The sequence below is a fragment of the Vespula pensylvanica genome, chromosome 4 (genome assembly GCF_014466175.1).
Source record: "Vespula pensylvanica isolate Volc-1 chromosome 4, ASM1446617v1, whole genome shotgun sequence".
NCBI lineage: Eukaryota > Metazoa > Arthropoda > Insecta > Hymenoptera > Vespidae > Vespula > Vespula pensylvanica.
This window is the reverse complement of record NC_057688.1, coordinates 612534-754626: the sequence shown is the minus strand read 5'-3', so window position 1 is coordinate 754626 and position 142093 is coordinate 612534. Positions and strand designations below refer to the sequence as shown.

The 142093-nt window shown below is 33.5% G+C and overlaps 18 protein-coding genes and 1 long non-coding RNA gene across 62 annotated transcripts in view; 12 read left to right on the top strand and 7 right to left on the bottom strand.

Moving 5' to 3' along the window:
* The first annotated feature begins 3599 nt into the window (after nt 1–3599).
* LOC122628528 lies at nt 3600–5236 on the top strand. Its single transcript, XM_043810909.1, has 3 exons — nt 3600–3639; nt 4503–4605; nt 4841–5236. The coding sequence occupies exons 1-3, from the start codon at nt 3625–3627 to the stop codon at nt 5080–5082; spliced, it is 360 nt and encodes a 119-aa protein (XP_043666844.1). The 5' UTR covers nt 3600–3624; the 3' UTR covers nt 5083–5236.
* A 463-nt stretch (nt 5237–5699) lies between these two features.
* LOC122628366 lies at nt 5700–8480 on the top strand. Its single transcript, XM_043810605.1, has 3 exons — nt 5700–5726; nt 6550–6616; nt 6987–8480. The coding sequence occupies exons 1-3, from the start codon at nt 5709–5711 to the stop codon at nt 8210–8212; spliced, it is 1311 nt and encodes a 436-aa protein (XP_043666540.1). The 5' UTR covers nt 5700–5708; the 3' UTR covers nt 8213–8480.
* Nucleotides 8481–10299: 1819 nt separating this feature from the next.
* On the top strand, nt 10300–11152 carry LOC122628620 (glycine-rich protein-like). Its single transcript, XM_043811066.1, has 3 exons — nt 10300–10323; nt 10711–10864; nt 10941–11152. Exons 1-3 carry the CDS (start codon nt 10306–10308, stop codon nt 10997–10999), a joined length of 231 nt encoding a protein of 76 aa, XP_043667001.1. The 5' UTR covers nt 10300–10305; the 3' UTR covers nt 11000–11152.
* A 5324-nt stretch (nt 11153–16476) lies between these two features.
* On the top strand, nt 16477–26394 carry LOC122628520 (proline-rich extensin-like protein EPR1). Of its 2 annotated transcripts, XM_043810901.1 has the most exons (4): nt 16477–16590; nt 22628–22794; nt 22923–24857; nt 25089–26394. In XM_043810901.1, the coding sequence occupies exons 1-4, from the start codon at nt 16588–16590 to the stop codon at nt 26077–26079; spliced, it is 3096 nt and encodes a 1031-aa protein (XP_043666836.1). In that variant the 5' UTR covers nt 16477–16587; the 3' UTR covers nt 26080–26394. The 2 variants fall into 2 exon arrangements, with proteins under 2 accessions (XP_043666836.1, XP_043666835.1); XM_043810900.1 differs by having other exon boundaries at nt 22923–26394.
* Nucleotides 26395–26574: 180 nt separating this feature from the next.
* LOC122628567 lies at nt 26575–31391 on the top strand. The gene is made up of 5 exons (XM_043810976.1): nt 26575–27002; nt 28759–29171; nt 29273–29677; nt 29799–30212; nt 30857–31391. The coding sequence occupies exons 1-5, from the start codon at nt 26823–26825 to the stop codon at nt 31389–31391; spliced, it is 1947 nt and encodes a 648-aa protein (XP_043666911.1). The 5' UTR covers nt 26575–26822.
* Nucleotides 31392–32066: 675 nt separating this feature from the next.
* Nucleotides 32067–43550, bottom strand: LOC122628511 (cadherin-23). 2 transcript variants are annotated; one of them, XM_043810882.1, is made up of 15 exons: nt 43069–43550; nt 40046–40214; nt 39662–39968; nt 39204–39475; nt 38949–39113; nt 38317–38755; nt 37989–38230; nt 37354–37878; nt 36925–37277; nt 36636–36850; nt 35586–36145; nt 35196–35504; nt 34838–35132; nt 33107–34751; nt 32067–32902 (listed from the first exon to the last, which is right to left on the bottom strand). In XM_043810882.1, the coding sequence occupies exons 3-15, from the start codon at nt 39957–39959 to the stop codon at nt 32695–32697; spliced, it is 5526 nt and encodes a 1841-aa protein (XP_043666817.1). In that variant the 5' UTR covers nt 39960–39968; nt 40046–40214; nt 43069–43550; the 3' UTR covers nt 32067–32694. The 2 variants fall into 2 exon arrangements, with proteins under 2 accessions (XP_043666817.1, XP_043666816.1); XM_043810881.1 differs by lacking the exon at nt 40046–40214.
* A 6577-nt stretch (nt 43551–50127) lies between these two features.
* LOC122628512 (basic helix-loop-helix neural transcription factor TAP) lies at nt 50128–52564 on the top strand. 2 transcript variants are annotated; one of them, XM_043810884.1, is made up of 3 exons: nt 50128–50144; nt 51455–51652; nt 51942–52564. In XM_043810884.1, exons 2-3 carry the CDS (start codon nt 51467–51469, stop codon nt 52461–52463), a joined length of 708 nt encoding a protein of 235 aa, XP_043666819.1. In that variant the 5' UTR covers nt 50128–50144; nt 51455–51466; the 3' UTR covers nt 52464–52564. The 2 variants fall into 2 exon arrangements, with proteins under 2 accessions (XP_043666819.1, XP_043666818.1); XM_043810883.1 differs by lacking the exon at nt 50128–50144 and adding an exon at nt 51068–51307.
* A 1608-nt stretch (nt 52565–54172) lies between these two features.
* On the bottom strand, nt 54173–78631 carry LOC122628447. 2 transcript variants are annotated; one of them, XR_006327050.1, is made up of 8 exons: nt 78490–78631; nt 77963–78177; nt 77147–77279; nt 76199–76334; nt 71401–71651; nt 65009–65179; nt 55255–55402; nt 54173–55076 (listed from the first exon to the last, which is right to left on the bottom strand). It is a non-coding gene; the product is annotated as an uncharacterized LOC122628447 (long non-coding RNA). The 2 variants fall into 2 exon arrangements; XR_006327049.1 differs by having other exon boundaries at nt 54178–55076; nt 77217–77279.
* LOC122628445 (vitamin K-dependent gamma-carboxylase) lies at nt 72581–76556 on the top strand. 4 transcript variants are annotated; one of them, XM_043810759.1, is made up of 10 exons: nt 72581–72909; nt 73266–73516; nt 73627–73933; nt 74025–74207; nt 74274–74437; nt 74539–74930; nt 75077–75277; nt 75491–75729; nt 75819–76133; nt 76207–76556. In XM_043810759.1, the coding sequence occupies exons 2-10, from the start codon at nt 73285–73287 to the stop codon at nt 76370–76372; spliced, it is 2199 nt and encodes a 732-aa protein (XP_043666694.1). In that variant the 5' UTR covers nt 72581–72909; nt 73266–73284; the 3' UTR covers nt 76373–76556. The 4 variants fall into 4 exon arrangements, with proteins under 4 accessions (XP_043666694.1, XP_043666693.1, XP_043666692.1 ...); XM_043810758.1 differs by having other exon boundaries at nt 72582–72909; nt 73244–73516; nt 73612–73933; XM_043810757.1 differs by having other exon boundaries at nt 72583–72909; nt 73612–73933.
* LOC122628446 (organic cation transporter protein-like) lies at nt 77161–81343 on the top strand. 4 transcript variants are annotated; one of them, XM_043810761.1, is made up of 9 exons: nt 77161–77281; nt 77511–77549; nt 78462–78633; nt 78706–78945; nt 79109–79367; nt 79742–79910; nt 79995–80308; nt 80389–80672; nt 80783–81343. In XM_043810761.1, exons 3-9 carry the CDS (start codon nt 78469–78471, stop codon nt 81044–81046), a joined length of 1695 nt encoding a protein of 564 aa, XP_043666696.1. In that variant the 5' UTR covers nt 77161–77281; nt 77511–77549; nt 78462–78468; the 3' UTR covers nt 81047–81343. The 4 variants fall into 4 exon arrangements, with proteins under 4 accessions (XP_043666696.1, XP_043666699.1, XP_043666697.1 ...); XM_043810764.1 differs by lacking the exon at nt 77511–77549 and having other exon boundaries at nt 77181–77281; XM_043810762.1 differs by lacking the exons at nt 77161–77281; nt 77511–77549 and adding an exon at nt 78051–78186.
* A 10-nt stretch (nt 81344–81353) lies between these two features.
* LOC122628566 (odorant receptor Or2-like) lies at nt 81354–83734 on the bottom strand. The gene is made up of 9 exons (XM_043810975.1): nt 83471–83734; nt 83218–83337; nt 83004–83121; nt 82634–82895; nt 82397–82516; nt 82169–82259; nt 81870–82033; nt 81652–81784; nt 81354–81563 (listed from the first exon to the last, which is right to left on the bottom strand). Exons 1-9 carry the CDS (start codon nt 83627–83629, stop codon nt 81510–81512), a joined length of 1221 nt encoding a protein of 406 aa, XP_043666910.1. The 5' UTR covers nt 83630–83734; the 3' UTR covers nt 81354–81509.
* Nucleotides 83735–84468: 734 nt separating this feature from the next.
* LOC122628347 (protein bcn92) lies at nt 84469–85486 on the top strand. The gene is made up of 2 exons (XM_043810565.1): nt 84469–84621; nt 84978–85486. The coding sequence occupies exons 1-2, from the start codon at nt 84539–84541 to the stop codon at nt 85186–85188; spliced, it is 294 nt and encodes a 97-aa protein (XP_043666500.1). The 5' UTR covers nt 84469–84538; the 3' UTR covers nt 85189–85486.
* A 328-nt stretch (nt 85487–85814) lies between these two features.
* Nucleotides 85815–88506, top strand: LOC122628864 (syntaxin-16). The gene is made up of 5 exons (XM_043811646.1): nt 85815–86090; nt 86166–86384; nt 86481–86688; nt 86789–87045; nt 87369–88506. The coding sequence occupies exons 1-5, from the start codon at nt 86010–86012 to the stop codon at nt 87576–87578; spliced, it is 975 nt and encodes a 324-aa protein (XP_043667581.1). The 5' UTR covers nt 85815–86009; the 3' UTR covers nt 87579–88506.
* LOC122628862 (oxidative stress-induced growth inhibitor 1-like) lies at nt 87482–102118 on the bottom strand. Of its 11 annotated transcripts, none has more exons than XM_043811637.1 (9): nt 101791–102118; nt 101474–101688; nt 92630–92740; nt 91721–91857; nt 90997–91478; nt 90405–90912; nt 89864–90280; nt 89389–89713; nt 87482–89354 (listed from the first exon to the last, which is right to left on the bottom strand). In XM_043811637.1, exons 4-8 carry the CDS (start codon nt 91779–91781, stop codon nt 89475–89477), a joined length of 1707 nt encoding a protein of 568 aa, XP_043667572.1. In that variant the 5' UTR covers nt 91782–91857; nt 92630–92740; nt 101474–101688; nt 101791–102118; the 3' UTR covers nt 87482–89354; nt 89389–89474. The 11 variants fall into 11 exon arrangements, with proteins under 11 accessions (XP_043667572.1, XP_043667566.1, XP_043667576.1 ...); XM_043811631.1 differs by having other exon boundaries at nt 92636–92740; nt 101791–102117; XM_043811641.1 differs by having other exon boundaries at nt 91009–91478; nt 92636–92740; nt 101791–102102.
* A 786-nt stretch (nt 102119–102904) lies between these two features.
* Nucleotides 102905–121682, top strand: LOC122628858 (apoptosis-resistant E3 ubiquitin protein ligase 1). 12 transcript variants are annotated; one of them, XM_043811611.1, is made up of 16 exons: nt 102905–103060; nt 103424–103632; nt 117436–117592; nt 117707–117912; nt 118138–118337; nt 118437–118674; nt 118802–118971; nt 119044–119224; nt 119310–119521; nt 119666–119932; nt 120026–120101; nt 120179–120468; nt 120561–120686; nt 120761–120949; nt 121043–121305; nt 121407–121682. In XM_043811611.1, exons 2-16 carry the CDS (start codon nt 103455–103457, stop codon nt 121507–121509), a joined length of 2856 nt encoding a protein of 951 aa, XP_043667546.1. In that variant the 5' UTR covers nt 102905–103060; nt 103424–103454; the 3' UTR covers nt 121510–121682. The 12 variants fall into 12 exon arrangements, with proteins under 12 accessions (XP_043667546.1, XP_043667543.1, XP_043667545.1 ...); XM_043811608.1 differs by having other exon boundaries at nt 120179–120474; XM_043811610.1 differs by having other exon boundaries at nt 119041–119224.
* LOC122628865 (chondroadherin-like) lies at nt 114860–117164 on the bottom strand. Its single transcript, XM_043811647.1, has 3 exons — nt 117034–117164; nt 116175–116659; nt 114860–115951 (listed from the first exon to the last, which is right to left on the bottom strand). Exons 1-3 carry the CDS (start codon nt 117119–117121, stop codon nt 115601–115603), a joined length of 924 nt encoding a protein of 307 aa, XP_043667582.1. The 5' UTR covers nt 117122–117164; the 3' UTR covers nt 114860–115600.
* A 1517-nt stretch (nt 121683–123199) lies between the features above and the next one.
* On the bottom strand, nt 123200–129729 carry LOC122628863. Of its 2 annotated transcripts, XM_043811643.1 has the most exons (8): nt 129547–129729; nt 128110–128519; nt 127529–127946; nt 125971–126162; nt 124806–124948; nt 124415–124579; nt 124166–124332; nt 123200–123994 (listed from the first exon to the last, which is right to left on the bottom strand). In XM_043811643.1, the coding sequence occupies exons 1-7, from the start codon at nt 129547–129549 to the stop codon at nt 124176–124178; spliced, it is 1488 nt and encodes a 495-aa protein (XP_043667578.1). In that variant the 5' UTR covers nt 129550–129729; the 3' UTR covers nt 123200–123994; nt 124166–124175. The 2 variants fall into 2 exon arrangements, with proteins under 2 accessions (XP_043667578.1, XP_043667579.1); XM_043811644.1 differs by lacking the exon at nt 129547–129729 and having other exon boundaries at nt 128110–128636.
* A 1164-nt stretch (nt 129730–130893) lies between these two features.
* LOC122628859 (embryonic polarity protein dorsal-like) lies at nt 130894–138902 on the top strand. 12 transcript variants are annotated; one of them, XM_043811628.1, is made up of 13 exons: nt 131373–131984; nt 132244–132339; nt 132413–132639; nt 132732–132975; nt 133064–133207; nt 133285–133475; nt 133551–133683; nt 136049–136141; nt 137280–137309; nt 137769–137931; nt 138001–138257; nt 138352–138512; nt 138626–138902. In XM_043811628.1, the coding sequence occupies exons 2-13, from the start codon at nt 132288–132290 to the stop codon at nt 138776–138778; spliced, it is 1848 nt and encodes a 615-aa protein (XP_043667563.1). In that variant the 5' UTR covers nt 131373–131984; nt 132244–132287; the 3' UTR covers nt 138779–138902. The 12 variants fall into 12 exon arrangements, with proteins under 12 accessions (XP_043667556.1, XP_043667558.1, XP_043667555.1 ...); XM_043811627.1 differs by having other exon boundaries at nt 133551–133689; XM_043811630.1 differs by lacking the exon at nt 137280–137309 and having other exon boundaries at nt 131376–131984.
* Nucleotides 138903–140471: 1569 nt separating this feature from the next.
* Nucleotides 140472–142093, bottom strand: part of LOC122628854 (glutamic acid-rich protein-like) — a 10958-nt gene continuing 9336 nt past the window's right edge. Inside the window, exon 3 of the mRNA XM_043811601.1 lies at nt 140472–142093. This exon is cut by the window's right edge and continues 2198 nt beyond it. The gene's annotated coding sequence lies outside the window, so the exon portion shown is untranslated.

The following is a 142093-nucleotide window of genomic DNA, read 5'->3' as shown; positions in this document are numbered from 1 at the left end:
AGAACGATTGGCGAGAGAACGAAGAAGAGAGAGAAAGAATTATGGAAGATTCGATGATTTTAGTTCGAGGGATAGCAACGAGGATGTTTCGTCTTCTAAGGATACGCATACTCGTTTTTATCCTTGGGACTTATACGACGGTCCTTCTTCCAAGAAACAAAGGATTAATAGACAAGGACGATATTTCGATACGGAAGAAAGTAGTTCGTTGCATAAACCGGTTAAATATAGTAGCAAGTATAATTCGAATAATCTTAAATCATCGCAATCGATTGAAAATAATTTCAATAATATTCACGTAGATTCAGAAAAATTAAAGAGGAAGAAAGATCAAACAGGATCTTCGAATAATCGTCGGATCATTACTGGAACTTTGGTGCCGGAGGATATTACTTTGGCACCTAGAAAAGAAATTGGGAGAAGAAAGATGGCCGAGGAAAATAATCTGACTGATGTAACTTCCGTCGCTACGATAAAGCATAAGAATCGTAAGACTACAACAAAGAAGGAAATATTGAAAGAATCACAAGTAGAATCTACTACTTTAAAAATTCCGATAAATACGGAAACGACAAATAAATCTAACAAAGTCACCGATCGATCCATCGACAGATCACGAAGACGTAGAATTTTGAAGAAAAATTTGAAAATTGACGACGATGTTAAAGAATATTCGACGAAACCTGTTACAGAACAAATTAAAAGAAGAAAGATTCGATTAACGACTACAGCGCCGACAACGACTAGGACTACAACTACGACGACGACTTTTAGTAGACTCGTATCTACTAAAAGGCCAATACGATATAGAAGACCTCAAACGAGATACCAACAAACGAATAATCAATTTTCTAAAATGAAAGACAGCTTTCCAACACCGTCAACTACAACTGTTGAACATCGTTCGAGAGTCTCGAAGGAATCCTTTATCAGGACGACTTATCCTGATAACGAAAATTCGACTACTAATGTCAATGACGATCTTGGAACATTAGATATCAAACATTATAACGAAAACAATGAGATCGATCGTAATCGTGGAAATATCACCAGTGAAAACGTCGAAAGGATATCAATGACAACTAAGGAAACACCTGATCATGTTTATCGAACGAAAAAAGTAGACAAAGATGGCGTCAAGGAAATGTTTATCTCCATCGAACCTAACAAGGCTAAGAACATTACTGAATTGGATGATTCTGATATATCGGAATTCGGAAAGGAGGATAATAAATGGGGAATCTCACAGGATCTTGATCTCAACGGTATTCCATCGACAGAAGTAAGTTCTCTTGATCAGGACGGAGTCATCCGACTTACCGAGCACAGCTTGAGCAACATCAGGTCTACCGTTTCCTGGATATCAGAGAATTACGATTATTAATTTAAAAAAAAAAACAAAAACGAAGCTTAGATTCTCTGAACAGTTGTTCTTCAAATTTTCATAAATTTTTTTTTTTTCGTAAAAAACTCCATGAACTTATTGCAAAAGAGAGAAAGAATTAAAAAATTATCGTCGTGGATTATTTCTTCCCTTATTCTTATATCAATACAATATTCGGATATATCGCAGTTCTCAAAATATTATTAGAGAATTACGAATACCAATTAAGAGAAAAAAGATTTATATCTTTAATAAACGATCTTCGAATTTTAATATAATTTTTTTTTTTTTTTAAGTTTGTAAATGATTATCGTGTAAACGTAATATTTACGTCTATCATATTATCCGAATATTGAGAAATTACGATTATTAATAAAAAAAAAGTTTAAATTCTTTCAATAGATGATCTTCGAATTTTCATAATTTTTTTTTTTATTTCCATGAAAATTACTATTTTATCAAAATATTCGAAGATCGTCACCACGAATAATTTCTTTCTATTTTCATCTAAGTATTTAGAATATTATACGATTTCAGAGTTATCTAATAGGCAATCTCTTGGGACAAACGTTGGAGCCATATTCGAGGAACAATAGTGAATTCAAAGATGGCAATATAAAATTAGAAGAGATAAAAGAGAAGAATGAGAAAGAAGAAAAAAAGGAAGAAGAAGAAAAAGAAGAAGAAGAGAAAAATAATAAAATTAAATCATCGATCAAATTTTTACATCATCCGGAACAAAGGTTGTATTATTACGTAGAACGACGTAGGTAATTATTTGCGTGTTATTATTTCTTTTTCTTTCTTTCCTTTTCTTCGAGATCCTAATCGAAATAAAAATTTCTCATTGTTTACGGACTTTATATACAATCTCTTCTTTCGAATATTTAATTACTATAGTTTACAATTCATGTATTATTTAATTGTTCTTCGTGTTGTATTCTAATATACTTTTACACTTTATTATCTGTACTATTTTGTTATAAATAAAATATGCAATCTCTTTCACATTTTTCTTTACGATCATCACTCTATTACTATAACATGACTATAAATGAATAGTATACCGAGGTCATTAAACGAGTTACGGAATCATGTTTTGTGTGTTTCAACAGTAATGAAACCTTGATCTAATTTTGGGGGTATAGACCTGTAATATTACGTTTAACGTAGATACCTACAATTAATCTTAATTATCTTTGAATGTGTAATTAATACGATGACTTAACGTTCTTTATAGCATCGTTATAAACAAAGTAAAAAAAGATGAACGTTATATTAGATTATCAGATTATCGTCTAACAGGATCGTCGATCGATCACACATATGTATATATATATATGTACGTATATATCTATACATATATACGTATGTAATATATACACATATATATATATGTATATATGTGGTTAGCCTCAATGCCAATTCATGTGTAGTACAATATAAATGGTAGAATGTGTCGAGTCGATCGGCAATGGATTACAGAATTGTGAAAATCATGACTAACTTAAAAGAGAATTCGAATATTTCTTGCGATCTTATTTAAAAAGAAAATAAATAAAAAAAATCAAGAATGTTGATCTGTTCATATATCCGTATTTTTCTAATTATTTACATTAAACGAAGAGACATGAACACACCTTGGTAATATGGAATGTATTCGCGGTACCGTAAGCACTTAATTAAGTAGTTGGGTAAGCATATAACTAAAATGAAAATAATTCGTAGAAACCTGTTCTAACGAAACGTTCTTTCTTAAATGTCTCTATCTCTAAAGGACATCGAAAGTTTTTTAAATGGAAGGGATGAAATATGGTTAATTAAAGACAAAAAAAGAAAATAATAATAACACTAATAATAATAATAATAGTTAGGTCAACGTAATGAAACGTGAATGCGAATGAAATATTTAAACCTTGATTATTGTAGACAAAAGTTATAAGAACCATGTCTCACGTAGATACGACGTGAGAGGCGCCCCGCACTTTTCTCAAGGTTAAGGTATCTCAGGGTAGGAGAACATACGTATCCTTGCTAAGCGGTAAAGAACGTGTTAGCGTGGAATGACACGCGTTGATAAAATCCTAGAACACGATAAATAAGTCCTCGGGAAATTGAAAGGGAACACTAGAACACGATTGGTCAACGGTAATACCACGCCGTCTATATAATTCGATCCTTGCCTTTGTACCCTAGTTTTGCCTGTCAGTTGGTCGTGCAATATCATTTAAAACGACGACATGTTTCTTACCAAGGTATCTTAAGTGATTTACCTTAGATTACTATTATCAAATAATTCCAAAGAAATTAATGTATCTTTTCTTTTTTCACTTGTTTTCTTTTCATCTTGTGGAATAAAATAACGATTAGTGTTAATTGGATACGATCGATTCTATGAAATTCAAAATTTTGCGAAGTGATCGATGTGTCGAAAGTGTAAATAAGTTTACGAAGTTCAAGTTTGATATTTCTGATGGTGTTAGTTCTTCGTAAAAAGAAAAAAGAAAGAAAAAACAAAGGAAATTTCCGTGTAATCCATGGTAGCAATGGTGATACAACGACGATCGCGATAAACTTGAAAAAAAACATGATAATATTTAATCAAACGTTGTTGAAACTTTCCACGGCAAATAAACTCTCGCTGTTATTTTTATTACCTCGATCTGTCGCGATGCAATTCGATCCGGGGCGTGTTCTTGCTACTCTAATATGAATACTCGCGATCACATCATGGTGTTGCGTTCACCTAGAACAAAAGAAAGGGACATTTTAGATTATGTATTTATATAACTATTGATTTCGTCGATTTTTAATGAAAACATTAAAAAAGTTCAACGATAAAAATATTCAAGAGAGTGTTACGAAATATTATATAATTTATTCGGTACTTTATAAGGCGATTCGTTTTATATCGATTTGTCGTATACTTTCTAATATGTATAACGATATATTAATCTTATCGAGCGTGACCAAAAGCGTTTACATTTTTGAACGATTAGAAAGTGCGGTTTTCATAGACATATATCAGGTTTAATTCAATTTAGAATCATATTAGAATCTATTCGAACACACTAAATATACATATATATTCTTTACTTTTTTTTTTTTTTTTATATAGATTCTCTTTTTATTTGGATTAATGCAGTTGATAAATTTATCAACAGCAGCGCCATTACCGGATAGCGCAGGAATCGTTGAGATGGTAAACGGATTGGCATACGGTAAGAAAAAAGGTCGAACAATCGATATTATAGATTTCTGTTGTAACGATATCTCTTGATAATTCAATATTAAAACGTTTCATGCTAAACCTTATAGATCGCACCACTTGACATAATTCTATAATGACCGAAACTATTTAACAAATTTTTATTATTTGCAATTTTTATTATTTTTATCTTTTTTTTTTTCTTTCATAGATTTAAATCAAAAAATATTTTTATTATTAATTCGTAGGTGGTATTCCTTACGGGAGTGTATCAGGTATGCTAGCAAAATATCCTGGATTCTCATCTCAAGAAGCTATTCAATCAAGAAGATTATCCACGGTGAAAGCTATTCGACCTGTAATCGTGACGCCAAATTTTAGAGCAACGAGATTGGCTGTCAACCATGGAACGCGACCTGTTCAAATTTATAATCTTCCAGGTGTTATCGCACCTGGTATCATCGGCACGATTAGTCAAATTGGATTTTGAAAGATTCATCCTCATTATTTTCTCATTGACAATCATGTTCTGTTATATAAATACATTTTGTTGAGGATTCGAATCTCTTCGTTAGGTATCATTTCGCAAGGATTCAATAACGAAAAGAAATTAATCTTGTAAATGAAATTTTTAAAGATTAATACGAAATGCCTCGAAAATTACATATTAACACCGCTTACACAAACATTGATGCATTTATTGTAAGTACAAATGTATATCGTACGTTTCGACTTGCTAGAATATAATAATATAATAAATATAATAATAATAATAATAATAATAATAATAATAATAATAATAATAATAATAATAGCAATAATAATGATAGAAAAGAAGGACTTCAATTATAAATTTAAATATATATATGAAAGAAAGAATATATAATATAGAGTTCTGATTATTCGTACGTTAAGTAAGTCGTGAGCATCGAACGATTGAACCGTATAATTGCATCAATGAATGCCAACCATACATTCAACGTAAATCCCTATATATATTGTTACATCCGTATTATATTTTTAGAACAAAGGGATACAGAAATGTTTAGAGAGAGGAAAGTATAAATGACATCGGAGTCGTTGCATATCCCTTAGTCGTCATCGATCCTATGCACGATGCATTACGGTCTCCACGTGAGTATCTAATGTGCGTACTAACACTAACGACGATAAGTGACACTGTATTTACGTGCATTCATTGAAAATCTTTCGTTTGTCAAAGTGTAATTACATTGCTCAATACATTAAATTAAATATACAATAAAACTATAATTAAATGAAAAATAAAAATTAAAATAGTGTAATATATCAGCATCATTTTAATCAAAATATTTTATATGCGATAATAACGCTCGATCATTTATAATCGATTTAGAGATGATTTAGAACGGTTCGAAAAATTTCGTATCCTTGATTCGGCAATTTAACAAATATTTACTAATAAGATCGTTCTTATTTTTAGTCCAATGCACATCGAAGACAAGCATGACTCTTTGATATATTAGAAAATTACTTACAAATGCGGATATTATGTTAATCATGCATCCTATTATAACATATCGTGATTTCTCCCGATCGATGGACGAATGCACCGAATATTCATTCCTTCCTTTCTCTTAAAGCGAACGATCTTAAACAACTTTGAAAAAATAATTTGACCTTTTTTTATTTCCGCAAGGACGTAATCGAAAATAGATATATACATAAGAAGGTTCCGCACGAAGGGACTCACTGACGATTAATCTCCCTCGTCCTTTTCATTCGACTTTCATGCTTCGCTGCACGGTGCATTGATAATATTTGTCATTTTATTTTATTCCCATTCTATTCGCTAGAAATGTTTGAAACTTCCCTGTGTTTAAATAGATAATACTTTATAGTCTTATTTAACTAATAAATATATAAAAAGGAAAACAAAAAAGAAGAAAAGAAACAAGAGATTAAATTCTTTTTACAGATATTCTTATGCTACATAGCATTTTGGAAGGTCTTGGGTGTTGGAAGTGTCGCAAAGAGCACGATCAGTAAGTTATTACGTATAATTCGAGTTAAAAAAAAGGAAGAAGAGAAAGAAGTTTTTTCAAACGCCGATTTGAAGATAAAAAAATTCCTCTTTTGTAGATCCGATGTATTTTTAAAATCTTTTTTCCTCGTCACCCGAAATCTGACGATTTCGTGGAATGTTGAATAATTTTTATCTCATTACGATTCCGGAACTTATTTTAGATCGTTACCTCGATCGTGCCGTGATAATTTACAAGTTATTTAAATTTCCAAATATCTTACCTTAAAAAAAGGAAAAAATAAAAAGGAAAAAAAATTTTAATCGACCTTTAAAATCCTCGAAGAAAAAAAAAATCCAGTGGTTTCTAAAAATCTATTCTTTTATCATAGATCCCGACATTTTGACGACCTTCGCGAAGAACGTCGCTTCTGTATTGACTCCGACTTTACTCGGGGAACTTTCAACAAACCGAGGCAATAGATCCTTTCTCGAATTATCATCGATAACGAAAACAAATTCTGAACCGACTCCAAGATCATTGTCAAGTTCTAAGGACAACGTTGACGAGGCCACAACGCCTGAGATATATCGAGAGAAAGGGAATCTTAAAGAACCTAATCGTTTCTCAAATACGAGAAGACAGGCCGACGATTTTTATAACTCTCACGAGAGACCAAATTATCCTGAAAATTCTGGTTATCGTCAATCTCAACTTTACGACCCTTATAACATCCCAAATAATTATTTCCAATCAATCGGTCAAGGTGATAGGACCGATTTTCGTGCAAATCTGAACCTAGGTCGTCCCGTTAATGCTGGAAACTTTGCGAATGCTGAAAATCTCGAATCACCGGGTCGTTTCGATTCTATTTATCGACCACATGAAAGAATTTCGGGCGATGGGATCGTGGGTAGACCGTTTAGTGGTTTAAACGGATTCAATGGCTACTCTTCCTTTGAAGATCGGCAAAGAGGTGACGTCAGATATCACCATAGTCCATTACCAATCGATGGACATTACTTTGGACCTTTTGGATTTGGTCCTTATAATCATCCTCTAGGTTACAAACATCCCTATGGTTATCCAGGTCGACGGCCAAACACGGATTCTGATGAAAATAATAATAGCAAAGAAGAAACGAAGGAAGAAAATGGTTCGGATCGTCCAAAATCTGATGATCGTCGACCATTTTACAGAGGTTACAGACCTTTTTACGATTTTCCCCCTTACAAATTTGGTCCAGGTTATTATCATCATAGAAACCATAACGAAAGTTCCGTCGATTATCGTTATGACGATATCGACTATTATCACAAGCATTATGATTATTACTATGACGATTTCTTTCCTGGACCGTTCCATCCATATGGTTATGGTCCAAAACGAAAGAATGGTAACAAAAATGGCAGCAAAAATGGTAATGGAAATGGAAATTCCGAAACACAGGAGAACAAAGATACCGAAACACTTTCGGCTAGCGAAAAAGCGGAGAAGACTATTGATGCTTCTAATTCGGAATATAAAATAAAAATACCAACGACTCTATTCGAAGATGGTTTGGAAAACGAGAGGATCGACAATGATGACTTGGAACATATCGATCCTGCTGCTTAATAAATAGATTAGAATTCGTCATCTCTTATTACCAAATAAATGATAAAAAATTCAAAAATAATAATAATCGTCGATGATGAAGTGGAAAATATCAATTTTATTAATGCGTAATAAATAGATTAAAATTTGTCATCTTTATTAGTAAATGATTTCATCTTTATTAAAAAAATGATGAAAGATTCAAAAATAGTAATCATCGATGATGAAGTGGAAGATATTAATTTTATTAATACTTAATAAATATCTTTCTCCAAATGTGTGTGTCTGTGTGTGTGTATGTACACATACAATATATATACACACAATATGCATACACATATATGTACACATACAATATACACACACAATATATATATATATATATATATATATATATATATATTGAACAAAATTCTATTATTAAATATGACAAACACATTTTATCATCGATGCATTTTCAAATCGATTATTTGTATGTAAATAGAAAAATAAAAATCACTAAAAATTATAATGATTCATCCTTCGTTCCTATCTCATAGTTTCATATAACTCTCGAGATTATATTTTATAAATGATAATAATAATATATACATGATAATATAATATATATATATAACTTTTCTATTCGACGACAGAACGATGTATTTACTTATTTACTAAAAATGGTAGAAAATGGAGAAGTTTAACGATACTTGATACTCGATAAAGGCGCGTTAAAATCTCTCGGCTCAGACTCAATGGCAATCGTTTCTCATGGTAATGATATCCGATGTGTTCCCACCATTCTGGGAACTTATCCTGCGATTATACTTAACTCGACAATGTATAATACATACGGTCTACTAATTTTCTTCTTTCATGGGATTTTGCTTGCTCTCCGAGCACTATATCTATGTCGTCGATCACGACGGTGTAAGAACGTTTATGCAACAAAGTACATGCGATCATGTATCATTTTTTCTTTTTTTTTCTTTTCTTTTTCTTTTTTCAAATCCTCTCTTCGTTTTTCTTGGAAAACAAAAAAAAGAAACGAAACTAGTTTTTCTTCTTTATCGAATTAAATTACAAAATATCTCTTATAAAATCAAAAATGACGATGACTCATATAAAAATAATTTATAAATAAAAGGAAAAAAATATAAAAAGAAAAAGGAGATATGGGAAAAAAAGAAAATAGAAAAGAAAAGAAATATGGCCAATAAAATCGGCCCATAAAATCGACTTTGACATTTCGCTGTCAACTTGCACATTAATCGCTTGCGTCGACTTACATCACTGCGGTATTTCCACGCGTCCCTGCACTCTACGCAATATATACTATTATACTCGGCGTTATCATTGCGACTTCGGCAAATTTCTACATTTTGTAATTGGGTGTTCCCTTCTTCTGTCCCTTTCTCTCTCTCTTTCTCACTCTCACTCTTTCTCTTTCTCTCTCTTTCTCTCTCTATCCCCTTTCCTATATCTTTCAATATTCTTACATAAAATTTCAGCGGAGCAAGCATTTGTCTTTCTTCTCTTCTTTCTGTTTCGCTTACGATACTCGTGACAGGAAGGTTTCATTTTCAACTCTCTAACACATTGATATCACTTGCGTATATCGTTGAGTGATCGCTAATTATGATGCATTAAGCAATGGTTTCGCTCGACGTATCATTTCTCTCTCTCTCTCTCTCTCTCTCTCTCTCTCTCTCTCTCTCTCTCTTTCTCTCTCTCTCTCTATCTTTGGTATAATAAGTAGTCAAGCTATTTACGGCTATTAATCAAGAATCGTCGACGACATAGTCGTTGGGAAGAAATTTGGATGTCAAGGCACCCGATGTACATCGAGTTTACCTCGGCATCAGCCACACGTGTGTGACCACGCCATGCATTATTCTTTCATAACGTTACATTGCATTCGTATAATCTTCCCTGACAATGGGCTTTGCTATTAACGTCGTCCAGAACGGACCAATACCGTAGCCAGGGAAAAAAAAATCTCGAGAACAGCACCACCGGCTTTCTTATAAAAGAGGTTTACTCGTATCCAAACTCGACAGTTTCCTTCGACAGGGTTCTAGTCTTCTTTGACGTTAGATCGATCCGATCGACGAAGAACAAACAGACGAAAGATGGCCTATTCAAAACTCGTGAGTAATTCATTACCTATGTATTAGTATTCTTTTCGTAATTTATTAAAAAGAAAAAGAGTATATATAGATATAATATATAAAAAATAAAAAGAAGGAAAGAAGGAAATAAATAAATAAATAAACAAATAAATAAATATAGATATAAAATATAATATATAAAAAATAAAAAGAAAGAAAGAACGAAATTAATAAATAAATAAATAAATAAATAAATATAGAGATCGGAAGAGAAAGAAAATAGATTTATAAGAACCCTCGAAAATGTCAGTAGTCATTTGTCGATAATTTAATAGCAATCTAGAATCTCGTTTTTTTTTTCTTATGATAAACTTTCACTATTACGTCTGTTTATATTATTAGTTCCTTTTTTTTTCCCCACCTTAGTTAATAGTTTTATTGTTGAGTCTCATCGTTGGCATGGCCGTTGCGAAACCTGGATATCTTGGCTACAGATTCGGTGGATTTGGATACCCATATGGTTATGGTTATGGCTACAGATATCCATTCTACGGATATGGTCATGGTTTCGGATATTATGGTAAAATTTTACATTTAAAAAATAATCATTTTACGTAAACCCATACGCTTTCTATCGACTCTAATTTTTTTTTCAGGAGGTTATCCATACTACGGTTTCGGTCATGGTTTCGGACATTATGGATATTATCTGTGATTATCATTCCAGTGACAAACTTATTTCAAAAGGAAAATATCAATAAGAAAGTTATCTTATTTCTCTCGTGTTTCAAATTACACGAACTGTATAAATCTGTGCTTTCGAAAATTTCCTTACGATTAATTTTACATCGTAACATTGTATCTCACAAATTTGTATTATGCTTTTTCAAAGATTTCTTGTATTTATATAAAAAAAAAATATATATATATATGCATATATAAGAGTTAAGCGAAAGGAAATAAAGAGTCATCACGTTGGTCCGATTATATAAAAGATATTTATGAATTTTGGCGAAGCTAAGGATTTCAAAATCATACTAAATAAGATTAAGTTACGTCGCATTAGAAAACTGATCCCAAGCGATGTAAAATTTCTAAACACATAACAATAAATTATGACCACGTTTCTTTGCAAATTCGTTTCGTTTGACGAAATTTTTTCCAGCCTAATACGAAAAGATACGATCACGAAGACCATTCTTTTTTTTTCGTTTATTACAGATATACGTTGCTTAGAAGGTCGATGAACTCACAAGAATTTTCTTAATTCTCCTTGTACGTTGTAATACGTGTAATTTCGTAAGACGAAATTCCAAGTCTCTCGTATTAATCAAAAATATTTGAAGGATTAAGGAAAACGCGTATACTACTTGTTATGATACGAGAACGCATCTTTAACCTCGCGACCTAAATCCATGACCTTCTTCAAACAAGTGAACGGTGAATCTTTACTCATTCTATTTCTTTCTTTTTTTTTTCGTGGCCTTAACGAGCAGTCAAACTTTGTTGTGTAACGAATGACCGAAAAAAGAACAACAAATGAGATAAAGAGAAACATCCGAAAAGGTAGACCAGTTCAAGGAAAACCAAGCATGATCGTTTAATGAAATAGGTACATAAGAACGTATGTATTCATGTACTATAGAATAATCACGAGCATATAATTTATCCCATTATAAGTGTGATCGAACATTTTCACTTTCTAAAGGAGTTTCATTACAAAAATTACAGCACCGTGTATAAGCTGAAATATCAAGCGCATCATCTATCATACAGGATCGTCTTTTATTAACAGAGTATGAGGAAAAAAGATTACAAGTTTTTTGATCTTTAATTAACGTTAAACATAAGATTACAATTGTACAACACGCTATCACATCTATTATTGAAGTAATATATGAATACTAATCGATGTCATTAATTAAGAAAGAAATTATTTCTTCTGGAACAAGTTACGATTTATTTGTACAATTCGATTATTTCTTTTCTATTCTACGATAGAAACGAATTGAATCTAATTGATATTTTTTATTGTTAGTGAGCAAAAAAAAAATCTTGATAAATTCTGCTCTCATTCGTATACTTCCAATGACGAAACGCTTGCGTTTCCTACGAGGAATGCATCGAGTAATAATTTGCATAATTTAATTCTATCTAATTTATCAGTACTTTGTTCGCACATTTTCATTATTCGAATGACAGCATGGACCAACAGATGTAATTACGTCGGCATGGATTAAGTCAAGTTGTAAGAAACAATGATATGATGCGAAAGAAGAAATTAGAGTACACGTCTTACTTTCATGGAATAGATCATGCGTGACTTCTCCTCGAAGGATCGTCCTTTGTGCGAGTATTTTCTCTCTCTCTCTCTCTCTCTCTCTCTCTCTCTTCTCTCTCTCCCCTCTCTCTTTCTCTTTCTCGCTCTTTCTTTCCTCGTACTCGAGTAAGAAAACTAATAAAAAAAAAAAAAAGAAAAAGATATGAGTAAGAGCGACGATATAAAATATTCGTCAAGTTTCGTAATCGACTCATACTTACGTAATAATTATGGAAAAGAGAGTTCCAATGAGAGTGTCCGTATCTTCGAAGAGGAGTCGCTGAGGTCGGTTGTAACTTTTCAGGTCAACGAGCATCTCAGCATTTACCTTACGTTCATACATTATCGTAACAATTTTTGTAAAAATTGTTTGACTCACGGATTGGATTTTTATTAACGCCAATCATCTCTCACCCTCAAGTTTAAGTTAAGGAAAAATTCGTAAGATTTAATCGATAATTTTGATCATTAGTCGATTACGTAATACCTAAGGGAATATTCGTTAGATCATTCGTTAAATATCTTCTACATCTCGTTAATATTATACTTTATTTCATATAAATTTGTTTTCTAGTTATCCTAATCCAATCGCATTTTCTTAGCAAGCTCACCTTGGCTCGAACATCTTCCTTTTCTATACGAATCGAATCGAATCTAATTCATTCTCAAGGTCATCTTTCCCGAAAGTATCTCCAAGGTTTCTACGATCGGTCCAAACGAAAAATTCTTTACCAATCAATCTCGACCTTCGAAATGATTTCTTTTATTTAACTTCAAAATAATCACATAAAGATCACGGTAACTCGATGAAAGAGAGAAAGAGAGAGAGAGAGAGAGAGAGAGAGAGAGAGAGAGAGAGAGAAAGAGACAGACAGACAGAGAAAAAAAGAGAGAGAAAGGAATACCTTGAATCTCTTTGATTAAAAGATCGTTGAAAGTAATTTTTCATTCTTTTTTCTTTTTTTAATTGCTTCTTAATTTCATTTTTTTTTTTTTATCTAAAAATACTGTGAATTTCTTTGATTGAAAGATCGTTCAAAGTAATTTATTTCTTTTTCTTTTTTTAATCGTTCCTTTAGTTTCTTTTTTTAGTTATCGACTTCGTATGCATAATAATATTCTTTTTTTCGTAAAAATAACATCAGTACTTGCAAGAATTTGCATGATTCGAATAGCGAATGTCTTAATGATAGATGAACGAGTGACTTCGTTGAAAGAACATAGTGATTTCGAAAATGTTTCCGCTTTGCGTAAATACGTGCTCTCCCACGTTGAAAACGCCTACTCTAGTAGTGTGAATCTGTGATAATCATCACATAGTGAATTAAAGATCTCTATACTGAACGTAATGAAGCACTGGGAGACGAAATCTTTCTTTATTCGATGTACGTTTCGTGGAATATAAGCGAGGGAAACATAAATAAGACGTATCCTGATGAGAGAAAGGTACTTACTAACATACTACCATAATATTTCCGTACGTCCGTCTATAGTTGTAGTTATCGATTTTGAAACTTCTCCTTTTATTCTATCTCTCTTGTTTGTACGATATACTGTCGAGAGAAAAAATTGTTATGCTGTATTATTCGACGTCTCCTATCATCGTTTAACACGACGTCTTTACTAAAGATTTATATCAGAGTAATTAAAGATCGAAGGTCGAACAGAAATCGCGATTATGACCTTTTATGTATACTTATGTATATATTATATATAATAGATATGCATATATATATATATATATATATATATATATATTTGCGTCCGTATGTACTAACATAGATAAACACGACATCGTAAATCCCTTCATTCACACGAAAAGTGAATACACATGAGAGAGAAAGTTAAGATCTACGAGAGTAGAAGGATTTCATTCATAGATAATTGCCGTTTAGACTACGTTGGCCTTGAGAATTCACGAATAAAATAATCAATTTTGATCGAAGTCCGCGAGTCCGGTATTAGAAGGTCGTATAAACCATGAAATCGACATTTATGCTGTTTATACGATCAATGAGAGAAAGAGAAGGATCGAATATATTTGACGAGATTTTTATCTCGATCGATTTTTATCTATAATCTAAATCTATCGATCGTTTCACACTTGTTAAGGAAAACGATTATTTAGCTTCATTTTTCTATCGATGTTATTATATAAAAATATAGCACATTAGCACGTAATGTACAGATATAATATATTGTAATACAAATACAGTAGCCTGGCATCTTTATTTTGTATAATATGCAATAAACGTGAATGTAAGATATATTAATGTTCTTTCGATGGATCGTTACGTCGATATTGCGTATATCGAGAAAATATCATCTCTTCGGTGAACGTTAATTAAATTACATCGTCTACTAATAATTATCCTTTTACCGTTCCATTTAGCATGCTTGAAACAACGAAGAAACGACGAAGAGGATAGATTTAAAAGAAATTTTCGAGTGCTGATGAAGAAACTAACGAACGTTGTGTGTGGTGGAGAAAAGAGAAAAAAAATCAAAGAAAAGAAAAAGAAAAATCGTTCTTCCTTGTTGCATTGCATACACGCTAACGCAAATAGAAGATGCATGAGGAAAGATAAGGTCAATGAACTCGTACGACGCTCTTGTTGATCCGTTCAACCATCGAACATCGTTTTATCCTTGCTCGACAGTCACCTTTACTTCCTGCAAACAGTTTTATGTAATACATATTCGTTCTACCCTCCTCTTGACGATGCTTTCATAATCTAAATTAATTAGAAAAAGTTCGATGATCGAACGATTTCCAAAATAGAAATTTAACTGTAAATATCTTTCATTTTTTAATTAATCGTTTAGTTTTAATTGAAAAATCGCATGTACGATCAATTCGCGAGAAGATAAGTGCTATGATAACTGGTGTCTATAGAGATTGCACAGTCAAGTACAGGGACTCTGCCATTATACCGTTCCGCCAAATCATTCCTTCATCATCTTCTTCTTCTCCTTCTTTTTCGCACGGTTAACAATGAGCAACCGTCGTTATCCAAGAAGCATTTTCAGTCAAGATACACATTGTAATTACAATGCAGTAGTCGCGACAAGTATCATTGTACTCGAATGACTAGTAATGCATTTAAAAACCTTCTTGATTCGCGTAATTAAATCGCATTTTACTAATTTGTAATATAATTAACGAATAAGCTATTATTAGGTATTACGATATTAAGTCGAAAGCCAGCTTTTCCCAGTATATATGACGAATCCTGATCCTATCAGAAATGATTTGACGAAAAGAGAAAAAAAATCAAAAACAGGAAACATTCGATTTAGATTTTTCTATTTTTCTATTTATTTATTTATTTTTTGTTTTATAACTACGAATGAATATATGTATATATATATCTCGTATCCAAAAATTTCCAGCACGGATGCTCGAGAAAAAGTGTTTATCCTTGAATCCTCCGAAACGATGGATCGTAAGATTCCTTATGTTGGCGCACACAACTCGATGGACCTTTTCAAGAGAACTTGGCTAGCATCGTCCTTCTTTCCTTCTCTTCTCCCGAAGCGAACTCTCACTTTCTCTCTCTCGATCCTTCTTGTTATCTTGTGTGCTATTGGCTCCCCCTTACTCACATGAATACTCTCTCTCTCTCTCTCTCTCTCTCTCTCTCTCTCTCTCTCTCTCTCTCTTTCTCTCTTTCTTTCTATCTCTCCCACTCGAGTGCGACACGAAAGAAGAAGAATTACAGCATCCTCTTGGACACATCGGATCGCAATAATCGCATGGACCGAACATTTCTCCTCAATCCTGTTCCCCACCCCCCACCCCCACCACCACCACCACCAACTCAATCAGGTGAATCCTATAAATGCTCTCAACGTTTGCTCGGGACGAAGAAGTCAGAACTCTATCTCGGGACACCGAAGATCCCGCGAGACATGCGTTCGTTTTGACTCGCCCCTCGCTCGGTTGATCGTGTTAACGAGAGCACATTCGTAGAATTAGTGAGATGGTAAGTAATCGAGGAGTTTTGTGTATTAGTGACCACGTACGTTTTAAGAGTGAACGGAGATAACACCTTCGATGGTTGTGTAATGGTATTGGAACAACGGAAGGGACGATAGTGTGCGATTGTGGACAATCCTTTCTTTATTTTTTCTTTATTTTATTTTATTTTATTATTTTTTTCTTTTCTTTCTTTCTTTTTTTTTTTTCTTTTGGTGAAAAAATTGTTGATTAGCTCGTTCGTCGGAACGACGAGAAACTCATGTGAGAATCTATATTACCTCGGGAGAGAAATTACATCTACGGTTAGAACTATTACGTGTTCTATGAATTTTCTCGGATTTTAAAAGAATTTCTTCGAAATGAAAATTTAGGTCAGAAAGTGTGCCCTTTTTGATCTATCGAACGAACACGTGCTCGATCGCGATCATCTGATATATTCGTTTCCTATTGTCATCATCTATTCTTTTTTTCTCCATTCTTTATGCCACAAAGAGAAAAGAAAAAAGAAGAAAAAGAAGAAGAAACTTTCGTCGTTTCGCACTTTCATTCGCTTGTAAAATAATATTTCCGATGGTGAGCTTAGCGGTTGGTATTTGCACGTAGCGCGGCCGTGCTCACAACCTCTTAGGAATTAATAGCAAGACTCGAACGGCAGCCAGCTGTTGGCGCATAAATGTCAAAGGTTATCATTGTTTCTTAACTCGCGATAGATCTGATGGAATTCTTCTTTTCTTCTTATTTTTTCTCTCTCTCTTATTTTTTTCCTCTTTCTTTTTTTTACGGCGACATAAACAAAAGAACTTACTTAATATGGTATAAAATGCGTCTGATCGAGCTACTCAAAGTTGATTTCTCAAACCATGATTCAAAGATCGAAAAGTATCCTTTAAAATGCGCGCGAAAATACCATTTGCATTATCGTTGTGTATGTGTACGTGTGTGAGTATTGTGCATGTGCGTGTTCTTGTGTGTGTGCGCGCACATTTTCCATCTTTCATATTCCAACGACGTTTACTCTCGACAATACTTTCTTCGTTTTCCCTTTCAATCATGCGACATTAGGAAACACTATAAAAACTTTTCTAATCATCTTATCTTCGTTGTAGAAACTTTCGTATGTTCGTTTTCCTTTTTGTTCTTTTTTCTTTACGTAATTTCACGGAACAAGAGAAAGAGAGAAAGAGAGAGAGAATACGAAACAACGTCCGTAAAATTTGTTGAGTCCTCAAAGTACTCCTATTTCCCGTTTTCCAAACTCAGAACATACTCGTTCACGTTAAAAACGACTTCCCGAGCAATTTTCGTAAATGCGATCTCGAAAAAAAAAACGATCCGTCACGCAACGAATCGTTTGGTCTAATCCAACGTCCATTCATTTTCGGACTAGCGCAATAGAGAAATTTCTAAACGGTTAAAGGTCAATTTTATACGTTCCGAATAAAAGACGCTATCGAATCGCTCGACTCCTGCGTTATTAGAAGTCGTGAGGATCCGTGACGTAACGTGACATTCTAGTAGATCTTAAATATCTTAGGATGTTCTCCGCCTAAACCGTTTCCTATTTTTCCATTTAAAATGAATATAATGATTATTTGGAAAAAAAAAATGTTTTACGAATTTATAAAATACCATCCTATTTTTTTCTTTTCTATTTTATATTCCAACAATTGCTAGAACTCGATTGCTATCGTCTAATTAGTAGAAATCGTATTAGATCTGATCGTTGTGTAAACTGGTTAATCGTATCGTATGTTGAACTCATGAAAAATTAATTAAATCGTGGCTCGTTAATTTCAAAGCCAAATAAATTCTTAGAAAACATCGATATTTAACGAACTTACCGAGTGATAATTTAACTACGTGAATCGTTAATTCACGTAGGGGTGAAAGATCGAACCAACTTCTCGATTCTCTTTCGTTATACTACTTCGTATATTACTACTTCGATTAGCATACGAACTCGAGAATATTGATTCTTGTAAATGTTACGATTAATTTTTTATCAAAAAATATATTTATTATTAGAAATTGAAATAGAAATAAAAATTGCAATAAGAATGTATCGAAATTTCAATATATTTACATAAGCAAATAATCACACGTCTTAATCTTTTCAGATTTCTTTTGTATGCTTTAGAGGATCGATATATACTCGTACACACACACACACACACACACACACACACACACACACACACACACACACACACACAAATATAATAAAGACAGAATGATGGATCACTCCTCCAAATCGATCGTATAAGAGAAAACGTTCGTCGTGGGAGTCAGAAATGTAATTCGACTTGTCCATCTCTTAACTGTTTCTTTTCTTTTCTGTTTCTTTTCTTTTTTCTTCTTTCTTTTTCTTTTTACTTTTCATTCTTTCCTTCTCCCTTTCTTTTTCCTCTCAACTCAAGGATCGTTTCGTTTATATTCGCGAAACGATTTATTACCTTCGACTAATCCGTCGTAGCTGACATTTATTACGAATGATTAACAAAGAGCGGGTATGACCGTAAAATCCATGATTAAACGTTGTATTAAAGTTTGGTGCGAGATGACGCGCGCGTTGATGGAATTTTTTTTCTTCCCTTTTTTTTCTGAAATTCTTTATGTACGTACTATTGTTCGTAGGATTCTTATTGAAACTTATTACATACCTACTTATTGATGAATTCAAAGACAAATCATTCGAATGGTATTTTTCAAATGCGAATGAGAATTAAGTAAACGAAGGTCAATGACAATTCGTCGTTGGTTTAACGATTATTACGACGTTAAAGAACTTTCAATTTCTCTGTGGTTATGTCTTATAACCACCTACTCGTTACCTCGTACTACAACCAACTATCATCACCTAAGTTTATTACCTTTGGTAGTACTACAGCCGTTTCGGAGGATTCATCTTGTAGTATTTTTCTTCACGCGCCCACGTGTTTCCTTTTTATCTTTGAATTGACGTAAGCCGCACGATACGAGAACGCTCGTCGAGAAAAAAAAAATTTATTCTTCACTAAGATCGTATACGTTATTACTTTGAGATAAGACGAAGAAGAAAAAAAAAGAAACAGAAAGAAAAAGGAAAAGATAAAAATAAAAATAAAAATAAAAATAAATAAATAAACGAGAAGATATTGAAGAAAAAAAGAGAGGTATTTTGATTGTGTAATCGAGAGAAGCCAAATTGGTCAGTAAATTTCAAGATGACCCGCGGCCTTTCGTAAGAATGATAAATACCTTGTCGTTCTTCTTTTCTGTCTTGATTTTTTTTCTTCTTCTTTTTCTTCTTCTTCGTTTTCTTCATCTTCTTTTTCTTTTTTTTTCTTCTTCTGATTTTTTCTTTTTTTTATTTTTCTTCCTACGTACTCCTTCCCCAGTTACTTTAGTGATCGGCCGACTTAACTTTCGATTTCGTCATAATTGGAACCTCTACCTTGTGGCGAGACGATGCCATGAGATTTTTCTTTTTCTTTCTTTTTATTTTCCTTCTTTATTTTTGTATCTTTTTTTACCGTTTCTCTTTTTCTTTCTTACTTATTAACAACGACTAAGAATTTCAGAAAAGCATCTTCATTCTTAAGCAATAAATTTATACCGCAGGTGTATTCGATTTGTGAAAAGAATGAGAAAAGGAAAAAAGTAAAGAGATTCTATAAATACATAGAAGAAATCATTAAACGATGCCTCGATACTTTACTTTTTTATTAATAGTGAAAGTAGAAATCCGACGTTCAATTATCTTCTATATTAGCGCGAGCGTGCAACGTCCTTGTCGTATAATAACATCGAGATAAAAACGGAGAATAGATTTTTCCATTTGCATGTTCCATAAAACAAGGAGGATCTTTGTTATGTTAAGAGCGAATGTCTTACATACCGACGATACTTGTATGCATGACCAGATATTTTTTTCTTTTTTTTTTTTTCTAGGATTTAACGATAACTGTTAACGAGCAAAAGAGATAAAGAACAATCACGTAGCGTTGAAACTTATTCCGATTCTTTCCGACATTCGCCAACAGAACTTTCTCCGTGCTAACATTCGAGAATAATAAATATATAAAAAAGATTTTTTCTTTCAATTTCCTTTTTTTTCTTTTTTTCTTCTTCTTTCTTTTCCTCTGAAACATCAAAGATACGAAGAACAAATCTGATAAAATTCATAGAAAGTTTCGACGAAAAATTCGATTTGTTAATCATAGAAATCCTATCTCGTGCATATCTCAATAGGCGGATTCTAATGCGTTTCACAATATCGCTATCTTCGTCCCTCTTCATTTTTTATAGATATAATAACGTGCATTATCAGCGTATAGAGCAGCAAATAATTAGAAAGTGCACGTAAGAACGGTGACGTTTAGTCCGCGTCTGTTCATCTCGCTTCGTCTCTACGCTTTATTAGTACCAAAGTCGTAATGCGTAACTGCAACACGCGTTTACATTATGCAAGAAACTATTTTAGCTTGTATCTCGTGTATTTCATTCCTATAGATCTTTCGACAGTGAAAGAAGGCGCCGTATCCAGCTCCATTGATTTACGATACGAGCGTATCATCCACCATGAAAGTTATAAATTAAAAGAAATCGATCTGTCAACCTTCCAATACTAATTTTTATATAGCGACTATTATATATATATATATATATATATATATATATATATAAAACTGTTCCATGATAAAAAATTAAATTTTTCTAAAAAAACGTATGATTTAAGAGATTAGACAATTTTCATCGTTTATCTTACGTTTTTACGTATCCAATAAAAATGTATTAAACTAAACCGAATAGCATATTTTTATAAATTTAAAACGTGTTCCGTTTTACTGCTGTCTGTGTTCTCAAAGATTACATCACGAACGATGTACGACTTCTTCGGAGCTACTCATCGACTTGCGTCTTATAACACGCTGGATATGGATTGCGTCTGCTTCTTCGTGCAATGATGCAAGAAAGTTTGCACATCCCATAAGCGATGAAGTCCTGGAGTAGATATCTTATAAAAGCCATCATATTGGTTCCTCATTATCTCATGGAACATCTTATCGCTTTCTCCGATTGTAAATAAATCGGTCAAGTACATAACGATCGATTGATTTCTTCGATCTAATTTTATAAAAGAAAAGAAAAGAAAAGAAAAAGAAAAAAGATCAAATTTTTCACTTATAAGAAAATTTAAATTAATTAAAAATATAGGAAATGAAAGGGATCGTATTGTTTGCGTTTCTAAAACATTTGAATCATGAATATTTATACCAAGTGCATTAAGTAGCTATGCAAGGAGAGACGAGTGCAACCTTGCTATAATGTGTATCGCGTGTTTCACAGACCGTGGAGATACACGCCGACACTTGAAAACAACACTGTAAAAAACCTTTTGCACATCGCTGACGGACACCAATGCTAAAGAATATTCTCTCTCCTACAAGCGTGCGATCCTTCCATATAAATTATACAACCTAAAGGTCACTGGACGTTTCTTCGAGCTAGAATCCGTCATTCGTCGCTTCGTGTCTGTAGGATATCACGTAAGAACGAGATAAGATTTGGCAAACTCTCAATCGATACAGGATAGTCTGATTAAAAATAATTAAAATTCAATGAAATCATCGATAATTTTATGACGTATAAATGTGAAAATTACAACTAACTTCTTGGAAGAATTTATATATATATAATTTATATATATATATATATATATATATATATATACTATTTATTTAGCACCTCGTTAATCAATATCACCGGTTTATAAAAATCGATTAGCTAATACGACTATAGAAATGACCACCAATAGCTATTTCTAGTAGTTTAGCAAGTTACTAATCAGTAAAAGCATCGATCGTACGGCATGTTTTATGCCAACAAACCTTTCACGATCGTCACCGGATCGCACGATGTCGTTATGTAAATTCTTTGTGGGTGGGGCATGGGATTATCCCACGGAGATGACGTTCGATCTATCGCGATCTTTTAAGATGAACAAGTTTGGTTAATATAAATCCTATTTCAATTTTGTTTCTTTCTTTTTTTGTTCACAGTGGAAGCTGCTGTGGACTGCCACCCTAGTGGCAGTACTCTCCACGTGCAATGCTAAGCATATTGAAAGGGATAAACGAGCGATAGAGAATTATCCAATACCCCAAAGAGCATTCGATGGATATCATTACGAGACGCCGAGCAAGCCTTTCACTTTACCTCCTAGTAGGTGAGTAAATCAAATAAAAAAGAAATCATTATTTAAAAGTTATCTAAATTTTCAGTAAGCGTACGAAGTAACAGGGTAAATGTGACAGTGGATATTTTTATTTAGTGGAGAATTTTTCCTTTAAACAGAGATACTACAACGAAAGTGACCACACAAACACGACCTATTCCTTCGACGTTTCCGCCGAGGACAAAACCACCATATTCGTATTCAACTCCAGAAGAACCACTAACTTTCCCACCTACACCGAGGGTGACGACCAAACCGCCACTTGTTCCTTCGACGTTACCGCCAAGGACAAAACCACCATACTCGTATCCAACTCCGGAAGAACCACTAACTTTTCCACCTACACCGAGGGTGACGACCAAACCGCCACTTGTTCCTTCGACGTTACCGCCAAGGACAAAACCACCATACTCGTATCCAACTCCGGAAGAACCACTCACTTTTCCACCTACACCTAGGGTAACAACTAAACCACCAATTCATCCAACGACACCCCATCCAGGATATCCACAATCAACACCAACGATTCCTTTCCCATTACCACCGAGCCCACCAACTAGACCACCGTACCAACCTCCACAAACACCAGCCAGACCACCATATCAACCACCGCAAACACCATCCATACCAACATATCAACCTCCACAGACTCCAACCAGACCACCGTATCAACCACCACAGACACCATCCAAACCTCCATACCAACCTCCGCAGACACCATCCATACCACCATATCAACCACCGCAGACTCCAACCAGACCACCATATCAACCTCCACAAACTCCACCCAGACCTCCATATCAACCACCGCAGACACCATCCATACCACCATATCAACCTCCACAGACTCCAACCAGACCACCGTATCAACCCCCACAAACGCCATCCATACCGCCATATCAACCTCCACAAACTCCACCCAGACCTCCATATCAACCACCGCAGACACCATCCATACCACCATATCAACCTCCACAGACTCCAACCAGACCACCATATCAACCCCCACAGACTCCAACCAGACCACCATATCAACCTCCACAGACTCCAACCAAACCACCATATCAACCACCACAGACTCCACCCAGACCTCCATATCAACCACCACAGACACCAGTCAGACCACCGTACGAAACGACACCACATCCAGGATATTCTAAATCGACACCAAAAATTCCTTTCCCATTGCCACCCAAAACACCGAGACCACCTTATCCTACACCAGAAGAACCAATTACAAGACCACCAACTAGACCACCTACGCAACCTCCAACTAAACCGTCCTATCTTCCTCCAACATTACAACCTTCTACAAAACCACCTCCATATCAACCGCCAACGCAACCTCCTACCAGACAACCTCCATACCAACCACCAACGCAGCCACCTACGAGGCCACCTCCATATCAACCACCAACACAACCGCCTACAAGACCACCTCCATATCAACCACCAACTCAACCACCTACCAGACCACCTCCATATCAACCACCGACGCAACCTCCTACAAGACCACCTCCATACCAACCACCAACGCAGCCTCCTACACGACAACCTCCATATCAACCTCCAACGCAACCTCCTACAAGGCCACCTCCGTACCAACCACCAACACTGCCGCCTACAAGGCCACCTCCTTACCAACCACCAACGCAGCCTCCTACAAGACAACCTCCATATCAACCACCAACGCAGCCTCCTACAAGACAACCTCCATACCAGCCACCAACGCAGCCTCCTACAAGACAACCTCCATACCAGCCACCAACGCAGCCTCCTACAAGACAACCCCCATATCAACCACCAACGCAGCCTCCTACTAGACCAACCTATTTACCTCCCCCCTCACAACCTACTAGACCACCTCCATATCAACCTCCAACATTGCCTCCAACAAGACAACCTCCATATCAACCAACAACTCAGCCTCCTACAAGACAACCTCCATATCAGCCACCAACACAGCCTCCTACAAGACCACCTCCATATCAACCACCGACGCAACCTCCTACTAGACCACCTCCATATCAACCACCAACGCAACCTCCTACAAGGCCACCTCCTTACCAACCACCAACGCAGCCTCCTACAAGACAACCTCCGTACCAACCACCAACACTGCCGCCTACAAGGCCACCTCCTTACCAACCACCAACGCAGCCTCCTACTAAGCCCACCTATTTACCTCCACCAACGCAACCTACTAGACCACCTCCATATCAACCACCAACGTTGCCTCCTACAAGACAACCTCCATATCAACCACCAACGTTGCCTCCTACAAGACAACCCCCATATCAACCACCAACACAGCCTCCTACAAGACCACCTCCATATCAACCCCCGACGCAACCTCCTACTAGACCACCTCCATATCAACCACCAACATTGCCTCCTACAAGGCCACCACCATATCAACCTCCAACACAGCCTCCTACAAGACAACCTCCATATCAACCTCCAACGCAGCCTCCTACACGACAACCCCCATATCAACCTCCAACACAACCTCCCACAAGACCACCTCCATATCAACCACCAACGCAACCTCCTACCAGACAACCTCCATACCAACCACCAACTCAACCTCCTACTAAGCCAACCTATCTACCTCCAACATCACGACCTACTAGACCACCAACGAAATCTTCTTACAAACCACCGACCTATCTTCCACCAGAAACTACCACCAGTCGTCCAACCTCAACTACTCAATTTACAACAAGATTCACGACAAGGCCAACAGTTACTACTTTCTCTACTATCAAAACAACATCTCACATACGTACCACCCAACCCACATCCTATCTTCCACCGGAAATAACTACGAGACCAACGATAACGTCATCTCATATCTTTGAAACGACAACCCCATACGTTTCAATTAAAACAACGCCAAAAACAAAGCCAACGACGAGGCCCACTTATCTTCCACCAGATATAACGGAAACCACTAGGACCACTGTGTCTCACACGACACCTTCCTATGATACACCTAGCCAATCACCGCCAACTTCATCCGTTTCAACGAAAGGCACGACGCCTGGTAGTAAGCCTCCTCCTTATCTGCCACCATCTTCCCCAAGGCCGACTTATATCACTGTAACTCCACCTCCTTATCCTACACCGATTTACAGCATAACGCCTAGCACAACAACGTACAAAACCCCAACGGGAAATCCAGGACCTACTCCTACCCTACCACCAGTGACCTACAGAACAACAGGTTACAATTATCCGATTCCAGATATCCCCTTTGATTTTCGTAAGCGATGATCAAAATTGAAATTCGCGTGCGATTTAGTCTGAACTAAATGCGACGAACTAAAGAAATTTTTCTATAATTTTCTTTTTTGTTTGCCTTCCTTTTATTTTTATACATTTGTATGTAACACGAAATTAAATGTTAATCGCCGTTAATTTAAAGAATCGCGCAGTCAGCGAAGTTTTTTTTTTCTTCGCATAAAATAAATTTATAGGAATATTGTCGAGTTACCATCCTTATTACATGTTAGAATTTAGAAGAAATTTAAGCGGTATATAGAGCGTAATGATTTGTAAAAAGCTAATAAATGTTTTTCTTTCTTTTTCTTTTTTGTTCCAAAAAATAATATCCTCGAATTATTTGTTTAAAATCGTAACACGCGATATAAATACATCATACTTTTGTTGAGGTAAGTAGCCCATAAAAAGTACTTGTCTCCTCCTACCATAACGAGCCTCCCCCACGAACAAAGAAAATTTCTATTTACATGATAGGATCACGAGTGAAAACTCCGTGGCAAAGAACAGACTCTTGTTAGTAGCATAGAAAGCATCGTAAGAATAGCATCTCGTGTGTTAAAAAGAGATCAGTTATTCGACGTTTTAATCTGACAGAATATCGAACTTAGAAAGAATTTTTAAAGAATTAGATTCGCGTAATGTACGTATAGATAAATGTATATAAAATGAATATTAGACAACGTTTCATCCCTAATTTATTCGATTATGGTAGCAATTATCGATGAATAATAATAATGGACACCGATAAATCTAATTCACGGAAACAAATGCTGCATCCTGGACGAAGAAGTGCTATAAGTATATCCGAACTTGGACTTTATTTCGATCGTAGCGATCGATATCGCAGAAATCGATACAATTCGATCGTCAGGAAATTTGTCATTGGAATAATGGTGCTTATAACGGTAATACTGGTAAGAAATTATTATTATTATTATTACTACTATTCTTATTATTATTATTATTATTATCATTATTACTATTACTATTACTATTATTATTACTATTACTATTACTATTACTATTACTATAATTATTACTATTACTATTACTACTATTATTATTATTATTATTATTATTATTATTATTATTATTATTATTATCTACAATCAATTATTATTATTATTATTATCTACGATCAATTATTAGTATTATTATTATTATCATGGTCTCTATGTCATTAACGATATAAATTAAGTTGAAAAAAAAATTATTGAAAAATATAGACATGAATAATGAAATATCATTTAACGAGATATTGTTGCCTAAAAACAATGCTACTTGATTTACTGAACGTTAAACTTCGTTTTTCTCTTGTATAATACGTAAAGATTGATATCGGTCTTTTTACGATGAGAAAATAGATGCTTATCTATGTATATGTCATGAATCATAGTCCAACATTGAATGTCCTCGTTAACGGTTAATCATTATAATCGACGGATAATTACATCTCGTTTATGTGTTCCATAATGAAAATTATCTTGATTCCCTTCTAATGTGATATCTAATATTATCGAAAATAATTTTATCATATATTATATAATAGCAAAATATTGTTGAATTTAGTTCGTAATTGTAGATCGCAAGGATCATTTCAAAGATATCGATATATGTTAAATACAACGATTTTCACAAAGTTTAATTAGAAAATGAAAAAAAAAAAATAAATAACAGAGAACAAACAATCAAGGTACAATAATGTATTTCTCGAACGTTTTCTCTGATGATTAATGTGAGAGGCACAATAGAGACATGAACTATTAAAATTTCACCGTAGATCCAGAGAGTAGCACCTTCTATGCATGGCGAGCCAAGCGTCAAAGAGATTTCTGCGTCCTTCACATATGGGCCGCCCGTTGTAATTTTTATGCGGATTTAAGTCTTACTCTAACACGCGAGAAATCGAAATAGGGTTAATCACAAGAATATTTAATTAATTTAATCATTGTACTCGTTCGCTGTATCTCCATTGGAAATAATAATTATAACGCGCAACATAGAAAATTGTTATCGCGCAAATTTATCGAATTAACAATGTCCGTCCATCTTTCGAATCTTAATTAATTTCACTTGTAGACGTTAGAAAATTTCATTCTTGTTAGATCGATTCAACGAAAGGGCAGAGAAAATTTTTATTCGATTCTAACGAAAGGGAAAGGATAATCGGTGTGAAGAGGAGAAAGTAACGGACTCATCGACTCAAGAGATGGACGGATAAATAAAAAAGGAGAAAAAGAAAAAAAGAAAAAAGAAAAAGAAAAAAGAAAGAAAAGAAACGTACAATTAATATATATTATCGAGATGCTTGAAGGAATATATTACATGGCCGATGCTTCGAACAATGCGGAAGTTACTGCTATATATGACTTTTCTCTGTCGAATATTCCAACATTGACAATTTTTTTTTCTAATTGTTCAAGATTCATCATCCTTGGCTAACGTAACAACGTTCCAATAATTTTTCAATTTCTTCTTCGGTTATATAAACTTTTCGTTTTTCTATTTGCTTTTACCGTCGACAGAAATATTCTATTCCACGAACGATCATACTTTTACTCTTATTATTACGCTGCAACCTTTATGGATTCTCTGGATTAATGTAAAAATTATTATTTTCCTTTCTCTATTTCTTTCTCTTGTAACATTAGCACGTGAACTTTTCGATAGGTGGCGGTATTCCTATACGACTTTACTTCCGCGACATCGTCTAATAAGATAAATCAAGAAACGAAACACATATATGTACTTCAAAATGCACTGAGAAAAGCACCGAGTGTTTCGAAAAAGATAATAGATTCTAAAACATCTTCTGAGACGACGATACAGCCGATAGAAGATCGTTCTTACGACGATAAGATGGAAGAAAAATTAATACGTCAAAATGAGACATCCGATCAAATTACTGATGAAGCTTCTGTGGAACAATTGATCGAAGCAGAATCGAGATCACAAAATCCGAGTAATTTTAAACTACGAAAGAGATTGTTGAAATCTATCGACGATTGTAACGACGAGGAAGATGATCCAGAGAATAAACAGCTGTTCGACAATCATGCGATGTTTTATAGAGTTAAACAAAGGTGATACAATTTTATTTCATTATATGCGATAAGATATAATATATATAATTACATCTGTCAAAATTTGTCTCTTACAAATATTTCGTTAATATCTCTAATAGATATAAACATCAAGAATCGGAGGAAGAAGATAATTTGGGAGATAGAAGACCTGCCCCATTTCATTGGGAATACAGGACCCCGCATCCGAGTTCGTTCAAACGTACGAAATTTCCTCAATTAACGCAATATCGATACCCCCACGCATCGAGAAACATACAAGATATCATAAAGTATCTAACGAATGACGCAGAAATGCCTAGCAGGGGTATCAAGTTTACCGGGGTTTACGTAAATCCTAAAAAGTACGATGTGTATCCAGAAATGGCTGATAGTAATTTAAACGCCGATAGATCCGAAGAGATCGATGACACTTACTACCCTATGAATTACAACGGAGATCCATTTTATCAGTATAAACCTAAACATCCATCTGACGTAAATCTTTTAGCTACTTCTAACGTTAGGTAATAAACTATCAAATAATTGCGTTCTGGTATCGAATATTTTTGTTTCGTTCTTTTTCTTTCTTCCCTTTTTTTTCTACTTTTTTTTTTTTTTAAGAAAAATCTAACAATCATTCTTTAGATTTTCACCAGCGGGTATCAACAGATACAATCCCTACTATGATCCATATTTTCTACGACCAACTTTTAACAAACCATCGCCGACAGAAGAATCGCAATTACAAAATTCATACATATCTAATTCTTATCAAAAGAGAAAGAAACCACAGCCGTTCAGTGTGATGTTGGACATATATCCGATCACCGATATAGTGGAACAGAATAAAAAAAATGCAAAACCAAAGCCGCAAATACCTTTGGAAGATTACGAGACTAGAAGACCGATTCAATTTAACAGAAATCCAAAATTTTATTCGTCTAACCCTCAACCTATAGTGGCTGTACCTAATCAGCAGGTTCTGACAGACGAAGAAGAAAGACAGCAAATGATATTTCATTTGAATCTTTATCCCAGACGAAAAAATAAACTTAGTAGGTAAGAATAAAGTGCTTTCTCTTTTTTCCTTTTTTCTTTTTTAACTAATTAACACAATGGATTTAAATGGACCCTCCTTGAAAATAATAAATCGTTACGATAATCATTATCATAGAAATGGTTTCCTCTATATAGTAAAACTTTCAAGTTAGAGTCAAGAGTCGTGAGTACGTTATTGCATAAACGGTATTCAGTTGCTTTCTCAAATCCGTTCCTTTGACGTCGGCTAATGAATCGGCGTTCTAACTCACGTCGTGCATCAGTAACAACCAAACGAAATTATTGTAAACGACGTGTAATACGCTTTTACGTTTGGACTCCTCTTTGAACGGTTATAAACTCGACTGACTTTCACTGACAATGTCTACACTTGATACTTACTCGCGAAGATAGACGCTGATTCTTTGATTCTTTTAAATCTAAAGACGTCACTCGTAGTGAGTGTCGTCGTGAACACCGCCTCGGGCTCGTCGAGAACTTATCTCACGAAATGCCACGGTCTGAATTCGAGACCCCGTCGTATTGGTGAACTCGAGGTCATTGAAAATTCTCCGTTAAGAACAAACATAATATTTCACTTTGTCGTATTAGGATATGAAAAAAATTATATGATATGTATGTATATTTTTAAACGGACTTTTCAGACACGAACTGATCCATAGATCGGAAATCATAGAACCCGAGGAACGTGAACACATCATCGAAAAAATAATGACTCCGTTGGAATCGATCGCCAAACATATTACCGATCATTCCTCCATCGAAAATTCTAAACAAGATGAGAACGAAGAAGAAGATGAAGTAACAGCACTACCTGTCACTCGTCTACAAGAGAAAGTTTTGATGATCAAGGACGAGAAGAACGCAAACGAAACGATCGATCAGACCGAACTGTACGGAGGTTCTATCATCATACCTTCTAATCATAAATCTAGCTTAGAGGAAGATTATGCTAGTACGGAGAAATACGAGTACGAGGTACAAAAAAGTATCGTCACGACGACGACGACGATGACGACGATGACGACAACAACAACAGATGGCGACAATCGTGAGAATACAACCATGTTGGAGGATAATTCAACGACCGAGAAAAACAAAATCATCGACCTTTCTACGGATATCGATACGTTAGAAGGATTTGAACGTTTCGATCGTGGCTTTACTCGTACGAACTAAGATATGAATTATATATATTATATTATATATATATATGTATATATATATTTATTATACTATAAATATATATATATAAATATATGTAAAAAATATATATATATGACAGGATGTCGTTATAAAAAAAAAAAAGAAAAATAGACAAAAAAGAAAATAGAAACGAAGAAATAAAATGCATATTAGATTTGTCAATAACTTAATGCGATTTGTGTAGAAATTCTTTAGTATTATTCGCATGTAAAGGTTAATAAATGTTATAGTTCTCCATGAATCGACATTATCACTGCCATCATCATCATCATCATCATCATCATCATCATCATCATCATCATCATCATCATCATCATTACTATATGACGTTATCTTTCCAGACGTCCACTCAATTTTAACTACCGTGTTAAAATGTCTATTAGATCAAATTGTTACCTTGACATTTTCGCTATGAATATTTGCGTGAAGTCAAAAGATATTCGACCAACATGTTATTGCTTCAGAGTTCATGAAAATGACTTTAAAATGATGATTAATGAGTAAAGAATTATATAATTATATAATAAAATATTCTTTTTTATACGAACCAAAGAAACAAACTAAATTTATCTACTTAACGGAATAGGCGAGATCATGGATGTATTACTTCATAGAAGACTAATCACGTTGATAACTTGGCCATCTTGATTAATTCCTGAAAAGATTTTTTATTCGATATCAAAAGAGAACGATCGATTGCTATTTAATAGTTTACGTAACAATGTACATTACATTTTTTCCCCTAATTATCATTAGTAGTACCAAATGTACAATTTTTACTTCTTCTTAAATACGATTTATATTACAAGTGAGATTCATTTTCTTAGCACAGTTAGTCCTAACTACTAGTGAGTAATGACTACTCGAACAATAAAATGTACAACCTTAGAATTAAATTTTCTAAAATAAAGTACAAAAGTTATTATCTTTACGATAAATCGACGTATTTTGGCACGAACGTCTTAAAAAGTATCCTAAATCAATGTTAACGTTATTACATATTATAACTATACTTCGTTTTATACAGATATAGCACCATTCGTAATAATTTCATCGAATCGAATCGAAACGATTCTATGGAATCAACTCTTAATTCGATCTTCAAAGTCTTTCGATAAAATATAGTTAGATCCTGTACATGCACCATCGTGAATAAATGTGAACACTATACAACGAAATCATATTTGTATCCTTAATATCATTTTTCGAGATCCAGTTGTTCGTAACTTTCATTGGATCAAGATAAAAATAAATTTTGAAAAGGGAAAGGATTGTCCTATGCTCTAGAAAGTGTACTCGGATGATAAAGAGTCGTATCAGCACCCCACTCGTAAGGTCCCTCGTGTGGGCCCAAAGTAACCATAGTTCCAGGGCCCAAAGTTGTATGGGAAGCTGCACTGACCATTCCTGGGCCAGACGAGACATAACTCAAAGGTGGACGCGGTTGTTCACGTAAACGTGCGTGTTTTACTTGTCGTTTATATCTGAAACACAAAATCTTTCAAGATCTCTTTCTTTCTGACCTCCTTTCTAAATATTACGATTTCTTGAAGCAGAACGTGTTAAAAGAATTGCTAGAACTAACTAACTCAAATTAATGACACTTAAGAAATAAACTCCTAATTGTTTGATAATGAAATACAACAAGAAAAAAAGGAAAAGATAAAAGCAAGAAAGTATGAACTTACTTCGCGTGCATGCAACAAAGCGTACAACTCGACACAATGGCTGCAATACCAACAAGAACGGCAATAGCAAGCACCCACATTTGTGTCATGGATGCATCAGCCCGTGCAACAACAGCTGCACAATGTTGCACTTTCTCGACGTTAAACGTCTTGTAAACTTTCTTCAACTCCTCGTTCTTCGAATCGGTTAATAAAGCCTTCATTTCGTCCAGATCGTAAGACTCTTTACCAACCATTTGGAAACAAGAACTAGTCGAGGAAAAGTCTAAAGAATTATCTTCTTTCGAATAAAACTGAGTATCGTAAACGTTTACGGTGATTGGTAAAGAGAGTGCCATTTGCACAGCTTTCTCAAAATCCTCCAATGTCTTTCTAACTTCGACGGGTGGCTTCGAGAATACAAACTTCAGCATATCTCTATCTCTTAACAAAAATATTCTCAAAGTTATGTTAGTTTCCCTGCCAGATATCGCAGAATTATTAGCCGTCACTACCAGTTCCATGTATCCATCGGCATAACCGGACATCGAACCTATGGTTCTAAGCTCGCCTGTTTGAGAGTTCAAAGAAAGACGTGACGGAGTGACCCATGATGACATCGAGGGATCTACCAGAGATAAAAAGGATACATTGCTCATATAATAATTTATCGGCAGAGCAGCGGAATCAGCGTCGTATGCTTCCAACGTTATCAAACTGGTGTCGATCGGTACGTTCAATCTCACCCCAAGTGTAATGTTATCTTTTTTAAACTTAGGTCGATTGTCATCGATGTCAAGAATTCTGATAAGGACCTGTCTCTCCGACGGATCCTGTCGATTGTAAGGTTTAGGAACAACGTCGGATTTACTGGAAGAATATTTGAAACACTTCACTGTTAATAAATGACGTTCGATGGATTCTCGATCGAGACGACCATTTGATCGGATAACAGCAGAGTTATTTTGCAAACGTTCAACCGTGAATAATCCAGCTTCATTTCCATAAATAATAGCATAATCTATCATTCCATTCTCGCCTATGTCTTCGTCGATAGCTTCGACGATACCCACTTTGGTACCATTTGAAGTTTCTTCTGAAACACTTAATTCAATCGGTGGACTATCTAGACTTCTCTTAAAGTGTGGTTTGTGATCATCGATATCGTTCACGATTACTTGAAGTACCCTAGTAGCTTGCTGCGGAGGAACGCCTAAATCTTGAGCTACTAAAATCAAAGTGTAACTATCCTTAACTTCTCGATCGAGTAGTTTCCTCGTCGTGATCAAACCGGTCTCACTGTTGATCCTAAAAGCACTAGCATCTTTGCCAAAATTGCCGTCTTCTAAAAACTTGAAAGTTATCTTTCCATTCGGCAGATTTGGATCATCAGGATCGGATGCTACAGCTTGAAAAACAGGACTCCCTATCGTCGAATTTTCAGAAATGTATGCTATTTCTTCAACGGTTGGTCTGATGAACAAAGGAACTCCATCGTTGCTAACTACGTCACCGATGTATAAAGTTAGGATTACATCCGTGAACAGGGCTGGTATTCCACCATCTTGAGCTCGGACACGCATGTTGTATGGTTCTGTTCTTCCCTTGCCTGTTAATGCTCGAGCCGAAGATATCTCTCCGCTTGTGTGATTTATCTTGAAAAGTCCTTAGAGAATCAGATTAATATTAGATTGCTAGACTGATCATTTAGATTAGATAGAAAAAAAAAAAACGTAAAGTTAATACAACTACCATTGGCTTCTCCTTCGTCGATAATCTCGAAATGAATCTGGCCTCCTTCCCCTTCATCTGGATCCGTCGCTGTGATGTTAACTACACTGACACCTGTTGAAGCATTTTCAGGAATAACAGCAGTATAAGATTCTTGTGGGAAGACTGGTGCATTGTCATTGACATCCAATATATCAATAGTGACCAAAGCTCTGGTACTTCTTTGTTCTGCACCACCCTGAGGCATGTCAGATGCAACGACATAAAACCGTAAAACAGATTGTCTTTCTCGATCAAGAGTCGTGTTGGTTGTGATCTGAAATAATAAGTTGAACGATCCGGTAAAGTTATATAACATTAATGATAGATTTGAATTTACCTGTATATTCCCAGTAATCGAATCCACTTCGAACATATTTGCATTCTCGCCTATTAATGAATATCTCACTTCGCCATAACCTCTTTTCACTTCTTGCTCTGTGTTCGAACTATCCATATCGGTTGCTTTTACGTTCAAAACGATCTTAGATGGCTTCGCCGATTCCAGCACCGATATTTTATAATCTTTTTGAGTAAAAGCAGGACTATTGTCGTTAACATCTTGAACTTCGACAATTATATTTGCCTCCGACATTTTTCGTGTTATCTCGTAGTCCCTTGCAAGAGCACGCACTTTGAAACGAATAAACTGAAATAAGATAATAAGTACAATGATATTTTTACATAGAGATATTACATTCAGATTAATTAGAAAGATCTTTTTGATTACCTTTTGATTCAAAGCTTCGTAGTCAAGTCTTCGACTCAAAACGACATTTCCACTTTGAACACCGACATTAACGTATCCCTCATCATCATCATCTCGAACGAGTTCAAATCTCTGGACTGAATATCCAGTTGTTGGTTCCTTCGCTGATAGCATCAAAAGTGTTGTGCCAAGTGGTTGCTCCTCTGGGACAGCGACTCTTATCATCGGATTATTAGGAGACCATCCAGGATTAGTAAAAGTTGGATTATCATCACTGTATGCCTGAACATATATGGTCACCTCTGCATTGGCGATCTGTTTATCTTTATCAACAACAGCATTTAAATCTTGCGCTTGAACAGTGAGTATTACAACAGCCGCGACCTGATAATCCAATACCCGATTAACAGTTATCAATCCAGTATTGGAATTAATACGAAAAGCTGTTTTATAATCGTACGGTGTTGTGCTTTTCAGTGCAACACCAGTTTTATCGACTGCTCTTATTGGTTCCACGATGGAATATTCTAAATATGCATCCGAATCTGGGTCGGTGGCTACTACTTTTAGAACAGACTCTCCTGCAAAGCATGTACATCGTCTTAATGCATAGGATCCAGTTTTTGTTTGAATACATTATATGTAATATATACTATGCAGAACTCTGGTATTTACCCCCGGAACGACAGAGGAGCAAGAGGAGAAGAAGAAATATTCATTCGCTCCGCCTATTCCCACCTTTTACACTTTCGAAATTCACAAAGTAGGATCTTAATGGCACAGTCATAAAATTTCTATATTTACATTAGTTATTACGATTAATAAGTAGTATTTAACACTTGAACGTTCATGCCAATGTTTTATCATTCTATTCTACTCTGTTCCGACGCGTTCCATTTTCTCTCTTTGTTACGCATCGCATTAGTAAATGTGATACTTTTTGCCAATAAGAAAAATATAAAGTTACTTTAAGCAAGAGTGGGACAGTGGTTGGAACGTTTCAACCAATTAAACCCGCATTCCTTCCAGAAACAAACTCCTGAGCTCTGCACAGTATTTTATTTAATATACCTATAGCCGCACGTTCCGACACGTAAACCAAATATGTAGACTCGTTGAACATCGGTGGTTTGTTATTCACATCTACGATATTCACGGTAACGGTTGTACTAGCAGTTTCTCTAACCGGTGTACCAGAATCAATCGCGTAAACTATCACTTCGTATTTATCACCTCCAGTCTCCAAGTCTAAACGAGCATCTGGAGAAACTGTGATGATACCTGAACTATAAAAACAGATATACCGTGTCGATACAGAATTTTATTTACGAGATAGATTTTAATAAAAATATTCAATCACCTGGAATCGATAACGAAATTATCTTTGGCTCCTGATGCGATATGATATTGCAATAAATTATCTCGACCATCCGGATCATTGGCTACCACTCTAATAACTTCTGTTCCCGGTGAAGCGTTCTCTAATAATCTCGCTCTATAACTACTGGGTCCAGGTAGATTAGATTTGTAGTTTCCACGAAATATGGGCTTTTGATTTCCGGGCACACCTACTCGAACATAAAGTTTTGTTTCGGAATAGAGCGGTGGTGTTCCACCATCTGTAGCACGAATGATCAACTCGTAAATTCCTCTTTCCGTATCTCCAGATCTCACAGGTCTTGACATTGTCACTTCACCACTGTCTGGATTTACCTATAATAATAATTTTCTTTTTGAATCGAAATATTTCAAAACTTTGTAAATGTATTACTGACAGTAACGCACATACCATGAAAACATCTTCCATCATACTGTTATGCTGATGGATCGTATAAGTTACTTTTCCATTTCCTTGCATGGGTCCATCAATATCCGTGGCTCTGACGAACATTTGTGGATCGAAACTAGTAGCACCTTCGCGCACCGTCCTAGAATATTCAGTCTGTTCGAAGATTGGTTTATTGTCGTTAACATCTTCCAGCTCGATGAGAATATTAACAGCGGAAACTCTACCACCGCCATCTTTTGACTCCATAGTCAACGAATAAGATTTTTGCATCTCGTAATCCAATTTCTTCGCAACTGAAATACCACCTTTCTCGGGATCGGTTGAAAATTTATCAGCACCAAAACCACGCAATGTGTAAGTTAATTCGCCGAACGAACCGCTATCGTAATCTCTAGCAAAGATATCTCCAAAACGAGTCCCTGGTTCGGCATCTTCTGGGACGGTCAATTTATAAACAGATTGTAAAAATTCTGGACTATGATCGTTGGCATCCAGTAATTGAATATATACTCTGGACGTTGCAACCTGAACAATTTAATTGAGTTGAGTGTTCAATTCAGTGAACAATTTAATAAATTTGACTTAAGTTGGTGTCAAGTGTACTTTGTGAGGACTTTTATTGATACTACACTCACCACTTCGCTTGCGACCATTGCAACAACCTCAAATTCTAATTCTCTTTTATTCTCATCATCAACATCATAATCGAGCACACGAACGTCTTTAGCTTTGACAACGACAGGTACTCTACCTTGTGCTTCCTCAGGACTAACGGTAAAAGCTTTACTAATTCCAGGGTATTCTGGTACGTCGCGTAAAGCCAAAAAATATTTAGCATTATCACCGACATCACCGTCGCTAACGATCATGTTCAAACCTTAACGGAATAAAGATTTTTTGTTTTAATTAAACTAATATAATTAACAACAAACGTATAACAATTATCTACGAAAAAATATTCACCAGGTAAAGGAGTATCCTTTCCAATATCTTCAGATATCTTCAAACTAAAATGATTCTCATTGAAAACCGGTGCAAGATCATCGACATCAGTGACGACAATGGTTACTATTGACGTGGCAGAATCAGCTGGTATCTCGTTATTGATCAATTCAGTAGCCTTGACATGAAACGTGTAAATCCCTCCATTCTGTAGGATCCTAGGATCCTCTCGATCAAGAGACACATTCGTTGTGACGAGTTTCCCTAGAGTGACGTCACCCTCTCGTGCGACTTCCAGGCCAAAGTGACCCGAATCTTCGCCCTCCAAAGTCAAGAGCAATGGCCTCGGTTCACCCGTGTCACCGTCTCGTGCTCTGATCGTTAATACCGTGTGATTACCTGCTGTATTCTCTGGTAGAGCTGCACTATATGGTGCATTCAAAAAAACCGGCGGTTGATCCTACAAAATACATACTTTTATCATTAATGATTCTCGTTTATTTGAAAAAATTATATCGATCATAGTTATATCTTTTCGATCAGTGTTAGTAATTATAGACCACGTTGGCTACTTCTTTATTAACAGGCACATAGACAGCAAGAGCCGTTAAGCATCCGGTTACTTTCATGACTCTGAACAGAGACCTACTTACTTGAACATCGAGGACGTCGACTGCGACGGTAGCTCTAGCTTGTAGCCTCTTCGATGGGTCACTCGGACTGTCAACCGCCAGAAGATTAATTAAATAAGAATTTCTCTTTTCATAGTCTAAAGGTTTCGCTAAAGTTATTTGCACGTCGTATTTTCCTTCTGCTAACTAAAAAATAAACATGCTATATACAACACTCGGATGAGCGTAAAATACAGTATAATAGATCAGTTGGAAATATAAAATATCGAAGGAAACCTTTTCGGTCGAAACGTCGAAAGTATTGCAAACATCGTCGTCTCGCGATGCTGGGACACATTCAACGTGAACGTCAGCGTTGACACCACCATCCTCATCAGTTATTGTGATCGTTCCTACAGGAAGCAATAGACCACCAACGTGTGCGCTTTCAGGCACCCTCGCTGCATAAGGTCGACCATAATACATCGGTGGATTATCGTTCTCATCTAGGACTGCTATTTCTCGACGAAGGGATACGGTATTTGGTTCCGATCCTGCGATACCTTCGTCTGTAACACATATTTCTTTATATCATCCATTTCTTATAACATCCTCGAAGCCTCGTCTATAGAAATTTTATTCAATGACTTCTTTCAGTGAATCACGAACGCGGTTGGTTACGCACGAGCGTGTAAAATACCGTAATAAGTTACAAAAGAAATAGCGCTCGAGATCACGCTACGATGGAGGATTACCCGTTATACTGATGATCACTTCGATCAGGTCTTGCGTCTCTCTGTCGAGCGTTTTTCGAAGAACGACAACGCCGGTTTCTCTGTTAACGGTGAAATACTCTCCACTTATAGAATAGTGTAATCTAGAACCTTCCGGATCTTCTCCTTGGAGAGTATAAACCGGTGCACCCGAAGGTGTACCTTCGGAAACGGCCAATCTGGCCATGTCTCCTCCTTGAACAAAATGTGGTGCTCTATTGATCACTTGACCACGTGATAGAGAGCACGTGGCCCACAGTAAAGACAAAACCATCCACATTGTATCCGCCTGAAAGTAAATAAATTATTATATCAATTTTCCAAACTAAATGTTTATCAAACTTTCAATTTTGTTAATATATTTACACAGTAGGTATTGATTAAACGACGTTATCAAAGCGAGAAGAAACAAACGAATCGTTAGAACGTTCAACTTCGATGACCCATTATCTTAAGAGTTACGGCCGGATAACCGCAGACGGAGTGGGAAGAAAGGAAGTGGCTCGCGTGCTCGAAAGGATGCTTCCTTGCATACCTATATAGGAAAAACGTGTCTGCATATAACAGTGGAGACTCTCCTTGGCTTCTGCGTTCTTGCGTTATTGCTCGGTATTAAAACAAAAAAAGAAGAAAAAAAAGAAAAATGCCTTGAAGCAAACCACCAACCGGTATACCGTGGCTCTCTATGTTTGGTGTCTCAATGACTTCAAACGAGTACGTGCGGTTAGTGAAAAGCCGTTAGAAATCAGATTCCATTTCAGGAGTCTCGTGGATGTTAAATGCTCGCGTACCGAGCAACGTAATCGAGAATTAAAACGATCCATAAGCTCGTTAACACGATCGAAATATTTCTTTGGCTTCGGCTGCTTCAGATATTCCCGACATGTACGATCAACAACGTTCCATGATCATTGATTGCGTTAGGTGGAAATTCGAGAAAGCAAAAAGAGAGAGAGAGAGAGAGAGAGAGAGAGAGACGTCGGCGTTGCTGCACCTTTTGTTGGAATCAAGCTGCCAACTTTCTACTACCTATAACGCCTCGTACCACCGAACGTCGAACAAAAGTCTTACACAACTCTATTAACCGGGGGAATAAAGCTAGAATGCATTTAAATTCGTTTTATTCCCCGTCATAATTATCGCCTTACGACAAGAAGATTGAAATCTGAATGATGAAAATTTAGAAAGTGGATAATCGGAATTTTTTTCTCAATTATACAGAACCTCGACCAGAACCATCATTCGTCTTTATTTTAAGATCAAGATTAGTCAAGAGAATAGCATTCGTAAAACTGTGAGAACAAATGATTCTGTCAGGAGAAACGACAGCTATGAGGTAACTTCCCCATAATTTTATGGCTTCTTCGTGCGTGCACTTAGACAGTACTTCCGCATTTCGTACCCTGTTATCAGGGATGGTCTCTGAAAGAGGTAGTTGTTAATCAAACGAATTTACCACGTACATAGACATCTACGTTGCATGTCGCTCGAAACTTAAAAATTTCTATCGTTCGTCGAAATAAATCGTTTTTGACGATTTGTTTAAAAAAAAGACAAACAAACAAACAAAATCGTTGTCTAACTAAATAAATCGACACTTTAATCGCATCTATATCAATATTACAGTAACCGAATAAAAATAGAATTCTTCTGCCGAAGAATTCATCGAACCGAGCAATGACTCAGCCTTCGTTGAAAAATGCAATAAACGTATATGAAATCTTATTATCTCACACTTAAAGACGATTTCACCTTCTCATCGTGCAACGCGGAAAAGCAACTTCAAATGCATTACGACGATGACCGACAAATGTGGACGTTCAAAGAGAAGTGGCTATTACTATCGGTCAAGTACAAAATGATATACAAGATCGATCGAATCATCTCGAGTAGAAAAAACTGTACCTCTCGATAACTGAATCCTCACGGATCCTAATAATAAACTATTATATTATTCGAAAAAATAAAATATCGAAGAAACATTGGATATATAAAACTTCGTTAAAAGTCATTCATTAAAAATCTAGTCCACGTTTTATTCAAAGGATCGTTTGAAAAATCGATACTACATTACTTAAAAGAAACTAGTACATCGAGGTAACTGTTTTGTACTGGTTGTACGAGTCTCTTTCAACGTCCTAGACTCGTTAATCGTCGACGAAGAAAGAGGAAGCAAAAGAGAGAGGGAAAGAGAGAAAGAGAGAGAGAGAGAAAGAGAGAAAAAAAACCGTTACGGCACCTCCCCTTTCACCCCTCCGTTACGTTACGCGCATGGAATCCTGACACCGCGTGACCAGGTGATGCCAGGATGAATGACTAAGAAAAGGAATATCCTGCCACGCGCTCTTCTTATACCTCGCGTCACTTTCATCGGTAAGAAACCTCAACCGTTGTAGTACTTCCTTATTCGTTTCCTTTTCAAATTTATTAATAATCATTTAACTCGAGTTTTCTTCGTTCATTATTAAAAATAAATAAATTATCTTAGAGGTAATATATATGATAAAAATAAAAAGTCTTAAAATATATAAAATATATATATATAATAAAATATATATATATAATAAAATAAAAAGTAAAAATAAAAGATATAAAATAAAAAATATCCCAACGATATCGCATTTAACACTAAAACTATCTCATTCTTTTTAACGCCATTTGTCAATTTAACAGATACTCGAATGGAAAAAGCAATTAATTAATAAATTTAATCGTTTGACAATAAATAAACAAAAATAATTATTCGTTAATATTCTTTTGTTAATTGTTAATTGTTAATTCAGCTATTGTGAAGGATAATTTGGTATATATCGTTTCAAACATAACAGTCAAACAGTCTGTTAAATCTAATGTTAGAAGAAATCATTGTTAATAAGTATCGTCTGTCGAAATATTAAGCTCGATCAATCAACAAGACTACATAGACATGTGCGAATATCGATCGTATTTTCTATCAACGAACTTGACACCGGTTCCTCGTAAGTCAGAACACTGGAGGCGATCCCGCGCCCCCATAGAGTCATGGACTCTCGCTGGTCAGACTGGTTTTCCTCGAACCAGCGAAAACGACGACGAAAGCCACGAGTTTGGCAAGATACACGAATATCTTCGAAGCAACGAAACGAAACGAAAATACGAGTTAACCTGAATATATCTCGATATGTCGGTTATTAAGAATATAAAATATCCAATTGAACGATCATGACCTTCGTATCCTAAGTTTAAAGTTTATCAATATATAGGATAGGTCAAGATTCGTCCTAAAGAATTATTAATTATTTAATCGATTAAATATTATTCATTTGCTAAAAATTGTTGATCGTTCTATTGAAACATTAATGTTTATCTCGATTATATCAAGAAAAATATAAAAAAAGATAATGACATACCTTAAATAACGAAGAACAAAACTCGTATATCCTTAAATCGATCTATCACAATTGGAAATCACTTGGAATCCGAGCAAAAGCAAATTCCATTAACAAACGTGCTTCGCACCACGCGAACATAATTCTCCATCATCTTCATCAACTTCATTACTTTCGTAAGATTTTTCTTACGAACCTTTACGATCCATTCGAAGGATCCTTTCACCTACGTATTACTTTTATGTCCTTTTAACTTTCCAACGAAATTAAAACATAAAAATATTACGTCCAGCAAAGGTATCAATCTTATTAATAACTAATCATCTATATAAGTATGTACATATGTATGTATGTAATAATTTACATTATTTATCACGTCTCACGACATATTGTCTTGCCTTTCGAGATACTTATTGTTAAAGGAATGAAACGCGCGAGTACACGAATCTCGAAAAGCATGACGCAGACTGGATGAGAGAGGACTTGCCAGCAAGTATTCTTGCTCTCCCTATTCTCTCTCTCCCTCTCTCTCTCTCTCTCTCTCTCTCTCTCTCTCTCTCTCTCTCTCTCTGTCTGCTGTTTCTCCTTTCCTTCACACATACACATACACAGATGTACACAGCTCTGACTGGCGATCTTTCGAAAAACGAAGCGGTGTCTGCCAGCCAATGGACAGGTCTACACTGCATCCTAAGGAGGTATGTGGCCTCCGCTATGGGAGTGGAAGGAATGAAGACGGAAGAGAGAAAGAGAAAGAGAGAAAAAGAGAAAGAGAGAGAGAGAGAGAGAGAGAGAAAGCTGTGCCAAGCCGGAATAAGGAGAGGCTACAGTCAGTCCCCGGTAACTGTGCGCGCGAAAGGGGCACCGGTGCTCCCACTTAAGCCCTTCCTTTCGTCCCTCCTACCCCTCTATCCTTTTCTTAATCTCTCCTTCCTTTTTTTCGGTTTTTTCTTTCGATTTTCTTTTTGTTGATTTTTTTGCTTCTTTTTTTTTGTACTCTTTTCTTGTTTCTTTTTTAAAAAACCTATTTTCATAGATATATATATTCAAGACTGCGTGATTGTTTTAATCGAAACCATATCTAGAAAAAGTAACATCTTTTGAAATTAATTTCAACAATTCATTTGAAACAAATACTGATCAATGGAATGCAATTCACGATTAATGGTTAAAAAATTAATTAATTTTTGTACCTACGTGATGGATTAGAGAAGTTTGTTCTCATAGAATTATCAATATATGATATTATATATGTGATATTATGATATATGATATCTCATAGAAATATATCAATATTATGGTATATTTTACTTACATCGGGGAGTATAAATAAAATTTAATCTTCTCTTTTGCTTTTTCTTTTTTTGACGTTATGAAAGAAATCTTAAAAACGTTCTAAGCGGTATCTATTGAAATTCGATGAGGACGATGGCACAGATTCAACGTATTAATAAAAGTCTTCTCGATTTAGTCAATGCTGAAAATCTATTGTTTCTTCGTTCTACCTCGGTAAGACCCATAACTGAAGATTGATGGTGGAAATAGAGCGAATCGACTGCTCGTACGAGCAATAACCTCGAACGAACGGCTATTTGTTCGATCGTTATAATGCCACTTCTAATATAAATATCCAAATGATAGTTCATTCGTGAAGAACCCGTCTGCGTCAGTTTAATTTGCTGAACTATCGGAATGCATGCTTATCTTACCAGACAGAACGTAAAACGTAGATACGTGAGGAACGTATTAACGTGTAAATCGTCACGCATAGCTTTAATAATGTCCCATTGTAAATTTATTTTATCTAGATTTCATTAAAATTTATGATTTATGTATTCAACGATATTTTTGTCAATAACTGAAAACAAATAATTTTAATAATACGATAATATGCAATACAATATTATATTGTATCACTTCTAACGACTATATTTTACAAACAACAATAATTACAAACAACAATTGTTACTAACAAATAACTATCTCGTAAGAATAATTTAACATTATTTTCTCAATACCTAAAAATTTACAAAATTTCTTTCGATTACGCTAGAAAACATTTTGTTATCTTATTTGAACGATAAAATTCTAAAAAATATAGCAAACATATACTCGCATATGTTTATAATTCTACTGTCCGATCTAATAACGATTCTCGTTCGAGAAGGGAATATAATTAAAAAAAAAAAAAAAAAAAAAAAAGGAAAAACGAAATAAAAAAAAAGAAAAATGCATCGTCCTTTTATCATCAAACTTCTTTCCGTTGAATTGCTCCATTTTCTCAATCCCGCAATAACACGAATCGCATTTGTATTAGCGTTGGTTATACGTCGATGAGGCAACTTGGATAACTCGGCCGCCTCGTCATAAGTCGATCCTCTCTCATTGGCTGTTTCTTGGAATAGTTCAAAAGGTCCTTTTACCAGCAGTACTCTGACTAGAGCCAAGGTAAGCAGCACGTACAGAGTATGGACTGCGAAAGAGCAACGTTAAAATGCCGATGGCTCTCCCCACTTTTCTCTGTCTCAATCTTCACCTTCGTCTCTCTCTCTCTCTCTTTCTCTTTCTCTCTCTATCTATCTATCTTTATCTTGATTTTCTTCACTTTCAAAAAATAAAGAGGACACTAGAAAAGAAGGATTCTCGTGAATCGAGTTAAGTAATAAAGGACGAACATTTCAAGTGGTCCAAGTAAAATGATGAAGAAATGAAAGAAGAAGGAAAGAAGTGGGGAGATTGCTAGAAAGAAAGAAAATGACAGAGAAAGAAATAAAGAAAGAGAGAGAGAGAGAGAGAGAGAGAGAGAGAAGAGATTGGCGAATCTCGGAGAAGGGGTCGTGTACAGTTAGCAAAGACCAACACAAGCAGCTCCACCTTTAACGATAAAGTACCGAACAATTCTACGAGCACGACACAGATCGTTTTCTTCTGTTAGAGAGGATATAATCCGTTGGTACAACGATTTCTTCTTTTTTTTTATCACTTCGATACTTACCCGATGAAGGAACAGTCGATTTATATCAAAGAATCGACTTATCAAATCTCAAGTCACTCTTACTTTCACTGAAACTTTTTAATGTTTTCATTTAGACGTTGTCATTCGTGCAGAATAGATAGATCATAATTAGACTGTTAAATCTTGATCGTATTTATCACGGAAGTGATCGTAATTACATAAGAACGATTTAGTTTTATTTTATCGCTTTGCCATCAACGAACGAATTAATCATTTTCTCCCTTCGTCGTATAAAACGAATGTTAACGTAGGTATATATTTACTCGCTTCTTCGAACGTTGATTAATAAAAATGACGTGCCAAGCTGATTATGTCACAGCGAGTTAACGAAGCGTAAGTGCATTTATAATAGAACGAAGCTTCGTACGGTGGTAGGTCGTGTGCTAAATACGAGGATACGTCGAAGGAGAAAGGACGAGTGTGTGAAAAAGAGAAAGAGAGATAGAGATAGATAGACAGAGACAGAAAGAGAGAGAGAGAGAAAAATAAATAGAGATAGAGACAGAGAGAAGTTGCATAGACGCGGATGCACTTTTAAAAGTACGATGAACCACGAGGAAGAAACTAGAAAGGCGTGGGATAGAGGCATATAAATCTGCTTGCATAAAGATCATCGTGTAAGATCTCTTCTTCACGACTGGCCGACATTTTTGCGATCGACTCTTGTAATTCTCAGATCCTGGGAATTCTCTCGTGAACGTGAATCTATATATATGTGTATACATACACACACACACATATATGTATGTTTTCTGTCTAGTTACATTTGTATAAATACATAGTATCGTAGATGAACGAGAATGTGTTTCGTATGCCGGTTAACCCACTTCTCACGACGCCATACACCTTTTACGCATGAGACCAGATCACCTTTTACACGTGTAAACGTTCGCTTATGTGTGCGGTAACACATAGTATATACCGATACACTCGTAATACGCTTCTTTCGTGCTAATTAACGTAACGAAAAGGTATAGGAAAAGAGAACAAGTATTACATTCTCTTGAACGTTGAGGAAATCCGAATTAGCAATTTCCTCTCTAACGTCGTGTAATTTTAAAGTGACGTACTTGCGTCTATTATTTTTTAATTTTCATTTCATTTCGTTTCATTCTTACACATTTAATTTTTATTATATAAGTTTTATTTAACAAGTACAAGGACAGGTAATTTCGTATAGTTTTGTTTGTAGACACAATGAAAGGAAAGGAAAAAGAAAATTCGATTATAAAGAGTTAATTCTTTTTTAATATGTAATTTTGATGTTATGTTTTATATTGATATTAGTAAAACTAATACTGTAAAATTTCTCATTATATAATTTTGTTTGTAGATATGACGAAAAGCTCGGTTATAAAGGGTTAATTACTTATAACGTCGCGTAATTTTAAAGTTACATACTTACTTGTATATCTTCGCATTTTTAAAAACATTCTCTTTCGTTTTATCGATAAAAAAAATATTTATCGTTACTTCGTAAACAAATGTTCTGATATCTAATCTTAACTAATCTCGTAATAGTTTTTAAATAATATAAGCGATAATATTTTATAAATTTCACGTGATATAATTTTTATTTGGACAGAACAAAGAAATTGAGTAATAAAGAAATTGAGATAACGTCAAAGAAACATATAAAAATAAGCAAAGGTAAGAAAATGAATTTAGATAAAATTAATTCGTTCTTATTAAAGAAAACCAATATGAACGTTCGACTCGATGAAGTGTCGAAATTCAATTTATTGCCGTAGTCATCGATAAATTATCCAATTAGAGCGAATCGTTTTTCAGCGTGTGTTCGGTACCCTTTTTGCGAGACAACGATTCTCTCTTCTCGATTCTCGCTAACACCGGGCACGCCCCTTTCTTTTTTTATTTGATCTTCGATTCTTCACGCCCCAAGAGCAAATCTTTCGTGTAATTTCCAATATTTCCGTATAGCTTCGATCGAACATGTGTCCTCGGCGGTTTCGATTTCACGGGGATCTTTTATCGACGACTAGTACGAATTTTCAAAGTGTGAAAAGGGTTGCTACCGTTAAAGTCGATATATATTTTTTTTTTTTTTTTCAAGGAAAGGGTAGAACCGAATATCGTAGGGTCTTTGAATATATCGAAATGCAACGAATTTACGGAACGAAAAAATTTATTTTCTTCTAACGTTCCACCCTTCGTAAATTTTAAAATTAAATCAAAGTACATATCGTATTGTAGCATGAAATTTTATAGAAGTTTCCTCATCGTATTAAAATAAATGCACTTGATCGCTACGTTCGTAATCATCAGTATGAAATTAATCATGATCAGTTAAGTGCCATTTGAAAGGAAATGTTGTAAACAAGTTATATGACGTTAATTGTTTCTGAGAAAGCGCGAAAGTCTACGGTAGAGTGATCATGTTTAAGCGACCGTCTCTAATTGTGAAAAAGAAGCATTTCTCCAAGGAAACGAATAGAAAATATCGACGTAACAGGAAATAATGTACAATTAATGTATACGTTCTAATAACATTCGTGTCCAATAATATCACGTGTCTATCTTTATACGACAAGTTTTCTTTACCTCTACGCAAAAATTATATTATACTCCATCCCAACCCTGACATTGGAACGTAAATTCTCGTCTCGATGATATAGAGGAAACGTTTCTTTTACTTTCTCCGAGACGACTAATTTACCTAAAGTCGTTAAACGAGAAATCGTATGAGAAAGAAAACTCGCTACATCCAATGGCCTAACAAAACCGCATGAACTTTTCTCGAAAGTAGTTTCGTCGTTTCTTTTGATCGATTGGACGTAAAAGTAAATTGCATAGAGAAAAAGGAAAGAAAAGAAAAAAAAAAAGAAATCAAAAAATCGAAGAAACGTAGCCTCGTCAGTTTGACCTTACATAATGGCTACATCGAGCAAAATAAATATTTTAAAACACGGATGGAGAAATAAAAAAAGAAAAAAGAAAAAAATTATCCTATCGAAATTATCAAAGGAATTATCATATGGATTTTAGCGATAATTTCGCTGTAATATTTTTCAGGAAAAAAAAAAAACAGAAAAGAAAAGAAAAAAAAAATAGCTACGATCGATTCAACAGGGAAAAGAGCGCGAATCGACGTGAAAAAAGGGTCGACGGTGATTTGCACCACCAGCGCGAGAAGTTCTGTTTGTTCTCATTGAAGAAATTATTGACAGTGCACTCAGAATAGCGTGAATATGTCATGATAACAAATCGTTAAGCAAACAGACCACACGTGGGTCCTGATATATTTTTCGTTCCTATATATGTCACCTCGGTGTCTTTTATATTGTTCGTGACGGTTCAAAGAGACACGATTAATCGAAGCTACACACGACGGGGATGTAAGAATAGAATTATTAGAATTCATAAGGCACGATCTTCGAATTTTTTATTAAATTACTTGTCTTACGTAATTGACAACATGATTGATGGACGTTTACACGTTTTCTTCGTCACCGGTATGCCCTATCTTTCTGTTGATCCCTTTACACACTTTAACTTCGAATTCGTAAAAGAAATCTATTATAATTTCTATCATAAATCTATCCTAATTTCATATCTTCTTTGAAATCAATAAGAAAATTCCATACTAAAATTTTTTAAAGAAATATTATCTATATTATGTATATATATATATGTGTGTGTGTGTGTGTGTATATATATGTATGTATACATGTGTATATATATATATGTATGTATATGGGTGGTGTATGTATGTATGTGTGTGTATGACGTTTTCAAATTTGTATCCTTCAAAAGATATGAATTATCAGGTGTTTTCTAATAAATCCTTTCGCAAGTAGAAATGACACGAAATCTGTTTGATCAACCAAATTTGCAATTCGACGTCATTCTTACGTCGTATGACATCGTCGAACCGATGGTTTCTATAGCAATGTCATAGGTATTATCAACTGATTAGCGGATACGACATATGGTCGTAGTTGGCTTTATTAGATTACCTGCCACTTATGCTTTAGTTATACATTGAACGTCGCGATCGAGTCGAGACCTTTTGAAAGTGCAGATTTCTATATATAGACAAAACATTCATTTTTCTTTTCAGGTGAGTTAACAAACGCTAATTGATCTATTACAAAATCTACAAAGTAAATTTCTACAAAAATAGATCCGCGGTCTTATAAGATTCGCTCTTGCAATAACTACTTCCCCTGATGATAGGCAATCCTTTATGCCGTGCAGCTAATCCGACATTAATCTACAAAAAGTTATATAAAACGATACAAAAACGAGCCGTATTTAATAAAAAAAAAAAAAAAGAAGAAAAGATGAGATAATTTTTAAGACATAAAAGACAGATTAATCCAACTCGATTAAATTAATTGAGAACAATTTTTTAGAAGATCTCTTTAGATCGTAAGCATACAGACAAGGGATACGTATGACAGATCTGATTTGTAAACGAGAAAATAAAAAAGAAAGTAAACTATGAAAGACTTCGAAACAGAAAATAATAGAAACGAAACATGAAATTCTCCGTGACTATGGTTAGAGATAAATCGTTTTGTTTTCTCGGTAGACGGACTTAAAAAGAAGGGCTCGGTTGTACGCGAAATCTCAAAGCGGTGTAATCACCCTAAAAACCTCTAATCTTCTAACAAGGCAGCTACATACTTCTCTGTCTCTTTCATTCTCTCTCTCTCTCTCTCTCTCTCTCTCTCTCTCTCTCTCTCTCTCTTTCTATCTATCTATCTCTCTCTCATTCTCTCCTTTTTTCTCTATGGCACGCGTCTAACGCATATAGAGAAAAGTGGGGGTAAGGGAGAGAAAATGGGAGGAGTATAGAGAAGAGAGAGAGAGACGAAGGGATAGGAACGTTAGGTACCCCTCCGCAGTGATTATGGGGTGAACTCTTGGTACGGTGCCCCATAGACGGTGGCCGTCGGGTCTTGTGGAGGGGGTGAAATACCCCCGGGACGGTATATATGCTCTAAGAGCCCCTTCTCACATGCACAGTACCAAATTGTACCCCGCCTAGTCCGCTCGTTCGATTCTTATTTTCGCTTTTGCGTTCTTTCCTATTCTCTTATTCGTCTCTTTCGACTTGATGATGGCGTGACGAGAACGTACGATCGCGAACATTAATTCCAATATTATCAATTTTATTTCAATTCGATTGTGATTCTGTGTGATCGTTCGTGAAACATTCTCTGTGTTTTCCAAAGGATAATTCACATTTCTATTGTCATCTTCGATAATATATTCAAGGTATACAGAAGAGATATATCGTTTGTTCGAAATATAAAAAACTTTCCAGTGTATAATTGTTTGATAAAGTAACAAAGAAAACCAAAAAAGAAAATTACTCATCGGTTACTCGATTATCACGTAAGAGTGATTGTCTTCGTGTTATAGTGAATCACCGCGATGTCATCGGAATATTCATTCTGTAGCGAGGGAGGCTTCGACGAACTATCCAGTTCATCTGACTCCGGCTTTGATGTCAGTTTCGAGTCTCCAAAACACGAATTATCCGCGGATGGTCTCTTTCCACCTGTGAAGGAAGACAAACGGAAGAAAACTCGGAATACGCGGTGCAAAAGTCCAACCCAGGTAAATATTTTGAAACAATGACGATTCTAAATTGCCTCTATTAAAATTCACTAACTATTTACTTACCAATCCTATCCAATGAATCTTTCTATTTCGTCGCAATTAATGTTCGTACCATTTAAAAAATCGTAAAGATTAAAAAAAATGTAAGATCTTAAGATACAATCTGATAAAAGAGAACAAGAGAAAGATGGTGGATGATAACAGATAAAATAAAACGAAATAAAATAAAAAGAAATAAAGAGATAGGGACAAAAGTGAAAGAATCCTATTTTCTTTGATACTTTAGGTACTCAGATTGAAAAGGAATCGTCGGATAAAGGCAAACGATCGAGAACGGCACAGAATGCACACGCTGAACGATGCACTAGAAAGACTAAGGATGGCTTTACCTACGTTTCCCGAAGACACCAAATTGACGAAGATCGAGACCCTTCGGTTCGCTCACAATTACATATGGGCTCTCTCTCAAACCTTAGGAAACTCTGAAAGCGGTGAGGTAACCGTCAACGTCGGCAATGTGACAGTCAGCATCAGTGAGAACGGTAACATGATCACATCTTCGACCGGAAGTTGTGCTGTAGCTGCACAAAAACGACTTGGACCGAGTCACGCAGCGACATTTCCCTATCCTCAGGAAAGATTCGTGCCGGAATGGCAAGAATATGATTGCTATAGCGATCAAAGTGTCAGTCCACCGATACCACAACAATATCAGCCATGTTACGAGCAAAGGATGTATCCACATCATCAAATTCCTCAGCCACATCATCACATGACTCATCACAACAGCATGTATCAGTGCCTTTAAAATTTGGACATTATATTGTATCGTCTGTACTCTTTCGTATTAGATTTTCATTCAACGAAATAACAGACGAAATTGAAAAAATCCTTTGATCTATCTGTGCCATCGACATCGAATGTATTTTTACGAATATATGTATCGAGCCATTATCGTATTTGAATATATCGAGTACTAGGATGGTTCTACCGATCATGTGTTCTCTTTGCGCGAACTTTCTATCGCGTGATAATAATACCAAAGTGTTTGCTACTTTTCGATAAATTTAATCGAGAGAGAGAGAGAGAGAGAGAGAGAGAGAGAGAGAGAATTTACCGTAGAGTATCGTCGGTATATATTTACGATGCAATAACGAAAACGTTTGGAAGAAATACGATGGAGAAATTATTTTCTTACTGTTGCGATCGTTGTCCAACTTCGAACAGTTAATTGAAAATCAATGAGTAATAATAGTGCAAATTTATTACGTACGAAAGCAAAACTCAGCGATAATTATTATCGTATTTCTTCTCCTTCGTAACTATTATCAGTATAACCGGTTTAATCGAGAGACTTCAAGTCGATAGTCGATTAGAAGTCGTAGAAGAAAAAAAAATTAAAGAACAATACCAAAAGGTTATCGTTATCTACTTTGTAAGAGAGTAATCTATTTAAATTGAATTTAGAACGCTTAAGCTAATTATAAGTTAATCATTATTATAAACATGCCGCCATTATCAGTAATCTCCTCTAAATCCTTCAGTCTCGATAGTTCCGAATTATAATTTTTATCGGACTTCTTTCATAGATACATCTTTACACGCGTTCCTCATTGTTCTAGTCATCGATGTTTTTAAGTTGATCTCGAACGTTTGATCTCATTTTATCCATAACGTATAATCGAGGGAAAGATCGAATTTTTAATTTTATTTTATATTAATTAGATATAAAATAATGTTCCCCCACGCCAGTGTCCTTATCTTAATACGGAATTTTATTCATTCAGGGAATATATATTGTACAGACTTTATACTTACATCAATAAATCATATTTTATCATATATACATACCTATGCATTGTTATTGTTATCCTTCATTTAACGATACGAAATAATCTCCATCCAAATTAGCCAAGGAACCACTTTGCAGGAATGAAATCGCTTCCTATTTGGAATGAAAGAACACGTGCCACGGCACGTGTCCTTTAGAAGAACGAGCATGGGGCAGATGTATCACAAATCGTGGCTGAGATTACACCTACCCAACTAATCCAACGGATTACATCAGGAACGTGACTTTGAAATGCTTAGAAAAAGCAACAATTGAAAAACAGATTTTCCTACGGCAAAATCATCTTTAAGATTCCCCAACAAAATAGTATTCGTAATAATTCACATAAAATGTATGAATCGAAACTGCTAGCGACTATGCAAAACACGTAGAATATCTATCTTTTATGTCTATTCTATTCAAAAAATGGCAACTGCAACGTTAGACCATTTCCATGATAAAAGTAAGTAGGCGTCACCCACTTTGTGATCCAAGTGGCAAGTGTTAGAAAAATAAATAACTGAATAGGAATACTTCATCGAAACGGAAAAGTCAACCCGAGAGAGTGGCTTTATCAAAACATTCGTGAAAAGCGCAGTATCGAAGAAAAATATTTTGCTTCGATCTCGCAACATTCGTTTCTCTAACGTCGAATAATATGATAGAGAATTGTTGGAAAATGTTAAAACAACAGTTGCTAATCGAATCTGATGGTGCCATCCGAACAAACAAAAATGAAAAAGTAGATAATAATTTTAAAATAACATAAGAATGTATTGTATCGTCCGTTAGAAAGCTTTTTATTGATTCTTATCGTTATCGTCGTAGCCATTTTTGATTTTGAAAATTCCTCAAAATGATATCACGCTCGCGTAAATTTAAAGGCAATTAGAAATATATTTTACAGGTAATTTACTAGATATACATCATAGAAATTCGTCACGTAGTTTAACATTCGATCAATAATTTCGTATAAAGAGAAAGAGAGAGAAAGAGAGAGAAGCTATTTGCAAACAGCTAGCAAGCTGCGACGAATCCGTTAGCACGCTCGATCGTTTCCCCAAATCTTGCCAATAATGGTAATGCTTCAATAGAACCATTATGTCGACGATATATCACTGTGTGCATAACGCGACAGAAGGTTCAGGATCCAGACAGATTCTATTGGGATCTAGAATTTTAGGGGATTCGATCGGTTTTTGTTGATACATGTACCCCGCTCCCAACAACCAATCAAACATTACCCGAATCAAATCTTTCAACATCCAAACTAACTACAATCATATCGATAAGTATCAATAAAGAAAAATGAAAAACTATTACAGTCTGCAATTGTTTAAATTAATTTAATAATAGGCAATGAAACGGTTTAAACAATTTTTTCAATCGCGAGAACATCGTTTTATAACAAAAGTATAAAACCTTTTTCAGCTTACGCAGACAACTCACGGCAAGTCGTGATTTCACTTTAATCGACCTTTCGTTGGGTCGTTTCCGTCGAGTGCACATATCGATCGCATGCATGGCCGTCATTGTGTTGGGGTGCTGGTCTGTACGGTGACATACTGGTGGCTGACAGCCTTGGCTCCCCTGTTGAGAGAAGAGAGAGAGAAAGAAATAGACAGACAGACAGACAGAGAGAGAGAGAGAGAGAGGGAGACTATATAAAAGAAGATAGAGAGAGAGAGAGAGAGGGTAACTCTGCTACGAATCCGAAAACAGAAGAGAGGGGAACGTTTTCCTAATTCACGAAAATTCGTGAAATTACCTTGACCGAATCGTTGAGCACTTAATCGAAGATTAATGGCCATGACTGCGAAGCAGGATCGTACACCCTGCTGTTAATCGAAAGGAATCCATTCTGTCCGTGAACAAAACTTCGATCCCTGATGATATTTTTAAACAATATTAAATATCTGAGAAGCACAATGAAAACGTTTTCAATCGCTCGTTCGATTCAACTTCTGTTGAATAAAAAACTATGAAATTTCATCGGTTACAACGTTATACCTATTAGGTGGTATATATCTTTTTCTCTTCCTTTCTGTCTTTTTTTTTTTTTTTTTTTTTTTTTTTAGAAAATAAAACAGAATAGGGAACGTGTTTACCCTAAAAGACTATCGATAGAGACGGACACGGGCGGCCAACACGAATACGAAATAAAAAGGAGAGAGAGAACTCGAGAAAGATCTTTCAGCGTCGTATTTCGGCATCTGTTTAGCTCGTGCTACCGTAGCTACCGTAGAGTACTGCTTTGCTGTTGGTAGTACATATATGCGTGGGGTAGAAAGACGGCTTTTCATTGTGAGTTGGCATTTGCAGGCTTTTGTGCTAAACCACAAACAATGGACGTTCGAACAGTACGTCATGGAACTCGTCCTCTAAGTTTTCTCTCATCGAATATACATACATATATATTAACGAGAATTGGTTAGCTAAAATATGGAAAGCTCTTTTATTTGAAAAAGATTCTTCATCGAGGAAAATTATTAAAATCTATTGAGGTAAAAAATCAATATCAAGGAAGAACGTCCTACGGTCAGATGTCAAAAACGTCAGCGTTTTCGTCGAAGTCGAAGAGACATCGAAAAAAGTTGACAGTGACTATCGAAAATACAAGTACTGGAGCCAGAATACAGAGTACTTTGACTCGCGATGGAAATATAGGGGACAGATGTCTACGGGGGGCAGGTGTACCCCACCGTACGCGTGCCAACCAACCCCCCACTGTGCTGCCATTCAAGACTATAATTTACTTGAAGAATGCCCGGCCTAGCTAGGCATTCATCACGAGATGACGCGAGCTGGTCCCTGCTTCATCGAACCTCCGAGTTCTTCGGAGTCGATCGTTCGTCCCTAGCTTGCAAACCATAAGCGATAACACCACGAATTAACGATCGACGTTTACTAGCGTTTCTCTTGATCAATAAAATCTGTCTCTTTTGTTCGTTCAGTTATTTCTATTTCTTTTTTTCTTTTTTTTTTTTTTTTTTTTTTTTTGAAGAAAAGAAATAAACAGTAGTTGCAAACGTACACATAGAAACGCATATACTGATCACTGAAATATATTAAAGAATACAATATTGAGAAATTCAGTATTAAGAAAAAATATATGATATAAGGGATATAAAATTATTTACTCTTTTTTACTTTCTCTCTCTCTCTCTCTCTCTCTCTCTCTCTCTCTCTCTCTCTCTCACTCTCTTTCTCTTTGTCTTTCTATCTCTGTTAAATCTTCTTACATTTCTGAATAACTTCGAATGGTACATGCACATGTTATTAATCGCAATGAGCTGTATCGACGCCCTCGAATCAGACTTTAATCACATACAAGAGCATGGATTAGAGTCTATGTTAGAACTGCCTTGGACAAATCATTGATTTAGCTTCATTGTGGATCGTTCGCGGAAGTACGCGTTTTATTGGGTCTATGGGGTGAGCTTACGTAGGATTACACGCGTGCCTCAAAGCGCATTTGATCTCGAACGGTGAATTTGTATGAGTTTTATTTGAATCAGGGGTAGAGTTGGTTCCTTGTATGGACTTAACTAAAAAAAAAATTTATATATATGTACGAGGAAACCGAGGTGAAGCAATGTCTATACGAATCCAAATGAAAATGATTTATTCGATCGAATAAATAATAAGAATAAATAAATAAAAATACAAATTCAATGCAAAATCGAAGACTCTTTGAAATTTAAGTAAGTATGTACCTCGTAAAAATTTGATATTTGAAAAGCTTGAAAAAGTGTAATTTTCGTAAAAAGGTATTGAAAAGCTAAATGTAACGGCGATGAATATTGAATTTCACATTTATTCTCGCATAATCCCCTAAATCGTTGACGAAGAGTAACTTAATATCATAACTGGGTCGGTTCGAATTGATGAGCAAACCGCGAGCCAGCAAATAGTAATTTAATATCGCTTGAGCTTCTCCTCGAGAGAAGACAAAAAAAAAAGAAAATACTATTGAATGGTAGAATGATTTCACGCAAGCGTTACTCACGTGAATGGCGAGACCGATCGTACGCTGCCATGGCGAACGGTCGGTCAGTTGCCCGTAAAATTTTAAACTCGCTAGAGAAGGACGTTCGGTGAACTTATGACGGAATAATGAGGGCTCGGACCGTTTGAGTACGCGCCATAAATTTCATTCAATGTTACGACCTCTTAAAATCAAAAAAAGATATATATATGTAACAAACGCATTTGTAAAAATTTATAAACCTACTATGAAATATATATATATAACAAAGATATATATACTCTTAGTTTTTTATTGAGACCATGCGAAAATCTAACTTAATCACTACGATACTCAATATCTTCAAATCTATCTTAAGTCACTATGATACTCAAATAAAATAAATAAAAGAAAGTTTCTCAAATGTATTCTGTCATATAATATATACGAATGTAAAAGAAAAATTTCACAAACATGTAAAAATTTCGTTAAAGTTTCATGTATTACAGATATAAATCACTGTGAAAAATCATGTCAACGTTCTAAAAAATAATTATTCAAGAAGATGAGAAAATATATGCAATGTTATTCCTCCACTTTACACGGTGCCGGTCCCATAAGCAGTCAAGTGGTAATGCCGGTGAAGCTCGTGTCTTTGAATTTTTCTATCCTTCTCGCACCCAAGTAAAAATCCCTCGGTTTGTCGTCTCTTCTACCCTCCGTTTCCCCCTTCGGACACTGGCTGGCAGCTCATTAAACACCCACAGCAGCCCTCGGGCAGGGCCGAGCCCTCACCCTGATTTAACTATTGTTCGATTTGTCTGTGTATTACGTACGTGCTCCTTCAAATACATACACACATACACACGCACACACATATGTATACACATGCTTGATCGTCGTCGACATCAACGATGGCAGCACCTTCGACTGGCGAACGCGTTCGCCATCGTCGAGGGACGGCAACTTCGACCATCTGTCCGTATTTCGATTCGCGCCAACTCCAAGAGCCACCTACGAACGCCAGTGGTTCTTACTTTGATGCACGAGAGAAGAAAGAGAAAGATAGAGAGAGAGAGAAGGAGGGGTACGAAAACGAGATTTAGTCGGAGAATGCAGAGGGTACACGTGTCTGTTGAGGTCGTATCCTCCCTCGGGGTAGATTTGTTAACAAGCTCTCCACTCGAATCGACTCGATTTCTTTGAATTTTATATAAACTAAGAAAATGTTCACTGAATATCCAAGTTCTCGTAATTTCCCATTGAGACTATGCGAAAATCTAACTCTCTTAAGTCACTATGATACATAAATAAAATAAATAAAACAAAATTTCTTGAACGCATACATATACACGATGGAGGTGATATATATAGTATGAGGCATCTAAGAAAGTATTGCATTTAAAAAAACAAAGTTGACTTTCAAATCTCCTTGCTGTTACTTATCAAGAAAGTTATATATACCACATGATGTCTCTCTTAATACCATGTAATCTCAGTAAATAAATTATATTTTTTTTTTAATTACTTATCACAAATAATTCTGTCTTTTTGCATAATTTAAAAGTTATTCAAGCTGATCAAATTAAGTGCCTCATCTGGTATTATATATATATATATATATATATATATATATATATATATATTAGATTCTATCTAAACATAAAAATAAAAGATAATGTTATATAAAAAGCAGGTGCGAGTCAAAACTATGTATACTGAGAGAGATCTCTATGTATATGTATAGAGAGATCTTTTTCTCTCATGATTTGTCATTACTATAACTGAAATCGTTCGTTATATTGAGCACCACCGGAAGGAAAGAATTGACGTGTCCCGCTATGACCGGTACACCAGCTTTGATTGTGATCGTTTCAACCCTAGCATACTCCTCCTTGTTTCCCCCACCCCCTCCCCTTCACTCAACATTTCCCCTTCTACTTTCGGCCACCTCACGTTCTAACTCCGCATAAACCCTACATGTACATTATTATTTCATAACAATCGCACCGTAGCTGGTATGATAACTATAGTATATATGGTCTATCACGCGATGGCCGTCACGCTTCGAAGGATAAGTCATCGCCTTAACAACAGATTAAAAAAATTTGTCGATATTCATCTCTTGACTCAAAACTTTTAAAACGAACGATAAACGTTACGTTGAATTAAAAAAAAAAATACGTCTAAATGAAAGACGATCCCGTTGACTGAAAGATTCCTCCGTTTTAATCAATCCATTGTTTTTTCTATTTTTTTTTTTATGCGAAAGAAACACGATAGGGTGGACGATGGTTCGTTCGTCCGTTTGTCCAGTGGTCCGTTTCTACTGTTTGATCATCTGCTAACGAGTTTAATTTCCATTTAACTCTTTACCTTGCGTAGTCAACAAAAAATAAAAGAAAAAAAAAAGAACGAATCCATTCGACGAAGAACTACCGTCTCTATACGTCCGTCTCTATCGATTTCTCAATGGTAACTGACAAGACGTTGTACTTCGCGTTTAGAAAACTCTTGAAAGTAAACACACCATGTATTTACGTTGTTTTCATATATTACCGTGTATTTACGTTTGAGTAAACATTATACACATATCTTGAAACTCGAAAGAAATTCAAAAATAAAATCAATCAGTTACGTTTGCTTCTTAATTTTCACACGAACTTCGAATTTCTCACGTGGGCCTCATAGAAAATGTTGGGACTTAGACGTTTAAGAACGTTTTCACGGAAAAATTTCTCCGGAAGGACCACCACGCGGATATATCGGCCACCCCGAAATTCTCGGCGAAGCGTGCGCCCATTTTTCACGCTTCTTCTCCTTCTCTCTTTCTCTCTTTCTCTCTTTTTCCTTCCTCCCTTCTCTCTTTCTCTCTTTCTCTCATTTTCCTTCCTCCCTTCTCTCTTTCTCTGTCCAAAAGTAATGTTCAGAAAAAAAGAAAAAAAAATCAGAGCGGTCCCTTTGAAATCCACCACTCTTTGCGGCAAACATCTAAGATACCTACATCGCGGTTAGTCGGTATTGCAAAGACTAGGATTTTCGCGCTTTTGACCCTTCAAATAGGCCACCATCCACTCGAAACGATATTTTCATTTTTTTCTTCTACTCTTTCCCAAAAGAAAAGTTATTCCTCGTGCGCTTCTTTGATCTTTCGATCTGACGATAGCTAACGTGAGACCGACTACGGTAAATTTCCTGATACTTGGAAAGAAAAAAAAAGTAAAAAGAGAAAAGGAAGAAGAAAAGAAGGAGATGAAAAAGGAGGGAAAGTGAAAACATTTTTTTTTTTTTTCTTTACGAATAATCGATTAAAAATCGTTCGAACGAATAAGACCGTCTGCCGGAAGTTCACTTAATCGTTGGTAAAACCTTTGAATAATAAAAAAAGAAAAGTAAAAAAAAAAATAGGAAACCGACCGATCGATTAGTATCACGATGCTTATTGATCTAACTTTTTTATCGACTCATTCTTCCGCGTCGTCGTTGTAACGTAAAGAAAAAAAAAAAAAAGAAAAAAGAGAGGAAAAAGAAAAGTAAAAGAAGAAAAAATCATAAGCCATGAAACGCAACATCCTCTCGACGAATTTGTTCGCACCGCAAAGAATCGGCTTAAGCAGGGAGAAAATAGGAAAATCAAACGACCTCGGTCTATTCCTGACATCCATAACGAATCGATTTTAATGCATTACGAAAAGTTCGCTTTCGAGGGTGAGTAAGAAACGTTTAGACCACCGGCTCCTGTAATTTCAAGCTATTTAACAGTTCTAAAGAGATTTATCAGATCTTTGTGTCGCTTTTAACGAGAAATCATTTACGATATTTTCTAATTTATTTCATTATATTCCATATATTCAATTATATATTTCATACATTTAATTGTTATATTAATTAGTTAAATAATAATTAAAATAATTTAATTAATGAAACAGTAACAAAATAATAAAATAATGAAATAATAAATATAGTAAAAAATCCTTAAAGAGATCTTTAAAGAAAAAATCTCTTTTCTTTTTCCCCTTTCTTTCTTTCTTTCCTTTTTTTTTTTTTTTTTTTTTTTTTAAATAAAATCACACCTCTTCGCCACGATAATAATCAATGCTGCTCTAACACCACTACGAAGTTAGGGCTTCTGAAACCTGAGGTTACATCTAACAAGATCTAAGTCTAAAGATTTAAGACGTTATATCCGACCACTAAGTCGAAGGGCGTCAAGTAAATTACGAAAAAATCAATCGCAATATTAACGATTAGGCACTTGTTACTTAGAAATTAATTGAAAATATCGGATAAAAATTCTATTGGAATTATCCCTCGTAATTATATTTGCGGATACGTTTAAACGGTTTACGGACGAAGTATCTCTTCGATACTTTCGAACCAATTGCATGAAAAACCAACTACAGGGTAGTTTCGCATACACCCAAGGTATCGCGTTCGGCACGTGCCGGTCACGTGACCGCCTTGATGGCTCTCACATGTGCGCGTTTATGCGCATTTGGCTGCATTTAAAAGGAGCAAAGTGTTCTACGAAAACAACTGTCCTTCGTTCGTTGTACTTGGAACGAAAAAACGTTGTTCGAAAAGATAACAATAATAAAATAATAATCGGATCGTTCGTTAGGAAGTCGCGTGCTAACTCGAGTAGCTTAGAGAACATTAGAAAAGATAGTACGTGTAAAGAAGATTATGGTTTTTCTTTTTTTTTTTTTTTTTTTTTTTTTTTTTAATTCAAAGATATCAAGCTTTTCTAAATGTAAATGGTTAACAAAAAATTCTAGGAAAAGAGGAGAAAGAATTGAAAGTAAAATTTGTTCCATGTTATTATCACAGTTTAAATGAAATCTGAAAGTTATTATAATTTACATTTTATTTTAAAAACGATCGAACAGTTTGTTCTTTACGGTCGCATAATTTTTTAAAGTTTCTGAATTATTCCCGCGAGCATCCATTTATCATCACCGATCGATTTCATAGTTTGATCCATCGAAAATAAAATTTTTAAAAATTATCACTATCAATGATCACTTGCTAATCGTTCGAGTAGATTGAAATTTTTCAATGAAGATGATTAAGAAAAATCGTAAAAAAAAAAAAAAAAAAAAAAACAAAAAAAGGAGATTAAAAATTAAAGAAAAGAAATACAAATAAGTTTTCAAAACTTTTATCAGTTCGAACTAAATTCTTATATTAATATAAATTGATCTTATCGTTAACTTCTTATGATTACACAATTTGTTTTTTGTACTCATATAATTTATAATTTATAATAACTACTGATGCCAAAATTTTTCCCACAAGTTTACCCACTTCCATCACCGATCAATCTTACATGGGCTTGAACCTTAATCGTAGAGGAAAAAAGTTAGAACACTGAGCATCGTGATGGTGGTCGCGTGCATGATCCATCGACGCACGTGATTCCCAATGTACTATCGGAAGGGAAAACGCCTTTCGACGAGCCTACTGAGAAATTGATAGCTCGACCGAGTTCACACCACCGACACGTGCTCTACGACTTGGCTGTAAAAGTGCCCTCGTAATTGAGATATCATGATCGCTTTCACGCCAACGACAGATTCTTAAACTAATTCCGTGACGAGGACACGTGCCACCTGAATATAAGTACACGTGCTTCCATTTAAAATCCTCTTTTCAACCACAAGATTTATTCAAAAATATCTGTTGTATAACTTTTATTTTTCCTATCTTACATTGAATCTAACGATTGCAAAATCTATTAGTTATCTTTAGTCAAATTATAATCAGTTATCTATTAGTTATCTTCTGTACAATGATATAAATAAAATAGTTTGTAAATGTAAAAGAAAAAAAAAGAAAAAGAAGATACTCGTTCGATCTTGAACGATTATATTTTTTTTTAAATATCTTCAAATGATGATACAGTATTGATTAATTTCCAGAGAAATTTATTCGGACGTAGATTATATAAACAGGCAGGCCATTTAATCGTGATCGATCATTATCCAATCGTTTCGAAAAGAAGCGGAAAATGAAAGCGACGCTTCGCGGCTAAACGGCAAACATTACGTGTCGTCCCGATGTGCGATATCAACCTCGACACGTGCCGTTCTCCGACGTTTGTCACCGAACGCCCACGCGTGCTAATATTTGCGTGATAAATTCTCTCCTCTTCTTCGATGCATTTTCTACGAAGGGTAAACCCGTCGATAATCGGAGAACTCGATACAAGTTAACATGATCAAGGAAAAAACAGGTTGTTTGTATTTCCCACTGAAAATCATGAATTATCGGAAAATGTTCTCACGTTCAAACTGTAAATATATCTTTCATAAACTATGTAAGTATTCCAACAACCATACATTATATGTATATATTTATATTATAATAATATAATATTAATAATATATAATATACATATTATTATATTGCATATATATTATGGTATAAATATGATATATTAGCTAATAAACTATAATATATATAACTATATATATATATCATATTATGAAACTACATAGATATATATTAATATAATATATTTTCAATATAATATATATTATTATTAAATATATATATATACATTATTATTATCTATAAATTATTATTATTATTATTAATATATATTGTTATTAATATAAAAGCCTTAATCTGCCAGTTTATAATTTCTCAAAAACTTACTAGTTTTGCCCAATCCAGATGGAATTTTATCTAATTTTATATAATATATCAATTATATTTTTATTTATATAGTAACTTATATTAAATCAATAAAAACTTGGAATTGTTTTGACGATGAAATGAAATAAAACTTAAAAAATATGAATACATATAAAAATATGTAACTTCGAAGTTACACGGCATTATACACTGTCAAATATTTTCTTCAAAATGAAACAAACAATTATCTCCAGTTATATATCATCGTTACAGAATATAAATAAAAATGAAAAGAACTCTATACAAAAAAAAAAGAAAGAAAAAAAGAAGAAAAAAACGGCAACTGCACGTTGAAGTATTGCGTAGTGTGTACCGAGAGGGTTCCATTTAAACGAAACGTTAAGTACAGCCGGAGGATATTGATTCGGGTACTGCTTGTTGGTAAATGTTTGCATCACGTGAATTGCCTGTAGCGATTTGCACTACCTTTCAATTAAAACACGTCTATCTCTGAAATAAAATTATGGAAGAGTTGCATCTTTTATTTTGTATACCAACGTACGTACTTAATACATTAATAACATAAACGATGATTCAAGAAAAGTTTAATTTATTCCTATGAATGTTTAAACTTCTCTGTAAAAATGATTTACACGTTACGTAAAAGAACAGATTTTTAAAAGATAATCTATCAGGAATTGGGGTTCTGCAAAAACTCGTGTATGACGACAAAGACGATCAGACAATCGAACCCCAAAAAGGATACTGAAATAACGTTTTTGCAATGAATGCAAATGATTCGCCATTGCTATGTAAGCCTTTTCAGTTTGTTTCAAAGGAAAAGTTCAATCGTTTCGTCCTCGAATCCCCTATAAAAGGGTGCCCGCTTTACCCCCATGTAGATGATCATACGCACCCGCACTTAAATCTGATCCAGATAACAAATCTCCTCTTGCAACGTGCTGCGTAGAACGAGTTAGTGTATTCTCCTTTCGAGACGAGTTTTTGATGGAGAACAAGACAATTCGATTGACCCGTCCAACTTCAAAGGGAAAATTCATTCAACTGCATCGATGGATTGTCCACCCTGCAAAATTAATTTATTTTTTAATATCTAAAAATATATACGTGTATAACATTATTTCTTTTGAATATTTTTATAATATTGTAAAAATTATTATAAAATTGTTTACAAATGAACAGAAAGAAAATTTGCTTTGTTTTTCTTTTCTTTTTTTATTTTTTTATTTTTTTTTATATTTCTGCTTTCATATATACCTTTAAATATATTCATTGCACATAAACATATATTATTTTGTATGGATACTATAAAAAAGGAAATAAAGAAAAAATTTGTGAGAATTACTATACAAGTTCCTGCAAATGCAAAAGGTACATTAATACATATTTTTGTTATTCTCTTAAATTATATTTTCTTTTATTCTATTTCATATTTTACTCAATACTTTTAAAAATATTTCCTACGCCATAAACACAAATAAAGTAGTATCCTTTCGCTAGTAATAGCAACGATATCTGTTCTTCTTTTTGATGATGATCTAACCGAGGGCTAGCAGACGATAAAGAATCCGACCAGCAGAAAAAAGAAAGGGGAGAAAGAAGAAACAAAGACGACACATTAGAATCTATTGTAAATCTCATCGAGGTCGGATAATCAGATACCTTTCGAGGCCGCCAGGTGAGCCAGCTCGAGCGTATAACGCCTTTTGACGTTAACGCCAGTACTCTTGTGTGTGCGCGCACCATAAACGCACTCGACAACAATGCTTAGATCTTAATCTTCCGCCTTGCTTCCCTGTTATCCAGAGACCATTACCATTATGTTTGCACTCCGATCTACCGACTAGACACTACCTCTTATCGCGAAAAGTATCGAGAAACTTTCGCAAGATCTTTAAAATTTATTACTAATATATATTTTATATATATATTAATAATAAATTATATATATAATTAATATATATAATACATATATATATATAATTTATACACACTAACATCGTTATCATGTTAAAATTAATCGTGTTAAAATTTATTACAAATATATGTATATATATACATATATATGTGTTAGTAAATATATACAGTATACAAATGTACAAATATATATATATATATATATTAGTATATATATTAGTATGTATATATATTATATAATATAACACGCGCATGTGTGCGTACATACTAGTAATAAATATATTCTTTTAGTTATATTACATATATATTTTTTTATAAAACGTTATATATATATATATAAGTATATATAAATGTAAAGATATAAAGTAACTAAAAGAAATAATATTTTTTTTTTGCTCTTATAGTCCTTATAAAGAACGATGAGTCAGTATTCGTAAAATAAAAATCGCCTTTGCGGGTAATCGCAAGGAATAGTGGTACGATCGGTCGACTCAATTCAATGCTCCCAAATCTTATTTCAGCATGCAGCTAAATTGCAACGAGGGAGACCTCTTTGTTCTGAAACTTCGTCTTCTCTTTGCGTCCCAAGGGAATTTTAGGGCATTACATAGCCCTCTCACAGGAACGATCGTTATCTCTTTAGCAACCTAAGATCTAAGAGTCTATCCTCCTCTACTTATCCTTTCATGTTCCCTTCCTCTAGAAAATAAATGAAAGGATGTTCAATAATTCGATGATTTCATGTTCTATTGTCTTCGATCCTCTATCATATATTCTCTTATTTCCTATAAAACATAACCTATCTAAACGATGTTAGAAACTTTACCAATACAAATTTTTCAAGTTCAAATAAAAAGAAGAACTCGTGCGGAGTATTCGAAGAATCCATTGAGCCTACTACGATTATCGCAGATGTCTATCGGACTATTCTTTAGCCTAACCACTCGAATATCAAACCAACCGACTATGTCCGCTGCTTGAGCACAAGTAAAACAGTTGCCATGCGCGGTAAAATAATATCGAAGAAGTAAAAAGAGAGTATACACACGCGCCATTGCTTCCCTATGGATATTCCACTTAACTATTACAAACAGAGAATAGGTTTTGCCTTTGAATAAATTCGTCGAACGAAAGACAAAAATAAATTCGCCTTTAAGTTCGAAATATCTCAAAATTTTGTAGCTAATAAATTAATATGGATTTTGTCGATATTCTTTGAAAACAATGACGCTTTTTCAATTGAAATCGATCAACGAAAAACTTGCTCGAAATCCCAAGAGAGAGATATAGTCCAGCTGGATGCTGAGTTTTGATAAAAATCCTAACGTTTTGCTCGAAAATAAGGCAGAAAGAAAGAGAGAGTGTGTGTGTGTGTGTGTGAGAGAGAAAGAGAAAGTACATCGAAACCCATCCCCTTCGTTTCACCAGCAGCAATGACAGTAACGGCAAGCACCCTTCGCAGTGACGATCGAGCCGCGTGGATGCTTTTTTTCTATTTCTACCCCAACATAAGTAACTAGGGTACCTGTAGCCCTAGCTCGCGTTGTCCCCCTTCATCTATCTTCCCCTCCCTCCCTTCCTTTTCTCCTCCTTTTCCTCCCCTCTCTTCTCGTTCCTTTCACGAAAACGTCCTCTCGGATGAACGCGTCAGAAGAATAAAAATTGCTCGCACGTAAGAATCGCGAGTGTGTCAATCCTGTTCTGTTCCTAAGAATATGAACTCCCATCTATGTCGACCCATGCTAATTACATTTTAATTCATTTCGACAAAAAAAGAAAATAGGGGACTAACGAGCTAACGTAAAGAATTTCATCCGACGAATCTGCAGTCCTGGGATAGATGAATATTTTAAGGATTAAAAACGATTAAAAGAACTCGAGAAGTGAAAATTTCTCCTGAGCGTAGTTTTTCTTGTTTCGCGCATGAAAAGATTCGGGGAAAAAGGGAAAAAAAAAACGGGAAAAAAAGAAAAGAAAGGTTAGGAGTGTGAAAATCCTCGTCCCCGTTTATTGACAAAACATCTCTCGCAAATCCGGCTCGTCCACGAGGCGCGAAAAAAATCCTACCACTTTTGAGAACGATCCTTACGGCAGCTGCATTTAACAGACCGTAAATAATAAGTTAACGGAGAGTCAGATTTCTGGAAGACTGGTTTAAGTTATGCAAACCGAATGGAATATCGATCAGGTGTTTACTTCGATGCTTTTAAAATCGAATTTGGATAGGAAACGAGTGTCTGAACTGATCGATATCGTTGAATCGTCATAGTTTATGGAATTTATCGAAATTAAAAATGATTAAACGTAATGACGTTTTGAAATTGACGTTGAGACGACATAGACGCGATATGACGTGGAAAGAAATGGATTGACCAACCGTCATCGAGCATCACATCGATTATCTATGGACTGTCACGGTTTTAGAGGATTACATGTCGATTACGAGGCTCAATTTTAAATCTCTCCACTACTCAGCCGTTCTCCATAACTTTCTCTCAGTCCTGCAGCAACCCTTTTGTGGCTTACTCGATGGTTTTACAATCAGTCACCCGTGCTGTGACATGGCCGATGGGTCGTCGAAGGGTTGCCTCGTTTCGTTAAAGCGGATTACGTTTCGCCTTCTTTTTTTTACACTTTTCAGCAAGTCGATATCGAATCGACGTATGGGATCAAGGTTTTTTGATCGATGATCTTAGAAAAAGAATATCAAAGAACATTTTTCTCCTCTCGTTGATCACGGATGCACGAAAAAAAAAAAAAAAAAGAAACAGAAAAAATCATGACCCATACTCTCCAAGGATTCTTCATAAACTTTGTGGAAACTGGTGGAAGTTGGTTTCATCGTTTATATTTTTTTCTCAACCCTTCCTCGTATTTTTACTCGTCATTGTTTGCGAAAGCAGGCCCTTGCGACGTTTAAAGGGGCGTGGCGATTTAAAGAAGGGGTTCCCGAATGGCTTTCGAAAAACGAAATGACCGCAAAGCCGTCACGCTTGTCTCTGTACCTATAAAATAGATCCGCCTCTCTCTCTCTCTCTCTCTCTCTCTCTCTCTCTCTCTCTCTCCTTCTTTCTCTTTTTCTTCACCAATTGCATGTTACGTCATAGTCAATAGTCCAAATATCCTGCAAACAAATTTAGTCTCGATTTTATTCCGATCAACTATATATCAGCGAATTTCTTCGTTCTAAAATCTTCAGAAAGTGCTTAAATTTTGTTAAAAAAAAAAAAAATATCTCCGATAGCTCGAAAACGCGATATAAAATTTCTCGGAAGTATCAGGAAGCACTCGATGCCTACTCGGCACTTGGAAACATCAGAGACCCCTCCAACGTACATTGCAAAGGTGCCCCCAGCTTTTTTCCACTATGAATGATGATGTATGGATGTTGGCTGGGCGCTAGGGGCTGAGTAAAGGGTTCCATTGTTGTGAACACCCCCCTGGAGAATGAACCCTCTCGCCCCGCGGGGTGAAACCTTCGTGAAATATTACTGCCAAGCAACAAACTGGGTTCTGCAGCCTGTATATATTGTTAATTTTATGCCCGATTTTTTGTCCACTCCATCTTACCCCCACCATTGCTACACAGACGTCGAAAGTATTACATTCGAACCGTTACCATACTTCTATCCCCTTTTTTTTAACAACAAACATCGTGACTGTTTTATCCTAAATAAGAAGTTGATCGTTACTTCTCTTTTTTAGCGTTCTTATAACTTGCAAAAATTACAAAGTGTTCATCTTTTATCAAAACTTAATAAATCGTCTCGTGTGCAATAGTGTCATAAAAAAGAAAAAGTATAAATTAATTATATCTATGAAAGCTTTTTGAAGCTTAACCTACTAAATATTGTAATCCTATTAAATGTATAATTTTTTGTATTAATTACTAAGATCGCAATAAAATGGATTACTCGTATTAATGCATTAAAGCCGTAACCAGATCCACATTATGGCGAAGAATATTCATATCCATAAGCGCGAGAGAAAGAGAGAGAGAAAAGGAGAGATTGTGTAGCGACCCTTAGATGCTAGAGAACAATGAAGGACCGCAATTAACTAGGGGCCTTGTAATCGGAGTCCCGATATTCGATCCAGAATATAATATGCAAATTCGATCGGACACGGTTTTAGAAATTTGCTATGGCCCTTCTACTCTATCAACAATGCGTGACTCGTGCCAACAATAGGAAATAATAAACCGTGATAAATAGCCAAGCAAATACACAGGACAATCCAAAAATGTCCGTCGCTATCATTCCTCCCTCTCTTTCTCTCTCCTTCTCTAAACTTCATCTCTTAGCACATCCAGGTGCACCGATTCAAATACCCAAATAAATACGAAGTGCAAATAATATAAACCCCTAGTTCAGTCGATGGGTTTTTTCGACGAACAAATATCAGCATTAATTTTAACGCTTGCCCATGCATATTAACAGCTGAATTTTGTTAAAACAAATCAATATTATCTTCTAATTTTAAAAATCATATATAACGAAAACAAAAATCTTAAATATGATTCATAATCACCGACAAACACGCCCGCGCACATGTATATTTAGATATCTATACGCATATATAGTGTCGTACTTCAAGGAAGTTGATTTTGAAGAGGCAACCCTGATCAGAATGTGGTCCACGGAGACAGATTGAGGGGCGTGCTGAAATAAATCAGCCTTTTGTTTTACAGCCCTAAAACGGCCGTTGGAGATTTGGAGCGCGAAGTGACGTCCATTCATAAGAACACCCCAGCTGCAAGAACGAAAAGGCCTCGTAGCTACTTCAAAAACTCTAGAATAGTCCTTCTCTCGAACGTACAACACGATTAGAAAGTTCAATCTCTTTGGAAAATTTTAATTACTTTTACTTGACAAAAGTAAAAAAAAAACATTCTCATTATATATATATATATCATATAATATAAATAATCTATACATATGTATACACATATATATAATCGTGAAACTGATCGATGGGACGAAGATATCCGGAAATAAAAAATATTTTAAAGAATTCAATAGTTACAAAAATAAAATATATATTAATAAAATAGTATATGTATATATATATAATACATATAATAAATTATATATATTATATATTATATATAATATAATATATATATAAACATAAAGATAAAAACAAATATCTACTTAAATAATTTATAATTAATCATTCTTCGTCACATTTTTATATATCAATTCTTTCTACTGATCTCATTGTCAGCAATTTGTTTTTAACAAGATTTGCAACACAAGCGTCACACAAAATAATTAACAGCTTATGTGTTGTTTAATATTCGCAAAAATAATCGCTTAAAATAATCCCGTATAGAAAACCATCGCTAATGAGAAATATTCAAATACGTACTTGATTAAATTTCATCCTGGACAACAATCTGGCATCCTCGAAATCCTTCTCTAGATGTTCAATCACGTTGACGTCTCGTTGATGAAGTAAAGGGGTTAAGCGTTATGCGTCCTACTGGAAGTGATTCGAATTAATGTCCGACGAAATCCTAGGCTTCGATCACGATCCCTAAGGAGTTGTTCGATGAAAGGGAAGAATTTAGTGCATCGTAGAATGTCCTTCAGGATTTGACGATCATCCTCTCCCTTTTTCTTAGAAAGATAGAAAGAGAGTCTCGTTAGGATACGATGACTAATCTAACAAATGACTTTATTTCGAATAAATCCCTTATAAAATATTTTCCCCGCTATTTCGAGGATAGTAATCCTCTTTCTTCCTCCTCAATCTTATTTCTAATCAAATCGATAAAATCTGAAATCAGTCGAATAATAATTACTCCGATATCGAATTAAAAATAGAAATAATCTTTTTGTTAGGATCGATATTTCTTTGTATATGTAAAAATGCCGAGAAAGATAAAAGCACGTGAAGAAAGTCGAGTGAAGGAGTGCGTAATGTTGCTTAATTCATATACACACACATCTTCTTTCTTATTAAACCTCTAAAATTTAAAATCAATCGAATAATAATTACTCCGATATCAAATTAAAATAGAAATAATCTTTTTGTTAGGATCGATATTTCTTCGTAGATGTGAAAATGCCAGGAAAAATAAAAGCACGTGGAGAAAGTCGAATGAAAGGGTGCGTAACATCGCTTCAATTGTATACACGCACGTTGAAAGAAGATAGCCAATAATACATAAGATACCAAAATTACGATAATTAATCTAACAAATGATTTTATTTCAAATAGATCCCTTATGAAACATGTTCCGTACTTTCTGAAATTTGTGAACCACCTTCACTCTCTTTAATCTTATTTCTTATCCGATAGATAGAATCTGAAATCAGTCAAATAATAACTACTTTAATATCATATAAAAATAAAAATGATCTTTTCGCTAAGATCGATATTTTTTCGTATCTGTGAAAATGCCGGGAAAAATAAAAGCACGTGGAGAAAGTCGAGTGAAAGGGTGCGTGGCGGTGCGCAAATCGTATATACACACACGTTGAAGAAGGACAGCCGATAATATATAATTATTGCGCGGGCGCGGGTCAATAGTCGGCCACGTTGCCTGGCGACGCTCTCACTTCGTATTCTCTCGAACTCTGGAACACGGTCGGCACATCAACTTGTCTTCCTTCTTTGACCGTACTCGCGCTCGGTACGCACGCGAAAAGAAAAAGTAAAGAAGAAAAGGCAAAGTCTACACCGGCCTTTCCCAGCAAGTCCCAGCGAAGTCTTTCCTTTTTGTAAGAACATCTCTCGAGGTATAGATCTCGAGATCGATCAGCTTTCATCTCACCTGAGTGATCACGATAAAGATCAACCTCTTCACACTGGCTTCTCTTTGGGAACATCTCGAGCACGTGTTAATGGACATTCTACCTGAGTATTGAGTATGTAAGTACCTACTAAACTTCTTTCCCTATAAATTTACTTTACTTTTCAAAGAGTGGATTCGATTTTAATCTCGAGCACGTATTCTTGTTTACTCCGTCGCGTTCCAATAATTTACATGTATCTAATCGCGTTGCTATTAATTCCTCTTCGACTCACGGTGCGATACGTTCCATCGAGAATCACTAAATTCGAATGATGTTTTTTGAACTTGACACGAAAGCCAAAGGTGATCATTTTGGACTCGTGAGATTTTTTAATTTACATTTCACTTTTTTATTACCTAGATAACTTTTTGGCTTCTTTTTTGTTTTCTTTATTTTTTTATTATACATAGCCAAAATTTTCCATTATCTTAGAGTTTCCAAAAACATCGGTATGGAACCGACTAATTCGAAATCTGTAATTTCCGATCGAACGATGAACGAGGAGAACGTAGAAACGTTGAAAAGAAAACAATTTGGGATAAGATCGAAACGTTTGTCGTACGAAAAATTCGAAGACGCTTGCGGCTTTAAATTCGTCGAATTATCAAGTTTCGAAAATTTCGTGCGGCTTCTCTATCGGCCGACGGATCCAGCAAATTTGGGTATAGCGAGAGCACTTTTCGGTAAGTGAGATATACTTATGTATGTACCTGAGAAAGAAAAAGAAAGACAAAGAATATAATTTTTTTCAAATACAAAATCACATCATTTCCAATAGGTTTGTGTATGATAGTGGACGTTGTCGAAGAAAGAGGATTAGCGGATATCGATATAAAATGGGGAGATCCATGGGATTGTCATTTCCCATTGATTCACGGAATGACACCACTTTCGTTACCTTGGATGATAATAATTTATGGTGCGATGTGGTTAGGTGCTTTTGGTATCATGCTTGGTGTCCGATTTAAATTAGCTTGCGCTTGCTTCGTTGTTCCTTACTGGTATATATTTCTATTGGATAAAAGTTATTGGAACAATCACACTTATCTTTATGGTATCGTAGCGACTCTTTTTTGGTGTACAGAAGCAAACAAGTACTTGTGAGTACAACATACGATTACAATTATCTCGTTTTATGATTAAATAATGATACTTTTGTTATAAAAGGAGTCTTTCTTTGTTGTCACACAGTGCGTTCGATGCCAGTGATGCTAAAAAAATCAAGGAAACCGTGCCACTGTGGAATTATTTTATATTGAGATTTCAATTTTTCCTTCTATACTTTTTGGCCGGTTTAAAAAAATCCGGTAAAGAATGGCTCGAAGGATATTCCATGTTGAATCTCTCGAGACACTGGGTTTTTGATCCGTTCAAGTAGGTCCTAATTTTTAAATAAACCTTTATTATCTTCCTTCGGAGAAAGACATTTTGTTTTTACAGAATTTTCTTGACCACCGAAGAAACAGATTTCTTTATAGTCCATTGGTTCGGTTTCATATTTGACTTAACCGTTGGATTTTGGATGTTGTTCGATAAAACTCGATTACCGGCTATGATATTCTGCACGGCCTTCCATTTGATGAACTCGAGACTGTTTAGTATAGGTAACATGAATCTCTGTCGTAATTATTTGTCTTCTTTTGTTAATTTTTTATCTTCTTGTTTTTTTTTTTTTCTTTTCTTTTTTTTTTATTCCTTTTTTCAGGTATGTTCCCATACGTTTGCTTAGTAACAATGCCTCTTTTTTGTAACGTCGATTGGCCGAGAACTTTTTACTCTTGGATCAAATGTAAACAAAATATCTTACTTTCCAAATGTGTAAATGTGATAAAAAATTGTTTGCAAAGTCCAATTAATAGACTGATAAATGAACAAACAAAAGAGGTTACTAATCTAAATGAATTCGATTCGCAAAAAGCTACTATGGACGAAAATAAACACTACCAGTCGTCTGAAAATGTAAAACCTATCGATAACTCAACGATGAAAAATGTTAATCCGAAGAAAGTGACGAAAAAACAACAATTCGTCGTATCTATGTTATTAATCCACATTGCCTTGCAATTCTTTTTACCCTACTCGCATTTCATCACCAAGGTAAATTACATTAATCGTGTCAAAAGAAATAAAAAAATCAAAAAATCAAAACTGTGAAAATTTACAAATTCGTAACAAAGTGAAAATAAATCGATAAATCAATAAATAAATAAATAAATAAATAAATAAATAAATTATTATTCCAGGGTTATAACAATTGGGTCCCAGGTTTGTACGGTTATTCCTGGGACATGATGGTCCACACTTGGGATACAATATTAGTTGTAATACGAGTTCACGATAACGAGAGCAACGAAGATCGTTTTCTCGATCCCGATACATGGGTACAAAGTGATCGATGGGTGAAACATGGAGACATGGCGAGACAATATGCTTTTTGTATAAAGGTTTTATCTCGATAGTCTAGTCATATTTTTTATTGACTCATTAAATCAACAGTCGCAGTATTATAAACGTCTTCTATCAATTTTACTGCTCTTTCTTATCTGATTTTTTGTACATATCGATTCATTAAATCAATTTTTGCGATGTTATAAACTTGTCACTTCTTTTTTTCTTTTTTTATACTTTTTTTAACTCATACGACCTCTCATTTCCAGAATAATATACTGCGACAGAAAGAAGAGACTCTGAATAATAGTCCTAAACACGAAGAACGAGAAAAATGGACTAAACTCTCTTCGAATTTAAGCATTTACATGGATGTGTGGTGTTCTTTGAACGGAAGATTTCAACAAAGAATTTTTGATCCAAACGTTGACATGTTGACGGTTGATTGGCATCCTTTTAAACATGTTTCCTTCGTGATGCCACTTCTAACGCAATACAACTCTTATCGGTGATATAAAAATTTAATATACATGATTCCCGTACGTTCTATTAATAATCATTACTATAACAATTTACTTCGCTTTGTTATCTCTTTAGATATAAAATGAACGATATTCAAAAAGACGTATACAGTTGGTCGAATTACACCGACGTTCTCTTCGTAGCCGATTTCCCGAATATGTCATTAGAAAATTACATTAGCAGTGATTTCACGAATGTATCGTTGACGGTTCTTGAAGGTGAAGTAGCATATAACGAAGAAAATCAAATGGAAAGTATCACTTTAAAAAAAGGATTATCGATCGACGTAAAAACCGAAAAATTTCACAGAATTAAAACGATTACTCCTTATCCAGCCTGTTACATGTATACTTATACCAATCAAACGAAACAAAAATTGGATATTAACAGGTTTGTTATCAGAACGCGATAAACTTTATACCAAGAACAAGAAATTAATTACTATTGTTTTTTACCTTTTTAGACAAGTTGAAAACACTAATACCAAGGAACCATTCTCCCTCGTACAGGAATTAAATTATAAAGTTGATTCTTGGGGAAGAGCATTGAGTCATCTAGCAAATGCCTTCTTCAATCTTGTTTACGACGTTCCTATGATACGAAGAGTACGGGTTAGGAGACAAGTCTAAGAAAATAAACATAGAACGAAATGATCTCAGATTAAGCCAAATTATATATGTATATATATGTAATGTTGAATCGTAAATAATTTTACTTTAGAACTCATTATCATCATTCAAAGATTTTAGAAACCTATTTTTGTATATTCAAAGATACAACAATGTTTATAAAATTTCTAAATTAATTAATCGATACAGATTTGATTAATTTATAATTTTCAAAGTATTTAAAAAATCACAAATTATTGTTGTAAAAATATTTTAATAATAGAAACATTACGTAACAATATTGTAACTTGTTTAAATCATACCTTGATTCTCTCTACCGATAGACGAAATTAGCGAAAACTGTATTACCGATAATCGGACATCGTCGGTATATTATCTTCCATTGTTATTTTTTGTTACAAAAAAGCAGTATTTTTCATAAGATTATTGTAAAAAAAAAAAAACAAATTATCTAAGAGATTAAAATTAATATTAGAATGAAGAATAATACATCGCCTTCTATTTATATATACATATATATATATATAGATATGTGCATATATCTTTTGCACATTTTTCATTGATGATCTGATGTGATATTATAAGAAATGTGTCTCGTTTCATCATAACTATTGACATTGAAAATATATTACACTATAAATCATTATATGTAAATACACTGCATCTGTATTTCCATAATAATAATTATAATAATTTACTTTTGAACGCATTGAATTGGCTTAAATATTTGTAGTTTATCGCAAGAGGTACTTTATCTGAAGCCACTTATCTTACATGCTACAAAATGTTATCAGATCGCCGATCGACTAAGAACTGAAGGATCGTCATGCACTTTCAACCAGACCTTTAGTCTTGTTGCTACTTCTTCGTGACATAAGTGTTCGAATAACCTACGATCGGAAGATTTCTGTAAGTAAAAAAGAAAAACAGAAAAAGAAAAAAAAATGAAGAAAAAAACAACTTAAAAAATATTAAGTCATATAAGCCTTGTGTGAATAAAATAAAATATGTTACGATCGCAAATAAAGATAAAAACGTGACAATTCGTAATGTACAACATGCATCGTCTCGAAATACGACGAGAACAACGTCTTCTCTCGCTTTGTTCTTTTTCTATTTCTATTTTCGTTCGTTCCAGCTTCAACTAATCTGGGTCGACGCGTTAACAACGATCAAAGTATGTATCTTAAATTAGTTTACATAATAAACAAAACTTATCAAAGAAAAAAAAAACGATTACCGTTAAAATTTTTACATGAAAGGCATGACACAAAAATTGTTTCGTACGAAAACCTTGTGAAAATTTCGACTTCGATATAAAGAAGATTTGGATCACGTGAATCGCATGTTTGTTAAAGAAGAAGAAAAAAAAAAGTACATTTAAAAAGAACTATTATAATTCTATTAATTGTCACGTTAAATAAAAATTACGTTCTATATTAACGTTCGTTTATCTCTGTTCTAAAGTACGAAAAAAAACTTTTTTTTATTTTGATATTAATATTATGCATGTTCGTTATCATATAGATACCTTTTTTACAATGGTAATTCCTTATGTTAATATTTTTTTTTATTTTAGATAGTACTTACTTCCAACGTTTGTATTTTGTTGATAATTTAAGATAACCGTGAACTTCTACGCACTTCCCCTTTTAAAATATTAACTTCCCGAGTGCGGTACTCACTTCAATAGTGATGTACATTTCCGGTGATCATACAAAACGAACTCTATTATCATACGCGTGTTTAACTAATCTGTTACTATATCCAGTATGTTTCATCCATCATCGACGTCGGACGATATTCTATAAACGGTAAAAAATTTTCATTTATCAGTCTTAAAGAATTTTATTAAATAAACATGAGAAAATGAACCGAAAAGATTCCACGCTATCTTAATCTCAATCGAGGTCATTCTACGATATACTATTTAAGAAGGAAACGTATATATACTTTACTGTACATAAACATTCGACTAATCGTCGAATTGTCAACTTTTGTCTAATGATAACGTCTTTTCGAAGAATTCCACCACAAAAAATATTACGATTACACAACAAAGATTTTAATAATCTCGCATTGTTCACAGATAAAATATGACAAAATTAGATTCATACCAAGTCGATCAGAGAGAGCCGCTTTTAAATGCACTCGAGAAGCTCGGCGAAGGTTCCAATTTTCTTTATTTGATTTTCATTTTAACGACGATACCGACGTTGTTCAACGGAATGCATTCCATGGCATATATCTTCATAGCCGAAGTAATTATCTCGCTTAATGATGATACCTATTAAACGTAATTAAATTTTAATTAAAATTATTTTTCATTTCAGGTTCCTAACCACTGGTGTTCCATACCAATTCTTACTTCAGCGAATTGGACTGATGAGCAAATAAGAAACATTTCATCAGCCAGTTCTTGCACCCAATACGATTATAACTATGAAAACTTTGCAAAAATAGGTTTCGAAGAGGCTCTCAAATATAAGAACAAACATCGAATATTAAAGACAACGGAATGCAACGTTCGAAGTTTCGCACGTAACACAGAAGGTACTTCTTTCGTGGAAGATGTAAGTTGCATTATTTTCTAGATCGTTAATACAGTATGAATAATAATAACAATTCGAGTTTCGCTTACCCGTGTAAAATTTAGTTAATTGAAAGTAGTAAAAGGAAAAAGAAAAAAAAAAAACGTCCCACAAGTACGCTTTATAAATCGCGATATTATCCCAGTGGGACCTCGTGTGCGACAAAATGGCTGATAGATCCAACACCCAGATGATGTTCTCTCTTGGAAAACTCTTAGGAAGCGCATCGTTCGGTATTATTTCCGACAAATATGGTCGCAAATTCGCTTACGCCATTGGTATAGTTATGTTGATTATATCTGCTCCGAGCAGTGCGATCGTACCTTGGTTTTGGTGCTTCATGATCCTTAGATTAATAAATGGGATGAGTCATGCCGCCATTTTGTATCCTTCCTTTACTTTTCGTAAGTTTTTTTTTATCCTTATTTATCAACGACGAATTCGAAGAATAACGAATAACGTAGACGTCACATTTATCTTATATTGTTAATTAATTAATTAATTAATTAATTATTACATTAATATATATATATATAATAACGCCGCTTGTATAAACACGTCCGACTCGTGTGGAAGTTTGTTACGTACTAATCTCTATTATTGATTTCTGTATGTTCCTTGAAATATTCTGAGGCTCAAAAATATAAATATTTACACTCACTAATTCACCTTGATCTACGAGTAAATTGTATTGTTCTCTACTCGTCGTTATTCTCCGTTCGGTATAATACGTATTGATTTATAAAATACAAAATGATAATAATTTCATTATATACAGTAACCGAAATAGCCAGTGAAAAGCATAGACAATGGATGGGTGTAGCATATAACGCTGGATATCCTGTAGGAACAGCAATTATGGCTATTATAGCATACGGTTTACATAATTGGCGATACAAACAATTAGCATCGACATTGCCAGCTTTAATTATGCTTCTTTTTATATGGTAATGGTATACAATGTGATTGCTATTATTTCAAAAACATATCTTCAATGTTTCGATGTTTCTTCTTTAAATTTTGATCGTCAGGCTGATGCCAGAATCACCGCGATGGCTTTTGTCACAAAATCGTTTAAAAGAAGCCCAGAAAGTGATCGAGAAATATCACGGGCCTATTTATAAAACAACAAACACCTATTCTACAACGGCTGCACATAAGCTTATATTACAAACTCAATTGGAAGAAACGGAGAATCAAGTGTCAAATTCCTCTACTCAAGGACATAAATTAAAGAACAATATAAAAGGACTGGTTATTATTCTCTTTAACTGTGAATTGTTAAAAAGAGTAATGATCACAAATTTCGCATGGCTTACAGCTTCCCTTACTTATTATGCGTTAGGTAATAATTAATTATCGATCTTACCTGTACAAAACATTGTTTCAAAATACTTATTTTTATTATGTTTTCCTTTTTTTTAGCGTTAAACGTGGATAATTTCTCAGCTGATCGTTACCTTTACATTTTCGTAATGGGTATCACCGAAATACCAGCTTACTTGATACCAACGCCCATTTTGATGTACTTGGGACGAAGACAAGCTTGTGCTATAATGTACACTTTGACGGCATTACTTTTATTCAGTATTCTTATAATACCAACTACGGAAAGTCTGACTATAATAATCGTCGCTCTAACAGGAAGATTCATGTTATCTGCCGTTTACAGCATCATAATACTATATACTTCAGAATTGTTTCCTACGGTAAAAAAAATAAATAAATAAATAAATAAATAAATATCCTATTAATAAATTTCCAAGTATAGCAAAGCAAAGAATTCTACTTCTTATTAACAACAATGTCTTTCCCACAGATTACAAGAAATTCTGCGGTTGGTAGCAGCTCAGCAATGTCTCATGTAGGTAGCGTATCATCTCCTTACGTCGCTGATTTATTAGGTGCCATTGCTTGGTGGGCACCTAGTACTTTATGTGCTTTTTGCGCTCTCCTATCTGGTTTACTCTCGCTGATGCTACCGGAAACACGTGGAAGACCATTGACCGACACAGTGGACGAAGAAGTCACGAAGGAACGTGGTCTCGTTGAAATAAAAAATTGTTTTGCATGTAATAAATAACGATCCGATGGTTCAACCCGACAATTCAATGCAATTAAAATTACTACTACTGTTATTAAAGTAATATCATAATCTAGATGAGACTTATGTGATAAGATTAAAAAAAAAAAGACGTTGCTACTTATAATGGAGAACACTTACAAGGACACTTATTAATTGGTAATAAAGTTGTGTTAAAGTATATTAATTATTACCAATACAACGTGATCATCGATTCACATCGATTATCTGGGAAACTAACAAAAATATCAATGCTGTGAAATGAAACATCTATTACTCTTACTTTTTAATACAAATTAAACGACATTGTAGTGAGTATTATGCACATTGATCAATCAAATTATATCAATGCGAACATGCGTCTGATCGTATATGTGCATGTATGTGTGTATGTGTGTGTGTGTGTATGTATATATACACACGTATGACAACTTGACTTTTACATATTACAGAATTGTTCTAATCAATATTGCAATGCATGAAGTGTCGTAATGTAACAAGACGTCGTTTTTAAGATCTGTAATAAATAATTAATGATATAATCGAATCTAATAAAATTGATATACTTACATACATACATAGAGCTCTTATCAAATTCCTTTTACCGTTCCAAATAATTCCAACGACATAGGAAATAAATTGCCAATAAATAAAGTAGATTTCTTCAAGCTTCTTTGCAAAACCATCATTAAAGAAAATTTTATCTTCGAAGATGTCAGATACCAAGGAATAGTATATCTATATATACACATAAGAGTATTCTTAAACGCTTTTTGCAAAATTTTACTTTATGTCGAATAAAATGTTTGGACGTTAAACTTACGCTTTCTCTAAAATATTGGTACTACAATCTATGAGTTTCTGTCCATAATAAAATATGCCAAACATATAACAAATGATATTAACGATACGTACAAAAGCATTAAGTACACGAACAGAAGCACTAATCAGATTATAATTCTTATTCGGATTCATAGCTTGTAAAATCTACAATATACAAAAAGCGTAATCATTTACAAATATTAACGATATATATATAATTATACATATATATATATAACATATATATTTGTATGTATTTTATATATATATATATATATATATATATATATATATACTCACGTCAGTGCAATTCATAATTAGAGAGATGGCGCCCAAAATCGTCAAGATGAAATAAGAATTTGAGAAACAGGAATTCATATGATCGACGAACCTTCGAGAATTGAAAAATTTTCTTAATAAGTAATCGTTATTGAAAAGAAAAGAAAATTAATATTAAAAAACTATTTCAAATAAATATTTAATTATATAAATATATTATTATTATATATATATATAAAAAATACATACTCAATAGCATTTTGATGCGAATTAATAGCACGAACGATCGAGTTCTCGATTTCAAAACTCTTTCTCGATAACGAAATAGAATTTAAAATACTGTCGTTGAATACTTGCTCGAAACGATATCTAAAAAAGAAAAGAAATAATAGAAATAATTAATAACAAGATATAAAATACGACTAAATAATAATCAAAATATGTAAAAAGATAAAATCGAAAAATTCAAGTCTCCTCGATTTTTACCCAACGATATGAAAAAGACCGCAGGCATGTTGCACGCATATAGTATAAAATGCTTCAGTCGCAATAACAACAATCAGTCCGACGAGAAATATCGTATACATATGTAGTAAAATAGGATAATAATAAACCTCCTCGTCTATGAAATATTCCGCCACAAACGGACATTCCAATCGATGAGATCCGTTTAATGGTAAGAGTACATCGGAAATAAACAAAAAACTCGTCCAAGTCAGGAGTACGATAATCGTAAAGCAGGACAAAACTGATTTAAAAAAATAAATAAATAAATAAACAAACAAACAAAGATTATCAATAAATTCGTAAGACATTTTATCGTCATAATTATAACTACAAATATTAAATTTCATACTTAGACAGATGAACGTAAATTTTTTTCCCTTTTGCGTATATTCTTCCATAATTTCGAGTTCCTTCTCGTCGATCAATAAATTCCAATTACTTTGAATTCGTATAATAAGACACTTTATCTATATGAAACATTGATACGAAAGAATATAACAAAAATTGTCGAAAGAAATCATTCACAAAAATTGTAATATATATAATCACGAAAATTAATTTACGTTTTCAAGTTGTAACATATGAAGACCATACTTCGCAAGATATACCATACAAAGAAACGCATAAGAAGAAACGTTTACGAAAAGATCGAGTGTAGCTTCAGATGTGATGAGTTTAAATATCTAAACAAAAAAAAATATATATATATATAATAAAAAAGCACATAAAGAAAAACGAATGATCATTTATTAAAATGATTAACACACGTCATTAATTCTTATTACTTCTTATCGTGCGAAAATCAAGATATTCTACCTGAACAAGTATAGATGAGATAAGAATGACATAAACAAAAAAACTTTGTATCATTTCTATAACCGAATTTATAAACGATTTTTCAGTCATTGGCCAAGAACCGATAACTAATAAAAGCAATCGATTAATATTATAATAACGATTCACTAAAACGTCCATTTTGTTTAATAATAAGTATGAACGAAGAACGATCTAAAGCGAACGAGAACAAGATACACACTGATGATGTATGTATACGTTGTTTTCCCATCCCACTGTCTTAGGACAATTTTCTTTTCTTTTCTTTCTTTTCTTTCTTTCTTTTTTTTTTTTTTTTTTTTTGGTGTCATATGGCTAATTCCAAATAATATCGCAATATGGCAAATTACGGGAAACTCGATCTAATATTCATACACGATCGCAAATAAGTAAGCTTATTTTCTCCATTTGCAAAAATGGTATGCGTATCGTATAGATATGATTAGACGTAATAATACATATAAACTGGAAACAATAAGAAATTGTTACAAAAACTTCTGGACTGTTTCCCATGAAAACTTTCTCAAACATAACCTTATATACGATACTCAGTTGAATTACATTATTGCGACCAGCTCATTTCGAATTCTTCACTCTGACATATGCTATGTATATAATAAACTTTGGACTTCGTTACTATAAAATCATTTCAAAGTATTTAATTTTTATCAATAATTTGTCGATATCAAAAATATAATAAATATGTTCATATGTATTTTGAAATATTCAACTATTATAAATAACTTTTACGTAAATTATTCTAACGATTGAACTAACGATCGAAGATCCACTTTGATCTATATATAAAGATTTCGAATAAAATTCGATTTAATTCGATAATGAAATGTTTTCGAACGCTGTCCAATAAACGAACGTCAAATTGACTCGTAGCGCCACCATGGGTAACTTTTTTGTATTTCGTACGTAGTGCCATCTGGTAGTTTCAAGAAATAATAAGATATAAAAATGTATCGGTAATGTTAGAATAGTAGCTTTGCAAAAAGAATCTTCCATCTACACTTTCATTTGCTTTGGTCTAAGTTGTATACGATGGCCAATACTCAAAATAAAATTTTAAATCTTTACAGAAATTTAATACGAGAATGTAAAAAATGGAATTCATATAACTTTAGGTAATTAATTATTACTATTATGGCATGAATGTTTTGTATATAACTTTCTTATATTTATTATAAGTCAATGATTTATTTTCAGTTAGTTAACCCCTTATAAAAATGTAGATATTAATGAATAGTTTATTTAATTTTTATTCTACTGAATTAATTTAATATCTAGATGTATTTATATAAAATTATATACGTTTAATTTCTTATTTATTTAAGTTGACATATATATTTAATTGATATATGTATATATATATATATATATGTATATATATATATATTTAAAATTGATCTTAAAAATCTTTTATTTAGTTATTTATCCCCTTAAGTTGATAATATTTTAACCTATATATTTTTCTGTATAGAATGTATGCACTTCGTAAAGTAAGATACGAATTTCAACAAAACAAAACATTACAAGATGAAAAAGAAATCCAACAATGTTTTAAAAAAGGACAAGAAGCATTAGAAATGATTAAACGACAAGTGATAATAGGACACTTGTATGCTACAAGACCATTAATAATTGAAACAACAACTGCATCTAAAAATAAACTTAATAGTAAATTTATATAATGTAATATGTTTAGAAGTATAATAAGTTTGTATACATTGTAAAAATTTAATATTTTTGTTATATATGTTATAGAAATATTTTATGTTGCAAATGATTGTAATACCTAATATTTTTTAAACTAATATATATATATATATGTATGTATGTATGTATACAAGCCACTATAAATCTAATTACACATACATATAGTAGATACATAAAATTGTGCATCATTTATACATCAAGTACATTAATTTCTAAATGTATAATATCTGCGAACAAAATGTTTATTCAATAAATATTATTTAATAGATGATATATTTAGAATTAGTTTTCATGAAATATAATCCTATTTTTAGAAATATAATAAAGCAAAGTATTGTTATCTAATATATTACGCATGTAATATATAAATATGATATATTATCGAATATGTTAAATATATCGTATAAAAAAGATATCATTAATAATTCTAAAATGTATGTTTAACTTAAAAAAATAAAAAATTAATTATGAGATAAGTATTATGTGTGTGTGTGTGTGTGTGTATATATATATATAGTAATTTATATATATGTGTATATATATATACACGTATTATATAATAATAATTTATGTTTTCAACGTTTTCCGATTATTATGAAATAAACAATCACTATGGTAGATTATCTCGTTTTCAAATTTATGTATAATATCGATACGTCACCAAAATCAGCTGTTTCATGATGACAGTCGACTGTTGGATCGCAACGAAATAGTTTTCTCCTTCGATCGAAAGAGATATAATGAATTAATAAAACTTGTATATAAAATAGTGATAAAATTCGAAAATTAAGGAATTATGGCTACGAGAAATTTAACAGAACCTTTTATTTTAATGAGAAATAATGCTCTCCAAAGCAAACATATTTATGCCGAACAGGTATTCGTATATAACCTGTCTCTTAGAATATTACATTTGATTGTTTCGTTAATAATAACAAATATATTATTTCAGAATTTATCGGATAGGACAGCTTTAGTTAGTTCGGATTCTATATCTGCAGATAATGTTGAACTAAGAAATATAAATTTGAGCGATTCAACACCTCCAGTATGGGCAGATGCATTAGAAGAAACACAATATATTCTTAGCAGATTAAGAATAAAAATAGATAGTTTAATGGAATTGCATGCTAAACAATTAACTAGACCAACTCTAGATGATACATCACAGGTAAGTAATTTTTATGAATGAATTTAAGCTATCTCCAATGTTTTTTATTTGCTTTGACTATAATACGCATTGAACTATAAAAGAAATTTATTATAGGAAGAGAGGCAAATGGAACAATTATCTCGTGAAATAGGACGTGCATTTGCCAATGGTTATCGTCAAGTACAAACTATAAAAACAGCTGCAAGACACGAAACAAAACCTGCTCAACGACATCTCGCACTAAATGCTGTGATAGCGCTTTCTTCCGCCTTACAAGATTTGGGAATACGTTACAGATCAGCTCAAAATCATTATTTAACACGTATGATTTTACATTATACTTGTATCAATATAGAAAACCATTATTCTTTGTAATGTTGTACTAATAATTTAATATGGCAATATTTAAATAACAATTTTAGAGATTAAATCAAGGGAAGAAAGAAGTAATCAATTTTTTAGCGAAGATCAATCTTTTTTAAACAATATGGCATCTGCTTCTTGGTTAATGGAATCTAACGATCCTAAAACTAATTACTGGGAAGAAGATGAACAACAACAAGAATCTGTTCTCTTACAATTAGAAGATCCAGAAGAAAGGTTAAAAGTAGCTGTAGAAAGAGAACAACAAATTGGAAGCATAGTCCAAAGTATTGCAGATCTAAAATATATATTTAAGGTAAATGATATTATTATAATATATACCATCTTTTCAACATCTATTTTTGATACATAAAATAGATGGAAGAAGAAACTTGTTAATAGAAATTTATATAGTTTGTGTTCTTATCTTATCCATAATATATTATATATGATCCAAAAGTATAATATATTACGATAATTAAAGTCTTATGATATGTCTTTATCAATATAGCTATCATATAGATAAGACAAATGAAACAATAACACGTATATTGAGATATTATCTAAAATTGTATTTCTATAATATATATGTTTCAAATTTAATTCAAAAATTAATTAATTTTGTTCCGATACAAACAGGATCTGGCAAATATCGTGCAGGACCAAGGAACTATTTTAGATCGGATTGATTACAATATTGAACAGACACAAGTACAAGTATCTGAAGGTTACAAACAATTAAAAAAGGCTGATTCCTATCAAAGAGCTAATAGAAAACTTTATTGCATAGTAGTTTTAGCAGCTATTATTATTTTACTTTGTTTCTTATTTCTCCTATTAAAGACATAAAGTACAGTGTTCACATACGTATGGATCGTCATTAGTCTTCAATAAGTCATTGTTATTTATTAATATGTTTTCCAATTTAAGTGCTTTTATGTAAGAAACATGTAAAAATAGTTAAAACGATACATATTCATAAAAAAAAAATATCCTCCATAGAATTGAAAGAATATTTTTTAACACAATATATATACACCTACATATAACAGTTATTAAAAAATAATGAATCACTGAGAAATAATGCAAACTGTGAATATTGATGATAATGCTTACAATGGCCTTTAAAAAAAAAAATATTAATGTATTTCACATTACATCTATATATTTTAATTCAATATATAAATGTCAGAAATATATGAGAATGACAAATTTTATATGTATAACAAAACTAGAAGTAATGTTCTGGGATTATACTATTTCAACCCTATATATAATTATATTTTTATCTTGAACATTTAAATAATTTTACTATGTTACTGTCATTCCATAAAGTATACAATTAAAAAATATAATAAATATTTATTTATTGTATGTATATTGTATGTACATTACATATGTTGTACAAGTATTCTTATCAAAGATGTTTAAAGAAATAATATTACCATGTATTTGCCCATTATTTAATTATAAAATGCATTTTTAATTAATATGTCGATAAATTTGATTGCAAGTATTTATATTGTATATTCTTAATAGGAACTTTACTAATATTAATAACGAAAGAACTCATATACATTTCTGTTATATATTTCACAAAGTTCACTCGAAGAAGTTCTAAATATTCTCATATAAATGTATGCCGAAATATGTATATATTGTATGTATTTATAGACAAAAATGTTGATATTACAATATATGACGAAAAATATTTCGTTAAATTATCGTATAAATTGTTTATTATTATAAAGTATGAATAAATTGACTATTTCATGCAGCCCTGTCTTTTAATTACAATTTGTTAAAAAAATCAAACGCAATGATCCAAATCATAAACTGATCCAAATATAATAGATTTCTTTCTTAATATAAAACTAAATTAAAAAATTTTATTGCTAATTTCTCTCATACACGTAATATATTTATAACACGTCTCATTACAATGGCATAGGATAATTTGAGAAAAAATGTTTACCCAAAAAGGGAATATAGATTGTCTGACCAAACAAGTAAACTACTGGTACAAAATCCGCAAGAACATTTGCATAGTTATCTTGGCATTAAACGTTATTTACTTGTAGAATGCTATCTACATTTATACAACACTACGTATACAATTATACAAAATCAATGTACACAACCACACAGTGCATATAATACATACATACACTACATTAATATATACAGCGAATGTGTTTAAATGTATATCTCAAGTGCATTTCATACATAGAAATTATTTATATGCTTCATATCTAAAATTTCATTAATATTTTTATCTCTCCATATTTGTAATATCTTACATTTGATTGATAACTCCTTAACAAAGCTGGTGGAGATCTATTTTTTAACCTTTATGTACATATATTTTGTTCACATATAAATTGCAAAATACGTACGCATATATTACATGCATCAGTTCGTACAAAAATGTTAATATTGCAGCGCATTTATGTTTTCTTTGTTATTATCATGAAAAATTTTCATGACAATAAGTATCTTAAAATTAGCAAATGTTCGTAGAACTCGTATATGTGTTGCATAGTCTAAATATAAAAATAAATTTTTAAATATATACAAATTCGTGAAGAATCGTATTATGTAAATGCAGTTATTCGATAAAAAAAAAGAGAAAGACAAAAAAAAAAAAGAAAGAAAAAAACAGTGGTAGAATTCTAGCGAAAAATTAAATAAGTACATTTCGTTAAGTTGATGATGGATAAGAAAAAAAGATATTAGACTTGTATCTCACATAGAAGTACTTAGAATATGTGCAAGAATACCAAATGCACCGCCCAGAATGAAACGAACAAAATTATCACCCACTAAAGGCCCCAAGGCATAAAGTCCCTTTTTAGGTGCTTGCAAAACTTCATACGTAATATCGTCGACTTCGATAGGATTTGATTTACAGTCGATGGATTTATCCGATATTTTTCCAAATCCTATACCGTTGTTTTGCAGATACGATAAATCTGGCTTGTACCCTACAAAGGAACATTATCATTAGTTCGTTAATAAAAAAGATTACAAATAGAGTATAGATATCCTGGCGCACATGTTGGTTTATTTAAATATAGATTACTAATACTCGATCCACACATACATAATAAAATCGATATAAAAACGTAACTTACCTATGAGTATCGCTACTATGGAAACTCGGAATTTTTCCAATTGTCCATTAGGGGTACAAAGAGTAACTGTATGCTTATTACGTTGATTGCTATTACGGTCATCATTGTTAATATTAAGATCCACGAGAGTATATCCCGGCAATGATTTGTAAAGAGGATAATTCGTACCGCCATCTGCCATCATCTCATAAACTTTGTGATATTCCGGATAAACAGAACTTGGAAGCCACTGTAATTTATCGAAGGTATTTGTTTTTATTTTATCGCTCGATTCTTTGTTCCAATCATTAGATGCATCACGAAATACATGTAACACCGGAATCCCTCGAAATCGTGCAGCCATAATAGCATCGGCTGCACTTAATCCAGCACCTATCACTAGTACAGGATCCAATAATCCGTCTAATGCGACCTCACCTATGATAAAACGCATTTTTTAAACGCAAACGTACAATCGATATTTATATGCAAAGGAGAGAAGAAAACAAAAGATAGAGAAAACTGAGCGAATTGAACGAAAACAAACAATGTAATCACCTACCGTATTCGCTTAGAAATTGATCTAGCCGTGATTCTAGATCATTAAGATCATGAATCACCCAGGAGGATTGCGATCTTTCTCCAGGTATTCCCAAATGATTGGATAAATCTGTAGTACCAGTGGCAAGAACTACCCTTCGACATCTATATTCAAAGCGTTTACCAGTCTTATTCTCATATCCTTCAACGATCCATTCAAAATCTTTGTTGGCACCAATATCGATCGGTCGTACCGAAGTCACAGTGGTCCCACATCGGAAATATTTGTCCAACCCTTGTTCGTTAACGTAATCTCTGTAATAAGCAGCAACGGTACCTACTGGTACACGGCTGGCAGGTTTACATGCACTTATTTTCTCTCTTGGAGAATGAGAACACGGATCGCCGTTTGCCAAGGTTGATTTTTGTACTTGTTCAGTCTCTACCAATTTTTCCCATTGCCTTAAATCTAATCCAGGTAACGACATCCATCGACTTAAGCTGATCGTTAACACGTTCGGATCCATGAACTGTAAATAGATAAATCATTCGTTAAAAATCGTCGATTAATTTTAAACGATTCTTAAATGAAAACTAATCTATCGAATGGATACATTTTTAAATACCTGCCAAGCTCCACCAGGCTGACCTTTACCAAGAACTACGTGATCGATGATCTTGTGCTCCGAATGTTGATCTTTAGACTTCCAATGCAAAAGCGAAGGCACATCGAGACCGGCATCGACGCATGGATTCTGCAGTTGGTCCATAAGTAAAGACAAAGGTCGACCACCGCTCCTGCCCTCGAGACCGGACGACAACGTTTCCAATTTCCATCGTGAACTGTGAGCTAAGTCTCTACTTCGTGTTAAACCGTCGTTAGCAACGTTACATTGCCGTCGAGAGCACGTATCTTCGTCTAACTTATTCCGCGTCGTCTCGTCACTCTCATCAACATCTTCATCGTTGGTAAACGGTTTCGTTGTAAAATGGAGACGCGCCGTCAGCATGTCATCAACTGGATGAGGCTCGCCGGTATAATAAGGCCAATTACCAGCGAGCATATACGACAAAGAAATACCGCTTGGTCCATTTCCTACAAAATACATATATGATCCCGATATAATCAAACAGAATGTCTAATATTTCATTCAAAAGAGATCCCCTAAACGAAATATCATGTATCAGTTTAATATTCAATATTTACACTAGTCTTACCGTTTGATTCTCTACGAAGTATAGTCAAGGTAATTTAGAGATGACTAAATGTCCTCTAATCGTCATAATTCGTCGAGATAAATTATTTTTTATCAAGAAACATTTTCGTTAGATCCTTACCTACGATGACTATGTCCTTGTAGACGACGTCGTTATCATCGTCATCGCAATTATTTTGCATTCTTTCTCTCGGCGTTCGAAACGAATGGGATGGCCGTAAAAAAAATGAATGTCAGTACTGCGGTTTAGATCGTAATCTGAAATGTAATAACTCCATGTTAGAAACGTCATTATGAAATGTTAGAGATATAATTGCTACGAACGTTCTTCCTATCAACCGAGATAATAATTAAATTGGTAATGAAAAAGAAAGAAAGGGAGCGAAAAGAGACAGAAAGAGAGACAGAGAGAAGAAGACAATGAATTAAAGTTACGAGAATTGTTGCTTGTGATTTTGCTTAATCATTCCATGATGATGCCCACAATGAGGAATGATTGCAATGACGCAACGAGCGTCGCCGTCCATAATTAACGCGCTCGTTAGACAAAAATATATGTTAGAGAGACTTGTCACGAATACATTGTGAGACATAAATCGCTTCTATCATGTAACGTTTTGTTGTTGTTGTTGTTTTTTTTTTCTTTTTTTTTTCGTATTTTTTTAGTCTCTCTTTCATACATTTTTCTCCTATAAAATTCCAAAGCTTATGTAGCCGGTAATTTTCCATACTTATTGTTAGACGGAGGGAATATTTTACAAGAATAAGAGCTTATCACAATGTAGAGATAAGAAAAGAAAAAAAATAATTAAAAAATTAAATATTCCATTCATATTTTATACTAATACTTATATGAATACGATATTATTATTATTATTATTAATATTATTATTATTATTATTATTGTTATTATTATTATTATTATTATTATTATTTTATTGTTTCTTCATTTTATCAACCACAACGCTTCCATTCTCCGTCTAACAGTAAAAATTTACAGTGAGAGTGACAACCTTCCACTAGAAACAACCTTTACCGGTTTATTCTATTTCCTAAGCTTCTAATACGATTCGATCGCATGAGATTACGACGACATTGATCGATTTGACCTTTCAACATCGACGAAGTCACACCTTTCGATCTGAAAAAGAAAGGAAGACCAAAAAAAATATATAATCAATCTGTGTGATCGATTTACATATATATATATATATATATATATATATATATATATATATTTACGTATATAATTTCTAAACGATAAGAGCAAAGTTGTAAATATAAAACTTCGGTCATTGATCCCTAACAATGGTTTCGTTTGAATAATCATTAATTTTGTAAAAAGAAGAAAGAATAGAAGAGAATGGATGACCCAAAAGTATTTTTTATGCGACGTAAGAAGAAAAAAAAAAATTCGTTCGAGTAACTAAAAACGTAGCAAAAATTCAAGACGTTTCTAAACTATGTCCCAATATTTGAATAATTTTTATTAAGAAAAACTTCTCGAATTTCTTGATTCTATGCGATTTCGTTCGGGGTCGGCTGGGTCATGGCTCGCTCGATATATCGACGTCGAGTAAGATTTTTTACGCAACAAAGACAGAACGAAAAGAAAGACGTTTGATGAATACAGTTTCAATAGGAAATAAATCGGTCATTTTTTAAACGAGTTAATCGATGCTTTCTTTTTATCTCTCTTGATAGCAAGTAAACGATCAAGATGAACTTATTTATTTTTCTATAATATTTCATAATAGTTTTTCTATAATGGAATACCTTTATATTCTTTTCTTTATTTTCAAAAAAATAATTAACATTCTTCACCTACATCACTATTTTAACAATTTCGTTATCCTTTTATTACGATGAAAAACATAAATTGCCACAGGATATATTACATCCGCTTTTTTTTTTTTACAAAAGCTTTCCGGTTTTCATAGAGCGAGATGTGAATTTAATTTACTTTTCTACCTCCTTTTTAATTAATTGTTCAGTTTATACAATGAACAAAAAGAAAGAGAAAAAGTTACTTCATTCTTTTAACGTTATCGAACCGACCTTTAAATAAATCATCGTTTATGAAAGTTTCAGGCAAATAGAACGGATATACGTTCCGACGTGATTAATTGACTCGAAATAAACGCGTTACGGGTGATTCGATTAACGAAGGAGAAAAAGACCGGAGATTTCTATGCAAGGTACACGGTCGTTCCTCTGATAAATTTACATAGCCAAGGCTTACGAAGCTTACTCGATTCAAGGTAGAGAGTTTTCGTTCGAAAGATTAACTACGACAAGTTCGTATAAATTAACATAACATTGGATTCATGTTACTTGTGTTTATTGCATATAACGTATAATTCGCACGTACTAAGTGACGAATTGACCCTTCGAACAATTACGTCAGCTTAGTTCGCCTGTTTTAAACAGCAAAGAACAAATACTGATTATGAATTTTGCGTCAAAGTAAACTTGATATATATCGTGAACTTACATCTGATATCTATTTATATTTAACCAAGTATATTGCTAATTCCTTTTTATACATAGGAATATTGTTTCTAGTGTTATGACATTGTGAAAATTCATTAATAAAAGAGTTATGAAAATTTATTGAGTAATATTATTGTCTGTACGACTTTGAATATTTTAAATAATTATCTGGCCAGTTGTTTTTTCTTTTTTTTTTTTTCATACATAGGAATATCGTTTCTTATTTTATGATAATATAAAAATTGTTTTATAAAAGAATTATGAAAATTTATTGATATTTTATTGACATTATTGTATATCGCATATATCATGCAACTCCCATGTACGAAGTAACGGATTAATCCTTCGAACTTTTATAAACACAGATACGTATTTACGTCAGCTTAGTTATCCTGTTTCAATAATAAAAAATAAATACTGATAACTTGAATTTTGCGTCGAAATAATATTACCCTGAACTTAACTCTGATCTCACTTTATATTTTATCGTTTTAATTTGATCAATCACTTGTTATAAATAGAAATATTCTAATTCCATAACAGTGTAAAAATTAGTTAATAAGAAAATTATGAAAATTTACTGAGTTTAAGCAATATCGCCACGTACCAAATGAGTTTTTTGAACATATATATATATATATATTTATACATAATTATATCAGTTTAGTTGGCTGTTTCAATAACAAAAAACATATATTGATTAGGAGTTTACGTTGAGATAATACCACAGAGAACTTACGTCTGATCTATCTTTACATTTTAATAACTATTCCATCAATTGTTTATTATACATAGAAATATTATTATTCTATAATATCGTGAAAGTTAGTTAATACAAGAATTATGAAAATTTACTGAGATTAAGTATCGTTTAAGTATATCGCATACATCGTTTACCTCCCACGTACGTAATGACGGATTAATCCTTCCAACATTTATAAATGCAAATACGTATTTACGTCAGCTTGTCTGGTCTGTTTCAATAACAAAAAACAAATACTGATTACGATTTTCCTTCAAGGTAATACTATCGCGAACTTAACGTTTGATCTCTCTTCATATCTTAATAATTATTTGACCAATTGCTCGTCATACATAGGCAATTCGTTTGCAATTCTATAACATCGCGAAAATTTGTTAGTAAAGTATTATGAAAATTTATCGAGTTTAAATATCATATATATCGCATATATCGAGCTTCTCGCACGCTCTAAGTGATGAATTAACCCTTCGAACATTTATTAATACGAACGAAGATACGTATTTACGTCAGCTTAGTTGGCCTGTTTTAATACCAAAGAGTAAATACTGATTACGAATTTCGCGTCAAAGTAATATTACCATGAACTTACGTCTGGTCTCTCTTCGTATTTAAATGACTATTTTAGCAGTTGCTTGTTATATATAGGAATATCGATTTTAGTTTCATAATATTGTAGAAATTAGTTAATAACAGAGTTATGAAAGTTTATTGAGTAATATTATTTGTGAACCTACGTCTGTACTCTTTTTATATTTTAATAATTATTTGCTAAAAGAATTATAAAAATTTAGCGATTTTAAGTGCCGCGTATATGGTAACTCGCACGCTTTAACAATAAGTGACAAATTAACCCTTCGAACAGTTGTGGACGTAGATATGTATTTACGTCAGCTTGGTTGACTTGTTTGAATAATAGAAAACAAATACCGATTACGAATTTTATTCAAAGTAATATTACGGTGAACTTATGTCTGGTCTCTCTTCATATTTTAATAAATATTCGATCAATTGCTTGTTATACATAAATAGAAATATTTATTTCTAATCCTATCGACTCTTGTGAAAGTTAATTAGTAAAAGAATTATATAGAAATTTTAAATAAATATTAAATTTCAAAAACAAGTTCAAATAAAAAGAAAAATAAATACTGATTACGAATTTTGCGTCAAAGTAATATTACCGTGAATTTATGTCTGGTCTCTCTTCATATTTTAATAAATATTTGATCAATTGCTCGTTGTATATAGAAATATTTGTTTCTAATTTTCTTGACTCTCGTGCAAGTTAATTAGTAAAAAGATTATATGGAAATTCATTAATCTTAAATAAATATTAAATTCAACACGCTTAAATAACGTGCCAAGAAATATGAAGCAATCTTATGTAACGTTCGAACTGACCAATTTTCATAGATAAAAAGAAGGAACACGAAGGAGACAAGAAAGGAGGAGATCGATGAAGCGAATAAACGTATAGAACGGAGACTTCTGAAGTGTCTCTGCGATATTATGATGCACGGTTGAATGTAAAGACTATTGCTGGATACCCTCGTTCCTCACGATCCTAAAATAAAAATAGCAACGTTCCTGTAGACGATAATATTTTAATCGAAATCTATCTTTTCCCTCGAACGATCTACTCATTTTCTATCCGTTCTTTTTTTCGTCTCTTTTTAACAAATGTTTCACATGTTAATATCTGACCACTTTAAGTTAAACCACTTAAATCACTTCCTTATTATCATCCTAATTAATAATTCTAATAATTTGCATTTTATTTTCTTCGATAAATTACACCTTGTAGATCGCGACGAAAACTGTTCGGCGATAAGTGAAAAATTGCCACTGGAAGTAGCATTTTATATGAGCGAAAGATAGTCATGCGTGGTTACTTTAACATAACCGGTCAATCCAGTATTACCAGATATACCCAAAATCATCCAATGGCAATTCGACTTTAAAATGTCTTATATCTCGTTTTATCGTTAGACCTTAGTCAGATTCGACGAACATTATCTTTTGTTCTCTTTTTCACTCTTTTCTCTCTTCTCTCTTTGACTCTTTTTTTTTTTTTTTTATATTTTTAAAAGAATAGTTAACTTTCGATAATAGTAACGTTTGGAATAACTTTAGATAAATATTACGGTTCTAACAATTGCAACTCATATTAACATGGTTTACATTCTTTTATCTAGAACGTACGGGCAACAATCGACCTTACTTTCATCGAAGTCGAACTTGTTGCATGACTCGATTATAAAATAAAATGTTCTCTTCTTCTTTAAAGTACACAACTCCATTGTTAATTCAAATGAATGAATGAATGAATAGGTATTGTTTAGAAACAATCTATTAAAACATATCGATCTATACATATAACAGTACCGTAGTTATATTTTCTATTTATCGAATAGCTTTTTTTTTATAAGGGAAAAATATATATATATATATATAATCGACATTCATCATCATCAATCACAATGCTATTCGATATGAAGCATTTAAGCATTTGAAAAGTTCGACGAAGCACTATAAGCCGTCCTTACTGTACTGTCTGGTATGCGATTATTAAAAGGCTCCAAGAGCATCATCATCCCATGCATAGTTGGTTGTGCGCATAAAATGCTCTGAACCGAAGACGTAGATACGTTTGTCTCTAAGTATACGTACATACTTGGAAGATTCGAGAAACCGGAATGGATCGTGAACGAGGTGATCTAATATTTTCAATTGCACCATTACGTAGAATAAGATATATAAACATCGAATTGCGATCGTGCTAAATCATTCTCGGATAAATAATTTCAATTAAGACGAATAATATAAATACACGCAATGCAAACAATAGAATCGATCGTAGAACGACGCGTGAATAAAGCGTTTTATCGACCTTGTCCTTTATATGACATCAATATTTCAAACCATCAAGAAACATTATATTCTACGATTTCTAACGCGAACTAATGCACGAGACCTTCCTATTAGACTTCCATTATTTTTAAATTGTCATTATCTATATTAGAAAAATGTATACATTCCGCGAATGACCTTTAGATAATCTAATCGACTAAACGAGTAGTCTCCGACTAGTTCGAGATATTTGTTCGCGAATAAATCCAATTTTTCCTTTTTCTTTTTTTTTTTTTTTTTCATTTTCCAATATTTTAACTTCTCGTACGACACGAAATATTGCCTTGCAAAGTTTTACGAAACGATTTATTAACATCGACGAAATGTTGCCATCGAAAGAAATCTATCAAAATGATTCACGATCGAAAATTTATGATATTACCGATAAAAACCAATATGTAGCGACTGTCGACTGTAAAATATGTAAATAAAAGTTCCCACGAGGAAAATAATGCGTCCGTGGAGAATCGATAATAATCATTCGCGATTCGCGACCTACTGAGACCTCGCCATCTATCACGAAACCCATGCGAATTTAAAAAAAAAAAGGAGGAAAATAAAAAAAAAAGGAAGATAAAAATAGAAGAACGAAAGAAACCATTAAAAAAAGAAGGAGAAAAATAAAAAAAAAAAAGGAGATAAAAATATAAAAACGAAAGAAAAACACGTTTTATTCTTAAATAGAATCGAATTAAATATTCAAAAATGTCCGAGCTTCGTTTTCCTCGATAATATATAAAATATGCGTAAGAATAGGCAACACATGTCATGCTCGAATTGACGTAACTTAATAAAGATAATTAATGTGTTAAAACTAAGCGAGAAAAACAAATATTAATAAAAATACTTACGAATTAATAATATGGAATTAAATAATAATCAATTCGTCGATGTGTTATGTACGTTGAAATGGAATGCACTTAAAAAAAAAAAAAAGAGAAAAAAAGAAAAAGAATGGAAAGAATGCAACACTGAACGAATTGAATTCCTCGAACTTCATTAGCTACAAACGACTCGAAACAAATTTGATTCGGCGAAGCAACAAATAAGTATAAGATGAGGAAAAATAAAAGTAAATACGGACCGATTAAAAGAGGAAGGTTTAAAGAATATGGATAGTTTTACACGATTACAAAAAGAGCAAAAGCATGAGCTTATTATCTTCGAAACATACATACATATACGAAATTAAAAGGAAAAAAGAAAAAAAAAAATAGGAAACACGTGCTCGTCGACGAATCGAAGCCGCGATAGGTCTTCCCGCTTCGACGATCGGCGTCGTACTGATCGTTCTCTTTCTCTTTCTTTCGTTATATTATGATTCGTCCGTCCATCTCTGACTCGGTTTGCTTGGTAAAAAGTACGCGTGATTCAAGCGCGACCGCTCGACGGAAACGGATGCACGCGGAGAATGCGATCGAAGGTCGAGGCAACCCTCCTCCTCCTCCTCCTCCTCCTCCTCCTCCTTCCTCTCCTCCACCATCTTCATCTACTTTTTATTTTTCCTTTTCTATCCTTCCTTTCTTCCTTCCTCCTTTCCTTTCCTTTTTATTTCTTTTTAACATTATTTTCTCTCTTTAACCCTTCACTCCTTCTACTTTCTCCACCTCTTTCAATTTAACGATAACATGATATCTTTCAATAATATATCGTAATATAAACTACGTGCTTAAATCATCGCGATAAGATAATCTTCTTTAAGATCGATCTAAAGGTTTACGCTTTTGAGTTTTAGGTTAGAATTACTTTGGATTTTTATAATTCGCGCATATTATTCCTACCAATCAGCATGGCCGACTGAAATACTCAGTCGGGTCACGTGACCGCTCTGCTCTGCGCGCGCTTTCTCAGTCTCTCTTTTCCTTTTTCTTTAGAATCCTCACTAGTGTAAGGTGTTACATGATGCAATGCAATCGTTCAAAAATTGCAAGTATCTATTATAAGCCTTTCTTTCGATAAGAACGAAGAAAATGCGCATAGTTCGTCGTCCTTATGCAAGTTAGGAAAAAACAAATGACAATAAAAAAAGAAGGAAAGAAAACACAACAGCAGATTAAAAATTTAATATCTCATGCAATCGAGATAAGAAAAGTCTTAACTTGGAGAATGACTAAGGTGAATTTCGAGTTCGCATTCGTATACGTATTTACTTATTTTTCATACGTAAAAACGTTATCTTGATGGTTACGTAAGAGTCGACGTCATTCTTTTTAATATATCAAATCATCGTGCAGAAATCAAATTTCCCGCCAAATCTATCAACGCTCGATTTTCACACGGTTTACACGATATCGTATTACATATTTATCTTCGTAGAAAATTATACTCCTATCTTTACGTCTTTAAGAAAATATTGCGAAATCTGGCACAAGTAACAAAGTTACGTTTACGATTTAACCTAAATTCTTGTTCTATTTTAAGTAAGACACTTATTATACTAATCTTTTTATTAACCCAAACTATATATCAATTTCAATGAAATATCTTCGTTGTATATTTTTATAAATAGATTATTTCAAGAATAAGGAATTCTTTGTATCGTGGTCTATTCGCTTATCGGAATTTTCTTAAGCTAGCATTTATCTGAAAAAAAAAAAATTGATAAAAAGAAAAAAAAAAAGAACTGAAATTATCTCGATAAAGTCAAGGATTTCTTTTTCTTACTTGAAAAGATAAAAAAAGAAAAGGAGGAAAACAAAAAAGAACTTTATTCTAACCTATCTATTTATCTCGTAAATTAAATCTCTCATTCGGTTCTTTCGAATACATAGAAAAAGAAAAGAAAATGATCAGAAACGACAAAAATGAGAGATAAAAAAGAAAAAGAAATCGATACGCATCGTTAACTAAGACAACTTCTTGTAAATTACAAAATCAACTTTGTAAAAACAAAAAGAAAGAAAGGAAAACCAGTTTTTCCTTTTTACTTATTTATTTTTTGTTTTTTTTTTTCTTTTTTCTTTTTTTTTTTCTTTTTAATTCAATGAGTCAGAACTCTCAGTCGACAGAACACATGGAAAACTTTAACAATAAGAACGATGTCAATAACCTCTACTAACGTTTGATACGTTAAAAAATACAAATGTAAGATCGATGATAAAATATCGTAGGGATTACGTAATTCAAGATCAATTTGGTAGTGGCGCCGGATGTAACTAAAAATAGAACGAACATGTCGAGACGCGATAGATAGATACTTAGATATTACGTCGGCTGTTTAAATTTACATTTTCGAATAAAATTAAGGAAATACGTAACCTAAGAATGAATCATTTTCCTCGTCAAAATTAATTGAACAAAATCATTTGAACAAAATCATTTTTGTATCATTTAAAATTTGCACAATATTCATTTAGCAGAATAAAATCGTATCGATAAAAAAAGAAAAAAAAAGAAAAAAAAAGGAAAGAAAGAAAGAAAGAAAAAAACACAGAAAAAAAATATATATATATACATACATACATACACACGTATATAAAAAGATTTAAAATTATAATGGTGCGCGCCATCAACACATACGTACACCATTTTGTATAAGTACTTGCGTCACGTACTTGACCTTTCGCAAAAAAAAAAAAAAAAAAACGAAAAAAAAAAAAGAAATCGAAGAGAAACCCTTTTTGCAAAGGAACGAGTCGCCACGCACGTGCTACGAATGAATACCGATTTGGGTTCGAAAAATACGAATGATAAAAGCGATTTCTTTACCTGCAGAAATTCCTTCGTCGTGCCGAAGCACTGCAACGAATAAATTTAATCCGGATTGCAGGAAGGAGCTCTAATCCGACGGAAGGAGCTCCGTCCTAACGTGCCTTCGATATTTTCGGAGGATTCATCGATTCTCCATTGGTAGAAAACACCTTCGGGTATCATCGTTGAATCGTCTTATTAATCTTAACGAGAAAGTCGGCAACTTCCTTGTACTAGTTCGTGCACAAATAAACGCGAAATTAATGACTTCCTGTTTGACTACTACTTTTACTATTACTATTATTTATAGTTAGAGAAATTTCTATTCTTTCTACCTTTCTTTCCTTCCTTCTTTTCCTTCTTCACAAGATTAAATCGTAGTAACGTTCTCCTTTAAAACAATTAATCACGATTAAGCTCCGTGAAAAAAATACGTACTACTTCGAGAAAAAAAAAAAAGACCACTCAAAGGTCGAAAACAATGAGGCTTTGTACTTTACGAAACTCATCGATTTCTATACTGCTATGTAAGTTAGGTTAGGTTTTCCTTGCTACGTCGCTTGCGCGGAACACTATCGAGAAATACGGAACGATAGTCGACTTCATGAGAGTATTAGTCGTCTTTTCTCTTATCATAACCTGTTTGGCGCGTTCTATCGAGATTTAGGATGAATTACTTAGCCCTTAGAAGATCGAACTTTCTTTAGTATCTGAAGGCTTATACTTCGTTTTAAAACGGGGTTGTTCTTTGTCGATAAAACAGAAATATTTATATCTTAATCATCGGTAAGGAAGATTACTATTTATTTTCTTGTTTTCTCCATAAAAGAAAAAAAAATGAAAAACGTTTGTCATCGATGGGAATAGATTACTTTTAACAAACATCTTTTGTCGAAGTTTTTGAAAACATCAAAAATCTTTTCTGTTGTTGTGTCTGTGTGTGTATATGTGTATCACGATGCGTCAAGTCCTTCGAAGCAATTTACAAAGTCAATATGAAAAGATCTAATTCGAGCTCAACGAGAAATTTCCATATTTCATTGGATCTGATTAATATCGCCTACGATTACTGTTAAATTGCTCGACTTCTTATTCTCGTAATATCGCTTTAAATTGCTCCTTACAAAAATTGTCTCTTACCTTTATCTATTTATCTTCATAAATAAACAATCCTTTGTCTTTAATATTTATATATACGTATCCTTCGATCTGAAGATTCGTCGACTCGTTCAAAATTATGACCTCGATTATCGAATTCGAATTTTAAAGTACACAAAAAACGTGAGTAATTTATTTAAAAAAAAAAAAGAAAAGAAAGAAAGAGAAAGATACGAGTTAATAGATCGATTTTCAAGAAAATACACTGTCTAAAATTGTTTCAACTTCTTCGACGAACTTCTCGAATCATTTGAAACGAACCCTTACGCGCTTCTAGAGTTTAACACCGTAATAAGCGCCCTCCCACCTATCACTCCATCTACAGATATACACAGAGAGATAATTCTCGTTCTATCCTTCGCTTCATGCGTCGTAACTTTTTAAAAGAGCGCGAGTACGGATCTGTCTGTCGTGTTGTGCGTAACGTCGGCGTTACAAAAAAATGTGGTGAGTCGATCAATATTTATCATTAACGTTTATACGAAGCAACCGGTTTTTGTTTACAAACACGAAGCCGACATAACCTACGATTTTTGACACATGACCTGTTGACGATCGGTCGATTGTCGGGATTTCAGCATAATCGATAAAATTATACATGCATGCACGTGTTGGATATATATATATATATATATATATATATATAAAATTAAACTTGTGCGTCGTACATATCATATTCGTATATACACATCACATAGTCTTCTTCGGTTTACTTTTTAAGAAAAATTGTTCCCAATGGGACATGTTTATTAACTACATGTAAACATATCAATCAAGCGATAAGTAAAGTTTCTTGTCTTTTATCTTTAGGATTTGCTTTTAAAGATGCACTGTCCATGCCATGGCACGATGGTCGACAGTACTGTCGGGGGTATTTCTGGCCCTTTCCATGATCCTCTCACTGGGCAAACTTCTAATGCTTGCTGCTGGAAATGGAAGCAACGGAGATCTCACAGAAGCAGATCAATGGCTTGCTGAGATTGGGCTTAAGCAATATCGACCTCTGTTTAGAAAGAAAGGTTCGTATCTTATTTCTTTGATATCTTCTTTTATCAGATTTTATCTCGACGTTGGAAATTGATTTATTGTAACGGTTTTAAGAAAATTAATAAAACAAACATTTGAATTCTATTTGTTATGTAGAATTCCATTGTTGTGTTAGAATTTATCATTTACGTATAGTTCAAATAGAAAAAGAACAAATAAGTGAAGTAATCGCTTCGGAAATAGAATTAGTCGCTTTTGTCACCGATTCTTTAACTAACAATATATAACATAAAAACTATAATTTTTTATAATATTCAATCTTATCAAAAATATTTTTCTGCTATCACTATCACATGTTTTATAAAAAAGACCGCATCGCTTGATATTAAACGAAGATTTCATTCTCTGATATAACGTCATTATCTTATTTCTTAGTTTTACATTATATAGATAAGAAAATAAAATAATATATTCGACTGAGTTATCACATAGTATGACTAGTTGTTTGTGACAAATTAGTAAAGCTGATAATTTATGAGACAAAGCAACGAAACTTTTACGTTCGATTATGTAAGCGAATGCAGAATTCTTATACAATCGATTGTAAAATAAAAAAAATACTTTACTGGAGATATTTCAAATAATTCCGAAATATTCTTTTATTTTTTCTTTGTTAATTCGAACGAACGAATATAAGTAACGACAGTTTAAATTATAAAGTAGATATCGATCTGATAATAGATAAATAGAAACGACGCATTATGCGATTTCTCGAAGGCGATAAATATATACATATATACATATATACATACATACATACATACATACATACATACATACATACATACATACATACATACATATATATATATATATATATATATATAAGAAAGATAAAGAATCATATCATTATCATTTTCGAAGGAGGGGAGAGGTTTTGATAATTTTCGGTCAAACTCGATCAAGAGGATTCGCAGGACATGCTGAGTTTGCTTTGCTCGCGTCCTGGCCCAGTTGGCTAGCAGATATGAGACTCGAAGCGCTTGCGCGACCCAGGCCTTTCCATCCTCCTTCTCCTCTTTCACCTCATCTTTCTCTTTCTCTTCCTCCTCCTATTCCACCTCCACCTCTTTAACTGAATGCACCTTGCACCTCGTTTCGGGACTGGAAGGAAGGAACGGATTCAGAGTTTGCAGCTGCAGCAATGTCACTGCGCGATGTTCGCACTAGGGAGTGGGAGAGAACCCTCGTTCTCTCTCGTTCTTTTGTGTATGTTTGTGGCTGACCCCTGAGAGTGTGCTCAGTACCACTTCAAAGCATTCATACTGACTAATTTCTCTAAAAACCAACGAAGAAAATGTCTACGTCCTCTTTCTCGTTTGTTCTACAACGAACATTCGTTCATCATTCTTCTTTTTCTTTTCCATTTTTTTTTCTCTTTTTTTTTTTTTTTGATCTTTTCTCTTCGAAGAGAAAAATCTAGTCTTTACATTAGTTCTTTTGTTTTCTTTCTTTCTTTCTTTTCTTTCTTTCTTTTTTTTTTTTGTAATATACGTATCCATAATGGACGTGTCACATAATGGAAGGATATAAATTGATATTATATGTAAATTGATAGAGATAAATCATGTTACATTTTGATTAACATGAACAATCTTCATTAAATCGCGATTATCCTCGCGTTAATAAATCGTTGGACAATTTTCTTATTATGTAGGCACACGTAGACCATTACGTTCAAGTTCCTAGTTGAGTGTCGCTCGATAAACATTAAAATTTCACGAAACAGATATTTTCGTGCGGTTTCCCTTTCCACTTTTGGATTGTGGAAGGTTGTTACGTGTCACCAAGTATAGCTCGTCTTTGCTGGTTGACCAATAACTGAAGAACTACTTCGATGTGTGCTACTCATCGCGTGTGCCAAACTAATCGAGCTACAACGAACTATGCTTTTCGTGGTATAACGACCACTTCGATCGTTCGATTACGTTCTATCGTTAAATATTATCAGATCGACGTGGAAATCGATCGAAATAATAAATCAATTCATTTCATATTTATTTCGTAGTAAGAAATTAATATATATATATATATATATATATATATATATATATATATATATCAGAAAAGATAAAATCGAAATAATAAATCAATTCATTTCATATTTATTTCGTAGCAAGAAATTAATATACATATCAGAAAAGATAAAATCGAAATAAGAAATCAATTCATTTCATATTTCTTTCACACGAATAAATTCATATTTAAGGAAGAAATAAAATAATAATCGTCATTAAATGAATATGAAAAGAACGAACGAATATGTCCTAATGAACGTCCGGTACTTTGGTACTTTGCACCACTTCTTTCTTATCCCCTTCTTTCAGAAATGTCAAATGTTATTTGTCAAAAGACCTAACGCTCTTTTTCGAGAAGTATAATACGAAAGAAAGAAAATAAAAAATCGAAACAAACGAAGAAGTAGCTGTATTACGTGGACTCTTATAATTACATGAATATCAATATTTACTCTTTCCATTACGAGGTCACCGCTGGCATGATAATAGTACGTTTGACATTGTCACAACTTCGTTTAGTTAATAAAACAAATTAGTACGAGGAAAATTTCGAAATATATAAGTAATAACATGTACATACGAGAGATATAAACATCGGACAAAAGAAAACTAAGAAAATAATTATAATATAACTTTTTATCACGTGTACAAAAAGTTATCTAATAGATGAAAGTTATGATATTACTATCGTAATTTTCACGTGATATAATATTACTTATGCTAATATAAACTAAGTATAAAACTTATATTAAAAAAGAAAGAGAGAGAGAGAGAGAGAAAGAAAAAAAAACAAAAAATTTTCTAATATAAAATGCCGACATATTTCATAAAGATAAAATGAAATAAAAATACATATACTTACATACAACATACATACATACATACATACATACATACATACATACATACATACGTGAGTCGAAAATTACATAGCTTTATAGAGAGTTAGAAAGATAACGAGACATTTTTGGCAAATACTTGGCATCGATAGAAAATACGATAGACTAGAAGATGCGCGTAAGCGGTTAAAGATCGAAGGAGTCGGGAAGGACGCGCGTTTAAGAAGGTCGAGTCGGAGTGGGGATGAAAGAGTAGAGGAGTGGGTGGTTTGGTTCGGTCGAGGTGGAGGGGGTTGGGGAGGACAGGAGAGGGGGGAGGGGTGCGCGGAGACGCGTCTCGCGAGGGTGCAGTAGTCGTGAAGCGCGAGGCCACGCGAGCCGATCACCTTAGTGAAGTTCGCGCGCGTGTCCGGCAAAAATATGCGCGCGGCCAGAGGGCGCGTCCTTGTCGACGGGGAAACCGCGAAGCGCGAGCCTCCTTCTTGGAACCTTTGACACGCGCCGTCACCGCGAGTAGTCGCGAGCGATCCTTAGTAGACGCGCCGTGTCGTGTCTCGAGTAGAAGCTTCGCTTTTTTATTCGACACTAATCCTCCCTTTTCTTGATCTAATCTTTCTTATTTTTCTTTTACTTTCTTTGCTTTTTTTTTTTTTTTCCTTTCCACCACTTCATTTTCATTTATCTTTTCTACTTCGGTTCTTGTAATTCAGCCTGCTCCGCTAAGCTTTCTCGAATCGTAGAAAACAAATTTCCTATCGCTGTTCGTGTTTTTCTTCCTTGACTTTGTCTTCGTCTTCGTCTTCTTCTTCGTCTTCGTTTTCGTCTTCGTCTTCGTTTTTGTCTTCGTCGTCGTTGTCGTCGTCATCGTCGTCGTCGTTGTCGTCGTCGTCGTCGTCGTCGTCGTCGTCGTCGTCGTCGTTGTCGTTGTTGTTTATTAAACTCGCAAGATCCTTCCTTTCTGCTTCTTCTATTTCTACTTCTTGTTATTCTTGTTATTCTTGTTCTTCGATACCCCGCGTCTAAAGTCGATCACCCCCCTCCGCCAAGACGATCTTCTCCGACAGGTACGACGAAGTATTAGTCGAAATCGTAAGTGACACTTCTCTTCGACTTTGTTCTTCTTTTCTTTTCTTTTCTTTTCTTTTCTTTTCTTTTCTTTTCTTTTCTTTTCTTTTCTTTTTTTCATGGTCGGGAAACAATTTTTGTTTGTTTACAAATATGTAGTTACGATGAGAAAGAGAGAGAGAAATCTTTGTTTTTCTCTTCGCAAATATGTTTTAGTTAGTTTTTATTAGTCTCGATATCGAATTATTGTATGTCTTTTTGACGAGTGGAAAATTGAGTATATTGATATTTTTATTCGATAGATTTTCATTCTTTTCTTTTTTTGTTTAACAAATGAAAAAATATAGCGAAACGAAATCGAGTGGTATGTACGAAACACAAACTATTGTAAATATATCATTTTCTCGAAGGAAACAACTGGAGAAGAAACATAAAAATAATCCAACCAAATTCTCTACTTAAGATGAAAATAAAAATTTTCTTTGTTTTTTTTTTTTTTCTTTTCAAAGATCGGTCGCGATATTTCGCATGTTTTTCAGAAAAGACATATTTCACAAACGTATATCGGAAAAAAAGAAAAAACGTATTTTCAAAAGATTTCAGAACATATTTCAAAAAAGAAACTCCTATAAAGAAATTCCGTTAAAAATTCGTAATCGTTGAAACGTCAATCAAATATAATTTTAATAGAAACTTTCACGGTAATCGTTAACGTTCGACACGAATAGAAAAAAGGAACTTATTCAAATGTACTTTTATTCCTACAAAAAGATTCTCCTTCGTTTACTCTTATTTGCATTTTTAATCAAACGCAAAGTTCGCACGCACGGCTAGTGAATTCGGAAGTTCATTATCTTGAGAAGGGTTGTATCACGGTTTGTTTCGTGTACGAAAAGAGAGAGAAGGGGGAGGAGAGAGAAGGAGTTGACGTCACGATTTCCACCCCCATCACCCCTTCTGCTAAAAGTAACGATACGATCTCGTACATGCGAGCTATTCGAGATTTCTGAAAGTCGTAGATCCTCTAGAGAAGGAGAGAGGGAGAAAGAAAGAGAGAGAGAGAGAGAGAGAGAGAGAGAGAGAGAGAGAGAGAGAGAGAGAGACGGCACTAGTATGTCCTGCATTGCGGAGATTTACTCGTACTACTCAAGCATGAACGCGAAAGTACTACCTTCACGCGTTTTACGAGTATCGAGTTCACACCATTTTCTTCTTCTCCAGCAGCTTCCTTTCATAAAGTATATTGGAATTTGTCGTACCTAATCATTCTTTTACGAGATGAAAAAGAAAAAAAAAAATCAATCTCGAGATAGAAAATCGTATTCATTTTCACATAGAATCTCATTTCATAGTTTATAGCTTTAGATCGTAAAAACGTTCTCTTTAATGACTTGTTACTATGTAATGTATCTATGTATGTATGTATGTATGTATGTATGTATGTATGTATGTATGTATGTATGTATGTATGTATGTATGTATGTATATGTCTTCAAGAAATAACAACGTATCTCCGTTTATCATGACATTTACGACATCACTTTCGACGGCTATTACAATTTTATTTCTAAATCGATGATCGCTCGTTCTTGCATCCTAAATTTCAACGTCGATTTCAAAGTACGTAACAACTATTACGTTTATAATAAATTGAATAACGTGTCGTCAGGATGAAACGATGTTTCGATCGTTTAAACGTATCATCTGCTTTGGTATTGTCATTTTGCTTTTTTTCCTTTTTATTGAAAAGTTTATAGATAAGAATGAACGTGTATGCTTCCCTTTCATACGGTTAACGTCAAGACTGGATCAAAAGCTTTTGAAAAAGGGAAAAGGAACAAGTTCAGAGATGTAAATTTCAACGCACGGCTGAACGAAAATCGATTCCTTGTTGAAAACGCGCCATTGCGACGAACAAGTAAATTCGTGATATTGATTTCTTTTTGTTTTTGTTTTTTTTTTTTTTATTATTATTATTTTATTTTATTTGTTTGTTTGTTTTGTTTTTTTTTTCTCTTTCGACTTTATTAAAAACATTCTCACGATACTAAATTGATTTCTTTTTTATTCTCTCGTTTCTTTTTTTTTTTCTTTTTTTTTTTTTTTTTCTTTTTTTCTCACTTTCGACTTTATAAAAAACATCGACAAGTAAAAATATTTTCTTATCTATCAGTCGATAAATACGAGAATATTATTCGTATTTTTACGATTAAGAGAGAAAGAAAGAGAGGCGAATTTCATCAAGTGGATAAACTAATTTCTTCCCTTCTTGATAAAACGAGAGTCCTTTTTTACGCGAAACGTAGAGCGCGACTTGAAACACACGCTTCAAGCACTTCCGCGATACGGTTTCCTAATAAACTCTTAAGAAAATATTTACTTGAAGATCGTCTCACGAAACTTATTACTTTCTCGTTCTCTTTCTCGAACGAGAGTTTCGGATCTTTGTAAAGTAATTTTCGAAAAACATGTCGATTTCATTTTGTAAATGAATATATTTTCTACGTGAAGAAAAATAAAGAAAAAGAGAGAGAGAGAGAATTATCTAAAAAAAAAAAAAAGTGTTTAATATATACGTAAAATTTGATTTATCGTCATCGCTCTTAATTACCTTCTCTCGAGTACAAAGCTCTCGAAGTAGAGGGTGAAAAATAAAAAAAAAAAATAAAAAAAAAAGACGCGACTACTTTATCGAAAGTTTATTCGAAGGTAACGGAATCGAACGATCGTACTCGTGCGAAAAGAAAACGCGCAAAAAGGTGAAGGTCGGTGAAAGGAATCAATTCTTTTATCTTTATTAACTACTACCTTGCTTACACGCGAAGTTCGACAAATCGATTTCGTGACTAGTCAAATAATAGATATGTTTTATCCTTTGACGTTAAAAAGATCCTTGTAATCGTTCGATCGATCGATGTAAAAAAAAAAGAAAAAGAAAAAGAAAAAAAGAAAAAATCTAAATATCTTTTTTCGTTTTAGTCGACAAAATCTTTGAGAATCGTAATATTCCATAATTATCCTAGTTCCAAATCTCTTTCGTTTATATTGCGACTTAATGAGGCGGAAACGAAGGAGATGAAACTAGATCGGAGTCTCGTCGAAAACGTATCGTTGAGAGTAAAATTCTACAACGAAAAGAGAATCGTAAATGAAATAGGATTTCAACGACAGAGACTATCCTGTTTATATATCCAACCGATTAGACACCGATTAGGATGATTAGAGGAGAAACGTAATGACAGTGTGTACGTGTACATATACCTATCTAATTTCCTTGCAAAATAAACGAGTTCAATCCTATTGGAAAGTTAAATAAACGTAAGAAATATTCTAGACGATTGATTATCGAATTATTTAAAATATTTATAGACGATCATACGATACGATTTAAAAGATTAAAAAATCTTTCTTTCTCTTTTTCTATAGGATGTATATCTATTTACATTCTTTGCAGAATAGACGAATTCAATCTTATCCGAGAGTTAAACAAATGTAAGAAATATTTTAAACTTAAAACAATATTTTATTAATTATCTCAAATATTTACGAACAGTTATATGAGAAGATTTAAAAAATTTTTTTTTAAATCTTTCATACCTATACGGTATGTACGTGTATATATACGTATTTAATTTTTTTGGAAAACAGACGAATTCGATTCTATTCGATTCTATTCTAAATGAATGTAAGAAATATTTTAAACGATTAATTATTCAATTATTTGAAATATTTACGAACAGTTATACGATACGATTTAAAAGATAAAAAAAATCTTTCTTTCTCTCTCGCTACACGTTATGCGTGTATGTATGTTCACACGTATCTAATTTCCTTACGAAATAGAAAAATTCAATCCTGTTCGAGAGATAAATGTAAGAAATATTTTAAACGATTAATTATCCAATTATTTGAAATATTTACGAACAGTTATACGATACGATTTAAAAGATTAAAAAATCTTTCTTTCTCTCTCGCTACACGGTATGCGTTATATGTGTTTACACGTATCTAATTTCCTTACTAAATAGAAAAATTCAATCCTATTCGAAAGTTAAATAGACGTAAAAAATATTTACAGACAGTTATACGATATGATTTAAAAGATTAAAAAAAAAAAAATCTTTCTTTTTCCCCTGATACACATGTATACATATATACGTATCTAATTTCTTTGCAAAATGGACGACTTCAATCCTATTCGAAAGTTAAATAGAAGTAAAAAATATTCTAGATGATTAATTATCGAACCAATTGAAGTATTTAAAAAAGAAATTATATGGTAGGTTATAAAAAATTAAAAAATCTTTCTTTCTCTTTGCCTTTCACACATACGCTTGTATATACTTCGATAGCTGGTCAGACGAAGTTGATGAGAAGAGATCCTCTAATTAAGTTCGTTACGAACAATGTGTGTGCGTCCTCGGTTGTGCCTAGAACGCGAAAGAAAAAAAAAAAAGAAAAAAAAAGAAAAAAAATGAAGTTCTAATTAGTGCAACGAACAATTCTTTTATCTTTTGTCCATCTTAGACAATATATGCAGACTCTTAAATCCTTCACGTGCCTCATATCGCCCACGCGATGCATAGGTATGCTAATGTGCCATACTAAAAACTGAGAATAAAAGGTATTCGGAAAAAGAAGTGATTTCAAAGTTACCCTGAGAAAGAGAAAAAGGAAAGAAAAAAAAAAAAAAAGAAGGAAAGAGAATATTTTTTTACTTCTCTCGCAAACTCATACCCATTGTTGAATAAAGTTTTAAATAGCATTCACTACTAGCCTTTACAATTAAACTGAAAGAAAAAAAAGAGAGAGAGAGAAACAAGAGTTGAAGAGCGAGACAAAACATTTTCGAAATCATTTTTACAAATATTATTGTGCCTTCTCTGAATACAATCTATACACTTTTGATAATATACGTTCGATAGATACAAAATAATATATAATTATATTATATTAGTAATATATAATGTTATATTAGAGTACGAGATAAAAGACTCGATCCTCCAAATCTCACCGACTGTTTTTAACATGACTAAAGATTCTAATGGTTTTGTAAAGGCTTAAGACGTAGAATATATTTACTACGTATATGGTCATATACATACCAGGAAACTTTGTTTGATTTCTTTCGTTGAAAGATGTAAACACAATGGTAGTACACATGTCGAAAGTTCTACTTTCGGAATATAATGGTAGTTCGTTTTCAAGGGTGGCTGACAGACACGAAAGGGTAAAAGATATCTAACGATGGAAATTGAATTTGATAATCCTGACCCGGTATCGCATGCAGCAAGTGTAAGCAGAGAGAGCGAGAGCGAGAGAGAGAGAGAGAGAGAGAGAGAGAGAGAGAGAGAGAGAGAGAGAGAGAGAGAGAGAGAGAGAGAGAGAGAGAGAGAGATGGAAAACAGCGAATCGATCTGGCCTACCTTCATAACACCTACTACTCTCTCATGCATAATCATGAGTATGTGTGACATACATATGCCCCGGTTTTCCTTCTGGTTCTCCTCTTTCTCTTAACGCCGAAAGGATCGTTAGCACGAAGTAATACCAACGAAGGATATCTATTCGAAAAGGTCAAGGGTCCGACGTGAATTTTTCCAAGTGCTTGTAACGAATCTGATACCGTTCTTGCCTGAGAAGAAAACATTTTTCTTAAACAACGTACGACGCGTTCAATCGTCGATCTATGGGGGAAAAAATAAAAATAAAAGAAGTAAATTTATTAGTACGATACTAGATGTTTCATTGGAGATTAGCGCGAGATTTTATTTTTTGTCTTTTTTTTTTTTTTTAACAAGCTTTTATAAAGATAATCTCTCGACGAAATATATTCGTCATTTTGCTAAACAAAAGAATCGATTTGTCCGATCGTTATTTTCACGAGGCAACGACTCTAATTGGAATAATCGAAAATCGTGAAGAATCGTTATCGTAGTAAATGAAAATCTCGAGTATTTCACGTGTATAGGACAGATCTCGCTTTAGAAATGACATTTTTAACGACACGGAAAAAAGAGAAGAGAAGTAGACGGGAAGGGGTAGGAGAAGGGGAATCATCATAGATATGGCGACCCTGATTTGACCTCGAGTGGACTCTCGACCCCTTTTTTAGGTATCCTTAATTCATAGCATCCTATTACTGTTTTTGACAAATCGTTACTACATATCTTCGATCATGCGTGTCTCGTTGACCTTATTTCTTTCCCAATTCGTGCGAATAAATCGTAGAAAAATTTTCTTTCTCGATAAACCGTAATTAAATTCCATTTTAAATGGCTATTAAAACGTAATATCAGTGATTTATTAAAAATAAATTGTATGTATCGCGTCTCGGTTACAAATGAGAAAAGGCGATATAAAATGGACGGACTAATTTCTCTCATGAATTATCGATTTCTCTTCTATTGTATCGTATATTCGTAAGCGCGCGATTTTATAGTGTATTTGTCATACGATTAACGCGATTTAAATTTATTACTCCTACTTCCGTATCCTTTCTCTCTCAACAAATCCAGCTTACTTTTACGTGTATAGTTACTCTTGAAATATTCATACAATGTATATTGTGTGTGTGTGTGTGTGTGTGTGTGTTTGTATGGATGTATGTATTACAGATTAATACGCTAGTGTTAAATTGGCTCGCGTACCGTAAAAACGTAAAAACACCTTTTGTTCTCTCTGTGAAAGAAAAATATTACCGGAAATCTATTCATTTTCTAATAAACGTACATGACCCAGACCTCGCTATATTTTTCCAAAGTTAGAAATATATTTTTCTATCGATCTCTTTCGTTTCTTGCGTTACACAATTCTCCACTCGTTCGATTACATAGAATGATTCATAAAGAATAAAAATATAAATTGAAGCAAAACAATATCGTAGAATCGGATAGGAAGGACGAAGCTCGCGATAAAAAGAATCCTACAAATATTTTTGTCCAAAAAAAAGAAAAAAAAAAAAACAAATATGACCGCGACAATCGACGAACGTCAGTGCGAAAAAAATACATCTTAGTCGATAAAGAAAAAAGTTTATCAGAAGGGAAAAGAGAGCCGAAGAAATTATGCCGGACAAAAATCCAACCTGTCGAGATGGACAACGCGAAAACAAAGACTTCTTCGTCGACGAGATATCGTCGATCGGCATGTCACTGCGGCCCAGCGGCAGCGCCTCTTCCGGTGAGTCAACATCGATCGATTTTTCATTTTATTTGACGATATTTCTTCTCTCATATCTGTCTATCTATCTATCTTTCTCTCCTTCCCTCTCTCTCTCTCTCTTCCATTTCTTTCTCTTTCTTCTTGGAGATTTAGAAATTTTTCGACGTATGTATTCTTCGAGATAAACGAGAAAACTGTCCATCCATCTTTCTTTCTTCCTATCGTTCGACAGTTTGATAAAACAAAATATCATCGTGGCTGCTTTTTCTCGTGAAAAATTTATCTTTCCAGAAAATACTTTCCTTTTAACTTTTCACACAAATAAAAAGATAAATTAAGATTTGTTCTTTCGCGCCTTCACAATTCGTTCGTTCGGATAAATTATAATAAATGCTAAAGTACCGATAAGTACTTTTAGAAACTTTGAGCGAACGCTCGCGTTAGTATACTTTGCATAATAAATTCGAAGTGGTATTTCCTTGAGTACACGTGCCGACGGATCCATATCAAAAGGACCTACTTTCTTACGATGATTAATTCCTTGAGTAAAAGAGCACTTGAAGGAAAGTACTTCAAAGAGGAAAATTAATATTATACGATGATGTCTAATTAGATCGGTAGATGTAACAACATCATTTTTCTTGTTCTCTCTCTCTCAGATTATGATGTTAATATCAGAGAGTCATTTTATTATCATGCAAAAGGTACTCGAAGGACGTTCAAACGATATTATTAATTATTTCAACTGAATAAAAGTATATATCTTTGATTAAGGACATTAAAGAATCGATTAATTAATCATAATTAAAAGAAAAAAAAAAAAAATCATAGATTTAACTCGTTGTTAAATCGAATCAAGCGCTCGACTTTGATTCTCGAAGTTGTAAAAGTAAATTCTTTATGAATGCACCGTTCGTAGCAGAATTTGTCAATGATTTATGTCCATTGGTCATTAAACATTTCGTAAGATCCTTTCTCGATCCCGAACACTGTTGCGGTATCGACGATGAAACGGGTAACGTCCAAACTGTACGTAATTGATTGAAAAGATTCAAAATGACGCATTCCACCATTTGCTCGTTCTTATCCCCTAAGGGAATGGAATCGTCCACGGCACAGAGCCAAAGTACGTTGTCCAGCCAGAATTCCGGACCACGCGGATCGATCTTGTAATTAACACCGTGATCTTTTAGCCACAGAGTCAGCTGAAACGTTTGAGATATATCAGATATTTTCGATTGATTAGTTTCTGCAGGATTAAACGAACGGAATAACGAACGGAGAGGTAACGTTGAAAATGTTGGAAAATATAAATAAGAGAACAACAAAAAGAAAAAAGAGAAAAGAGAGTAAGAACGTAAATTGGAAAAAGTCGAATTGGCAACTTGACAAGTCTAATCATATGGAAAGAGCTGCGTTCCGGTTTACCTTTGCACGACATTGAAAGGTCAGTGGATTACCCTCGAAACGTAACTTGTCGAGGGCTCTCAACGGTTGCAGAACGTTGCTTTCCAAACATCCGAGTCGATTTTCGCTAATATCCAGTCTGCGAAGATTCGACAATCTCTCAAAGGCTAACGACTGGATCGTTGTGATCTGATTATAAGAGAAATCCAACTGTTGCAAGGACATCAGCTCTTGGAACCAACGATCCTTCACTTGGCTAATGTTATTACTCGAGAGAGTAAGTTTCTGGAGATAAGTCAAGCCGCGAAAGGCATCGTCGTCTATGTCCTTGATGTTACAGTTCTGCAAGTTCAGAGCCACCAGAGTCTTGGCATATCTTGAAAATGTGTCTTTCGGGAGTTGACGTATATCCGATTGAAAGATCAAGATCGCAGATATTACGTTATTTCCTTGATCCAATGCCTCCTCCAGACTTACGTTTGAACATTTCACTCGATTCCCAAACCCTGTACGATTGAAAAATAATTATTGTTAGTTTATCCAATTCTCAGAAATTGCTCGTTATTGGAGTGATGCTAATGAGAAGGACGATTGTATACACGATTCATTGCGTAATATTTGTTTGTGTATTTTAGTACTCCGAGCTCACATCTCGATGCATCGAATACAGAATAGCGACTGATTTGATGATAAATGGAAACGTGATACGAATGTAAATGTTCGTTATCGGCACAACTATATTCATCAAGCGAGGATACGCGCAACGATTTATAGAAATTATGTTAATGAGACTATCGAGGATGTTTTAAAAGCGTCGACTAATATATAAAGAAATATTTTACTTGTAATTATATTAGTAACTTCGTAACGATCATCTCACCTTCTTCGTAATTGTTAACGGTACACTTTCCTAATGCCATCGCCATCAAATTGAAAATAGAAAATAACACGAGAAATATACGATCCATCCCGAACGACTTTAAACTTTGCTCTTTTCTAAATGATCTCTTAATTAAGAATAAAACGGAAATGCTCGCGTAGGATGGATGAATCCTTCAACGTCGAAATTATCAATTTCAACGTTTTCCGCTATGCGATATGGTTATATCTTTGAAACAATTATTACGTAAACACGGTATTTCTATTCTAACTAACTGTTCGATATACCGATTCGTTCAAAACTAAAAATGAAAATGTCTACAGTTCCTACGGTACTATCTCTTGATTTAAACATACGAAATAAATCGATTTTCATTCGGACTTCGTTTTCAAATGTCGTTAGGTATCTCGACCCTCGCCAGCTGTGGTGAAGTCGACGCGCTACCCGAGCTTCCGGCACAGGATGAAGAACGTTTACAACGTGCAGCACGTTTGTTGCAACAACGGCTTGTGTTACGTCAATGGCTGGCGGATCATGGCTTACATAGCTATTATCAAAAGTAAGAAAAGCTTTGATCATATTTTATCGATATAAGAAAATTGATATTTCATTCGAGTTGATTCGACCGACAAAGAAATGATAGAAATTCTATCGTACTTTCTGTTTTTATCAGGCTAATGCAAATGGACGTAATGTCTCTCGAAGACGTATATTGGGTGGAGGACACTGCGGCACAAGCCACGCTTGGCAAGGACCTACAACGATGGATTCAGGCCAGGCAGGCATTACCTACTTCGAAGAGAGATTTAGAAACTTTAAAGGCGGATCTATGGAGTGCTGTTGTAAAAAACAGTCAACACCAAGACGCTTGGACATGGGGTATATTTCATTAAACTTTAATATCTTTTATATTTTTTACCGTTCACGATTACTCACTTCCTTTTTCTTATCTATCTTATTCATCAATTATTAATATAAATCATTTATCTATTTACGATCTCTTCTATTATTATTATTATTGTTGTTGTTGTTGTTGTTGTTGTTATTATTATTATTTTGTTTATCTACTCTTTATCATCATTCTTATCTTCGGATATTTCTCAGGTGGAATGTTAGTAGTATCCGTGTCAGTAGCTGGTTTAGTTACTCTGGCTGCTATGACGCAGCCTGCATTAGCACCAGAAGCTAAACATTCCCTTTTGCAATACGTTACTGGAAAATATTTATTGCCGAGCAACTGTCGTGTCCATTTTGAATGGGAAGAGCCACAACTTGTAGGAGAAACAATGACTTTTACTGTAAAGGTAAACAAAAATTCAAATAAATTGTTTCGTTTCGGTCAGGATTCTTTTTTCTTTTTTATGCAAAAAGAAGGATTCTTTTGTAAACGTTAACCTTCTCAGTTCTATCAACGAAACGGTCAACCATATCCGATCTGCGACAAGGATAATCTCATTGTGGAAGTGACAGAAGGCTCACGGAGAGTAGCTACTCTAATAGAATTAGGAGGTACCGATCCTTTAGCTGCAAATACAGCAGTAGTGAAGTTCACCGTCCGCCATGCTGGACAATACAAAATAGCTGTACTTATTGGATCATGTCACGTTCACGGCAGTCCATTTCTTAAAAATTTTCTGCCTGGTAAGAACATACGTGGTGTTAAAAAAATATACAAGATCAAAAATTCATTTCTTTTATTTTCTTCTTTTCTCTCTCTCTTTTTTTTCTTTTCTTTTCTTTTCTTTTCTTTTCTTTTTCCTTTTTATAGGACCTCCAGATCCAAATAAAACCGTCTTCGTACGTCAAAGTTCTACGGTCGTTTGTACAGCTGGTATTGCACATTCAATGACAATAGAACCACGAGACGAATATAATAACTTATGCATATTTGGCCCTGGCGATAAACCCACCAAAGGGTACGATGTCAATATTATTCAGGCAAGTGATTTTCTAATTGACATTGATCGAATCATTCGAGAGAAGATATTTATTAGAATGTTTTAACAGCAGATAGGTAATCATGCGGAAAAAGGATCGGTTATAGATTACTCGATTCATCTCGACTACGATTCTCCAAATCAGAGAGTTCGATTGAAAGTTAGCTTTCCAAAAGGTGGTTGTTATCATGCGACTGTTAGCCTCGCAGGATTACAATTACACAATGGAGACTTTGACATTATCGTTTTGGAAAGTACGTCGAATAATCCTTTATAATTATATTCGTATTTTTCGTATATTTATTATATTCTTTTTTTTTTCTTTCTTTCTTTCTTTAGGTTCGGTTGCAAGATTGGTTCATAGTAATGTTGCTTCTAAAGATCCAGACATATGCTACGTTGCTAAATTATTAGGTATGCAAGGTGAAAGATTCTCTAAGCCAAAAAAAGTCTTTTGTTATATATCACCAAAGCAATTAACTATCAAGGAATATTTATTAAAGTTCATTCCTAAAAGACTTGTTACCTTTAGACTATGTCCTTCGACCAAGGTAAGTAAGTTTGTGAAACACCGATTGAATATAATAAATATAATTTGTATATATTGATTTGAGTATAATGAAATAATTGAATATATAAAATATAATTTGTTAAGACATTTTTCATTTCTTTATACGATTATTTAACTTCCTCAGTTTCATTTTGACTGTCTGAACAATCAACACGAGGGATATCATTCGTTTTCGATAGACGACGGATGTCAACCACCTGTCGAATTAATTTCTTTATATCGCGATATAATAGCCGCTACCTTTACATTGTTTCTTCTTAAAAATATCGGCGGTAGCGAGACTTTCGCTGATAAACAAGATTTCTTTTATCACGAAGTTCGGAAACATCACCAGAAATATTATCACGAGAAACTATCGATGAAAGTGCAACGCGACAAACTTTTAGAATCGGTAATTAATCAAATTTATTAAGATCGTCCTTATTACAATTATCTTTTGTTAAACTGTATATTTTATTCTTGGGACATTTTCTATTCGTTTCAGTCGATGAAAGCTACTAAAGGATTTTCAGTGAGCGATTGGTGCAGAAATTTTGAAATAACGTTTCAAGGCGAACAAGGTAAAAATCAATAAATACCACGCATGCATAGAAATATTATGATTCAATTTTGTTCACATCGTTGTTGTAAAACTTAGGAGTTGACTGGGGTGGAGTACGCCGTGAATGGTTCGAATTGATTTGCGCGGCATTATTTGATCCAGGAAATGGTTTGTTTGCGTCGTTTGGTGAATCCCAACAAGCTTTGGTACACCCTAACAGCAAACGACCGGCTCATCTTAAATTAAAGCATTACGAATTCGCTGGTCGCATAGTTGGCAAATGTTTGTACGAATCGGCACTCGGAGGATCGTATCGACAATTGGTACGAGCAAGATTTACAAGATCTTTCCTTGCACAAATTATAGGTCTTAGAGTGCATTATAAGGTAAAGGTATCTGTACAAAATTCAACATTTATTTACGAACTTTTTATAAACTAAAAAGTAACTAACAATTGTTTCACGATACCTTTTCATAGTATTTCGAACAAGATGATCCTGATTTGTATTTGAGTAAAGTAAAATACATTCTTGAAAATGATGTGGAAGAAATGGAATTGTATTTTGTCGAAGAGGAATACGATAAGGACGGTCAATTATTAAAGGTGAGTTAGCAAATTTTATTCGTGTGTTATGTACAACTTTACATTTTTTTTTTTTCTTCTTCTTTCTCTTATAGGTAGCAGAATTAATTCCTGGAGGTAGTAAAGTACGCGTTACCAATGATACGAAACTTCGATATCTAGACGCATTAGCGCAACACAGACTTGCTAGTTCAATTCGCAACGAAGTCGATCACTTTCTACGTGGTCTCAACGAACTCATTCCAGATAATCTGTTAGGCATATTCGATGAAAATGAATTAGAAGTACGAATCAATATATACATATATACACACACGCGTACTTTAAATTCGCGTTCTAGCAATCGATATATTTCCTAATGAAATTTCTTCATACAGTTACTGTTATGCGGGACCGGTGAATATAACGTAGCAGATTTACGAGCACATCACATAGCTAATGGAAGTTCTCCAGAATTTTTACGTGTCCTCGATTGGTTTTGGACGGCAGTAAGTAATTTTACGCGAGAAGAAATGGCGCGATTACTTCAGTTTACTACCGGTTGTTCTCAATTACCACCTGGCGGATTTCAACAACTGAGCCCACGCTTTCAAATAACAGCAGCTCCTACATTCGCGAATTTACCTACGGCTCATACGTGGTACGTGCTTTATGAAGTAGCATAAATATTTTAATAACAAGTAATTTAATTCGTCTTATTAAAATCTATGTTCTTTATTCTCTTTTTCTTTTTTTTTTCAGTTTCAATCAACTCTGCTTACCCGATTACGAGTGTTATGATCATTTCGAAAGAGCGTTGTTATTAGCGATCAGTGAAGGTACCGAAGGTTTTGGTATGATCTAACAAAAAAGAAGCTATATACTGATAAAAACGAACACACACATCATACATCCATATACAAGCTAACCTCTAGTCTACTCTAGTCGATATGATTTGTCCATTATATTAAAACGATGTATGTTGTGTACCATTTTTTATTGTTTTATATCAAATATTAATTTTCATTCCAACGTTTACTTTCGATTATGTCTTTTCTTGACGAAGCTTTTATACTCTTAAAAAAAAACGTATAAATTGCATTTTGTTAAACCTAAGTCGTTTGAAATATCCTTAAGAAATGTTTTATGTTCTGCTAACGACCATCAAAATTTAAGCGTAAGAACATGCCGTATTTTATGGCTTGTGGTAACGTTTTTATATCAAAACCGTTATATACTAACAATACAAGAGCAATTTTTAATCTTACCATCAATGAAAAGTTGCTCGATTTCTCAAAGCAAAATTTAGTATAAGTAAGGTATTCTAAATATTGTTGAATACATGAACATGTTTCGTTACTCGAGCCAGAAGATTCAGCATCATTCAATTTGCGAAATAATGATAATATATCCAGGAAGTAAATCACAAAACCGAGGTATTTAAAATATTACTTTTTTTGTAGATATTATCGTAGATTTTAAAAAGGTAGCGCGTTAATTGTTATTGATTCAGAGAGAAGAAAAAAGAAACTATAGAAAAAAATATAGATTTTAATCTTTTCATTTATTTATTATTTTTTTTTTTTTTTTTTTTTTTTTTTTCTTTATACTCTGTAGTATACATACATACATACATATATATGTGTGTGTGTGTGTGTGTGTATATATATATATATATCGTCAAATTCTTTATTAGAAATTAGATACAAAGTATCTACGATAATTTGTATAATCGTTTCATATCTCACCGTTATATTTCTTCTTTATTATTATATTTTATATACTCGATTACGGAACGAAAGCAATCACAATATAATCAAAGCCAAAGGCAAAAGACAATGTTTAGATTGTACATTTAGAGTATACTCTACGACATTCGTTAATTAGTGCGTACATACGCGAGTCTCGCAATAAAAAGAAAATTTCTTAATATCGACGGTATATACTTGTTACTTTCTATCGAGACCCGTAGATCGGGTTTTTTTTAAAAAGTTTTACTTATGAAACACAAAATATCACGACCAAGATTGTCGTGCCGTTGCAAAATAGACTAACGTGAATTATGTTATTCCAATCACTCGAAGAATAAATTCATTTCTCAAGACTATACCGTTCAGAATTGTATAATACATAATACCGTACTCAGGAAAAAAAAAAAAGAAGAAGAAGAAGAAAAAACGAAAGAAAGAAACCCCATGTTGTGATAATTATAAATCTTCCACTGTTCTGCACGTCATGTGAAAAGACAAAAATAGAGAATCTTACTTGCAACGAGATTAGCATAAAAAATAATGTAATAATAACAATAATAATAACAATAATAATAATAATAATAATAAAGAGAAAAAGGAAAGAAAAGAGAAACACGGAGAAAAGGAAAGAATTAGGAAATATCAGGAATCTTACTTAGAACTGTTGTGGACGATGCTTAAGATCCATCTTGTACTTAAAAACACAGCGATGCAAAATGTGATCGTGCGTTTCCAAGAGCAATGACACTTGCACGTGGTTGCTTAACATTAAAATTAACTCTAAATAACACCAGTCTTCTCTATATAAAAAAAAAAAAAAAAAGAAAAAAGAAAAAAAAACTATAGTATAAGCCGCAAGCATATTCCAAATTATGCTTCCTTTTAATTGCTTTGCAACTGTATTGTCGAAAACATCAGGATTCTCTGATATTGAGACACGAAAACTACGAACAAAATAAGAAAAAAGAATGAAGAAATCGTAATAACACGAGAGAGAATCATATTTATATAATCGAAATAGATACACATAGTTCCGTCTTCTGGTAAAAACAGATCACACGTCGTTATCTTAGCGGTCGGGGTTGACGATACTTTGTTTTTATCAGTTTATCAAAATACGCGAAAAGAAGTGTAAAACTTATAGATTAAAAAGCATATAACGAGCATTTATTCGTATACATTCTAAACCTATCCCACCCGTTATATATTCCACATGATTTTATAGATAATATTCATCATGTAATAATAATATCCTTAATTATAAAACCATCGATCTCCAGCGGCGAGTAAATTTTCTTCCCAAAAAAGAAAAGAAAGAAAAACAAAAAAAAAAAAAAAAAAAAAGAAAGAAAAGAATACTAAAAATAAAGACAATCTAATAATATTTCTTCCGACGTGTGTTACTTGCAAATTTTGTTCAGAACTGCCCGTTATTTCTGTCCTCCCTATATAATGTGCAATAACTTCTCCGTAAGAGTTCATCTCGTGATCGACGAAAGGTAAAAAGCTCTTCGTAAATTGTTCTTTGACTTCGAACATTCTCAACATCGATATCAACCTCGTCATTGACGTTTAACGTATTCCTCAATCATACTTGGACTATAAATTTCAATTGTTGATAAAAAAAAAAAAAAAAAAAAGAAATAAGAAGAAAGCTAATTGCATGACATTAGATTTGATTTAAATAATAAAATAAATAGAAAGAAAGAAAGAAAGAGAAGATATTAATCCATTGAGAAATATTCAATTCGATAATAGATAATAACATACCTGATAACAACTAAGATGGTACAGTAGTGCTGGATAAAAAAGATAGAGTACGTAAAATAGCTCGTGGCGCACGAACAACGCTTCCAGCAATTTGTAAAACTCGACTGCTCCATCCTCCTTCTTGAGATTGTCTGATCAAACGTTCCTTCAATTCGTTCAGTTCCATTCTTATATAAAAATATAAACGATACTTATATTTTTTTCATATAAAATATAGCTTGTGTACATAAGAAATAAATAATATCTTACAGTTGACCATTGTATATTGATTCGATACGATGCAAGGCAGCTTCCTTATCGGCTAGTTGATTTTCAAGAACGTTTGAACGCAAGCTTAAAGCTTTTCCCGTTTCTACACTCAATCGCAACTGTTTCTCCAATTTCATTCGTTCATCTTCCGTGTCCTTCAACTGTCTAAATAAAAGAGAAAAAAAAGAAAAATCATCAATAAAAAACGTCGATAATAATATTGTCACTTTTTTGTTAAGATAGTCAGTAGATCTTCAGTACTCGTTGATATTCCAAATATTTTCTTACAAATATCTATCGATTGGGTAGGCGATGTTTAATTATTAAGAAAAAAGAAAATTAGAAAAATATGAAACTTTACATGTTTCGAGCTTGATCTATCACAACCTACTTGGCATATCGTTGATTCTGTTCCTGTGCAGAATCGACAAGTGCGACGTGTGCAGCCAATCGAATTTGCAAATCCTCGATGGCAGATTCAGCCCTATCTGCTCTGCTACCACGTTCTATAGCTAAAGCTTCGCTTGCGGATATCTAAAATTAAGCAGAGAAAGAAAGAGAGAGAGAGAGAAAGAGAATAAGAGAAAAGGATAATGAACTTTTCCATCTTTAAAAACTAAGGGATAAAAAGAAAAAGAAAAAGAAAAAAAAAAAAGAAAGAAATGTATCCTTTTAAATTATTCGTACGAAGCAAGTACTCAGGATCCTATTCAAGTTTAAATCTCATCATTTGAAAAACTCCGATCATCGCGATAATAATTTCTAATTACGTTAGATAACACAATCGAATTCTTACGACTTGGATAAGCATGTCGAGATACAGCGAAATTTTACCAACAATAAGCTACAACGTAAAAGAATTAATAGGGCAAGCATTATCGATCCTTTTTCCTAGTACCCAAGGAGTATTACGCGGTATTGAGTCAGCAACGAAACACAAAGAGTATGACTCAGAGGTTCTCTACGACCTCGTCGTACGTTGACCTAACTAACCAAAATTTTATTTCGTTTCGATCAAAAACTAATGACTGATGATTATCGCTTAATTTTTAACGAATCATCGTTGACAATAATTCCGTTGTCAAGTGATAAATTTTTACAAAGAAAAAAAGAAATAAATAAACGTTCGCCATATTATATTTTGTTAAAACATGGCATGTCCTTTAGAGAAATATAAGATTTCGTTGGAAAACGAGAGGGTGAAAAGAGTGAATCATTGTTTCTTAGAAACCAATAAGAATTCGTATCGTATTAAGAGAGAAAATCCACCCTCATTCTAGATCAACCTTCATTGAGCAGACGTATGACTCATTCGATAACTTTGCATTGGCAACAACCTACTACTAAAAAGTCAAAGGCCCTATTCCACAACAAGTATTATCTACTCTTCGTTTACATCCAAAGGAAACTGAAGGATTTGCATGACGAAGCTCTTCACTAAAATGGTACTTCACTGGTACTTGTTTCGTCGACAAGCCATTACCGATATCATTACCGATCAAAATTACTTATTAATTAATAAAAATATTTAATTAGAAGATTAAATTCTAATGAACCTTATCCAAAAGAATCCTTTTGTCTTCTCGTAATTTTAACAATTTCTCACGATCTCTTGCGATCTGTCCGTCCAAATCTTGAAGTTGATTTTGGGCGTTGAGCAATTCGTTTCTAAGATTTTCCGTTGCCACCAATCGTTCCTCGGAAATATCCTCTAGAGATTTGACTTCTTCTTCCAATTTATCTTTTTCCTAAAACCAAATATCATTTCGTGTTAAATAGTTAAAAATATAATTGCGTTAAATTCTAAAAATCTTTCATCATATTATATTAATACGATGGAAGGAAGCATTGCTTAATTGTGTACGTTTATAAAAATATATAGAAATAAATAATACGTTTGTTTGTGTATGAAAAAAAAAAAGTAAAATATAGATATCCGACAGATAAAATCTTGTGTGACCACTGATGAACTATACAGTGACCACTGATGAACCACCGTACGATATACGTAGCTCTTTCGTTTCATAATTAGCTGCTGGCGAAATGCCAGATACTCGCTTGTGTAAGCACCCTACGCTCCGAATTCGTTGGCCACACGTATCCGTTCCTACAAACGTGAACGTGGATGTAAGCATACAAAGCGTAAGAGCAAAAGAGAGAAAGCCAGTGACACGAATATATTTATTTACGACTATCGAAAAGAGAAACGAACTACATTTCTAATGTCACGTTTGATTTTTCTATCACGATATAAAAAAAAATGTATATATATATATATACAAACACGCACGCAGACACGCGTGCACGCATATATTGAAAATGTTACAGAAACTTCAGTTAGAAAAGTTAGAAAAAGCTTTTAAAACTTGTTGAATGAAATGAAAATATAATTTGTCATCGAACGAATATCATTAAAGAAAGATCAAAGAAAGAAAATCATGAGCTTTTGAGATCTACTCTTCGATGCATGGCTGAAATGTGCTACGCGAGTTCTCTTGGTAGCGTCATCCCCCTACTTAGAAGCACGTCATTGAACTCTCGTATTCGTCGAGCTCCGAGGGTGTCACGCTCTCACACATACGTCACACCTGCTAGCTACATATTCTCCGACGTAGTCAAATGAAACCTGCGCAATTATAAACTTCTTGCAAGAAGAATGAAGAATTGTAACAATATCTTGATTCCAATAAAATTATTATCACGATTTAAAAATGTTCAATTATCTACAAAGAGAATATAATATCTTAGAAAGGACAAAATTCTAATATTTAACAAGTACCACTATAACAACTACCACCCTATAATTAACTAACTCTATAATAGATACATTAATTCTATAATACCTGTAATTAAACTTCTACATAAATCTATCAAGTAAATTTGAAGTAACAGTTGTGTACCTATTCATTTTACATTTTCTTTCATCAACATTAACGTAACAACTTTCATTTTCACTTCGCATATTCAGTTTTTCTTTTCTACATTTTCTTAGTGGAATGTATACTCGGTACAACAGAGTCATATTAAAGCAAATAATATTATAACGTTCGCATTATATAATTTTTTTGTAAACGCGTTAAAAAGTAAGAAGATCAAACAGATTATTTCTTTTACCTTCTTGAGAACGTCACGTTCCTGAGAAAGCTCCTCGAACTGAGTTTTCGTACGTTGAGTCTCCCAACTCAATTTATTGACACGGCCATTCTCCGTCTCAAGTAAACGACGGAGAACAATGATTTGCAAGCGTAGATGCTCGATTTGCCGTGCTAATTCGTCGATCGTTTCCTGAAGCTGGCCGACGTCTGCTCGTCTGCGTCTCCAAGCATTCAGTACCAATACGTGACAAAGAATACTCGCGGCTTTTCCCGGATTCTGCGAAAGACAGTTACCACCCTCTTCGATGTTAGCAGACAAGAAATTCTTTGTCCATGTTCGATGTCCGATTCCTAGGACACCGTTATTATTTCCTACGGTGTCCTTGCTACGTTCTCCTAAATCCTCTCGATGTCCTAACGATGAATTACTATCTGATCTATAAAAAGAAATTAACATTATTTAATATATACCTATTATCTATAAAAGATAAATTTTCAAACATGGCGTCGATAGCATCGATGTTCAAACATTCCGGTAGCAGGCGGAGCCGAAGGTAACGGAATTTTATTAAATCTTTATAAAATATCTGATTTATTTACCTGAAATCAGCTATATCTGGATCTATAGTCGCAAGTGAAAGATCGGTCATGGATAAGCTCTTTCTAAAGCGTGACGAACCGATAGCACGTAAAATTGGTGAAGAACAGGCCGAATTTGAGTGATTACTATCTGGGCAACTTTTAATTGTCGCAATGGACACGTTACTATGATTTATTGCACTTAATCCGACTAATTTAAATGGATTACGGACAGGTCGATAATACGGGCTCGTTCGTTGACATTTTATAGGCAATTGTGAATACTGAAGCTTATGCTTTACACATTGTTTAAGATTTAATGTTATCGAGGAACCAGAAGGATTATCCTCCTTACTGGCTCTCGCCAGAGCGTGAAGAATAGGCGAATTACTCGCTGAGAGGAACGTTATTTCTGGCATTGCTTCTTTTTTCTGTAATTATATTGCAAATAAAATTCTCTTCGCACAGGCGATCGAGATTGTTTCTCTTGTTATTCTTTGTCATGGTTACGGGATCTTAACTTTCTTCTTAAGATTTCGAGCGAACAAAAAAACGAGAAACGTTATTTCAATCTTCGATATCAAAATCGAATTTCTCGGACTTTAGATTATCCAATTTAAAGAGATTATATAATAAGAAAAATAAACGTATCGCAATAATACCATTTAATCGATCAAAAATAATGAATATACTCAAGAACGATAATATTAACAAAATATTAAATAATATTAATAATAATATATTCGAAATAAATCAGCTTGGAATATCTTTCTTTTGTTATCGTTTACTTTCATTTCTTTTTTCTTTCTCTTTTCTTAATATACCTGAATATACCTAAGCACATGTGTACACAACATGCGGCATTATAAAAATCGATTTTCACAGGTACCCTGGGACAGAGATAATCCGACTACCTGTATCATATTGTTAGAATTATAGTATTAAGTAATAATAACCATTAGTGGACCGATGTAAAACTCTAATATTTCATTGAGCGAAATACGTTATTGAACACAATACAAATATATTGCCTTAAAAAAAAAGAAGAAGAAGAAGAAGAGAGATAGAGAGAGAGAGAGAGAGAAGGAAAGAAAAACAACGTTTCATTATTTAAAAATGACAACGATTGATGTTGAACTTTTGGTAAGAATAACAGTTGACTCGTTATATAATCGTCGTTTTTATAATACATCTTAATCAACGAATGCATATTGCGCCTTGATTCGATCTACTGGTTCATGGTTATTAAATATTATAATACCGATAGTCGAACGTAAACGATCGAATTTCATTTAATTCAGCGATACTCAAAAAAATCAATTTTTATAATATCTCGTTTCTCCGTCATACTCTGTATTTGAATATACTTAAATCTACCTGAGTATACTTGAATATACCCAAGAACATAACTATATTCTATATATCATATACGGAAAGTGTATAGAAAGTATGACTCACCATTGTACACGCGAGAACTCAGATACTCAGGTACGAAGTTTCTCTATTAAATTGTAAGCATTACGTGACAATAGTCAATGCAATCATTTGATGAGTTATGTCTTATTCCTAGAGTATCTAGTATTGTATAATTTTTATTCTCTTTTCCTTTTCTTTTTTTTTTTCTTTTCTTTTCTTTTTTCTTTTTTTTTTCTTTTTTTTTTTTTTTGCTTTTTTTCTTTCTTTTAATAAATAACGGGTATAAATCACACGAACCTAATTCAAAGTAAATATTACGAATAACAGAGAAAGAGAGAGAGAAAGAAAAAATGAAGTATTATAAATACGTTAAATCGAGTAAAGAGCGATCGTAATCAATTCGCAAAACGAAGGTTATCCACGTACATCGAAACTTCGTATTCGACTTCGTGACCTTGATGTAGAGTCAAGGCCGAAGCAATTTCCAAATAAAAAAGATAACAACGACGAAGAGAATGAACGATACGAAAGCTTAAAAAAAAAAAAAATCTTTTAAAACATTTAGTTCAAATACATCGATACGTTACATAATTATGGATATCTAACAATCGGTATATTCATAACGCGAATGTGAACGATTACGAGAAATGAATTTCCTAACATTTGTTAGTTAGAAAATTACACTTGAATTTGATCATTTCACGCGTGAAAAGTTTGCGGAGTTCGTAAGACGAATCAAAAGATATAATCCAGTTTAAAGGAAGTCTAGATAGAAAAGAAAAATACAACTAACCAAAAATTGTCGATCGTATTAAAGCAAGAAATAACAAGTATATATCCGCGAAAGAAGATTACGAGGTTACGTACGAATCGTAACATATGCAGATTAATACAATTCGTAGAAAGTCTTTAGCGCGATTCTTTTCTGAGAATTCGAAAGGTTATACAAGCCCAGAACGAGTGGTTCTCGATCGATATCGTTAATTTCGATTATCGGAAGAAAACGAGGAAAGATCGAAGAAATTAAATAGCTAACGCGATCGGGTAAAATCGACGATTGATCGTACATGTTCGTGAAGATTCGCCGAATATTTCCGATCACGCTCGAAGAGAATCGGCGCGGAAAGGCGCGACGATGACGCGTCCTCCTCTTCTCGCAACCCTCCGCCTCTTTCTCCGCCTCATCTAACTCGAGCGATCCCCTCTCTTCTACGGCACAATGAGTTCTTCCTCCTCGTCATCGTAGTTGAAAAGCAGCATAAGCAGTCGTACCGCAAACCGTACAATGTCTACAAACGCGTACCATTAAATCCTGTTTCTATAAAGGATTCTTTACTTCGTTCGTATAGTTGACCATTTTGATTCATAATAATAATAATATATATATATATATAAAAAAAAAAAAAACAATTAATACTACATGTATACGATAAAGACACGCGGATAAGGACCAATTGGAATTGAAAAAGAAAAGAGGTGGGAGACAAATCACGACCTCAATTACGATACTGTGTTAACTCGTATCGCACGTTTTTCTAGTGTTAAGTGCGTCAGAACGTAAGAAAGGATTCTTCTCTATTCTTCGAAAGATCCTCTCGAGAGAGAGAGAGAGAGAGAGAGAGAGAGAGAAAGAGAGAAATAAAAAGAAAAAAGAGAGAAAGAAAAAGATACAACGTTAATCGAAAAAGAGAACAAAATTTTACGAGCAAAATTCTGCTCGTTCGTTCGTTCTCTCTTTCCCTCTCTCTCTCTCTTTCTCTCTCTCGCGTACGCGCGAGAGAGAAAGAAAGAGGGTCTGTCGAAAGTGCCGTTTACCATGTAGAAGATCGTACTGCAGGCAAGTCTCCTCATATTGTCCTACGATAGGTTAATTATAGCCACACTGCCCGTACGGTCCTAGGCCTTCCCAAAATAATGATTGGATCAGCGTAGAGACCGAACCTCCTCCTTTTACTTCTTCGTCTTCTCTCTCTCTCTCTCTCTCTCTCTCTCTCTCTCTCATTCTCCCTCTCTCTCTCTCTCTCTCCAGTTCATTCGCTCTCCTATGGGACACTTGTATACCGCGTCTAACCCTCGTACGTAGCGGTAGTACAATATTCGCAAGAAAAACAGCTGTCGATGGTTTGTCTCGCAAAGAACAGCTGGAAATTCAGTCGTGCGCGCCATTTCTTGTTCGTGTTAATACGTACGTCGATCGTTTCGATTCGTTTCACTTCGGGTTCAACCACCAACTCAGATCCGACCAATTGATCTTCGATCAATTTGACTTGTTAATTAAATACGAAATCGTAGATTATGTTTACCAGTGGGGGATATGTTTACTAGTGTTGTGGTTTTATCTTCTTCTAGCTGAAAGTTGTTGGGTTTATGTCAAGAATAAGACACGAGGTGTCAAGGTTGTTTTTAATGATGGTTTCTGTGTGATTAAGAAAAAATAGAAAGTGTTCCTTGCATACTTCTTTACCGCCGTAAAGATTCTGGTTTGTATTATCGTATTTTTTGTATTATCGTTATTTTGATCGATAGATGAAAAATAAAAGATCATTGAAAGCATCAAAGATTGGACGAAAGATCACTGAACCGAACCAACCAATTTCTTTTTATTATTGAAGAGTTTCTTTTGTTTATCATTAGATGAGAGACTTTAGTTTTGTTTATAGATTTATTATTAACTGCATGATATATGATTTTAAGTAATACCAAAGTTTGTTTATCTTTCGTTTGTTTCTTGTACGTTAGATGGCTGTAATTCAAAATACTAGAACGAAAGTTTAAGAAGTATTATGGAACAATTCCATGATATAAGCGATGAAAACTTAAACATAAGTGATGTCAGTGAGTATACATTATTCTTGTATCGTTTTAGCTGTGGATTATGTAATATACTTGGATTCATTTTCCTTTGAAGTTGAAGTCATCCAAACCACCGACCCTGGTTTTGTGGAATCTAACGGGCAGGTGGATCAAGAAATGGTCGATATGGGTGGAGCGCGGTTGGCTCAGCCCTACGTGGAAATAATAGAACAACCTGCGAGCAAAGCTTTGCGTTTCCGCTATGAATGTGAAGGTAGATCTGCAGGTAGTATACCTGGAGCCAACAGTTCGCCGGAAAATAAAACTTTTCCTACTATAAGAGTAAGCGTAAATAACAAGGAGAAATAATCCATTATATTTTATTCGATTCGTATAGTACGTTATCCAAGGTAAAACAAAAATATTTCTTGCAGATAGTAGGCTACAAAGGTCGAGCTGTGGTAGTAGTATCTTGTGTAACGAAAGATTTGCCGTACAGACCTCACCCTCATAATCTTGTTGGCAAAGAAATATGTAAACGAGGTGTCTGTACTCTCGAAATTTCATCTGAAAACATGACAGTTACCTTTGCTAATTTGGGTATTCAGTGTGTCAAAAAAAAAGACATAGAGGAAGCACTTAAAATCAGAGAAGAAATTCGTGTTGATCCTTTTCGAAGTAAGTGTTCCAAGAAACAAAGTATTCCGCATCTTAATTGTTTTAAATACTATCGTTATTACTTACGTTATTACTTTCATTATTATAGCTGGTTTTGAACACAAAAAACAGCCTACCAGCATTGACCTTAATGCAGTAAGACTGTGTTTTCAAGTTTTTTTAGAAGGATCGCAAAAAGGAAAATTTACTCATCCGTTATCACCTGTAGTATCAGATCCTATTTTTGATAAAAGTAATTTTTATATTTTTTTTTGTTAATAACTCTCGTTACAAACGTAATTTTTTTGTCTTACATGTATGTCATTATAGAGGCAATGTCCGATCTTGTGATCAACAAGTTAAGTCATTGCAATGCTCCTGTTGCTGGCGGTATGGGGATGATTCTTTTATGCGAGAAAGTGGCAAAAGAAGATATTCAAATTAGATTTTTTGAAGAAAAAGATGGACACGTTACATGGGAAGGATTTGGAGATTTTCAACCGTCTCAAGTACACAAGCAGGTACAAAACTTTGCTTTTGTTATTATTATAAAATTGACATTGTTTTCCATTGCTAAATAACTTATTATATATTAGACAGCGATCGCGTTTCGAACGCCTAGTTACTGTACGCAAGAAATAGAACAACCGGTACAAGTTTACATCCAACTGAAGAGGCCATCGGACGGTGTGACAAGTGATCCGTTACCATTTGAGATGTTACCATTAGGTACAGGTATGCCTGCTTTCTGGTCTTTACGGAAAGCATTTGCTCGTAAAAAAGCAGATTATAGTACGTTTGGTAAAATTTTAACCACCGAGGCTACTATGTTCCCCAATGTAGTACCAAGAGTGCCTTGTAATATCGATGAATATAATAATAATGATTTTGACATAAAAAGATCGAATAATAAAATTTCAGTGCTGCGTGCTCTGAATGACTTGTACAATATTAAAAATACTACAAATTCTTGCAACGGAAGTACTAACATTGATCAAAACAATGTAAAGAATGTTGAAAGTTTTGTAAAAAATACTATTGATTATGAAAATAATGAAATATCAATAGATTCTAACAATATGATGAAAGGAAATATAAAAGTTAATAAATATATTACTGGTAATGATAACGGTAGAGAGAATAATACATTTTCAAACGATTATAGAGAAACGGTCGATAACCAATCAGAAATTATTTCTCAAACAAAATTAGAATTAGCAAACGATATAAAATGCTTGAATAAAAACACGAGTAACTTTAAACATAAATCTGATTGGTTTGATTATTCGGAAGTAGGAAAGTGGGTACAAAAGAGTCAAGCATCTTTCAAAGAAAAAGAAAATACAGCTGAGATTAAAAGCGAGATGGAGGATGGTAATAAATCATTAAACGATTTGATATCGCAAGTGGAGGAGTTGGATCAGATTTACGCAGATACCCATACAAAACTGTTACAAGCTGCTCTTGATCAAAATTTAGTCGAACGATCTATGGACGTTGATGTTTGTGATAATCAAACCTATACGAGTCTTCAAATGGCTATGAAAAATCCAATAGAGTTACTTGATATACCTGATGAAAGAAGATACGAAGATGTATCGACTCCAAAACAGGATGTATGCGTATCAGTGACTTCTTCGCCAATAACAGCGAAAAGAGACGTGACACAAGAATTTGAAGAAAGATTACCTCCCCTACCACCTAAACGTATACGTAAAATGTCTTCGATGCCTGTTTTACCACGACCTACGTCCTCTCAACCAATAATCGAATCTTCCTCTGAAGCTCCAAATAAAAATTTACCATCCCTTCCTGGTACCTTACCCAAACAATCGAAACAAAGTCTCTTTTCTAAACTATTCGCAAAGAAGATGAAAAAGGACAAAGATATCACTTCCAATGTACCCACCGGCAATAATAATCGTTTGTTTAATGCAAGCGAGAGTGCTTCGTTTTTGTTAAAAAGTACTCAAGATAATTCTGCAACACAAATGTCTAGACATAGTATTGCAAGTATATCTAGTGTTAAATCTCTTACGCTAGAAGGTGATGAAACACCACCTTACGGGGCTGACTTGACTGAAGCCGAGCACTATGCTCTTTATACCACTATGGCACCACACGCAACAGCGTCTGAATTCGATGAAATGTCTTTTTATTATAGTCCTGTGGAGGGAGGAAAAATATTAACGGAAGGAAAAGGATCTTAATATTCGATAGAAAATATTGATTGTCTGTTTTGTTTCTTTTTCTGTTCTTGTTTTTTTTTCTTTTTTTTTTCTTTTTTTTTTTTTTCTTTTTATTTTGTTTCCAAGTATACTGCCATTGAAAGTGTTATATACCACCTTCTTCTTTATGATATAATCGCATTAAAAATATTCAAAATTTGACAAAGATTGTATTATACTATTGCGATAATATCGCATTTTGTAGCATGAAATATTTTTACAAGACATTTCTGCTTTCAATTTTACATTTACAATTTTGCATTTTCATGCTGTAATGTAACTTTATAATCAAGGAGAAATTTTGAGAAACTATTAGGTTTAAAATTACGTTTTTGAAGATGCATATTAGTAATTTGATGTGGTCATTTACCGCATTTGTTTATGCGGTTTAAATATTTGCATATTGTTATTTTTATAAATAAAAAAAGTCGTCTACGTGTTTGACGTTTCAGACGCTGTTTGCTAATGGTATAAATTGTAAATGCCGCCAATGAAACTTGTTGTTTGTTATGAAAGAAAGTAAAAACCATGTCTAGTCAAGTTTTATAGTCCTGTTGAAAATATTAAATTTGTCAGATTATTACTATCTTAATATTTATAACTTGTTATGTTTAGTATACTATTGGAGTTTTTTTCTTGCTTATATAACTTAATGTTATAATTATTTTATTGCTTATTATTTGAGATTTTGTAAACTTTATCGTGTAATATGAGTATTTATAGACTTTATAGGATATGGTTTTTGTTTGTTAGTAGAAAAAATTTTAATGAACAATTTATAGGACTTCGAAACATATGGGGCCTTTGTAGAAAAAGCTAAATTTTCTTATTAAAATAACTGATTATTAATATACAAAACTTTCTAGATGATCGTGATTCGTTCAGGCGAAAGAGACAAAAATTTAATGACAGCCCAAAAGCGATAGTCTTGAGACATATACAGGCAGAGGCTAAAAATAGTGAGTATTTTTCTAAAATCTATTACAATTTTGGAGCTTGTCTGGGGATGGATTGAATAACATTATTGGTTTCATTCATCATCATTTAAACATGTCCAAATATCTATAGAACAACACAATGTTGTATGTTTATGTAAAACTCTGTCTTCTTTCTTCTTACTATAATGTATTATTTACCGCTTAATTTTTCACGTGAAAAAGTATTGAATGTTTCTATGTACGTGTGCACACACAGACGTATGTATAAAACAAATTCTACGATCAAAGAGCCAAAGAAGCCTATTTTTTATGCTATTTGCTCGATCTATTTTATACATCTGTTAATTGTTATAAGAAACAGAAAAATTACCAAAAATTGTGAACCACTGCAGTTTTCGTAAGCAGGTTTATGCTCTTAAATATTAAACGATTCAGTGGTTGTATATCTTATTATATACTAACAATTCTGTTCCCTTTTCACTTTGAAAGAGTATCATTATAGTTGCATTTAATTCCAATACAATGGGTGATAAATCTTCTTAAAGAAAACGATTATACAATTGCTTGCTAACGACTTTCATAGTGGAAAGGAATTAAAGATTAAATACATACATATTTTCATGTATTAACAATCTTTCATTTTATACTTTTTTAAAAATGTATTTTATATAAGCCTTTGTACTTGTACTTTGCAATTTAAGAAGCAGTGACTTTGTGCACTTTGATAAAAGTGTATTGTATTTTTGTATTTGCAAACAAGACGTAATATTATATAGAATGCTTAGATCATTGCATTTCTATGATAATCTATAAAATATAGTTATATTTGTGACATTGATCTTTAACATGATTTGTGACAATAAATACCTATTTCTGAAGAAATGCTCTGCTCTTGCAAAATGATGCTTTTAAAAATTTTTAATGACTTCATTATAGTAATTTTACTATAATAATAGTCTTAAAATCAAACAACGTGCAATATTTGTATGGTGCAATTTTTATAGAATGCTTCTCTAAAAAGCGATTAAGTAAAAGAATAATATGGATAATGTGTATAAAGTGCATAATATACCTATACAGATGTATGATCACTTATAATTAGTGGCATAAATTAAATGTTGTATATATTTATTCCATGAACCTGTTGGACATATTTCAGATCAAATACACTTATGTATAGGAAATACAGGTACGAATATCTCATTATTTCAGTGTTTTGAGTTACAACTTTTTGTTTTGAGTTATAACACTAATCGTGTTGTGTATATGTATATTTGTTGTCCTTCTTGTATGAATTAGTAAAATAGTGTGCAATGTAGAGATAGAAACATGTAACTATAGATTTTTCATGGAAAGATTTTCATTACCTGAAAACTCATTTATTTCATCACCTATATATACTTTGTTAAATTTGTTAATTATTAAGAGTTATTTTGTAAATAAGCACATTAATCCACATTGCTTGTTATTTCTGATAACAAAATTATTCCGCTATGTGTTATGCTTTGTACAACACTTGATCTTTTACTTAATCTTTATTTGCACAAAGTTGCCATACTTTCTTTTTGATGATAATATGCATTACCAGTTTGCTTTAATTTTATTATTTTATAACGTATAATGACATATTAATTAGATCATATTATAGGCCCTGCAGCGACTTATCAACCTATGCAGTACTTCAATATTATAAAACCAGAACCAACGGAAGCAGTACCACCATTTGGAGGTATTGTTACAAGTACAGGATCTTATTCGTTACATCCCATAGGCACATCGCCTCAACCTCAATCGAATGTGCAAACACTAAGGTTTGCACTTTAATACAATATTTTTATTTTTCATAATATCAAATTGGTTATACTGGATTTATTTTACAGACCTCAATTATCACCAGGTCGAACTCCATCACCTATGGAATATAATCCGTATACTTCATCTGTAATGCAACCACAACTGTCACCTCAATATCAACCATCAAGCTCTAACGTAACACAGCAACCGTCAATTGGAATACATGTACCACAACAATATTCATTTTTACAAAATAATTTACAAGATGCAGAACAATTGATAGCACTAAACAAAGTCACTTCGGAACAACAAAATACTGGTCTGCAACCTATATATAATGATGGTAAAATTACTTATTACAAACTGTTGTTTATATTTTTTTTTTTATATATATATATAAAAACTAAAAGCCTTAATTTATATATTGTATTCTATAGATAATTTAGCAAAGATAGATGTGGCTACTGGTTTAGGCATCGATGGCCAGCAATATTTTGATCTGAATTTAAATTCGGCAGATTTAGCAGAATTCCCAGTTTTTGATACTACTTTGTCCACAAATTTATTAAGTGGATTATCTATATCAGAATATACAAAGGTATATATATATATTTTTTACATATTTATCTAGTAAAATTAAGTAAATATTACTTTACAACATTCATCTAGTAAAAACTAAACGTTAAACAAAAATTATTTTCCACAATGTAGGATGAAGCAAGCGAACATGCAAACTTGGAAGCAAACTGTGTTGAAGATAACAATATCATGACCGACAGTTATACTAACTTAACAAAAAATACAATTCAAGAATTATGTAATTTAAATGATATATATAAACCTACTAGGAGCCATGACAATTAAACAATTCCGCATATGTTGGAAATCTACTTGTAAAAATTTGATGATATTTCTGCATGGAATGAAGTTAAGTGTGTATAAATATTTTCTTTTTATGATTAAAGTCACGGTACTAAATGCAACGATATTATAGATATTCGGTTTTTCTTTTTTACCGATTTTTACACTGATTTTAATATACTAACAATAATCTAAAGTTTATTAATTGTAAATTCAACTATGAAAAAAGCGATTTTTAGAAATTTTTTCATATTCAATATGTGCTCGGTATCATGCGTGTGTGCGTGCGCGCGCGTGTGTGTGTGTGTATGTGTAATACATACATGTATATACATGTATGCGTGTGTATGTGTGAAAATTATTTTAGCAATTAAAAAAGAATCTACGACTGTGATGGAATTACAATGAAAGTAAGAATTTGTACAGATACATTTTAATCAATGTTCTTTATAACAGGAATAAAAATTGTTATGAATATATAGAAATTTTTATTTCTAAAAAGAAGATAAATCTAAGAAAAGAAAATCATAGTTACATCAAAGATAAGTTATATTCACATGTTGTACAATGATTGATTGTAGGAAATAAATATTTTATTAAAAAAAAAAAAAAAATAAATAAAAGAAAAGAAGACATGCTCAACATAGTAGTACATGCAAAAATGTACGCGATGTTATCAATCATATTAAACGTAAAAATAACTTGTAACAATTCCGAGAAGTATAATCTATCAGTCAACATGATTATCATTTCTCAATAATACAATTACAATCTCAACATGTATAGAAAATAGAATTTATTATATATTAAAAAATATTTTTGTAAATATACGTATTATGTTTTTTTTGATACGTAAACATGTGCATACATTACACATTTTTCAATTTATGTTTATTAATTTTGTATAATTTAAATGATTATTTTAATAATGTCAATTAAAAACGATTCCTTCTTCGTCCAAATAAATTGCAACATTTAATTATTTTATAAAAATTATTATAAAAAGAAGTTTATATTCTATTGTTGTTGCTATGTTAACTTGTAGTAAATTATATTTTTCATGTTATACATGATGTAATGTATCTCAATAATGTGTTATTATATTATCGTGTATATGGAAAAAGAAATGGAGATTATACATACAGATATAAATACATATATATATAAATATATATATATTTGGATTATATATACAATTGTTTACCATTGTTGTATACTTGTACGTACGAATTATAAATATCACGTAATCTGAGAGACATCTTATTTTTTAATAATCAACTATCAATAGTCATTGCAGTGTATCGAATCATATCTCACTTGCATTTACATCGTTCAGTCTCAAAAACAAACTTATTAACACTATCATCCATAATATAGTGCAGTTTATACAAGTAGACGAGGACAATGAACGTTCTTTAAAACGTTTTCTATTTAAAAATGTATATAAAAAATTATACTTACATACTATATAATTTTTTAAATATTATACGCGATGAATAGTATATTCTAAGTGTGATATGGATTTCAAATAATGATATGGAAGTAAGAAGTAATGTTCCATAATGATCGATTTATAATTTTTTTTATTTTTCATAAATATACCGATAGAAAAATAACATCATGTAAATACTTTTTAATCTAAATGGGAAGAGATATTCTCCTTCACACACTAGTGAAGAATAAAAAGGTACATCTGTAATGTTTTTCAAAATGTATTTACTTAAAAATACAATGAAAGTTTCAAATCTGATGGAATGGGCAGAAAATGTAGTCTGTGGTGTCGGTTACTGTTACGTCGAGAGAGAGAGAGAGAAAGAGAAAAGAGAGAGAGAGATAGATAGATAGAGAGAGAGAGAGAGAGAGAGAGAGAGAGAGGAGGGGGAGAGAAAGAGATGATGCGATGGTATCCTGTACAAAAGTAGTTTGAACAAGACTTATGAACACACAAACCAAATTCTTAGCCTAAGACTTTGTTTACGTTTAAATCTTAAAGATGTGTATCATTACCAGATTTTATCTCAAAATTTTGTATTTGCATTTTATTTTTATTTTTCTTGCTTTTTTTTTTTTATCATCTTCATGCTTACCTAACAAACGTAGGGGGATGTAACGGTTATCTGGGCATGTTCAGCCTGATTGATTTTAAGACCCGTTAGCACCAGTAAAGTTTAATTTTCTGAATCGCGTTGTATACTCGAGTAGAGAACAAAATGTATCGTGTATATTCTCTGGCTTCATCTAGTACACAACACAAGTCTTTTCTTTCTTTCTTTCTTTCTTTCTTTTTTTTTTCTTTTTTCTTTTTTTTTTTCCCTTTTGTTTTTCTGGTCATGTTGCAAACGGGGCTTGACACTTCTCATTATATTAATAAAATTAAATAGACCTATGCTTATAGTGTACGTATAGTATACTATGAATGCTAAAGTACTTAGTTTTCTCTTTTCTCAGGCATTCCATACTTTAAGATAGTTCTTTGTCAACAATTAGAGTCAAGGTACTATCTTGAAGCAAGCACGTGTACATTACAGTAGCAGTTTTGTGTATAAAACCGTAGTTGTGTTTTGTTAACAGAGAAACTGCCAGAAATGGTATGGCCCGTATATTATTAATAAAGAATCAGCCAGGCGATCTTTTCATATCGTGTGCCTCTTTGAGTGCGCTCGCACCCTCATTCCACACCTCTTTTTTTCTTTCTTCTTTTCCTGTCTTTTTCTTATTGATCTTTCGTAGGTCTAGGATACACACGAACGCATGCACGCACGCACGCACACATATACATACACACGATCGCACTTACAATCGTGCACGAGAATATAAGCACGAAAGACACGGTCCAGTCCATCTCCTTAGGTTTCATACAGCCAATTCTTTTTCTTTCACGGTCATATGAGACATGGCAGTCTATAAAACCGCGATCGTTCTTCTTATAATTTATTTTTTTCATTATTATTATTATTATTATTATTATTTATTATTATTATTATTATTAATATTATTATTATTAATATTATTATTATTATTATTATTATACCCTTATTTTTATTTTATTTAATTTTTTTCATTCAGATATTAAAACTCATTGCTACTTTACGAGAACGAATTGATTTATCCGATCTAACTGTGTTTTTATTTAACTATCTCATTCGAAAATATTTGTACATTAAAACGTGGGACATCGTCTCGCATTCAAATTATCGTTATCTTTATTTAATTATTATGCAGCTATGGTACAATGGTATCGTAACCGCAATGTCTCTTCACCCTTCTTCATCTTCATCTTCTTCTTCTTTTTCTTCTTCTTGTTTAACAGTCTCCCAA

Excerpts from the sequence above, each read along its gene's own strand:
- LOC122628446 (XM_043810761.1), top strand. The coding sequence starts at position 78,469 with ATGACAAAATTAGATTCATACCAAGTCGATCAGAGAGAGCCGCTTTTA. Across the intron at positions 78,634-78,705 it reads CATATATCTTCATAGCCGAA|GTTCCTAACCACTGGTGTTC; the intron begins GTAATTATCTCG and ends TTTTCATTTCAG. Across the intron at positions 78,946-79,108 it reads GTACTTCTTTCGTGGAAGAT|TGGGACCTCGTGTGCGACAA; the intron begins GTAAGTTGCATT and ends ATATTATCCCAG.
- LOC122628528 (XM_043810909.1), top strand. Across the intron at positions 4,606-4,840 it reads GGTAAACGGATTGGCATACG|GTGGTATTCCTTACGGGAGT; the intron begins GTAAGAAAAAAG and ends ATTAATTCGTAG.
- LOC122628859 (XM_043811623.1), top strand. The coding sequence starts at position 132,288 with ATGGAACAATTCCATGATATAAGCGATGAAAACTTAAACATAAGTGAT. Across the intron at positions 132,340-132,412 it reads CTTAAACATAAGTGATGTCA|TTGAAGTCATCCAAACCACC; the intron begins GTGAGTATACAT and ends TTTCCTTTGAAG. Across the intron at positions 132,976-133,063 it reads TCGTGTTGATCCTTTTCGAA|CTGGTTTTGAACACAAAAAA; the intron begins GTAAGTGTTCCA and ends TCATTATTATAG.
- LOC122628366 (XM_043810605.1), top strand. Across the intron at positions 6,617-6,986 it reads TGTCGCAAAGAGCACGATCA|ATCCCGACATTTTGACGACC; the intron begins GTAAGTTATTAC and ends CTTTTATCATAG.
- LOC122628858 (XM_043811605.1), top strand. The coding sequence starts at position 103,455 with ATGGCACGATGGTCGACAGTACTGTCGGGGGTATTTCTGGCCCTTTCC. Across the intron at positions 117,593-117,706 it reads TTACATAGCTATTATCAAAA|GCTAATGCAAATGGACGTAA; the intron begins GTAAGAAAAGCT and ends TGTTTTTATCAG. Across the intron at positions 117,913-118,137 it reads CCAAGACGCTTGGACATGGG|GTGGAATGTTAGTAGTATCC; the intron begins GTATATTTCATT and ends GATATTTCTCAG.
- LOC122628511 (XM_043810882.1), bottom strand. The coding sequence starts at position 39,959 with ATGTGGATGGTTTTGTCTTTACTGTGGGCCACGTGCTCTCTATCACGT. Across the intron at positions 38,756-38,948 it reads TCGACGTCCTCGATGTTCAA|GATCAACCGCCGGTTTTTTT; the intron begins GTAAGTAGGTCT and ends TGTATTTTGTAG. Across the intron at positions 34,752-34,837 it reads CGACGAAGGAGAAGCCAATG|GACTTTTCAAGATAAATCAC; the intron begins GTAGTTGTATTA and ends TGATTCTCTAAG.
- LOC122628566 (XM_043810975.1), bottom strand. The coding sequence starts at position 83,629 with ATGGACGTTTTAGTGAATCGTTATTATAATATTAATCGATTGCTTTTA. Across the intron at positions 83,122-83,217 it reads ATATGTTACAACTTGAAAAC|ATAAAGTGTCTTATTATACG; the intron begins GTAAATTAATTT and ends TGTTTCATATAG. Across the intron at positions 82,034-82,168 it reads TAATTATGAATTGCACTGAC|ATTTTACAAGCTATGAATCC; the intron begins GTGAGTATATAT and ends TGTATATTGTAG.
- LOC122628863 (XM_043811643.1), bottom strand. Across the intron at positions 124,949-125,970 it reads AAAGGATTCTTTTGGATAAG|ATATCCGCAAGCGAAGCTTT; the intron begins GTTCATTAGAAT and ends GCTTAATTTTAG. Across the intron at positions 124,580-124,805 it reads CAGAATCAACGATATGCCAA|ACAGTTGAAGGACACGGAAG; the intron begins GTAGGTTGTGAT and ends TCTTTTATTTAG.
- LOC122628865 (XM_043811647.1), bottom strand. The coding sequence starts at position 117,121 with ATGGATCGTATATTTCTCGTGTTATTTTCTATTTTCAATTTGATGGCG. Across the intron at positions 116,660-117,033 it reads CGTTAACAATTACGAAGAAG|GGTTTGGGAATCGAGTGAAA; the intron begins GTGAGATGATCG and ends TCAATCGTACAG. Across the intron at positions 115,952-116,174 it reads CCTTTCAATGTCGTGCAAAG|CTGACTCTGTGGCTAAAAGA; the intron begins GTAAACCGGAAC and ends CAAACGTTTCAG.
- LOC122628862 (XM_043811637.1), bottom strand. The coding sequence starts at position 91,781 with ATGCAAAATAATTGCGATGACGATGATAACGACGTCGTCTACAAGGAC. Across the intron at positions 91,479-91,720 it reads CAAGGACATAGTCATCGTAG|GAAATGGACCAAGCGGTATT; the intron begins GTAAGGATCTAA and ends TGTATTTTGTAG. Across the intron at positions 90,281-90,404 it reads TCAATTTCTAAGCGAATACG|GTGAGGTCGCATTAGACGGA; the intron begins GTAGGTGATTAC and ends GTTTTATCATAG.
- LOC122628567 (XM_043810976.1), top strand. The coding sequence starts at position 26,823 with ATGGACACCGATAAATCTAATTCACGGAAACAAATGCTGCATCCTGGA. Across the intron at positions 29,172-29,272 it reads TTTTATAGAGTTAAACAAAG|ATATAAACATCAAGAATCGG; the intron begins GTGATACAATTT and ends TATCTCTAATAG. Across the intron at positions 30,213-30,856 it reads CGAAAAAATAAACTTAGTAG|ACACGAACTGATCCATAGAT; the intron begins GTAAGAATAAAG and ends CGGACTTTTCAG.
- LOC122628620 (XM_043811066.1), top strand. Across the intron at positions 10,865-10,940 it reads TCATGGTTTCGGATATTATG|GAGGTTATCCATACTACGGT; the intron begins GTAAAATTTTAC and ends TTTTTTTTTCAG.
- LOC122628864 (XM_043811646.1), top strand. The coding sequence starts at position 86,010 with ATGGCTACGAGAAATTTAACAGAACCTTTTATTTTAATGAGAAATAAT. Across the intron at positions 86,091-86,165 it reads AACATATTTATGCCGAACAG|AATTTATCGGATAGGACAGC; the intron begins GTATTCGTATAT and ends ATATTATTTCAG. Across the intron at positions 87,046-87,368 it reads ATCTAAAATATATATTTAAG|GATCTGGCAAATATCGTGCA; the intron begins GTAAATGATATT and ends CGATACAAACAG.
- LOC122628512 (XM_043810884.1), top strand. The coding sequence starts at position 51,467 with ATGTCATCGGAATATTCATTCTGTAGCGAGGGAGGCTTCGACGAACTA. Across the intron at positions 51,653-51,941 it reads GGTGCAAAAGTCCAACCCAG|GTACTCAGATTGAAAAGGAA; the intron begins GTAAATATTTTG and ends TTGATACTTTAG.
- LOC122628445 (XM_043810758.1), top strand. The coding sequence starts at position 73,285 with ATGGAACCGACTAATTCGAAATCTGTAATTTCCGATCGAACGATGAAC. Across the intron at positions 73,517-73,611 it reads TATAGCGAGAGCACTTTTCG|GTTTGTGTATGATAGTGGAC; the intron begins GTAAGTGAGATA and ends CATTTCCAATAG. Across the intron at positions 75,278-75,490 it reads AATATGCTTTTTGTATAAAG|AATAATATACTGCGACAGAA; the intron begins GTTTTATCTCGA and ends TCTCATTTCCAG.
- LOC122628520 (XM_043810900.1), top strand. Across the intron at positions 22,795-22,922 it reads TTCACTTTACCTCCTAGTAG|AGATACTACAACGAAAGTGA; the intron begins GTGAGTAAATCA and ends TCCTTTAAACAG.
- LOC122628347 (XM_043810565.1), top strand. The coding sequence starts at position 84,539 with ATGGCCAATACTCAAAATAAAATTTTAAATCTTTACAGAAATTTAATA. Across the intron at positions 84,622-84,977 it reads TGGAATTCATATAACTTTAG|AATGTATGCACTTCGTAAAG; the intron begins GTAATTAATTAT and ends TTTTCTGTATAG.